The following is a 144,179-nucleotide window of genomic DNA, read 5'->3' on the forward strand; positions in this document are numbered from 1 at the left end:
GAGCCGGGTTACTGTAATAAGATGTTACAGGGTAATAAGAGGATCAGGAGCCGGGTTACTGTAATAAGATGTTACAGGGGTAATAAGAGGATCAGGAGCCGGGTTACTGTAATAAGATGTTACAGCGTAATAAGAGGATCAGGAGCCGGGTTACTGTAATAAGATGTTACAGGGGTAATAAGAGGATCAGGAGCCGGGTTACTGTAATAAGATGTTACAGCGTAATAAGAGGATCAGGAGCCGGGTTACTGTAATAAGATGTTACAGCGTAATAAGAGGATCAGGAGCCGGGTTACTGTAATAAGATGTTACAGAGGTAATAAGAGGATCAGGAGCCGGGTTACTGTAATAAGATGTTACAGGAGGTAATAAGAGGATAAGGAGCCGGGTTACTGTAATAAGATGTTACAGGGTAATAAGAGGATCAGGAGCCGGGTTACTGTAATAAGATGTTACAGGAGTAATAAGAGGATCAGGAGCCGGGTTACTGTAATAAGATGTTACAGGAGTAATAAGAGGATCAGGAGCCGGGTTACTGTAATAAGATGTTACAGGGTAATAAGAGGATCAGGAGCCGGGTTACTGTAATAAGATGTTACAGGGTAGTAAGAGGATCAGGAGCCGGGTTACTGTAATAAGATGTTACAGGGGTAATAAGAGGATCAGGAGCCGGGTTACTGTAATAAGATGTTACAGGGTAATAAGAGGATCAGGAGCCGGGTTACTGTAATAAGATGTTACAGGGTAATAAGAGGATCAGGAGCCGGGTTACTGTAATAAGATGTTACAGGGTAATAAGAGGATCAGGAGCCGGGTTACTGTAATAAGATGTTACAGGGTAGTAAGAGGATCAGGAGCCGGGTTACTGTAATAAGATGTTACAGGGGTAATAAGAGGATCAGGAGCCGGGTTACTGTAATAAGATGTTACAGGGTAATAAGAGGATCAGGAGCCGGGTTACTGTAATAAGATGTTACAGGGTAATAAGAGGATCAGGAGCCGGGTTACTGTAATAAGATGATACAGGATAATAAGATGATCAGGAGCTGGGTTACTGTAATAATATGATACAGGGGTAATAAGACGATCAGGAGCCGGGTTACTGTAATAAGATGTTACAGGGGAATAAGAGGATCAGGAGCCGGGTTACTGTAATAAGATGTTACAGGGGGTAATAAGAGGATCAGGAGCCGGGTTACTGTAATAAGATGTTACAGGGTAATAAGAGGATCGGGAGCCGGGTTACTGTAATAAGATGTTACAGTGGTAATAAGAGGATCAGGAGCCGGGTTACTGTAATAAGATGTTACAGGGTAATAAGAGGATCAGGAGCAGGGTTACTGTAATAAGATGTTACAGGGGTAATAAGAGGATCAGGAGCCGGGTTATTGTAACAAAATGTTACAGGGGTAATAAGAGGATCAGGAGTCGGGTTACTGTAATAAGATGTTACAGGGTAATAAGAGGATCAGGAGCTGGGTTACTGTAATAAGATGTTACAGGGGTAATAAGAGGATCAGGAGTCGGGTTACTGTAATAAGATGTTACAGGGGTAATAAGAGGATCAGGAGTCGGGTTACTGTAATAAGATGTTACAGAGGTAATAAGAGGATCAGGAGCCAGGTTACTGTAATAAGATGTTACAGGAGGTAATAAGAGGATCAGGAGCCGGGTTACTGTAATAAGATGTTACAGGGGTAATAAGAGGATCAGGAGCCGGGTTACTGTAATAAGATGTTACAGGGGTAATAAGAGGATCAGGAGTCGGGTTACTGTAATAAGATGTTACAGAGGTAATAAGAGGATCAGGAGCCGGGTTACTGTAATAAGATGTTACAGGAGGTAATAAGAGGATCAGGAGCCGGGTTATTGTAATAAGATGTTACAGGGTAATAAGAGGATCAGGAGCCGGGTTACTGTAATACAATGTTACAGGGGTAATAAGAGGATCAGGAGCCGGGTTACTGTAATAAGATGTTACAGAGTAATAAGAGGATCAGGAGCCGGGTTACTGTAATAAGATGTTACAGGGTAATAAGAGAATCGGGAGCCGGGTTACTGTAATAAGATGTTACAGGGGTAATAAGAGGATCAGGAGCCGGGTTACTGTAATAAGATGTTACAGGGGTAATAAGAGGATCAGGAGCCGGGTTACTATAATAAAATGTTACAGGGGTAATAAGAGGATCAGGAGCCGGGTTACTGTAATAAGATGTTACAGGGTAATAAGAGGATCAGGAGCCGGGTTACTTTAATAAGATGTTACAGGGGTAATAAGAGGATCAGGAGTCGGGTTACTGTAATAAGATGTTACAGGGTAATAAGAGGATCAGGAGCCGGGTTACTGTAATAAGATGTTACAGGGGTAATAAGAGGAACAGGAGCCGGGTTACTGTAATAAGATGTTACAGGAGGTAATAAGAGGATCAGGAGTCGGGTTACTGTAATAAGATGTTACAGGAGGTAATAAGAGGATCAGGAGCCGGGTTACTGTAATAAGATGTTACAGGGTAATAAGAGGATCAGGAGCCGGGTTACTGTAATAAGATGTTACAGGGTAATAAGAGGATAAGGAGCCGGGTTACTGTAATAAGATGTTACAGGGTAATAAGAGGATCAGGAGCCGGGTTACTGTAATAAGATGTTACAGGAGGTAATAAGAGGATCAGGAGCCGGGTTACTGTAATAAGATGTTACAGGGTAATAAGAGGATAAGGAGCCGGGTTACTGTAATAAGATGTTACAGGGTAATAAGAGGATCAGGAGCCGGTTACTGTAATAAGATGTTACAGGGGGTAATAAGAGGATCAGGAGCCGGGTTACTGTAATAAGATGTTACACTGGGGTAATAAGAGGATCAGGAGCCGGGTTACTGTAATAAGATGTTACAGGGTAATAAGAGGATAAGGAGCCGGGTTACTGTAATAAGATGTTACAGTGGTAATAAGAGGATCAGGAGCCGGGTTACTGTAATAAGATGTTACAGTGGTAATAAGAGGATCAGGAGCCGGGTTACTGTAATAAGATGTTACAGGGTAATAAGAGGATCAGGAGCCGGGTTACTGTAATAAGATGTTACAGCGTAATAAGAGGATCAGGAGCCGGGTTACTGTAATAAGGTATTACAGGGTAGGTATGCGTTAATCAGCTTGCACGCTAGGTGACTGGATGACCTAAAGTAGCTTTCCATATTTGCAAGTCTGATTTTAGTTGCAACTTCCTGTTCCCAGTTACGTAACAGATGGAATCTATAAATCACAAACTTCTGCTTTATAATGCCATTGAATATCTCAGTGAATAATAAATATATTGTTGGAAAGTTCATCCAAAGAAGGGCCTAGGTATTGATAAAGCAAAGGCGACATAATATCAAACGAGCACCTTTACTGCCAAGCAAGCAGTATGGAAGTATCTCAGACTTGCTTTAGACTTGACCTCTGCTGTAGTCTTCGCTGCTAGTCTCTGTATGCAGTCATTGCAGAGTCTGGTGACGGCCATGTCACGTACATTACTGTATATACTCTGTCCTGCTTCCCTCTGACTGCCATTGTAATAAATTAGTTATAAGAGGAGAATACGTCAAGCGATATGTAGTGGAAAAGTCGAAAACATAGGGACACGTGGTACACTGGACCTCCGTGGCGATTAAAGCAGAGAAAAAGACAGCTTTTTTAGAGAATTTTTATTTATTTGTTATAGGGAAAACATAAGAGGTCACATTTCAGCGTCGCTCCCGTCTCTGGATAACGTCAGAAAACTGCTGTTCCCACAACACTTCTGATCTTGGCAGCGTCATGAGAAGTCAGAGCCTGATCCTGTGCCCCTGTCTGTGCCACTTACAGAGAGGGAAGGGGGGTAAAATGTGGGGAGGGGGGACTGACAGAAACCACTCAGTGCTCACAAAGGATATGGTTAAGTGTCTGAACTGGATACAGCAGCAGTATCTGAGGATAGAGCTATAAAACAGAATAGGTAGCTATGAAGGACAGGTAGATGAGCACAGAGCAATGAAGGACAGGTAGATGAATGTAGAACTATGAAGGACAGGTAGATGAATGTAGATCTATGAAGGACAGGTAGATGAGCACAGAACTATGAAGGACAGGTAGATGAGCACAGAACTATGAAGGACAGGTAGATGAATGTAGAACTATGAAGGACAGGTAGATGAATGTAGATCTATGAAGGACAGGTAGATGAGCACAGAACTATGAAGGACAGGAAGATGAGCACAGAACTATGAAGGACAGGTAGATGAGCGTAGAACTATGAAGAAGGACAGGTAGTTGAGCACAGAACTATGCAGGACAGGTAGATGAGCGTAGAACTATGAAGGACAGGTAGATGAGCACATAACTATGAAGGATAGGTAGATGAGCACAGAACTATGAAGAAGGACAGGTAGATGAGCACATAACTATGAAGGATAGGTAGATGAGCACAGAACTATGAAGGACAGGTAGATGAGCACAGAGCACTGAAGGACAGGTAGATGAATGTAGAACTATGAAGAAGGACAGGTAGATGAGCACAGAACTATGAAGGACAGGTAGATGAGCGTAGAACTATGAAGAAGGACAGGTAGATGAGCATATAACTATGAAGGATAGGTAGATGAGCACAGAACTATGAAGGACAGGTAGATGAGCACAGAATAATGAGGGACAGGTAGATGAATGTAGAACTATGAAGAAGGACGGGTAGATGAGCACAGAACTATGAAGGACAGGTAGATGAGCACAGAACTATGAAGGACAGGTAGATGAGCACAGAACTATGAAGGACAGGTAGATGAGCACAGAACTATGAAGGACAGGTAGATGAGCACAGAGCAATGAAGGAGAGCACTGATCTATGATGCAGGGCAAGTAGCAGAGCACAGAACCATGATACAAGACATGTAGCAGAGCACAGAACTGATCAAGTAGATTAGCATAAAAGTATGAAGCAGGACAAGTACAGATCAGTACAGGTAGATAGTTTTAGAAGTATGTAGTTACGCTGCTGAACGCTGATCTATGACAAAGGTCAAGTAGCTGAGCACTGATCTATGAAGTAGGTCAAGTAGATGAATGTAGAACTACAGAGCAGGTCAGGTTGTTGAGTGTAGAACAATATCAGGTGTAACTCTAACAGGACAGGCGGGTGACCAACATCCCTCACTATTTCCCCTTTTTCTTCTTGGGACGGGACTTTCTCTTGGTCTTAGACTCTATGATTTGTTGAGACTGTTTCTTTAGGCTGGCTCGTGTCACCACGTCACCTTCATCCTCCCCACTGTCCTCGTCATCTGTAGAAGACATATGATAATAAGCAGTGCGCCTCTGCACTAGAAATTTTCATATACCCAGACCGGGAAATTTCCACTTACCATCAAAAGTATCCTGCTTGGCTGGTGAGGGCAACGAAATGCGGACATTAAATGCTGGAAGTTTGCTCTCAATAGAAGCCTGGAACTGGAGACAAGAACATATTGCATTATTCCCCAAATATACAGCAAAGATGCCACAACCTCATCAACTGCAACAGATATAAGCTGCAATACCAGCACCCAGCAAGAACGGTCCAAGGATCCTATGAATTAGAACGTACCTCTTCTTCCTCCATCTGTCTTAAGATCTCTTCAATGTTCTGTCCATCTAACTCCTCCAGCAGTTTCTGCAGCTTCTGATCTGTGATGTCCAGGAGATCCAAGACATATTCATCTGACTGAGAAGACACATCCTTAGCGGGAAAATGGCTTCTGGGCTGATAAGAGAGAGAATAGCTGTAACTCTATATCAAATGAATCAGCCTTCCCTCCCCATGTAGTATATACTCACCACCTTGATATGCTGCACTTTGGTAGCCAGGTGATCCACTCCAGATTTTGCAGCCACCAAGATTTTGGTCATTTTCTCAAGCTCCTCCTTATATTTGTTGCGTCTCTTCTCTTCCTTCTGTAGATGAGCTTGAAGCTCTTCCAAAATCTGTTGACCGCTGTGTTTGTGGATGAGGGGACAGAACTAGTAAGGCATTGTGTATGGTGTGGACATCTCTAGTTACTCTATGTAACTTTATATATCTAAAGCAATATAGGAGTACAGTATACAGTAATGGCGGTCATCACGGCAACAGGGGAGGTAGATCAAGAGCCCAGACAAATAAGGAGCCCATGCTGCTTGAGAAGAAATAAGATAGTCCTCATCAGATATCAATGAGTGTATGCAATAGGTTACAACATGGACGCTGGTGGATATAATATGCATGACCGGCAGTGTCGGGGAAGGGGACTGACAACTACTACACGATAACTGGATTTTTTGCCACATGCCAGAAGCCAGATAAGTGGTTGTAGTCAGTCGCCTATTGATAGAAGGGTCCTTGGAGAAGTCAATCACACCGGGCCTGACGTCTACAACCCAGCAGCAATCCTCTGGTGGAAGCTTTTGCAAGGGAAATGTGAATCACCCATTGAAGTGCACCAATATGTTAGTAATCCAGGGCCAGAGGTTGTCTCTGTATTTCACTGACCTCAAGAGGGGTTATAGTGAAGGGTTATTCCTATCAGATAATGTGTCAAACCAAGATACCCCACGGGTCGTATACGCAGCACTAAAGCGCTGCCTGAACACATTGCAGTTTTCCTCTGAGGACTTTCTCTTAACATTATATCTACGGGAAAGCCGCCGGTGTTTCTGTAGATGTAGTTGACACGCTGTGATCTTTTCCGCAAAGTGGGGATGGGAATCGCATGAATCTCATCCACTATGCCTGCACTGCACATGGGGCCCCGGCCTAAATATCAGAGGACCATAATTCCTTAGGATTTTTAACATAGCCCTTCAATTACCTTTATTGCACATGAGAAACTCGAGCAAAAACGCAATGAAAAACTCAACAGAAAACTCATATGAATTTCTGCAGCACAAAACTGAAAAATGTGATGAAAAACACATGTACATACGCGTTTTTTTCCGCGACAGAAAACGCAATGTTTTCTCTGCGTTTTTTTGCACTGCACTTTTTTGCTACATTTCCACCCAGTGGGGCCTTAGCCTAAACCATATAACATTCATGTCTTGTGTGTAGGTACCTGGACAGCTTGGCCTCCCCTGAATACTTCAGCTCCTGGAAGACATCCTGAAGTCTTTCCTTTTCCTCCTTCAGCCTCACCAGAGTCCTCTCATTCTCAGTCTTCAGCTCCTCCAAGTGTTTGTGCGTCACTCCCTGGGCGATGAAGCGTCTCACCACTTCCTGATCAATGAAACATACAGGGAAGAACTGGTTAATTTATTTATCATAACGCTCATTAATGTACATAGGTGGTGAGTTGTGCAGCCGCTCCTCTCCCCTGCCTCGGTAATGTAGTAATATGTGGTGCCCATTGATATGGTCGGGTTGAGCATGCCAGAACAGAGAATGGCACAATCGGTTTAGATGTCTACATGGCAACCTCAGACCATTTCGGGCCATCCATAGCCAGTGCACTGCTCCCCCGAGACCTCTCACCTGTGTATCTGTCACCCCTGTGGCCTCTTTTATCCTCTGAAAAGCTTCCTGATAGGTTTGGATCGCCTTCTCCTCCTCTTGTACATTAGATACCAGTTGAATGTCTGTAGGAGCATCTTCTCCGGGTAAGGTCACACGCTGAGCCTGAAGGGTCAAACATGGAGACACTGTTAGATTTCCTATGCTGAGGATGCGATGACATTTATAGATGTTTCATTCACTCAGTTACTAAATGCATTAGGGCTCGTTCACACGGGGCAAGAGGGGGCGGATTCTGATGCCGAATCCACCTCAGAATCCGCCCCCTCACAATGAAGGTCTATGCAGACCGCTAGCTTCTTTTTTTCCATGAGCACTATGTTCCGGCCCACGGAAAAAAGAAGCAAGCTGTCCTTTCTTCAGGCGGATTACGCAGCTCGTTCGCCTCGTGACAGCACGATCCGGACTAGGCCCATTCTTTCGGCAGGCGCATTTTGGTCCTATTCTGACGCGGCTTCCCGCATCAAAATCAGGAGCAAAATACGCGTTCCCGTTCCCATGTGAACTAGCCCTTAGACTGCTGGTGGACCCAGAGAAATCTATGGGTAGAATTCGATCTATGAAGGATGCTGCTTGAATATACAGATGTATCCCTACTTTCTTATTACATCCTGCTGCTCTTCCCATCCAGCTCTGCTACACCAGTGCTCCACTCCTCTCTATCTGAGGTCCAGCGCTGCGACACCTGTGGTCTCTGCTACATCGATATCCCAACTATGCTTTATTTGTGGATCACTACTGCTATATCAGCGGTCCATTTGCATTATTGCTGCACAGCCACTCCTCTGCTCCATCACTCCAACCACAGCTCTCTTTCACTGCCGATGGACCAGAGGATTGCTTCATTGTTCCATAGTCACAGCTCTGCCTCATCTCTCCTTGCTTCATCGGTTCACGATCAGAGCTCTGCTTCATCAGGCTCAGCAAACCAGCACTACAACACCACCACTGTCTGTCCATGTCCCGTAAGGCTTCACCACAAAAACGTAGCAGATCCACCACACCAAGGGTGAACATTGACCTACTGAATATAATAATTTTACAGTACGGTATTATAGTATAGTGGCTGAGCTTAGATCTTCGGCTGTATTGGCAGCATTACTTGTTCACCAGTGGTTCCGGGATTGGCCAATGTCTAATAACAGGTCCCAAATGGCTACCTACCCTTCTTTCTGCCCGCTCGGCATACATGCGTCTCTCCTCAGCCTGACGCTTGTACTCCTGAAGGATCCGCTCCCTCTCTCTGCGCTCTCGGTGGAAGTCTTCCTCCTGACTCTGAAGTTCTGCCTGTAATGAAGGACAATGGAGATCAATGTAGCCACAGACGCGAATGTTTGAGATAACCATCCAAGGGTCAGCTATTGGAGGTCCCTAAATATTGGGCACAACCATACAGGTATTACCAGGATATTTCCTTTAGATACCTCCAACAGCGGCTGCCCTGTGTATAAGTATATAGATATAAGTGTTATGTCACCGCTCACACACCCGGGCCATATCCCGTGACATCACCGCATCCTTGTTCATGGTCTGAAGTTCCTTCAATTCATTCCTCTGGCGGAGGATCTCGGCCTCTAGTAGATCCAGCTGTGACTGAAACGTCAGGCTTTCTTCCTACAACAATAGTGACAATGACGGTAAAACTCCGGAGCCGCAGACACAACAAGTGCGAGGAGGGGACATGGTGGAGGTCTACAGCACCTGCATATGGTCCTTCAGCTTCTGGTACACGCTGTAGATGTGCTCCGATTCCTGTAATTTCAGCTGTGCCTTTTCCAGACGATTTTCCAATAGGCGCAGAGTCTGTGGGAGACAAAGGGCGTGTCAGTAAGGGGTTAATAGCCGGGTGCTGGAGGTAGAGCAGAATGGGATGAGGACAGGGAAGAGGAACTGGGTGTTGTGTCACAAAATACACCGACCAGTCAGAACATCGTAATATTGTGCCGCCATGGTGGCCGGGACACCTCCAGACCTACTGAGGTGTCCTATGGTATCGGGCCCCAAGATGAAGCAGCAGATCCTATAGATCCTCCATGGCACACAGAAATCATCAGAGCAGTATGATCATGGGCTTACTACAGGGTCAGCATGGACAATCTGTCTAGTTTGTGAATATACAGCCCCATTCACAGTAAAGAGGGACGCACTGTGTGTACAGGGTGATCCAAAGATATGGAGATAAAAGGGTAGTCCAAAGGTACGGAGCCACCTGAAGAAATGGAAAGTGGTGGTTGGGAATGTCATCCTGCGGGTGGCATGTGTCTACGGTTATGTTTGTACCTCCATCTGATACATATATCACACGTATTCATGATATTCAGGTGTCTCCATACCTTTGGACCACCCTGGTGTCTCCATACTTTGGACCACCCTGGTGTCTCCATACTTTGGTCCACCCTGGTGTCTCCATACTTTGGACCACCCTGGTGTCTCCATACCTTTGGACCACCCTGGTGTCTCCATACCTTTGGTCCACCCTGGTGTCTCCATACCTTTGGTCCACCCTGGTGTCTCCATACCTTTGGTCCACCCTGGTGTCTCCATACCTTTGGTCCACCCTGGTGTCTCCATACCTTTGGTCCACCCTGGTGTCTCCATACCTTTGGTCCACCCTGGTGTCTCCATACCTTTGGTCCACCCTGGTGTCTCCATACTTTGGACCACCCTGGTGTCTCCATACTTTGGTCCACCCTGGTGTCTCCATACTTTGGTCCACCCTGGTGTCTCCATACTTTGGTCCACCCTGGTGTCTCCATACTTTGGTCCACCCTGGTGTCTCCATACTTTGGACCACCCTGGTGTCTCCATACTTTGGTCCACCCTGGTGTCTCCATACTTTGGACCACCCTGGTGTCTCCATACTTTGGTCCACCCTGGTGTCTCCATACTTTGGACCACCCTGGTGTCTCCATACCTTTGGACCACCCTGGTGTCTCCATACCTTTGGTCCACCCTGGTGTCTCCATACCTTTGGTCCACCCTGGTGTCTCCATACCTTTGGTCCACCCTGGTGTCTCCATACCTTTGGTCCACCCTGGTGTCTCCATACCTTTGGTCCACCCTGGTGTCTCCATACCTTTGGTCCACCCTGGTGTCTCCATACCTTTGGTCCACCCTGGTGTCTCCATACCTTTGGTCCACCCTGGTGTCTCCATACTTTGGACCACCCTGGTGTCTCCATACTTTGGTCCACCCTGGTGTCTCCATACTTTGGTCCACCCTGGTGTCTCCATACTTTGGTCCACCCTGGTGTCTCCATACTTTGGTCCACCCTGGTGTCTCCATACTTTGGTCCACCCTGGTGTCTCCATACTTTGGACCACCCTGGTGTCTCCATACTTTGGTCCACCCTGGTGTCTCCATACTTTGGACCACCCTGGTGTCTCCATACCTTTGGACCACCCTGGTGTCTCCATACCTTTGGTCCACCCTGGTGTCTCCATACCTTTGGTCCACCCTGGTGTCTCCATACCTTTGGTCCACCCTGGTGTCTCCATACCTTTGGTCCACCCTGGTGTCTCCATACCTTTGGTCCACCCTGGTGTCTCCATACCTTTGGTCCACCCTGGTGTCTCCATACTTTGGACCACCTTGCCCTGACACTTTCCTACATTACCTATTCTGTAGGATCGGACCAGATAAATGTACATCAATAATCCTTAGGACTGCTTGTCCTTCCTTGGTGCACTTTTAGTACTCATCACTGCATCTTGGGTAAACCCACAAGAGCTGGCATTTTGGAGATGCTGTGGCTCACTCATCTAGACATGCCATTTGGCCCTTCTCATAGTTGCTCAGACTGTGTTCACATGGAGGAATATGCTGCGGATTTGGGGGTGGATTTCATCCCCGATTCCGGAGTATGCCTCCCATTGTTTTCAATGGGAGATAGAGATTGCAGCAGCACGCGGAAAAAAGAAGCGTCCTGCTCCATCTTGCCGCAGGGTCCGCGGCTCGAGACTCCCTCCTGGGATGCCACGACAGAATGCTGATGCCCTGCACTGGCATCCCGTCTCAACTAGAGTGTGGCGAAAATGCCGGTGGCGGGGGCCACACGGTGGCTCAGTGGTTAGCACTGCAGCCCTGGAGTCCTGGTGTTCAAATCCCGCCAAGGGCATAAAACCATCTGCAAGGAGTTGGTATGTTCTCCCCGTGTTTGCATGGATTTCCATCCCATATTCAAAAAAAAAAAAAAGACATACTGATAGGGAAAAATGTACATTGTGAGCTCTATGTGGGGCTCACAATCTACATTAAAAAAAAGAAAGAAAAAAAAGAAAATGCCAGTGGCGGAAAATGAAGAGGAATTCCTGTTCATTTTCCGCTGTGTGAACATACCCTTACACTTTCCCATTATTCCAACAAAACAAGTCAAATAACACAGAATAAAGTGCACATAGCGCCCCCTATAGAGGAGTGGACAGTGAGGAAAATAGTCGCTATCTTAGATATCAAAATCACAAGAGAGACGTGAACAGGATTTTTGTACAGAGGATAAATCTTTAACCTGCTGAGGAGTTTCCTCCTGTTCTGTGACTTCATTCTGTGGATGAAACAAGTAAAAGATGAAGAGACAGAATATCCTGTACGACCGCACAATCTGCCCCATACATTATATGTCAGTATACGGACTATCAGGGCTATTATGTTGCAGACTGCATGTCCCCCCGCAAGCAAAATAGCTGCCCATACCACTACCAACATGGCGGTCACCCAATCTGCAATTGAAGCGGATACTGGTAGAGCTGGGTACATCAGTATAATGAGAGGTGTCATGGCAGCCATGTTGATTGTCACCCAGCTTTCCCAGAAGGCTTTATAGAATCGATAGAGACTTATAGATTCTATTATTTAGAAATGCTATGGACATGTGACAGTGCCCACTGGGTTCCTGTATGCCATTTCTGCCATCTTGCCCAGTCAGTTGGCTGGACGCTTTGTATAACTAACCATATGACTGTCCTGCCCACAGGTTGACCCTATGGAAATACAACTGGTAGACAGTTACCTGTGCCTCCTGTGCTGCTCTGTCATCTTTTTCAGTCTTTTCCTGCTCCCCAGCAGCGATCTGCTTGTACACCATCTGCAGTTCCTCCAGGCGTTTCCTCCGCACCTCTGTCTGGTGATGTAAGGCATTGAGCCGCTTGATCTTGTCACAAAGCTTCTGGTCCATTAGCTGGACGGCAACCTGAGAAAGACAATGAGTAAATGATCACATCCCTTACATGTCCTCAGTGCATTCTCTTCTCAGGACTCCATATCCTGCTTTATCTTTCACTATAAGATGGGGTTGCTTTTCTTGTCATGGCAGATCTCATAGCAATGCTCGTTGTATACAGTGATTGGGGAGACAGGGATGATAATACACAGTACCTGCCTGTTCTCATGCAGGTCTGGCTCCTGTTACAACCACTAACCTATTCCTGCGACTGTACAATCTAATGCAGCTGCGTAACTCTGCAAAGACATATATATACACACACACGCACACACATATATATATGTCATTGCAACGTTTGCAGCGCCCTATTTGGATGCATATAGTCAAGGGGCGGTTCGAAACCAGCTCAATAAACAGACCATGATGTGAACACATAAACACTTACCTGTCCGCTTTTGCTCCTCATCGCCGCCCTCTCCACCACGTTACTTTGAAACGCCTCCTTGATCACCTTCTCATCACCCTGAGGAAGACGCAACGAGGACATGGATGAGTACTGAGACAGTGCCGAGAACGTCCTGGGCCTTGAATCGGGACTAGTGACATCACCATGAGCACTCGGAAACATTGCCATGCTAGTAATGAATAGGGGCTGAACATGCTGCTACTACCTAAAAGGAGGTGACCACATTGGATCTCCATCATCTTGAGAAGACCAATGGTGATCACCAGTAGCACTACTAGCATCGGCCATTTTCTCTGGCCAGTGTGCCAGTTCTCCAGGTGATCACTATGTTTACATTGTATACATGTCAGTATTTGGGGCAGGGGTAATACAGTTCCAGGTCCTATAGAGCTATACTGAGGAGGATGTCATCTGTTCGGATCTACTCCCTGGACCTTACCGCAAGGGCATCAGCCAACTTCTTATGCAGCTTCTTGTTCTCCTGCCGCAGGAACTGAATGGTCTCCCAGTTCTTCTGGATGGTGGAGGTGGCGCTCTCCTGGTAAGCCTTGTGGTCGCCATCTGTCAGGAATATGCAACAATGAGATTGCAACGACTACTACTATGCCATTACTGATGGCCATTGGGTGCACACTGCTCCCTTACGTGTGGACTACAGAACGTCTTATCACTGGCCCTCCATCTTACCCAGCAGCTGGATTTTCTTCTGTAACTCTGTGATCTGCTCATGAATGGGAGGTTTCACCCCGGAAAGCGTGGCGGTGCTGGGCATGGCTGCCTGCAAGGGTGCAAATAGAAAGGGTTGGTTCACACTGGCCTCAGCAATGGAGGAGTAGCGATTTCTAGTGGTAGAAGTTTGGCTTGGCGTCTGAATTTCAGGGATAGTCTGGTTTGGCGGATAGTAGGAATAGGGTCTGGGGCTTGTATATAAAGGGGGAGTCTGGTTTAGGGTCTCTATAAAGGGTGTAGTCAGTATGAAGGGACAATCTGTTCTAGGGTCTGTACTCCAGGGATAGTCTAATCTGGTGCTCTGTATTTTGGGGATGGCTTGAGTTCTCTATTTCCGGGTATTCTTGCCTGGGGTCTGTACTTCGGGATAGTCTGGACTGGGATCTCTATTTTGGGCTGGTCTTGCCTGGGGTCTGTATTTTGGGGACATTCTGGTCTGGGGTCTGTATTTTGGGGACATTCTGGACTGGGGGCTGTATTTTGGGACAGTCTGGACTGGGGTCTGTATTTTGGGACAGTCTGGACTGGGGTCTGTATTTTGAGGACAGTCTGGACTATGGGCTGTATTTTGGGGACAGTCTGGACTGGGATCTGTATTTCAGAATAGTCTGGACTGGGGTCTGTATTTTGGGACAGTCTGGACTGGGGGCTGTATTTTGGGACAGTCTGGACTGGGGGCTGTATTTTGGGACAGTCTGGACTATGGGCTGTATTTTGGGACAGTCTGGACTGGGGTCTGTATTTTGGGACAGTCTGGACTGGGGGCTGTATTTCAGAATAGTCTGGACTGGGGGCTGTATTTTGGGACAGTCTGGACTGGGGGCTGTATTTCAGAATAGTCTGGACTGGGGTCTGTATTTTGGGACAGTCTGGACTGGGGGCTGTATTTCAGAATAGTCTGGACTGGGGGCTGTATTTTGGGCATAGAATGGACTGGGGTCTTTTTTTTCAGGAATAGTCTTGCCTGGGGTCTATATTTCGGGGACAGTCCGGCCTGGGGTCTATATTTCGGGGACAGTCCGGCCTGGGGTCTATATTTCGGGGTGGTCCGGCCTGGGGTCTGTACTTCATTGATGACCTTACTGTGGTCTCATAAGCCATCACTACTGAGTCCGCGCTGTCACGGTCTTAGTCGCGCTGATCGGTGACATCCCTGTAACTCTCAGTCCTTCCCATAGACAGATAATGGCGGACACTCAGACCTACGTCTTGTAGCGCCATTTTATCTACAAATATTACCCTGCTATCTCAGACATTGGGGTGCAGATAATTTAACCCTCACACTGCTGTGTCTTTATCAGACTTCTATGAGGAAAACACAACCGCAATAGGTCAGCGATTTATTTCTGACGCTTTTCGTTTCGATAACGCTTCAATTTTTTTCAGTAATTTCCCGCAGATACGGCGCAAATCCAGCATCTAACCCCTGCATGTATACCTGACATCCCAGTATATATACCCCTCCTGACAGTCAGCCATGTATATACATGTATACCTGACACCCCAGTATATATACCCCTCCTGACAGCCAGCCATGTATATACATGTATACCTGACACCCCAGCATATATACCCCTCCTGACAGACAGCCATGTATATACATGTATACCTGACACCCCAGTATATATACCCCTCCTGACAGACAGCCATGTATATACATGTATACCTGACACCCCAGTATATATACCCCTCCTGACAGCCAGCCATGTATATACATGTATACCTGACACCCCAGTATATATACCCCTCCTGACAGACAGCCATGTATATACATGTATACCTGACACCCCAGCATATATACCCCTCCTGACAGCCAGCCATGTGTATACATGTATACCTGACACCCCAGTATATATACCCCTCCTGACAGCCAGCCATGTATATACATGTATACCTGACATCCCAGTATATATACCCCTCCTGACAGACAGACATGTATATACATGTATACCTGACATCCCAGTATATATACCCCTCCTGACAGACAGCCATGTATATACATGTATACCTGACACCCCAGCATATATACCCCTCCTGACAGCCAGCCATGTGTATACATGTATACCTGACACCCCAGTATATATACCCCTCCTGACAGCCAGCCATGTATATACATGTATACCTGACACCCCAGTATATATACCCCTCCTGACAGTCAGCCATGTATATACATGTATACCTGACATCCCAGTATATATACCCCTCCTGACAGCCAGCCATGTATATACATGTATACCTGACACCCCAGTATATATACCCCTCCTGACAGCCAGCCATGTATATACATGTATACCTGACACCCCAGCATATATACCCCTCCTGACAGACAGTCATGTATATACATGTATACCTGACACCCCAGTATATATACCCCTCCTGACAGACAGCCATGTATATACATGTATACCTGACACCCCAGTATATATACCCCTCCTGACAGCCAGCCATGTATATACATGTATACCTGACACCCCAGTATATATACCCCTCCTGACAGACAGCCATGTATATACATGTATACCTGACACCCCAGTATATATACCCCTCCTGACAGACAGCCATGTATATACATGTATACCTGACACCCCAGTATATATACCCCTCCTGACAGACAGCCATGTATATACATGTATACCTGACACCCCAGTATATATACCCCTCCTGACAGACAGCCATGTATATACATGTATACCTGACACCCCAGTATATATACCCCTCCTGACAGACAGCCATGTATATACATGTATACCTGACACCCCAGTATATATACCCCTCCTGACAGACAGCCATGTATATACATGTATACCTGACATCCCAGTATATATACCCCTCCTGACAGTCAGCCATGTATATACATGTATACCTGACACCCCAGTATATATACCCCTCCTGACAGCCATGTATATACATGTATACCTGACATCCCAGTATATATACCCCTCCTGACAGACAGCCATGTATATACATGTATACCTGACATCCCAGTATATATACCCCTCCTGACAGCCAGCCATGTATATACATGTATACCTGACACCCCAGTATATATACCCCTCCTGACAGCCATGTATATACATGTATACCTGACACCCCAGTATATATACCCCTCCTGACAGACAGCCATGTATATACATGTATACCTGACATCCCAGTATATATACCCCTCCTGACAGCCAGCCATGTATATACATGTATACCTGACACCCCAGTATATATACCCCTCCTGACAGCCAGCCATGTATATACATGTATACCTGACACCCCAGCATATATACCCCTCCTGACAGACAGCCATGTATATACATGTATACCTGACACCCCAGTATATATACCCCTCCTGACAGACAGCCATGTATATACATGTATACCTGACACCCCAGTATATATACCCCTCCTGACAGCCAGCCATGTGTATACATGTATACCTGACACCCCAGTATATATACCCCTCCTGACAGCCATGTATACACATGTATACCTGACACCCCAGTATATATACCCCTCCTGACAGCCAGCCATGTGTATACATGTATACCTGACACCCCAGTATATATACCCCTCCTGACAGCCATGTATACACATGTATACCTGACACCCCAGTATATATACCCCTCCTGACAGCCAGCCATGTATATACATGTATACCTGACACCCCAGTATATATACCCCTCCTGACAGCCTTGTATATACATGTATACCTGACATCCCAGTATATATACCCCTCCTGACAGACAGCCATGTATATACATGTATACCTGACATCCCAGTATATATACCCCTCCTGACAGCCAGCCATGTATATACATGTATACCTGACACCCCAGTATATATACCCCTCCTGACAGACAGCCATGTATATACATGTATACCTGACACCCCAGTATATATACCCCTCCTGACAGCCAGCCATGTGTATACATGTATACCTGACACCCCAGTATATATACCCCTCCTGACAGCCATGTATACACATGTATACCTGACACCCCAGTATATATACCCCTCCTGACAGCCAGCCATGTGTATACATGTATACCTGACACCCCAGTATATATACCCCTCCTGACAGCCATGTATACACATGTATACCTGACACCCCAGTATATATACCCCTCCTGACAGACAGCCATGTATATACATGTATACCTGACATCCCAGTATATATACCCCTCCTGACAGCCAGCCATGTGTATACATGTATACCTGACACCCCAGTATATATACCCCTCCTGACAGACAGCCATGTATATACATGTATACCTGACATCCCAGTATATATACCCCTCCTGACAGCCATGTATATACATGTATACCTGACACCCCAGTATATATACCCCTCCTGACAGACAGCCATGTATATACATGTATACCTGACACCCCAGTATATATACCCCTCCTGACAGCCAGCCATGTATATACATGTATACCTGACACCCCAGTATATATACCCCTCCTGACAGCCAGCCATGTGTATACATGTATACCTGACACCCCAGTATATATACCCCTCCTGACAGACAGCCATGTATATACATGTATACCTGACACCCCAGTATATATACCCCTCCTGACAGCCAGCCATGTATACACATGTATACCTGACACCCCAGTATATATACCCCTCCTGACAGACAGCCATGTATATACATGTATACCTGACACCCCAGTATATATACCCCTCCTGACAGCCATGTATATACATGTATACCTGACACCCCAGTATATATACCCCTCCTGACAGACAGCCATGTATATACATGTATACCTGACACCCCAGTATATATACCCCTCCTGACAGCCATGTATATACATGTATAACTGACACCCCAGTATATATACCCCTCCTGACAGCCAGCCATGTGTATACATGTATACCTGACACCCCAGCATATATACCCCTCCTGACAGACAGCCATGTATATACATGTATACCTGACACTCCAGCATATATACCCCTCCTGACAGACAGCCATGTATATACATGTATACCTGACACCCCAGTATATATACCCCTCCTGACAGCCAGCCATGTATATACATGTATACCTGACACCCCAGTATATATACCCCTCCTGACAGACAGCCATGTATATACATGTATACCTGACACCCCAGTATATATACCCCTCCTGACAGCCAGCCATGTATATACATGTATACCTGACATCCCAGTATATATACCCCTCCTGACAGACAGACATGTATATACATGTATACCTGACATCCCAGTATATATACCCCTCCTGACAGACAGCCATGTATATACATGTATACCTGACACCCCAGCATATATACCCCTCCTGACAGCCAGCCATGTGTATACATGTATACCTGACACCCCAGTATATATACCCCTCCTGACAGCCAGCCATGTATATACATGTATACCTGACACCCCAGTATATATACCCCTCCTGACAGCCATGTATACACAGCCCCGGCCGCTCACCTGCTTATGGCTCCAGCACCCTGCTGCTCTGTCCGGCTCCCCAACAACTCTGTTGCCGAGCAACGGTTTCCCTAGTAACGGCTGACTCGCCTTCCCATTGGCTAAGAACTATCCGCCATGTTACTACTCCCACTCCACTTCCTGTGGCGATTACTCGCCCATGTTGCTGCTCTCAAGTCACCTCCATTTTATCTAAGTTTTATAAAAAATGTAATTTACAATAAATATAATAAGAAGACGGCGCCAATTATACACGGAGATTCAAAAATACTCCTGAATGGGAACATTGCCTCAACCAAGATGGCCGCCGGCATCTCCCGGAAATGACGTCGCGCCGAGCGTCTCGTAGTAATTGTAGACGTTACTGGTTTGGGGTGTGTGGAGATGACAGGGGCTTGTTGTCCTGGGGCCCCTGGTGCTGAATAGAGTCCCGGAAGGTTCCCGGGCCAGTGAATGCGGACGGCACTTGTTACCGCTGCCATTGTGTGCGCCTATACTATGTGTTATGCCTCCTCCAGGACGCTGGGTGGCGCTGTAACAGAGCGGTTACATGCAGTAACAGATACTGCAGGAAAGCTGACGCTATAAGGCTATTGAAGCATACTATTGGGGGGGGGGGGGGGCTTCCTTATAAGCCCTCAAACAATCCTGGAAAATGTATGACATAAATAAAGGGGGAAGAGAGAAAAAATTCCAACTGTGCCAGAATCAGAAGAACGGGGTGTCTATTAAATGGTGCAAATAGCTGGACTTGGCGGAGGTGGCGAAGGGTCCTCTTTAAAAGCAGATGGCTTCAACAGTGGCCCCCGATTATCTTTCACTTACCGCCACTGCTAACCACTGATAGACCCGCTCCCCTCCTCCATACTGTACGTGGCCACAAATAGTGTTAAGTAATGTCCAATCGATTTATACAAAGATTGCTGAGAGAGTAGATACACTATAGAAAACATAGAATTACAGCTGTAAGGACTGAGGACACATTTTAGGTTCCACGTTCACACAATGACTTAAAGAGGACCTTTCATCAGATTGGACACAGGCAGTTCTATATACTGCTGAATTCAGCGCACTGTCAGCTTTCCAGCAGTATATAGAACTGCCTGTGCCCAATCTGATGAAAGGTCCTCTTTAAAGGGGTTTCTCAGAAGGACGTCTATCACTGACTGTAGCAATTTGTTACTAAACATTTCTTTGCGTAGCTTTTAGAAAGGCTATTTCAGACATACCTTTTATTCATCGATTGGCGCTGCTGTTTTTGAATTAGATCACTTTTATTGATATGCTAATTACCCAGCACAGAGCACCAGAAGCCTTTGAGATGTTCCCCGGGAACCACTTGTGTGTCAGGCCTCGTTCACATCTGTATTGGTATTCCGTCCAGGGGAGTCCGTGTGAGAATCCCCCGAATGGAATACCGAACGCAAGTGCAAGCGGTGCGCCAGTGAAAGCACACGGACCCCATAGACTATAATGGGGTCCATGTGCTTGGCGCCAGATCTCCGCAAGGATCATGGAAAGGAAAGTAGTTCACAATCTACTTTTCTGTCCACATGTTCCGTGCGGACAGCGTGCTGCAAACACACGGACTCCATTATAGTCTATAGAGTCTGTGTGCTTTCACTGCACACCGCTTGCAGTTGCGTTCGGTATTCCGTTCAGCGGGTCCCCAAGCGGTTTCCCTGAACGGAATACCAAACGCAGATGTGAACGAAGGGTAAAGAAGGGGACAGTGAGAACCACGGAAAACTGATCACACAAGCAGTGCTCAGAGAACATTGCAAAGGCTTCGTGCACAATAATAACATCAATGGAAGCGGACTCATTCAAAAACAGCGGTGACGATCAATGAATGAAAGGTATGTCAAAAATAGCCTTTCTAAAAGCTGTGCAAAGATATGCTTAGCTAAAAATTGCTACAGCCAATGATAGACTTCCTTTAATGAGCCAAATTCACAAGTCCAAATTTTAGCCAGATGTCATCTATTGACCAACCTAGAATGTGACATGGAATCGCTGTCAGGGGTCAACTCATTCCACTTACCCTTCACTCAGGCTGCAAATTGAGTGTAAATTGCACATCAGCACCGTCTACCACCATCTACAGATTTCGATGGGGTTAGAAGGGACTTCACTCGCCTATGCCCACATTTCTTTAACAGACAGCTCACACATAATATATCCACAGAGCATACGCGGACCACTGTTATAATGAATGCTTTAATACCAAGAGATACAGCGCTTATATATAAAAAAGACAAACAAGCAAAACAGTTGTAAAATAAAAAGGGAGCAATCTAAAACCTTGTAAGTTATCGTACTTTTGATTCCATGGAGCTTTTAGAGTATAAGATGGCCACTCAAAGATGTGACGTTTTCATGGAATCAGCAGTTTTTGTAATGACCGGCTCATATTCAGACGCCCCCCCCACCCCCACCCCCTTTTCACAAATCCCATCTCGTTCAGATGTTTGTTTTTTTTCAAGGTACCCTGCTCTTCATCAGGTGGGGTTGAAATGTTTATTCCTTGCCTGGAAAAGCTGGGTGACTACAGATCTCTGATGTCAGGATAAGTTCTTGTTATAACCCCCGCTGGCGCACTGCCTTCACTGGTAACAGATACCTGATAAAGCCATAAATCTTGTCTGTCTTCCCTGTAAAAGGGAACTCTGGGACTATCGGTGACAAATCCAAAGGTGACAACGAGAAGATAATAACCCCATAGTCTCCAGTCTGACATCAGGGACTGCTGAGGCCTGGGATTTTGGCTTATCGCTGGTACCCATAATCCATACCTCCCAACCGTCCCGATTTACGCGGGATATTCTCGATTTCGGTGACGTGTCCCGCGGTCCCGGTTGGAGGGAGGTATGTCCCGATTTCAACTCAGATCTGTGTCTGGAGGACGCAGATCTGAGTTGAATACATACGCGACTAAAGCAAGGAGCTGTCACAGCTCAGCTCCTTGCTTTGCCGCTGCACTCCGGCTAGTGGCTGTGTAGGCGCGATGCGATGACGTCACATCGTGCCTACAACTGTGTTAGTGAGACTGCGGAGAGAGTGGCGGGGGAGCGAGGAAAAGGTGAGTGTAATGTGTAGACATTGAGGTGGAACATGAAACGGGGCAGATGAAGGAGGGGACAGCATGACACTGGGGGCAGAGATGGGGGGTCATGAATCTGGGGGCAGAGATGGAGGGGACATGAATCTGGGGGCAGAGATGGAGAGACATGAATCTGGGGGCAGAGATGGGGGGGACATGAATCTGTGGGCAGAGATGGGGGGACATGAATCTGGGGGCAGAGATGGGGGGACATGAATCTGGGGCCAGAGATGGGGGGACATGAAGCTGGGGGCAAAGATGTGGGGGACATGAACCTGGGGGCAGAGATGGGGGGGACATGAATCTGGGGGCAGAGATGGGGGGGACATGAATCTGGGGGCAGAGGTGGGGGGACATGAATCTGGGGGCAGGGATGGGGGGACATGAAGCTGGGGGCAAAGATGTGGGGGACATGAATCTGGGGGCAGAGATGGAGGGGACATGAATCTGGGGGCAGAGATGGAGGGGCATGAAACTGGGGGCAGAGATGGAGAGACATGAATCTGGGGGCAGAGATGGGGGGGACATGAATCTGTGGGCAGAGATGGGGGGACATGAATCTGGGGCAGAGATGGAGGGGACATGAATCTGGGGGCAGAGATGGAGGGGACATGAAACTGGGGGCAGAGATGGAGAGACATGAATCTGGGGGCAGAGATGGGGGGACATGAATCTGGGGGCAGAAGTGGGGGGACATGAATCTGGGGCAGGGATGGGGGGACATGAAGCTGGGGGCAAAGATGTGGGGGACATGAATCTGGGGGCAGAGATGGAGGGGACATGAATCTTGGGGCAGAGATGGAGGGGACATGAATCTGGGGGCAGAGATGGAGGGGACATGAAACTGGGGGCAGAGATGGACGGACATGAATCTGGGGGCAGAGATGGGGGAACATTAATCTGGGGGAAGAGATGGAGGACATGAAACTGGGGACAGAGATGGGAGGACATGAAACTGGGGCAGAGATGGAGGGGACATGAATCTGGGGGCAGAGATGGAGGGGAACATTAATCTGGGGGCAGAGATGGAGGGGACATGAAACTGGGGGCAGATGAAGGGTGTATATGAAACTGGGAGAGAGATAGAGGGGGGACATATAATTTATGGGTGACTGTAGGAGGATTATACTGTGTGGGGGCACATGAAAAGTGAATGAGAATGGGCGGAGTCAACATAAAAGCGGGCGGAGCTAAATTTGCTGCGGCGCGCATAGCGCGCTGTACATTTTGTCCCTCTTTCAGTTCTTCAAAAGTTGGTAGGTATTCATAATCCTCCTCCTCTTCTAACACAATTCGGATGGGGGATTTATCAAGAATGGCATTTTGTATGTCCTACACCAGCGGAGGATGTGCCTGATTTATGGTGAGGTATAGAGGAGCCTCTAGGGGGCCAAGCACCTACACAGACATCTACACCAGTGACGGACCTCCACTGAGTACAAGTTACCCCCTATCCTGTAGGAGAGGGGTCTCTTCTCACTTCAAATAATCGGAAGACCCCATTAATGAAGTAAATGCACAAAGTGGTATTTTTATTGCCAATTTTTTAGTCCAGGAATTGAGGGAGACAGAAATGGCGCAAGTGCAGGATATCAGAGCAGCGTTACCCCTACTAATGGCTGACACGCTTTCCCAATGCTATCCGCCATATTGGTACTCTCATAGCACGCTCGCCTGGCCATGTTACTACCCTCACAGAATCTCAGGTTAATGTAAATTATAATAAAACACGATACAGACAATAAGATCACAAAGTCTATTGTTCTTTTAATGGATTAAAAAAATTAGAAATAGTTACAGAAGTGTAAGAAAAAATATGTGCCTCAACCAAGATGGCCGACTGTGACGGCCGGAAGTGAGGTGGCGGAAGTGCGGATTCCGGGGACTTTGCTCAGGCTGACGGTGTCAGAGAGTCGCTGGGAGGCGGATATTGTGCGCGGTGCAGGAGATGCAGCAGGTGGTCGTTGTGTACGCGGTGCTGGCGGTGCTCGGCTGCCGGGCGGTGGAGGTGAAGAGGCCCCGGGGGGTGTCGTTGTCCAGTGAGTGCGCACTTCATTCATTACCACTGCTAGCTGGATTAGATACCTATTCTGCGTGCTATACCGCTCCCTGACGCTGGGCGGCGCTGTGCTTTGTACTGACAGTGCCGGTTATGCGCTGGACTCAAGCGCTTGTATCTAGTAATGTATTCCGGTCAGATGTCAGTGAGCTGTAGCGCAGCCTGCCGGCTAATCTGTGAACTGCAGCCGGACATCCTCTATAACGCTTCTTCCAGATTTTTCTGTAGCGTAGATGGGCCGGTGATCCCGGAGTATGGAGGAGACCCGGGCAGCACATACAAGCTACCTGCATGCTAGTCTGGCCGGGGGTGCACCCTGTCTATGCCAAGTATCATAGTCACATCTATGGACAGTCCTGCTGGGTCACAAACCTAGCTAGCCACCGCTACACCTCTCATGTCAGCTGTCACCCAGCTCTCTCAGGCTCCTGAATGGCACATACGCTTTTTAATTAGACGACAAACCCAGACTTGCCCTTCAGGAGCCTGAGAAAGCTGGGTGATACCCCCTGCTGCACCTTTAGCATGAGCCGTCACGAAGCTGAATAGTAAATCCACTGACATATTGAATTCTATGTCTGATCTGACCACATAGAGTCAGACTTGCCTTTCAGGAGCCTAGGAAATCTGGGTGACAGCCATTGCTGCACCTCTCGCGTGGGTTGTCACTGAACTTTTCCCAGAATCCACAATGTTAAATCCACTTATTTATTTACACATTACTTAACCCATCCATAAATAGGCAGACGTACCTTTCAGAAGCCCGGGAAAGCTGTGTGATAATAAATGTACAACTGTAGTGGTGATCACAGCACATCTTTTCTCAGCTGGCATTGTCACCCAGATTTCCCAAGCTCTTGAATGACGTGTGAGTCTTTATAATACATAATTAAGCTTATTTGCCGTTCAGGAACCTGGAGAAGATGGGTGACAAATTGTGAGAGGGGTAGCCATGGCTGTGTCAGATATCACACAAACCTGAATGGCAAGTCTGCCTTTTGTTCTGGGTGTACGGGTTGTTACATAATCTGATCTGCCATTCAGGAGCCTGGAAAAGCAGGGTGACAACTCAGGAGAGGTGTAGCTTTAGCAGGTTTGTCTTCCAGGTTTCCCGGATTCTTGTTTGGCCGATCTGCACGGTTGTGTTTGTACAAAGTGTATTTCCTCATAGGTAGGCAGACTTGCCATTCAGGAGAGGACTGAGCGCTGTATTCTGTCACCCAGCTTTCCCAAGAGTGGAAAATGTACTCAGTTCAGCTGCAATACAGCTGCCGTGCTGGTCAGACTTCTGGAAAGCTGGATCAGAGCTGTTGTTGTGGCTGCCGGGCTTATTTATGCGGCTGCGCCCTTAAGTAAGCAGACCTGCCACTCAGGAGCCGGGGAAAGCTGAGTGTGACGTAATAGCTGAATGTGAGAACTTTGTGTGACAGATAGATGGCCACCACTACAACACTGGCATGAAATGACACCCAGCTTTTCCAGGTTCCTGAATAGTGAGTGCTGAGTGTACTTCTACATATCTTAGTAGGTTTGCCATTCACGGTCCTGAGAAAGCTGTGTGACACATTTTATGGCCACGGCCCCTTTTCTAGAACTTGTCACCCAGCTTTCTCAGGCTCCTGGTTTGCAAAGCATCTCACATGACCAAGCAGTTATACCATGCAGTATTCAAGGAAAGCTGGGTGACGAGTTCAGTGAGTGCTGTGATGTTAGAGGACGACCCCGGGACCCCCTTTACATACTAGCGGTGTACTGTAACAAAGGGCCGTGTCTTCGCCGCCATATTTATTCGCGCCGCTGAGTCTTTGTCCTCGTTCACACAGATCGCAGCTTCTACGATGAGGCCAAACCTTTCACCTGCCTGGACGGCTCCAGGACCATCCCCTTCGACCGCGTAAACGACGACTATTGCGACTGCGCGGATGGAACCGATGAGCCCGGTAAGATCTGGAGAAGAGAAGACCAAGCAATGTGACTCCTAGTGGTGACTTGTGGTATTACACGGTGTCCAGTCCTATGAAGGAGGATCATGTAATAGAGAGGGGTCCTGAGCACGAGATCTGATTGGACAACCCCTTAAAGGGAACTTTTTATATAAAGTTTTACTTCTGTATATTAGTGACTGTCGTCTGTCTTCCTCCCATCAGGCACCGCTGCCTGCGCCAATGGCAGGTTCCACTGCACCAACGCCGGTTACAAGCCGCAGTACATTCCTTCATCCCGGGTCAATGACGGCATCTGTGGTAAGTGGTGGATGGAATATACGTACGGTATTAGGTGTGTCACCAGGAATACTCACCTGTTACTGAGCAGAGACCCCTGGGATTCTGCAGAGAGTATACAAGCTCTGTATCATCTCTCCTGCTTACAGGCGCCATATCCATGTGCTAAATAGACACCGTGATAGGGGAAGGGATAGGGTTATTGAGGACCAGCTGGGGGGTCTGCACCTGGAACCCCCACAGATCAGCTGTTCGAAGCCACAATGGTGCAATGTCACAATGTCACGTTCACAGCCAGAGACCCATTCATGTTAGGCTGCAATACCAATCACTGCCACTATGCAATACAGGGCACTGTGCTCAATAAGCAGTGAAGAGGTCGCATTGTTCACTCTGCAGTACCAGTGGGGGGCGCTAGATATCAGGTGACTCCTGATGTGATATTGATGACCAATGGTAAGGATAGGTCATCAGTATCCGGATCTAGACAATCCCTTTAATAGATTACAAGTAGGAGAAAGCTGTGTCTGTAGTGATGTCACACCATGGCACCAGGCTGATACATTGGCCAATGAAGTCCTGACCCGCAGAGCTTACACTCCTCTCTCCGCAGATTGCTGTGACACGACCGATGAATATAACAGCGGAGCCCATTGCCAGAACACGTGCAGGTGAGGCTTTTCCCGCCATGGTTGAGGTTTTGTTGGTACCTTTTGGGGTTTTGCTTCTCCATCTTCTGTGTTTTTCAGGGAGATGGGCAGGAAGGAGCGCGAGGATCTGGAGAAGAAGGCGGAGATGGCGCGGGAGGGCATGCTGCTGAAGCAGAAGTTCATTGAGGAAGCCCGAAAAGGCAGAGAAGAGAAGGAGGTGAGGGAAGGCTCCTACATTGCACCCTCTGTACTGCCCCCTGCTGTGCAAAGCAAGTGCTCATACAGCTGCCCGCACCTCAGTATGGCCATAGACCAGGCCGAGCTGACAGTGAACACTGCTGTGGTAGAGGACTGATCTCTATGCTTTCCTTAGCATATCAGATTAGTGGAGAGGCTGACACCCCGCACCCCCACCGATCAGCTTCTCCTGCAGTCAGAACTAGACCGCTCCCTACTAGTGCGGATGGAAAACTGAGCCTCCGTACCCCAGACTGGCCGCTAATCCGTGTACAAGCTCCCTGCTCAGTACACTGTGCCGGCCTGGCAGCAGTAGCAGCTGATCAGTAGGGGTGCCAAGCACCCGCTAGTTAAATCTTTAGGACCCTTTCTAAGGATAGACAATCAGTATCTAGTCTTGGGCCCCCCTTTAACCAGTTCTGGACTATTCATAGACTATATATGACCGGGCGGTCTACTATTAACCCCTCAAGGATTTACCTTACGCCCTTGTTACAGCTGGGGGTCCGGCCGTATCTACAACTGAAGCCCCTATAGAGAAGCAGCGAAGGTTTATTACCGATGAACGGAAAAAATGTAGCCATTAAAGCTGCAGGTAGCAGAAAGGGTTAAGCTACTTGGGTGTGCATGAGATTAGGGTTTTAAGGTCTATAGGTTTGCACACATATTCTATCCGAAATCTGCCTTGGACTGAGGCCACACATTGCAGGAAAGCTGCTTTTTTGTTGCAGATATGGATTTAGCGGAGGGGGGAAGTATTAAGGAGCTTCCTCTTATATTTCCCTTTCTTTTTGAAGCCCCTCCAGACTTTGTGTGTGGTGCGTATAGGGGGGACCTGTAGTGCGTATAGGGGGGCCTGTAGTGCATATAGGGGGGGCCTGTAGTGCGTATAGGGGGGCCTGTAGTGCGTATAGGGGCGGCCTGTAGTGCGTATAGGGGCGGCCTGTAGTGCGTATAGGGGCGGCCTGTAGTGCGTATAGAGGCGGCCTGTAGTGCGTATAGGGGGGGCCTGTAGTGCGTATAGGGGGGCCTGTAGTGCGTATAGGGGCGGCCTGTAGTGCGTATAGGGGCGGCCTGTAGTGCGTATAGGGGGGGCCTGTAGTGCGTATAGGGGCGGCCTGTAGTGCGTATAGGGGGGGCCTGTAGTGCGTGTAGGGGGGCCTGTAGTGCGTATAGGGGGGGCCTGTAGTGCGTGTAGGGGCGGCCTGTAGTGCGTGTAGGGGCGGCCTGTAGTGCGTATAGGGGGGGCCTGTAGTGCGTGTAGGGGGCTCCTGTAGTGCGTGTAGGGGGGGCCTGTAGTGCGTGTAGGGGGCGCCTGTAGTGCGTATAGGGGGGCCTGTAGTGTGTTTAAGGGGTTTGTAGTGCGTACAGGGGGGTCTGTAGTTTGTATAGGGGGACCTGTAGTGCATATGGGGGGGCCTGTAGTGCGTATATGGGGGGGTCTGTAGTGCGTATAGGGGGAGGCCTGTAGTGCGTATAGGGGGGGCCTGTAGTGCATATAGGGGGGTCCTGTAGTGTGTATAAGGGGTTTGTAGTGTGTATAGGGGGACCTGTAGTGCGTATAGGGGGGCCTGTAGTGTGAATAAGGGGTTTGTAGTGTGTACAGGGGGGTCTGTAGTTTGTATAGGGGGACCTGTAGTGCATATGGGGGGTCCTGTAGTGTGTATAAGGGGTTTGTAGTGTGTATAGGGGGGCCTGTAGTGTGTATAGGGGGACCTGTAGTGTGTGTAGGGGGTCCTGTAGTGTGAATAAGGGGTTTGTAGTGTGTACAGGGGGGTCTGTAGTGTGTATAAGGAGTCTGTAGTGCATACGGGGAGGGGCGGGGGCCTGTAGTGTGCACAGGTCTATAGTATGTACATGTCAGTCTTGCAATATGTAGACATAAGCTGTGTCACACATTTGTGTGGGGCCTTATCCCGAGACGTGACCCGCTGACGGCCATACTTCTTATTCTGTGCACAGCTGAAGCTGCAGGAGCTGGCGGAGAAGAAGCTGAGCATCCAGACACAGGTGGAGACTCTGCGCGCTGAGAAGGAGGCCGCAGAACAACCAGAGAAAGAAGCCAAAGACGCCCACAAGCAGGAGTGGGAAGGTGCTGATCTGCGGCCTCTGGTCTTGTTTCATGGTAACTATACCTGGACCTTGTTCATTTATGGGCTTTCCCTTCTCATATTGCAGCTCGGAGGGAGGCGGAGAAGGCGGCGCAGGACAGGAGACACTCCCTGGAAGTCTTCTCCGAGCTGGACCAGGATGCCGATGGAATGTAAGTGCTAAACATGTCGTCTATGAGTCTCCATGGTTACAGACTACACGTCACGCCTGTCTGTAGTCAGACCTTGCTGTGACATGTATGAATCCTCTAGTCATGTATGTCTGTGTGTTGTGTAGGCTTTCAGTACCGGAGCTGCTCGCCCACTCTGAGCTGGATTCGGATGGAGATGGTTCATTGTCAGACAAGGAAGCCCAGGTGAGGCTCAGGGATGGGCTTAGGGGTTTGTGTGTAAGATGCCTATCACCTGTAGAAAGGATGGAAATGCGCTAGGGCCACCTATAGTCAGCTACCCTGTATGGGCTCATTTACATGAGCACAGAGGGGGCGGATTATGGCGCGGAATCCACCTCATAATCCGCCCCCTCACAATGGTGGTCTATGGAGACCGCTAGCAGAAAAAAGAAGCGAGCTGCCCTATCTTCAGGCGGATTCAATGAGCCGCGGTGTCCGCCTAGCAGCAGCAACCTCCGGAGTTGGCCCATTTATTTGAGCCGACTCAGGAGGGGGAAGCCGCGACAGTCGTGGCAGGTGGGTTTTGACCCGAGAGTGACACAGCTCCCCACGTCACTCTCGGTGCTAAAATCCGCCCCCGTGTGGACTAGCCCTTCTTGAGACGGATTGCGCCTCAGGAAGTCAACAGAAGTGAATGGGAGGCGGAAACCGCGTCACGTTTTTTTGCCAAAAAAACGCAATGCGTTTTTTTAAGATCCATTCACTGACCAAGAGGGAAAAACCGCCTGGCATTTTCTGAAGTGGTTTTTACCAAAAACCACTCCAGAAAATGCTGCCAAAAACTCCTCAAGGTCCAAAAACCTCTTCCTAATTAGGAAGCAGTTTTTTCCGGACCAAATTACGCCACACGTAATTCACATGTGAACTTAGCCTTACCGTGTGGCGTAATTTGGTGCTGAAAAAAAAAAAAAAACGCTTCAGGAATTAGGAAGCGGTTTTTGGACACGGTGAGGCATTTTTTGGAGTGGTTTTTGGTAAAAACCGCCTTTAAAAAACACCAGTCGGTTTTTCCCTCCTGGACAGTGAATGGACCTTAAAAAACTGTGTCGCGGTTTTTGCCAAAAACCGCGACGTGGTTTCCGCCCCCCATTCATTTGTCTTGACTTCCTGAGGTGGTATCCGCCTCAAGAAAGGTCATGTTGCTTCTTTTTTCCGCTAGTGGTCTCCATAGACCACCATTGTGAGGGGACGGATTATGATGTGGATTCTGCGCCATAATCCGCCCCTCTGTGCCCGTGTGAATGAGCCCTAAATCCATGTCCGACCCATTAGCGAGCCCTGATAGATGGCTAGGGGTGTCAGCCAGACCAGAGGTGTCCATCTGTAGGTCTGTATTGGGGTGCAGAGCAGGATACTGGATGGATTGCCGAGATGTCTGACTCGTCCTTGTAGGGAGTCTTGTAGGTAAGGCCACCTCGGAAGACGTGAAGAACTATATACAAGAGAAGCCTGGGCGTCTTCACTAGGCTCCCAGCTGTAATGGCTACTGATCGTTGGCCCCGGATCTCATTCTAGAGACCAATGACCCTATATAAAATGGCGGCACTCGTGCATCACCACAAACCATGTCACCTTGGTCAGCTTCAACAAAGCGGCTTCCAGACAACCAGTTATATACGGGAAGGGTGAAACTGTATCACTCTGTGCTAGGTGTCATGTCGTCTTCTTCCCTGTCTTGTAGGATCTCCTCGGAGGGTCACACTCGGTGGATGTCGCCTCTTTCCAGGAGTCCGTATGGCCACAGATTAAAGAAAAATTCAAGTCGGAGGTAGGCGCTGACGCGAGTATTTTGTGGCCTAGCTTGTGGCTGCTGTGTGACGTTGAGATCTGACTTGTGGTTATAGGGGTTTTCCAGGCATTATTAATTGATGACCTATCCTAAGGACAGGTCATCAATTGAAGACCCGTGGGTGGCCGACACCTAGGACCTCCGTGGATCAGCTGTTTAAAGTGACAGTGCTTTTCCATAAGGGTCCGCTACCACTACATGGGTCATTTTTTCGGCTACATGCTCTGTACCATTCCAGTGAAGGGGCTGAGCGGCGAGATCACGCATGTCCACTAAACAAACTACAATGTTATGCTCATGTTTCTATGAATAGGCTGCAGTGCTCACCTACACACTGCAGTCAAACAGCTGATCGGGAACGGTCCACGGCGTTGGACCCTTGCCGATCTGCAATTGATGACCTACTTTAAGGATTGGTTATCAATTAATAAGCCTGGAAAACCCCTTTGATGTTCTCCAGAGCGACGCTCCTCCATTGCCTTCAGTAGAAGAGGGGATAGAAAGCCACCCAGAAATCCCCCCTGAGGAAGAGGAGGAGGATGATGTAGAAGAGGGAGATGAGGAAGAAGATGATGACGACTCGGATGAATATCACAGGGTGAGCACAGAATTGAAATTCTGCCTACCAGGAGCTAACACTAGGGGGAAGCAGCAGCAATACTGACTATATGATCCAATGGATAATCGGTATCCACTTAGCGCCCCCTGGGGGTGGCTAGTGGTAGCGCTAAATGTTTCATTGCCAAATATGAAGTATTCCCTACAATAAGAGAAAATATGAAACTGCATATAATGGTATATTTCTTTTCCGTGTCTGTATACTAGTTGGTGGGCTGCATGTCTTCTATCCTAGTGTGCAGGTAGATGGGGAAATATTAATTATATTAAGGTTTGTGTTTCATCCAATCCTTGTGTTTAACACAGGCGCCCCCAAGCAAGACAAATGTAGAAGACCAGGAGATGCCTCCGTATGACGAGGCCACCCAGGCGCTGATAGATAGTGAGTGACATTATCCATCATGGAAGTAATAGCAAACTACAATCTCTATCATCCTTCATGAAACTCTTCATATTGTTTGTTTCAGCTGCTGAAGCCGCACGAAGTCAGTACGAAGAAGCAGAGAAGTCCCTGCGAGAAATCGAGGATACAATCAGGTCTGTAGAAACCCAGAGACTATTACCCCTGTAACATCTTATTACAGTAACCCCGCGCCTGATCCTCTTATTACTCTGTAACATCTTATTACAGTAACCCGGCTCCTGATCCTCTTATTACCCCTGTAACATCTTATTACAGTAACCCCGCGCCTGATCCTCTTATTACCCCTGTAACATCTTATTACAGTAACCCGGCTCCTGATCCTCTTATTACCCCTGTAACATCTTATTACAGTAACCCGGCTCCTGATCCTCTTATTACCCTGTAACATCTTATTACAGTAACCCGGCTCCTGATCCTCTTATTACCCCTGTAACATCTTATTACAGTAACCCGGCTCCTGATCCTCTTATTACCCTGTAACATCTTATTACAGTAACCCGGCTCCTGATCCTCTTATTACCCCTGTAACATCTTATTACAGTAACCCGGCTCCTGATCCTCTTATTACCCCTGTAACATCTTATTACAGTAACCCGGCTCCTGATCCTCTTATTACCCTGTAACACCTTATTACAGTAACCCGGCTCCTGATCCTCTTATTACCTCCTGTAACATCTTATTACAGTAACCCCGCGCCTGATCCTCTTATTACCCCTGTAACATCTTATTACAGTAACCCGGCTCCTGATCCTCTTATTACAGTAACCCGGCTCCTGATCCTCTTATTACCCTGTAACATCTTATTACAGTAACCCGGCTCCTGATCCTCTTATTACCCTGTAACATCTTCTTACAGTAACCCGGCTCCTGATCCTCTCATTACCCCTGTAACATCTTATTACAGTAACCCGGCTCCTGATCCTCTCATTACCCTGTAACATCTTATTACAGTAACCCGGCTCCTGATCCTCTTATTACCCTGTAACATCTTATTACAGTAACCCGGCTCCTGATCCTCTTATTACCCTGTAACATCTTCTTACAGTAACCCGGCTCCTGATCCTCTCATTACCCCTGTAACATCTTATTACAGTAACCCGGCTCCTGATCCTCTCATTACCCTGTAACATCTTATTACAGTAACCCGGCTCCTGATCCTCTTATTACCCAGTAACATCTTATTACAGTAACTCGGCTCCTGATCCTCTCATTACCCTGTAACATCTTATTACAGTAACCCGGCTCCTGATCCTCTTATTACCCCTGTAACATCTTATTACAGTAACCCGGCTCCTGATCCTCTTATTACCCTGTAACACCTTATTACAGTAACCCGGCTCCTGATCCTCTTATTACCTCCTGTAACATCTTATTACAGTAACCCGGCTCCTGATCTTTTTATTACCTCCTGTAACATCTTATTACAGTAACCCGGCTCCTGATCCTCTTATTCCCCTGTAACATCTTATTACAGTAATCCGGCTCCTGATCTTTTTATTACCTCCTGTAACATCTTATTACAGTAACCCGGCTCCTGATCCTCTCATTACCCTGTAACATCTTATTACAGTAACCCGGCTCCTGATCCTCTTATTACCCTGTAACATCTTATTACAGTAACCCGGCTCCTGATCCTCTTATTACCCCCTGTAACATCTTATTACAGTAACCCGGCTCCTGATCCTCTTATTACCCTGTAACATCATATTACAGTAACCCGGCTCCTGATCCTCTTATTACCCTGTAACATCTTATTACAGTAACCCGGCTCCTGATCCTCTCATTACCCTGTAACATCTTATTACAGTAACCCGGCTCCTGATCCTCTTATTACCCAGTAACATCTTATTACAGTAACTCGGCTCCTGATCCTCTCATTACCCTGTAACATCTTATTACAGTAACCCGGCTCCTGATCCTCTTATTACCCCTGTAACATCTTCTTACAGTAACCCGGCTCCTGATCCTCTCATTACCCTGTAACATCTTCTTACAGTAACCCGGCTCCTGATCCTCTCATTACCCTGTAACATCTTATTACAGTAACCCGGCTCCTGATCCTCTTATTACCCAGTAACATCTTATTACAGTAACTCGGCTCCTGATCCTCTCATTACCCTGTAACATCTTATTACAGTAACCCGGCTCCTGATCCTCTTATTACCCCTGTAACATCTTATTACAGTAACCCGGCTCCTGATCCTCTTATTACCCTGTAACACCTTATTACAGTAACCCGGCTCCTGATCCTCTTATTACCTCCTGTAACATCTTATTACAGTAACCCGGCTCCTGATCTTTTTATTACCTCCTGTAACATCTTATTACAGTAACCCGGCTCCTGATCCTCTTATTCCCCTGTAACATCTTATTACAGTAATCCGGCTCCTGATCTTTTTATTACCTCCTGTAACATCTTATTACAGTAACCCGGCTCCTGATCCTCTCATTACCCTGTAACATCTTATTACAGTAACCCGGCTCCTGATCCTCTTATTACCCTGTAACATCTTATTACAGTAACCCGGCTCCTGATCCTCTTATTACCCCCTGTAACATCTTATTACAGTAACCCGGCTCCTGATCCTCTTATTACCCTGTAACATCATATTACAGTAACCCGGCTCCTGATCCTCTTATTACCCTGTAACATCTTATTACAGTAACCCGGCTCCTGATCCTCTCATTACCCTGTAACATCTTATTACAGTAACCCGGCTCCTGATCCTCTTATTACCCAGTAACATCTTATTACAGTAACTCGGCTCCTGATCCTCTCATTACCCTGTAACATCTTATTACAGTAACCCGGCTCCTGATCCTCTTATTACCCCTGTAACATCTTCTTACAGTAACCCGGCTCCTGATCCTCTCATTACCCCTGTAACATCTTATTACAGTAACCCGGCTCCTGATCCTCTCATTACCCTGTAACATCTTATTACAGTAACCCGGCTCCTGATCCTCTTATTACCCAGTAACATCTTATTACAGTAACTCGGCTCCTGATCCTCTCATTACCCTGTAACATCTTATTACAGTAACCCGGCTCCTGATCCTCTTATTACCCCTGTAACATCTTATTACAGTAACCCGGCTCCTGATCCTCTTATTACCCTGTAACACCTTATTACAGTAACCCGGCTCCTGATCCTCTTATTACCTCCTGTAACATCTTATTACAGTAACCCGGCTCCTGATCTTTTTATTACCTCCTGTAACATCTTATTACAGTAACCCGGCTCCTGATCCTCTTATTCCCCTGTAACATCTTATTACAGTAATCCGGCTCCTGATCTTTTTATTACCTCTGTAACATCTTATTACAGTAACCCGGCTCCTGATCCTCTCATTACCCTGTAACATCTTATTACAGTAACCCGGCTCCTGATCCTCTTATTACCCAGTAACATCTTATTACAGTAACTCGGCTCCTGATCCTCTCATTACCCTGTAACATCTTATTACAGTAACCCGGCTCCTGATCCTCTTATTACCCCTGTAACATCTTATTACAGTAACCCGGCTCCTGATCCTCTTATTACCCTGTAACACCTTATTACAGTAACCCGGCTCCTGATCCTCTTATTACCTCCTGTAACATCTTATTACAGTAACCCGGCTCCTGATCTTTTTATTACCTCCTGTAACATCTTATTACAGTAACCCGGCTCCTGATCCTCTTATTCCCCTGTAACATCTTATTACAGTAACCCGGCTCCTGATCCTCTTATTACCTCTGTAACATCTTATTACAGTAACCCGGCTCCTGATCCTCTTATTACCCTGTAACATCATATTACAGTAACCCGGCTCCTGATCCTCTTATTACCCTGTAACATCTTATTACAGTAACCCGGCTCCTGATCCTCTTATTACCCTGTAACATCTTATTACAGTAACCCGGCTCCTGATCCTCTTATTACCCTGTAACATCTTATTACAGTAACCCGGCTCCTGATCCTCTTATTACCCTGTAACATCTTATTACAGTAACCCGGCTCCTGATCCTCTTATTACCCTGTAACATCTTATTACAGTAACCCGGCTCCTGATCCTCTTATTACCCCCTGTAACATCTTATTACAGTAACCCGGCTCCTGATCCTCTTATTACCCTGTAACATCTTATTACAGTAACCTGGCTCCTGATCCTCTTATTACCCTGTAACATCTTTTTACAGTAACCCGGCTCCTGATCCTCTTATTACCTTGTTACATCTTATTACTTATTAAAGTAACCCAGCTCCTGATCCCCTTATTACCCCTGAAACATCTTATTACAGTAACCCGGCTCCTGATCCTCTTATTACCCTGTAACATCTTATTACAGTAACCCGACTCCTGATCCTCTTATTACCCCCTGTAACATCTTATTACAGTAACCCGGCTCCTGATCCTCTTATTACCCTGTAACATCTTATTACAGTAACCCGGCTCCTGATCCTCTTATTACCCCCTGTAACATCTTATTACAGTAACCCGGCTCCTGATCCTCTTATTACCCTGTAACATCTTATTACAGTAACCTGGCTCCTGATCCTCTTATTACCCTGTAACATCTTTTTACAGTAACCCGGCTCCTGATCCTCTTATTACCTTGTTACATCTTATTACTTATTAAAGTAACCCAGCTCCTGATCCCCTTATTACCCCTGAAACATCTTATTACAGTAACCCGGCTCCTGATCCTCTTATTACCCTGTAACATCTTATTACAGTAACCCGACTCCTGATCCTCTTATTACCCCCTGTAACATCTTATTACAGTAACCCGGCTCCTGATCCTCTTATTACCCTGTAACATCATATTACAGTAACCCGGCTCCTGATCCTCTTATTACCCCCTGTAACATCTTATTACAGTAACCCGGCTCCTGATCCTCTTATTACCCCCTGTAACATCTTATTACAGTAACCCGGCTCCTGATCCTCTTATTACCCTGTAACATCTTATTACAGTAACCCGACTCCTGATCCTCTTATTACCCCCTGTAACATCTTATTACAGTAACCCGGCTCCTGATCCTCTTATTACCCTGTAACATCATATTACAGTAACCCGGCTCCTGATCCTCTTATTACCCCCTGTAACATCTTATTACAGTAACCCGGCTCCTGATCCTCTTATTACCTATCTCTATAACACTCTCTCCACTCTCTGGTTCAGTCTTGACCTCTCTGTTGTCCTCTGTTTATTTAGGAGTTTGGAGAAGGAGATTTCTCTGGATTTCGGATCACATGGAGAGTTCTCCTATCTTTATGGGCAGTGCTATGAACTTTCCACAAGCGAGTGAGTATTTTGAGATGGGATGAGGGGTTATTAGGAGTATTCTGCTGATGTTCCTGGATGGATACGTTAGCTTTGTGTATATTTCTGTACCATTGGTTGATATTTCTGTGATTTGCTTTTTTAGATATATTTATCGATTGTGTCCATTTAATCGTGTGACACAGAAACCGAAGGTTGGAGGATCAGAGACAAATCTGGGGTAAGAGCATGAGGGTTCGGTAATATTAGGGAGTATACGGAGCAGTTTCAGCGGTCCGGCATGTGTTTCTGATGGTTCTTCTCTCCCACAGAACATGGGGCTTCTGGGCAGGACCAGAAAATGATAAATTCAGTGCGATGAAATATGAGCAGGGAACAGCCTGTTGGCAGGGACCAAACCGATCTACACAGGTGAGTGATGTGAAAGTATCTGCCCCCATGGGGGGGTCACACAGACAGGTGGGAGGACCTATGTGACATGGTGTCTGCCCCTCCAGTGACAGACCTGTAGAATCTTTATATAGCTCCAATCTGTACTGTAGTTTGTATTTTTTTGCCTCCAGGTGGCGCCGTTGTTATGTTGCTATGTACCTGTAGAGAGACACATAACTATTCTGACTTGTGTTTCTATAGGTGAAGCTATACTGTGGTAAAGAGACCGTGGTCACGTCGACATCGGAGCCCAGTCGCTGTGAATACCTCATGGAGTTCTTCACTCCAGCCGCCTGTCAGCAGCCGGCAGAAATCCCACCAGACGAGCATGATGAGCTGTGATACCAGCCAGCAGGTGGCGTATATTGCATTCAAGGGGTTAAATTCTCTTGATCGGACCTTACTATCCCTTTATAGCAGTCAGACCTAGAATTTGGTGATATTTTACCAGTCTGCAGCCACCACTAGAGGGCGCTCAGGTGCTGACTGTAGACAAGTGAATGAATAATAGATCCCAATCTGTGCACATAGGAGATATAGAGATAATCCAGTATAATTCATCAGTGTTCTCTTCTCTTTTGTTCTCTACAGACGTGGATGGCAGGACCCCGAACGAGACTTTAGTGGAACCCCAAGAGCTGTGAATAGTTGGATCAGATGACCTCCCTGGTTCCTCACTATGGTGTCGTCCTCTTCAAACCTCATTCCCTTCTTATCCTGATCTCTGCAGTAAAGGACACTGGCAACCGAAAGACACATTCCATCCACCAACCCTCCCTCCATTGCTGCTGCCTTGCACCACAATCTACATTCTTGGCACTTAAAGGGGTGGTCCATAATTAGAAAATAAGGCCTGGGTTTTTTTTGTTTTTTTTTCTGTACCACCTCTGTTCATGGGTTGTGCCTGGTATCGCAGCTTTAAGTGAATAAGGCTGATCTGCAATACCAGACACAGCCTATAGACAGGGGTGGTGCTGTTTCTTGGAAGACGACTGATCCTTTTTCTCTAAAAATGGATGTCCCCGTATTACAATTCACTGTTCACAGTGGCTGCTACCATGTGTTTCCATGCTAGTGGAGGGATTGTACTGTAGTCAATGTGCATCAAAATACATGTTGGTTTCTATAAAAGCCCGGAGTGTTGTCTATTCTTGCAGAGTTTTGTTCACGTGTTATAATCCAGGGCTGGTTTTCTCATACAATTCAGAAGAAAACTAAACTGTAGAATTCTGATTGCCTGAAGCTGCCACTAGGGGGAGCCTACTGAAGACTGACTATAAGACTATGAGCGTATATACTGCTGATCTGTGCACAACAGAATAGGTCATCAGTAGATGGTTTATGGGGGGGGGTTTCTCACTCCTGGCACCCCCACTAGTCACATCACAACCACTACTCAGGGTTCTTCCGTAATTCAGTTCTATTTGAGCGAATGTCATTGAGGTGCAATACTAAGCAAATACAGTGTGTGGCGCTGTGACTGATATACTACGGCCTCTCCAAACAGGGGTGTCTGGTGTCTGACCTCCACCAATCTCATACTGATGGCCTGTCATCAATAGAAAGATGCTGAAACTTTGCTTTAATGACGGCTGTAGAAATCGATATGTATTGAGCTCCCCCTAGTGGTTGCCATAGAAAACCATGAAATCAATGAAGGCTCGTCGATCAGCTGATTGTGGCGGTGAAATCCACTCCAATATGATACATTGATGGTTTAACCTGCTGGAAACCACTTTAAAGGGGTTATGGAGACTAAGTGCCCAATGGATGGGGGGGGGGGGGGTCTGGCTGCCATGTCCTCCCACGGATCAGGATGGGAGAGGTGACCCAATTTGGACCCCACTGCTATACTACGGATGCAGACAGGATTGCATTTTTGTCACAGACCTTGTCTGTTGTATACAGTTGCTCTTGAGTCCGTCTTCTGTACGGCAGCCACTACCTCCCTCCACCTTGAGTCTCTTAACCCCTTCTGACATCCATGGTAATATTATGGCGTACGCCGGGCCCTTAAAGATGGTTCCTACTGTGCTGCAGAGCGCCTGCCATAGCTACCAAGTCTCTATTGTAATGTACAGCAGAGACCTAGAGGCATCGCAGGCCAGGATCACCCCCAGGTAAAAAAAAAACGAAATCAGCCCCATGGCTGTTCCCCTCTGGTCCCATACCTTTCCAGCTGCAGGCCCCGCTCCCGTACTGAGCCTTATACACATTAGGTATCTCTGTGTCCAAAATTCCTGGTCTAAAAATTTTATAATTTTTTTTTCCATTTTTATTTTTTTTTTCAAAGTTTTAGATATATGTTAAAGGGTTAATTAAAATATAAATAAAACTGTATAAATTTGGTATCTTATTGAAACATAGAATACAGCGACCACCAGAAAAACGGAGCCCACAAGAAGGTCGCACAAATGTAGTTTTTCTCCAATTCCACCTCATTGTGATTTTTATCGCATTTTCCCAGTACATTGTACAGAATAATAAACGCCGCCATCATGAAGAACAATTCACCCCGCAAATACTAAGCCCCTCGTATGGGCCTGTGAATGGGAAAAATAAGGAAATAGATTTTGGAAGGCGGGGAGTCAGAATTTTAAAGGGATTCTACCATTAAAACCTCTTTTTTTGTAGATAAGACGTCGGAGTAGTCTTTAGAAAGGCTATTCGTCTCTTACCTTTAGATGTGATCTCCGCTGCGCTGTTCCTTAGTGATACCGTTTTTTACCGGTATGCAAATTAGTTCTCTCGCAGCGATGGGGGTGGGCCCCAGCGCTGAAAATGCAATGGGGGCATCCCCATACTGCTGCTCGGGAACACAATCCTGTGACGCCTCTATCGTCGGCTGGATCCTCCCCTTCTCTCTCGTCTTCTTCCTGCGTCACCTCCGACGCCTGCGCAGTTGGCTCTGCCAGTGAGACATCAGCAGAGCTGAGTGCGAATGCCGGCCGGCGGCCATTTTTGGGAGGCCGCTCCTGTATTGAACTACAAGAGCGGCCTCCCAAAAATGGCCACTGGCCGGCATGTGCAGTCGGTTCTACTAGTGTCTCACTGGCAGAGGCAACTGCGCAGGCGTCAGAGGTGACGCAGAAGGAAGACGAGAGAGAAGGGGAGGATCCAGCCGAAGATAGAGGCATCGCAGGATCCTGTTCTCGAGCAGCAGTGGGGACGCCCCATCACATTTCCAGTGCGGGGAATCTAAAGGTAAGAGACGAATATCCTTTCTAAAGGCTATAGTGACGTCTTATCTACAAAAAAAAGTATTTAATGGTAGAATCCCTTTAAATTGAGAAATGTCTCTTGGCAGGAAGGGGTTAAAACTGCACTACAAATGAAAGCCCCCCCTGCAGACGACCGACCGTATGACTGGTCAGTGTGCTATCTGGGTTTTTCATTTCTATGGGCTCGTAAACATGATCATGAATTACGCGGTCACATGTGCGGGCCGACAGTTCGGGCTGCAAAATATAGAACTGGTCTTATTGATGTCCGATTGTGCGACTCTGCTTCCACAGCTCCTATTGAATGAAAGTGGCCATGATAGCAAGGGCGGTACATGCGTGTCCCCGGTGCGCCGCTAATGCCGTTCATTCACCGCTGCCGGCTTTAGTCATAATGGCAGGGTCCTATTCTTGTGCGATTTTGTGGCCCTGCTCACGTGGCTCCTACTCATTTAATGAGAGCTCAGGCGACACATTGGGCACATCCACGTGTCCACCATCTGCCACCTGTGCCTTTAATTCGCTCTCTAGCCGGACGCACATGGTCGTCTGTAATATGCTTTGTGTCTCCACGTTATGGGCAAAATATAAGCCTGGGCTCTATGGAGCGTAAACCGACGGCGTGTCCATAAGTATAATTGACATGTTGCCATTTCTAAAACCATGACAGCGTGTATGTTTTTTTTCTGTGGCGGTTTAGTCACTGTGTAGTGGGTGGGATTCTAGCGACGAGAACACGTATTTTGTAAATCGCAGTATTTTGATGATACTTATGGAAACGCCAGCGGTTTCTCTCTAGGTATAAGCAGAAAATCTGCAGAGGAAACCTGTGAACTTACTGTGAGAAGCGCTGCTGGGGAACCTGCAATGCGTTACTGAGGGCGGGTTCACATCAGCGCCCGGTCTCCAGTTTAGCCAGTCCGTCAGGTTTCTGTCTTCTGCCCCGCGAAACTGTACAGGAGATGGAAACCCGGCGGTCGGTTTTCAAACCCATTCACTTGAATGGGTTTGCAGACGTGGCCGCTTTTGTGTGCGTCTTCTTCCTATTCGCAGAGAAACCGTTTTTTTTTTTTGTTTTTTTTTTGCAGCCGGTCACAAAGTCGGACATTTTTAAAGAAAACGGTTTCCCCCGCGGAGAGGCACAAGACGGACATAGGCGGTCACCTCTGCGAACCCATTCAAGTGAATGGGTTTGTAAACTGACCGCCAGGTTTCTGTTTCCTGTCCAGTTTCGCGGGGCAGAAGACGGAACCCAGACGGATTGGCTAAACTGGAGACAGGGCGCCGATGTGAACCCGCCCTGACGTAGTTCTTCCTGCAGCACATTTTTGATATAGGACACTACGTGGGCCCCGGCCTTAAAGGGGTTTTCTCTGTTTCTAGTCCCATAAACTTTGAATTGAGCTGCAATACGCACGGGGGGCTTAGGACCCCTATTCTGATGATCAGTGGGGATCCCAATAACTAGGTGTCAGTGGTCTTCTTCGGACAGTTCCTTCCTTCAGTTGCTTATGTGAGTCTTCTTACCCCATGCCTAGAGATGAGCAAACCAGACCCATTGTTGAGTCAATTTTTGGTGCAATTTACCCTATAAAATCAGCCCCCCTCTGATCCTGTGAATGAACGGGTCATAGCAGCTGCTGGTATGTTTCCCCACACACAGTTGTGTGGCCAGGGGGCGCTGTTGTGCAAGAAAAAATATACTTTAGTGGCTGCAGTGCCGAATTATCAATAGGAATCTGAAGGACCCCACTAATAATAAAGTGATGTTTTGGGGTTTTGTTTTTTTTTTTGTTTTTTTTTTAACCCTTTCCTGACATCTGCCATAATATTACGGTGGATGGCCACGTCATTAAATATTTATGATGTATTATACACTAGAGACTCAGCCGTATTGTCCACACTGGTCGTGGGCATTAACCCCCCCCCCCCCCCCCCTAGAGATGCTGAGGCACCATTTTACCAATGGCCCATGGGTGCTGCCATATATCTTGTAGGATCACTGTCCCCCATATTGAGATTCGGCAACGCGGTCCGTTGCCTACACAACCTATTGAAGGCTCCCAGGCCTGTTCAGTATAGTTCTAATACAGGCTGTGCTAGACAATATACTGCAGTGCATCAGCATTGTACTATATTGTCCTGGTGATCAGACCCCTAAGGGTCCCCCTAAAAATAATAGTTAAAAAAATAAACAACCCCCCTTTCCCCAGAACAAATATAAAAATTAATCTGAACTACAAACTTCAAAAAAAAAAAAAAAATTCTCATGTGTTGAAAAAAAATCCAATGACCTGAATTTTTTTTTTTCTGTTTTGCCTCCCCCAAAAAATTGAATAAAAAGTGATCAAAACATCCTACGTTCCCCAAATTGGTAGAAATAATTTAGAAATATTTTTTTCAAATTCTGGAATTTCAGGGCAACGCGGTGGCTCAGTGGTTAGCACTGTAGCCTTGCAGCGGTGGAGTCCTGGGTTTGCATCCCGCCAGGAACAACATCTGCGAGGAGTTTGTATGTTCTCCCTGTGTTTGCGTGGATTTCCTCCCATTCTACAAAGACATACTGATATATATATATATATGTAGAAATGTAAAATATGGCTGCGGCGAGTAGGGGGTTAAAGTAGTGCGTTTTAACCTGTGGTACGCGTTTCGCTTTGTCAAAAAGAGGAGTGGTCAAACCAAAAATTTTTACTACCCTCTTCACATCAAAGCATCACTGTTACGTCCCATGTCCCCAAACTCCTCCTCCACAGACCCCAGATAAAGGGGTCTGCCAGGGTTACATTGTGGTGTCCCTGACATCTGACGTAACAGCTGACAGAGACTCCAAACAAAACCTTATTATGTTAACATTCATACCTGATCACTACTTTGTGGGGTCTTGGTTGGAACTTTTTTTTACTAGGGGGCACTACGCTTGAAAAGGTGAAAAAACACTATTTTAGGGAATATCTTCACATAGAATAGGCATCTTTCGGGTGTACAAGCCAAGAGGTCACAGGTGACCAGGAAAAGACTCTTGGGCAAGCTGAGCTCATGGGTCACAGATACGGAACGGAAGTTGCAGGTCAACTGAGATCAAATATGGGAATAAAAATAAAAACCCCACCATAGTCAGTACATTCTAGGACTGCTATTGAAAGGTGATGTATGAGATGAACAAGCAATACCCCATACTCTTACCCATGGACTGTGTTCATACCCACAGTGGTCCCCGCACAGTATAATGACCCCACAGTGGTCCCCGCACAGTATAATGACCCCACAGTGGTCCCCACACAGTATAATGACCCCACAGTGGTCCCCGCACAGTATAATGACCCCACAGTGCTCCCCGCACAGTATAATGACCCCACAGTGGTCCCCGCACAGTATAATGACCCCACAGTGGTCCCCGCACAGTATAATGACCCCACAGTGGTTCCCGCACAATATAATGAGCCCACAGTGCTCCCCGCACAGTATAATGAGCCCACAGTGGTCCTCACCCAGTATAATGAGCCCACAGTGCTCCCCGCACAGTATAATGACCCCACAGTGGTCCCCGCACAGTATAATGACCCCACAGTGGTTCCCGCACAATATAATGAGCCCACAGTGCTCCCCGCACAGTATAATGAGCCCACAGTGGTCCTCACCCAGTATAATGAGCCCACAGTGCTCCCCGCACAGTATAATGACCCCACAGTGGTCCCCGCACAGTATAATGACCCCACAGTGGTCCTCACCCAGTATAATGAGCCCACAGTGGTCCCCGCACATTATGATGAGCCCACAGTGGTCCCCCGCACAGTATAATGAGCCCACAGTCGTCACTGCACAGTATAATGTCGTACTGTGGCCCCCTACACTATATAATTCCTCATAGAGTCCCGCAAACATTATAATTCCACATCGTGTTCCCCCCCACAGCATAATATGCCATCATGGCCCCAAACAGTACAATTTTATGTAGTGTCCCCCACAGTATACTGCTCAATTGTAACTGCCAAGTAATATAAGAGCCCCATAGTGTCCTCCATGGTGTAATGCTCAATTGTTACTACCACATACTAATAGTATAATGGTCCCCATACAGTATAATGTCCCAGTGTGGCGCCATACACTGTATAATTCTCAATTGTGACCCACCACACTGTGTAATGACCCCACAGAATCACCCAAACAGTATAATGCTCCACTGTGTCTCCCCATAGTATAATATCACATTGTGACCGTCACACCGTATAATGATCCCATAAAGTCCCCAAACAGTATAATACCCCACTGTGTCTCCCCAACAATACATCACAGTGCGTCCCCCACAATATAATGTTCAATTGTTACTACCACATACTAATGGTATAATGCCCCCATAATAGTCCCCATACAGTATAATGTCCCAGAGTGACCCCCACACCATATAATGATCCCATAAAGTCCCCAAACAGTATAATGCCCCACTATGTCTCCCCAATAGTATAGTATCACATTGTGACCCCCAATCAGTATAACGTGCCACATAGCGTCCCCCACAATATAATGCTCAATTATGACTGCTACATAATATAATGCCCCCATAATGGCCTCACACAGTATAATGTACTATTATGTTCCCCGCACATCAGAAATAATACGATTGTTCGAGGGGGCGGTATTATACTAGCTAGAAATTCTACATAGACTTGACAATCACTTATTTAGGCAATATAAAAAAAAACTAAAAACTTGATAGTCTTCAGTAGTTGATCCCTTTATAATGGCTAACTAATAATGATGGTAGATTACAACGTTTCGGGACTCGCGGCTCCTTTCTCAAATAAATTTAAAACCATTTCTGAAGGATTTATGTACAAAAGGGCACATAGGGATAGAATTCTGGGAGGAAGGGGGGGGGGGTAGAGGGTTATTAGTAATTGGTAGAAACAATGTAAGAACAATGTAAACAATTCCAGGTTCTTATCAGGTTCTCAGGTCAGTGATTTCTTTAGGATGCCATAAACCCATGTGACAGATTTAGCCCCCTCTCCAGTGTTTGAAGCAGGGTCATAAGTTTATACTCATAAATCCGTCGCTCTTTCTTTGATTTAAAATTCCCTCTTAAAACCAAAATTTTCATGTGATCGGTGATATTATGATCCTCATTGCAGAAATGTTTTGATACGGGAAGGTCCATTCTTCGTTCTCTAATTGTATGGCGATGTGAATTCATACGCATTCTAAGCTGCTGTCCGGTCTCTCCAACATACAGATTTTCAGTGGGACATTTGGTTGTCAGCAGCTCTCTGTCACCTCCAACTAACACAGGAACATTTCCATGAGGACAGAAAAGGTGCAAAACCTGCCCTCACATACTGACCACTGACAGGATAGAGACACCAAACTCTAAGGGAGCATTCACACGGTGTAACGTCCCGCGAGATTTGGCACGTGTACGCCGCGTGACCCTTTGCGTGCCGTACACGCTCCCATTGAGTTCAATGGGAGCGGGCAGCGTATGCGCCGTGCTAGTTTGCGGCCGTGAATAAATGCACGGCCGCAAACTAGCGCGGCGCATACGCTGCCCGCTCCCATTGAACTCAATGGGAGCGTGTACGGCACGCAAAGGGTCACGCGGCGTACACGTGCCAAATCTCGCGGGACGTTACACCGTGTGAATGCTCCCTAACAGGGAATATCAAATCCCAGGTACGTTCACCTGTAACACACCTAATGTAGTGTATAATAATGTGGACCAAATGTCCCACTGAAAATCTGTATGTTGGAGAGACCGGACCGCCTCAGATTCTGGAACAAATAAACGGTAGCTGCGAGTGGATGCCAGTGCAGTGCACCAGCATCCAGTCGCGACACTCCACTCCAGATTAGGCCCAAAAGAATGGGTCTAGTTGGAGGGAGTGTCTTCAGGTAGACGTCTGAGGCTGAACCGACCTGAAGAATGAGCATGTCGCTTCTGTTTTTCCGGGAGCCGGAACAGACCGCTCGCGGAAAAAAATAAATGACCGGCTCCCATTGATTTCAATGGGAGAGGTTTTTTTGGTCAGGATATTGAGGCGAATTCCACTTCAAAATCCTGACCAAAAAACCACATCTGAACTCAGCCTAATAGGCCTAGAGCAATCATCATCTCTTTCACTCGAGGCCGCAATACCAGACACAACCTTTGAACATGTGGGGGCGCTGGTCCTGGAACAGAAAAGGAAACATTAGTCTAGAAGAAATCTGCACCGTGTGAACTCAGACTTATCCTCACATTCTCCACGTTTTATCACAGTCACACCATTTACTTTCATTCTCACCAAATAATCAGTAGGACATTTTTCGTTTTTTTTATTAATAATCATCTTTTTATTTCCTTTTTTATACGTTTTATTATTCAGTGCTCTCAGCTCAATGGATTTCAAACCAGCTTATAAAAAATGCACGTTATTCTTTTTTTTTTTTTTTTTTTAATTTGTGTTTTTGTTTTTTTTTAAACAATGTGTCAACCCCTTTTTTTTTTTCTTTGTTCTTTAAATAAATTATCACCTTTTTCCTCCAATTCCCAATGAAGCCCCTCAATCCTCTATAGAGATGGGCTCTGACCGGAAAAAAAAAAAAAAAAGAAGAAACCTTGTTTGCTTCGGCTCAACGAACATAAATATGCACATAGTTATACCCACACAAATAAAGAATAAATACTTCCAAATAAGTTAAAAAACAACATTTCAAAAAGATCTCGCCAGGTTTTCATATTTTTTTTAACGTTTTTTTCTCTATTGTTCATCGTTTTCTTTACATAAATGTCTTTTTTTTTTTATGCTCCGTCGACTTTTCGTTTAATTATTTTTTAGAATTTCGAGAGATCCTACAACATCCTACTAAACACAGGCAAAGAAACCACACGGAACCTAGAACACAAATAACTAACTAAAATTAAGGGCTCCGGAGAATTTCTCCGATCCCGACTACCTTATATAGTTTTTTTTTTTCTTGTAAATATTAGAAAGAAAAAAATCACAAAGAAGTTGAATCAAAATCATATTAAGAAAAGAAACACATTCACTGAAATCTCTAGGGCGTCAACCTAAAAAAATAAACGAAAGAACGAGTTATAGAACAGACGTTAACTAAGAAACAACCAAATTTTTTTCTATCTAGTTTCATAAAATTTTTTTTACATTTTTTTATTTTTTTGCTACACAGTAATTCAATGCCAAGCTAATTCGACTTATATTATGGATATTTGGTTTTTATTAAGACTCTGGTCCCACTTTCCAATTTTATTTTTAACGTCTATAAATTTTTTATATTACATTGAGAAAAGTTGGATCATCTGGTAAATTTTTTTTATTTGATGTATTTTACATACATTCAATTTATCTTTCCAATTTTGTAACCGTAAACTATGATCATTAAAAATGTATTATTAGTAGAATTCTAAAAAAAATTCTGATGATGAAAATTTGAAGCCACTTGAATTTTATGTAAAATACTATAAAATTCCAGTGGCTTCAAATTTTCATCATCAGGATTTTTTTTTTAGAAATTTACTACTAATGATATATTTTTAATTATTATAGTTTACGGTTACAAAATTGGAAATATATATGTATATATATATATATATATATATATATATATATATATATATATATATATCTTATAACTCTCTGTGTGTATACATATATATATATATATATATATATATATATATATATATTTATTTTAATTTTTTTTTTTGCATGAACCAACTTTTTTCCAGAGCTATTTCTCAATGTAAGACATTTTTTTCAAAAAATTTTCTATTTTGATTTTAACAATTTTTGGAATTTAGGAAAAAAAAAATTCACATTTTTTTTCCTGGATAAGTGAGACTGAAGCTTAAATTTTACCCAATCTAGTCATCTCCTAACCCAAACCTGGCACAATTATCAATCATAATAATAATAATGATAATAATAATAATAATAATAATAATAATAATTAATAAAAAATACACAATTATTTGGATTTTCCATCATGAGTATGGATGTTTTATGTTTTAATTAATAAAACAGGGGCCACTGTGTAAAATATAGAAAGACAGTGTGAATGAAAAGGCTTTTTAACAAGTCCCAAAAATTGGGAATCCTGGAACATAGAAATATATTGCAGTTCAAATCTAAATCTCGTGAGTTTAGATATTCGATGTTTTCTTAGGCAATAACAACTTGGGGGAATTAAAAAAAGAATAAATTATGAATTATTGCAAGTTGTGTATTTTCTGTTGTGTTCCTGAAGCAAATGTGACCATCCTTCTTGTGACCGGTCCACCAGTTACAAAAAAAAATTGATAAAAATATGATAAATTGAAGAAACTAAAAAAAGTTTAAAACTTGCCAACTTAAATGGAAATATGATCTTTCGATTTTTATTTGTTTTTTAATGACCCCCAAGTCATTTTGCATAATAGGTGCACTTTAATTCTTCTTGGAAGCCACTATAGCATGGAACGGGGTGTTTTTTTTTATCTAATAAAAAAGTTTTTTTTATTTTTTTTGTTCTGTCGCTTTTACCCCGTAATGAATTAAAAGAGCTATTCTTATGTAACTATATATTTTTCATGGACTCCTATTTTGGGACAAGTGCGAAAGGCTTAAAATGCTCATTGAGATTTTTTTCTCCTTTTTTATAAAAATAGATATTTTAGTTTTTTTTTCTTCTCTCGTTTCTGCTCCCACTCTCATTTCTTCGTTTATTACTCTTTAGGAGTAGAGAGGATATGGAGTTGGGGGGGGGGGGGAGGGAGGGGACAAGGGATAGAGGCAGTGAAATGGTGCTAAGTCATACGGCAGCTAGATATTGAACCAGTTCACAACCAACGTGAGAGAGGTAAAAAATAAAGCACATGCTATCTTCCTCAACAACTAATCCCGTTCCAAACATGGAGGTGGGAAATTTTTTGGCCAAAATGTTGCTCATCTTGGGCAGTGTCCAAACACCTATTGTTTAGGTTCACCAAGTTCTGAAGGTTCTAAGATATCTACAGAGTCATCATGACCTGTTAGTAGGCCGTATGCCCACCGAGTTGGTACCAGAAGTATCAGAGTTTACGTGAAACCTAAAACTAGTCGGAATGACACTCAAGCCCAAGGTTTGGTCAACTATAACCATTGAACCCATCCAAATGGACCACAAATGTATGGTACACAGACCTATCCTCCTGAGGAACTTGAGTCAAGCCTTCCTCTCTTGGCTATAATTTCAAGGATGGCAGAATGTGATGCAGATCTAGACAGTGGCATAACTTACTTCTACCCTCATGCCTTAACACTTCCTCTCTCACTCCCCCACCCCTCCACTCATTGCCCTCTCCTTCATGCTTTGTGTTGTTTACTAGTCTTGAATGAAACTTGCAGGACCCTATCTCCCAGCCGATATCCATTCAGACTGGCAATAGCCATGGCCGCTTCATCGTAGTTTGTCATGGTAACGAATCCGAAACCTTTGCACTTGTTTGTGGTGAAGTCCCGGATAACTTTGACGTTTGTCACGGCACCGAATGGCCCAAACAGTTGCCACAGGACGCTCTCGTCAGCCTCCGGGGATAGGTTGTAGACAAAGATGCACCAGCCGGCAGAGGTAGGACCTGTCAAACTGACTCCAGCAAGGTTGGTAACACTGTCGATGGTTATCGGTGAGAACCTGGGGAGGAAAGAGAGCGGACTACATTGGGTGTAAGGAATAGGTCCATGTGAGTGAAAAGTAGGAGAGAATGATAAGAAAGAAGGATACTAAGAAGATGCTGGGCACCTTACAATACATCATATTGACCAGCAACCAGGTATTACAGTACTTGACCTGAAGAAGAGCCCAAAATTCTGTTTTCTACCAAGTTGTGTTGGTGGAAGATGAAGACATGGAAATGATATAGAATTGTACTCTACAAATAGGTATCAGATATGATGGAGGTGAGCACAAACAGGGTATAAAGACTCCAAAATGGCAAAAACCCTTGAAGGAACAAAAACATACACTCAAATAGATGATACCATTTTTAAAGGGAGTCTGTCATCACAACTCAGATCCACAGATAGGTTAGAGTATCCTCAATCGAACAATGTTTTCTTCCTTGTGTTTGAGTTTTTTGGAGTATTGAAGGTGCTCCAAAGAGATAAGAGGCATCACCCTTGTTGCTCCAAAAACAGCAAGGACGATGGCACCGATTCACAGGGGTAACACAAAATTTGGGATACCATTTGACCTTAACCCATCCATCTGCAGGGCTGTGTTCTGTTGACAGACTCTCTTTAAAGCCTGCCAGCTATGTCAACATGAGGAACGTCGTGGTCATGGAATTTAATAACTTGATCTCCACTTACACTTACTCTGCTACCCTTGCTACAGCCAAAGGGCCTTCCAAATTTTCTGCTTTCCTGTGAGTTCTCAGGAGATACGCAATGCTTCCTAACCAAGGTTAAGTGGAATTCTGGTGTTCCTTGGAACCTGGTTAGGGGTCAATGTGGGGGGCATGGTTATAATAACATTCAGTGACTACTTGTACTGATCTTCAGATATACCCATTCCACAATTCTACTGTGTTCCCGTTAACTCTCAGGCTCTGTACAGCGTTACCCAACCTAGACGTAGGTGTATACAAGGGGGGGGGGAAACCTTTTCGGCACTCCCCCAATTGTTTTGCTTCCCTCCTACTGATAGAAAGAAAAACATATCCCACAATGCACTGAGTTGTAGATTGGTAGCTAAGTACCTAGGGAGTTTCTATCAGCACAATCTTGATGAATTTAGAGCAGCAGCGAGCAGCACTATGAATACAGCTCTGGATGTGGTAACCCAATAACAAGACTGATAGATGGAGCCAGTGTCCTTTGTAGTGAACTTTTAGCGTTCCTGGCAGTCTTTGCTTTGACCTAATCTATATATATGGATATTCCTGAGCACACGTTAATAAGACTAATTTTCATATTAGACTTGGTCGAGGTGCCGCAGGACATAAATTATACTTGTCATGGCAACCGACTTTGTGAAATTGATCTGCACATCGCGCTGCCAATGCAGATTCAATATATTAGAGGTTGAGGATTTGCAGAGGTTTCTTGGGTGTAGATGTTTTGAAGCATAAAGCCATGAACCTAAAGCTGCCTGTAGCCACCAGGACTGTCCCAATACTGACCCGATGGCTGAGAAGGTGGTGGAGGCAAGTGTATTGTGTGGATGGCACTTTGTTATGGTCACTAATCAAATAAAGCTTTATTGGCACGTCCGAATAGATATTTGGCATTGCCAAAGCTAGTAAAGTGTGTGTGTGTGTGGGGGGGGAGTTGGATTCGGGTGGGTGAGTGGTGGGTATGGGGGTGGGGCGGTTGGTTTGGGGTATAACAGTCCGTGGAGTCTCATCTTCCTCTTCGTTGGTGACTGCTATATGGGGAGGTGGGGTGGGGTGGGGCGGGTGTATTGGGATAAATATAACAGTCCGTGGAGTCTCATCTTCCTCTTGTTTGGTGACAGCTGGACACGTATTGGGCAGCGATCTCGTTATCGGAGAACCATGGCTGGCCCTGTCCTGAAGGTACTGTAACTGGCACTGTTACTAAAATTGCAGTGTTACAAAAAATCTGGCACCCTTAGGCTACATTCATATGAGGACTGGGTGTCCTTTCTGATCAAAGTCCATCATGGAACCCCAGACAAAGAATTCTTGCAAATGACGGACACCCAAACCAAGTCAATGGGTTTCCCCAGGATCCTTCATTAGACGGACCGTTTTTCTGTTCTTCTGGTCCTGTGATGGACCAAAAGAATGGAAAGAAGAACTTTTGTTAACTCAGTTATAGGGGAACTATTTTGTACTGTTATGGGAATACTATAGCTCGCATTGTTATGGAGCACTTTGTTGGCTCTGTTATGGCGGTATTATAGATAGTACTGTTATAAGAGATGGCTCTGTTAAAAGGCCACTTCGGATGGCACTGTTTTAGGGCATGGTAGGTGGATCTCCGTTATGGGCTTTCTGGTTGGCATTGTTATGGGATAATTGGCACTGTTATGGAGCCCGATGGCTACCTCTGTTATGGGGCGCTGTGTCTGGTGCTGGTGGGGGTGCCATAGTCAGCTCTGTTATAAATACACATAAAGGGGAACAGAAGGTGGAGCATGAGGGGAAAAAAGGTGTTTTTATTTGCCCCTCAAAAAGTTGGGGCAAATCCAAAAACATTCATTTACTGACAAATGTCAAGTGGGAAGTTTTTGAAAATCTAAACTATATAAAGAACTGTTGTCGGACTATAATAGACCATCTCATATGTTCTTGGTGGTTTAGATCACATAATTGGTCATCAGTATGACCCATTGTCCTCAAACAAGGTTTTATTTTTTCATGGCTTCCCAATAACCCCTCTTCCATCTCAACTGGTTTACAAAACCCAACCATCGTTGGTCACAACTGGTGACTGATGGATCTTCTGGTCAGTAGTTAGTTCACGTAAATAGTTGCCCTCTACAAAAAACTTCAGAAACATTGCCCCTCATTATCAAGGACTGACCAAGGAATATCAATAGTCTACACCCAAATATTAGATACACTCTTCATAAGAAAGTATCTACCACCTAGTAGGTCTTACGTTGACTACAGTTGATATCTACACGCAGAACATAACATAAATTCTGAACGCTTAGTGAAAAAAGAAGCAAAATTCTGTCGCACATAACAACCAACCAGATAAGAGCTTCCACTGAAATGGAGGTCTGGTCACTTTGGTCGTAAGTACTATAGTTACGCCTACCATGAAAATATGCCCATTAGACGGTGGCTTAGTTTCATCGAGGTTATTGACTACTTCCAGAGCTGAGGGCACCTTCTAGTAGATATCAGTTCAGCCATGGACCATGAAGTCACTTCCCAGGCTACAATGGATGCCAATATCTGACTGGATGTTATGGCTTACGGCACATAAACAACTCTAATACCATGTTATTTTATGTGCTTTTGGCGTTATACAACACACGACACAACACAACACAGCCAGAACAATATGGAAAAAAAGAAATCTCCAGAAAGGAATAAAAAACAGACCAAACAGGTAATACAAAAAGAGAAAAAAAAAAAAAAATACTAAAAAATATCTCAGAGCAGCCAAAAAAGTAGCAAATAATTTAGTCAGCCATGAATCTAAATAGAGGAAGAGAAGGGGGAGCTACTGGTTAATGGACGAGCGAGAGATACCGTGTGTATTGCATACGGAATATCCATAGACGCAAAGAACTGACCAACGCCATCCCCTGTTCTGGTGTTGGACTAGACATAGGAATGCCAATCGCTTATTGAGCTCCTTCTTTGGTCCCAGTTCAGTAGGTTCGGACAAATTACACTGAACTGTCTTTGCCCCTTCCTAGTATGAAGTATCTATAGAGAAGGGGGAAGATATCGGTAATGGAGTTACGGCCCTTCTTCATGGCTGCCACTTAGAAACGCACGAATTTGACCATTCCATCATTTCTGCCATTTCTTAGGCCTCTAAATGGATGTAGGATAACCAGATTATAGTCCCATAAATAGAAGGATTATTATGGGATTTATGGGAGACAAACTTCAAAAATTTCCAAATGGGGGTCAAGTTTACTGGATCCAATTAGGAAGTCCAAAGACCAGTGGCAATAATAACCTCAGGACTATGACCATTGATGTGAATGTCATCCACCATCATTACACGTCGGAGAACCTTTCACCTGTACACAGTTACATCACTGGTGAATGTGTCATCCTCTTTAGTAGGGTATCTCAGCCCGTTCATTAAGCTGCAGTTGGTAGAGACTAAAAAAGGAGCGCAAAGTGGGCAAAGGGATGGGTCTGGGTCTCTTATTTACCTCTTGACTCCATACGCCATGTTTATTAAAGAGTCCAGCCTGTGAGAGAAGGGACAGGAGAGGGAGTGGTATGTTAGTCATCGCGCAAGGTATAAAGGGATGGGGCCACAATGCCGCTCCGGAGAAACACAAGGAACAAAAAAATTAAAGTAAAAAATGAAGAAAAAAAATGGAAAGAAAAAAGAGCGGGAGGAAACCACAAATCTATTCAATGATCTTATACATACAACATTACACGCAACCCTACGTATCGCTGTGTGTAATCCAGCTCTACTGGTATCATACATATGGCCAACTCTACGTCCTACAACATAGTCAGGAAATAATCTTGGGATATGCAACATTTTAGGATTCCCAGTCACCAGAAGCATCCATTGTCACACCATACTTCACAACTGTGATTAGAGATTTCCACGTCTACGCCACCAAGGTACATCTATCCATTGATTTCTAGACTTGAATTAGGCAACTTCAGTTTTGGTGACCAGTTTGTGTAGGCCATATCCTACAAGAAGTTGCCCAGGCTTAAAGAAACTTTCTCACCACCAAGCATAGTTCCATACAACCAGCATTCGTCCATGAGATGGTGATAAAACTACTAACGTCCCCAAAGCATCAAGTAATAGGTCATGTTGACATCTTTTGGCTGACAAACATCTTAGACACAGAGGACAACGTACAACACAACAATATGACTATCCAGCCTGGTCATTAACTAAAACATTGACAAATTTGGGCAGAGGGAATCTTAGGGTGTCTACATTTTCCCATCCATGATTCACAAACTTTTTGATAACCACACAATTTTATTTTATTTTTATATAACTCGTCTTAGAAGATGAGAAATGTGAATGACAACTAGAGTTAGTTAAACAAAGATGGCTAGATGGGTGAGGGAAAATGGGGTAAAGAGTAGAAGCTTGGTATAGAATAAGCAATGGGTGGGAAGACCTAGGAAACCTTGATCTTGTATGTGGTGGACAATCCAAGGTCACCATGGGGACATAAAGCATGAAAGTCGATTTGGGTTGCTTCGACATTCTCCATCATAAGCTAGCACATGGTAGACTTTACAACTTGAGAGTACAAAGGTATTAGATATATGGATGACACGTGATCCTCAACTACAAAAATATCTGATGCTGATATGGCAGAGTGGGCAGACGGTAATGCCATTTGGCAACATGCCAACACTTATAGTCTTGTAGAGAAGGTCTAATGATGTTTTGGCTTCATACCCAGGTCAAGAACACTTGGTTAAGAGAAGAAAAATCTTTGGAGATTGCTAATGATTTTTGATCGGACATGTTGAAGACCACATTGGGCAGTCAGGGGAACATCATATAACCATGGCATTGAGGAGAGCTCTTAGATGGAGATGACATTTCTATTCAGCAAAATGGTTGTAAAGGGAATTTTGAAGCAGTAGGTTTGTAGTAAGTAGGCAGGTGAACAGACAAAATGGTGCTAGAAAACTAGAATGTAGGGATTGTAGAAGACTATTGGCGATGAGGAAGAACCTCTAAAACAAAGGAGTGCTCTTAGGTAGCATCTATACGTCACAAAACACCAGCAAAGGGATTGAGAAGTTATAGGTAGTACCTAAAAATACCACAGAATAGACAAAGAGTTGACATTGAGAGTGTGAAAGTAATTCTGAGGACCTTCAGGTGCATGGTATGAGCTATGGGGCTGTAGGCATGAAGTGGGCCAAGATCAAGAAGGAAGATGGAAAGTTTGATATAATGAGAAGGTCTAGATTTCTAGTGCTGGGTCTCTCACCTGAATCTCTGTGTCTGGTGGTGAAGAGGTCCTGTGTACCTCCGGGCTGTGGTCTGATAAAGGTGGGTGAGCAGAGCTTGGCCTGTTTTCTGACTAGGGTTGTTTGCAAATTTCACGGTAATTGGTTCACTGGCACCAAGTGGTTTTTGCCCGTTCAATCCTTTGATGGCCTCCTCAGCCTCTATCCTTTTATCGAATCGGATAAATCCTACTCCCCTTGAGACCCCTGAAAGGAGAGAAGAGAAAATTTACATGTAAGTAGACCATATCTAACAGCTTCCATTTCAGAATATTCCATAAAAAGGTCTACATCTTCTCTATCAGTCTCCTTGGGATTCCCTTTAGTGTATCCTACAAGGTGAGTGAGTTCACGTTGCTTAGCCACCGGCTGACCCCATAGGCTACTTCTCTATGTGGCACAGTCTTGATTAAAGCTACTCCAAGAAAAACTAGTAGATGGACTATTATGGCAACCAAAGTAAGATATGAGGCTTGTGACCATACGTTTTTCCTGGCAATGCTTCTAGGTACATGGCACCTCTTCATCTCATGTACTACAGCCCCACAGATGGTTTTTGGACCAGCTATGATCTGGTGTGAACGTATGTACCTGTGACCTGGTCCACCAATATGCGCGAGGTGATGATTCTTCCGTACTGAGAGAAGAGCTGTTCCATCTCTTTCTGATTCATGGTTTTGGGGAGACTGCTCACGTATAGGTTGGCATCTCGTATGGAGGCTGAGCTTGGACGGGCATAGGATACCTGTGAAATAAAGACCATACATAACATTATACAAACAGAATACATATACTATCAGGAAATAAGCATTACATTTTAGGTTTTACGTTAAAAAAAAAAATCTGGTCCTTAGATGGTCTTAAAACGAACATCTTGATGCTGATTGTTTTCTTCTCGCCAAACGTGGTACTTTGAATTATGGCCAAACATCTTCACATTGGTCTTATCTGGAAAGGACTTTATCAAAGAAGAAGAGCCTTTCTCCTGACAATCCTTCCACACTAGCATTTGACTATCTGTCTTTTGGGACTGCATGGGGAACCGAAAGGCGGAGAGCCCTTCCGCTAAAAAAGTTGTTACTTATGGACACCTGCGGGCCTCATAGACAATAATAGGGTACTCAGGGGGTCTAATAGGTTTCTGCTGGTTTTATACTGAAAACAGCAGAGAGAAACGACCAGTCCATCCAGTCCGACGATTTTAGATGGAATATGCGGTGGAATTTGCTAAGGAGACTCCTATGCAGAACTGAACCTAGCCTGACCTTGAGGTGAATTTGCTCAGATGTCCACAGCCAGGGAATATTGTCAACTGACCTGAATGTTTTTCACTTGTAAATAATCTTTTTTTACTATAGAATGATGGACTTCAGATTGTTTAGAAATGGCCTTATAACTTTTCCCAGATCCCATTGAGAGAAAGCAACAATTGCTTCTCTAAGATCATTGCTGATGTCTTTCCTCCTTGGCATTTTGTTAACACACACCTGAATGCTCCAGACCAGCAAACTACCAAAACATTTGCCTTTATGGATGTTTTTATACAGTATTTGCTGGTGATCTATTAATCAAGGGCATTGGATGACTGGCCTGCTACTTACTACTTACTGCTACTTACCTTCTTAATTCCTTTGAAGGCAGTAAGCGTGAATTTAGTTATTCACACACTGATTCCGCCTTTCGCCCTAGTTCTTGTTGAATATATTATAACACGGTGTAATCTGTCATGTCTTATTGCTCATTTTAGGTTGTGTGTTCCCAATTTTAAGACCTACCTTCTAAGGGCCAGATTTTTAAAAATCTTTTGATACATAAAACCAGAAAATTCAACGTGGGTGGACTGTTTTTCTCATGACTGTATGTGGTTATATATAGTTATATACAATATCCAGTAATACATGGGGGAGGGAAAACAAGTGTCAGGGATGAGATGATGACTATGACACCTATGGGATCTCTTATCCACTGTACTCAAGGACTGGTACTCTCTAAGGACTATCCTAACCACCATGCAGTGGTATCCAGGGTATAGGAGAGGGACTTCCTGCATTGTACGAACGTCAGGCAAGGAGTATAGTATACGACCTTCAGATATGTCCCTACTTGGCCCACCGAGTGCCAACCGCCCTGATAATGACTGTGTACCTAGCAGTGAAAATGTTAATTGCCTGATTCCCCATGAGAGGAATGACTGTTTGCTGTGCCCCTAGACACTGTTGCCACAGAAATACTGGGTAGCTCTTTGGAGCCTCCCATGAGTCTTAGCAACATCCACACTTGTCATTAAGTGCAGATTGGTCTGATGCAACCGTGTCTGTCCATGAAGCTACACCCCATAGGTTATACACTGGGAGGTGGCGGCAGACATTAGTGTGTTACCAGGAGAACGGAGCCTGGGCCTTTCCAAACCTCAAACAGTGATGGCTAATATAGAAACCAATCAGATAGCACCTGTCATAAGGTATGCTGGGAAATGAAAGAGGCAGTGACTGCACCAGCAGAATAGTGAGCGCAGCTCTGGAGTATAATACAGGATAAGTAATGTAATGTATGTACACAGTGACTGTACCAGCAGAATAGTGAGCGCAGCTCTGGAGTATAATACAGGATAAGTAATGTAATGTATGTACACAGTGACTGTACCAGCAGAATAGTGAGCGCAGCTCTGGAGTATAATACAGGATAAGTAATGTAATGTATGTACACAGTGACTGTACCAGCAGAATAGTGAGCGCAGCTCTGGAGTATAATACAGGATAAGTAATGTATGTATGTACACAGTGACTGCACCAGCAGAATAGTGAGCGCAGCTCTGGAGTATAATACAGGATAAGTAATGTAATGTATGTACACAGTGACTGCACCAGCAGAATAGTGAGCACAGCTCTGGAGTATAATACAGGATAAGTAATGTAATGTATGTACACAGTGACTGTACCAGCAGAATAGTGAGCGCAGCTCTGGAGTATAATACAGGATAAGTAATGTAATGTATGTACACAGTGACTGTACCAGCAGAATAGTGAGCGCAGCTCTGGAGTATAATACAGGATAAGTAATGTAATGTATGTACACAGTGACTGCACCAGCAGAATAGTGAGCACAGCTCTGGAGTATAATACAGGATAAGTAATGTAATGTATGTACACAGTGACTGTACCAGCAGAATAGTGAGTGCAGCTCTGGAGTATAATACAGGATAAGTAATGTAATGTATGTACACAGTGACTGTACCAGCAGAATAGTGAGTGCAGCTCTGGAGTATAATACAGGATAAGTAATGTATGTACACAGTGACTGCACCAGCAGAATAGTGAGTGCAGCTCTGGAGTATAATACAGGATAAGTAATGTATGTACACAGTGACTGCACCAGCAGAATAGTGAGTGCAGCTCTGGAGTATAATACAGGATAAGTAATGTATGTACACAGTGACTGCACCAGCAGAATAGTGAGTGCAGCTCTGGAGTATAATACAGGATAAGTAATGTAATGTATGTACACAGTGACTGTACCAGCAGAATAGTGAGTGCAGCTCTGGAGTATAATACAGGATAAGTAATGTAATGTATGTACACAGTGACTGTACCAGCAGAATAGTGAGCGCAGCTCTGGAGTATAATACAGGATAAGTAATGTAATGTATGTATACAGTGACTGCACCAGCAGAATAGTGAGTGCAGCTCTGGAGTATAATACAGGATAAGTAATGTATGTACACAGTGACTGCACCAGCAGAATAGTGAGTGCAGCTCTGGAGTATAATACAGGATAAGTAATGTATGTACACAGTGACTGCACCAGCAGAATAGTGAGTGCAGCTCTGGAGTATAATACAGGATAAGTAATGTATGTACACAGTGACTGCACCAGCAGAATAGTGAGTGCAGCTCTGGAGTATAATACAGGATAAGTAATGTAATGTATGTACACAGTGACTGTACCAGCAGAATAGTGAGTGCAGCTCTGGGGTATAATACAGGATAAGTAATGTAATGTATGTACACAGTGACTGCACCAGCAGAATAGTGAGCGCAGCTCTGGAATATAATACAGGATAAGTAATGTAATGTATGTACACAGTGACTGTACCAGCAGAATAGTGAGCGCAGCTCTGGAGTATAATACAGGATAAGTAATGTAATGTATGTACACAGTGACTGTACCAGCAGAATAGTGAGCGCAGCTCTGGGGTATAATACAGGATAAGTAATGTATGTACACAGTGACTGTACCAGCAGAATAGTGAGTGCAGCTCTGGAGTATAATACAGGATAAGTAATGTATGTACACAGTGACTGCACCAGCAGAATAGTGAGTGCAGCTCTGGAGTATAATACAGGATAAGTAATGTAATGTATGTACACAGTGACTGTACCAGCAGAATAGTGAGTGCAGCTCTGGGGTATAATACAGGATGTAACTCAGGATCAGTACAGGATAAGTAATGTAATGTATGTACACAGTGACTGCACCAGCAGAATAGTGAGTGCAGCTCTTGAGTATAATACAGGATAAGTAATGTAATGTATGTACACAGTGACTGCACCAGTAGAATAGTGAGCTCAGCTCTGGAGTATAATACAGGATAAGTAATGTAATGTATGTACACAGTGACTGCACCAGCAGAATAGTGAGTGCAGCTCTGGAGTATAATACAGAATAAGTAATGTAATGTATGTACACAGTGACTGTACCAGCAGAATAGTGAGTGCAGCTCTGGAGTATAATACAGGATAAGTAATGTATGTACACAGTGACTGCACCAGCAGAATAGTGAGTGCAGCTCTGGAGTATAATACAGGATAAGTAATGTAATGTATGTACACAGTGACTGCACCAGCAGAATAGTGAGTGCAGCTCTGGAGTATAATACAGGATAAGTAATGTAATGTATGTACACAGTGACTGTACCAGCAGAATAGTGAGTGCAGCTCTGGAGTATAATACAGGATAAGTAATGTATGTACACAGTGACTGCACCAGCAGAACAGTGAGTGCAGCTCTGGAGTATAATACAGGATAAGTAATGTAATGTATGTACGCAGTGACTGTACCAGCAGAATAGTGAGCGCAGCTCTGGAGTATAATACAGGATAAGTAATGTAATGTATGTACACAGTGACTGTACCAGCAGAATAGTGAGCGCAGCTCTGGAGTATAATACAGGATAAGTAATGTAATGTATGTACACAGTGACTGTACCAGCAGAATAGTGAGTGCAGCTCTGGAGTATAATACAGGATAAGTAATGTATGTACACAGTGACTGCACCAGCAGAATAGTGAGTGCAGCTCTGGAGTATAATACAGGATAAGTAATGTAATGTATGTACGCAGTGACTGTACCAGCAGAATAGTGAGCGCAGCTCTGGAGTATAATACAGGATAAGTAATGTAATGTATGTACACAGTGACTGTACCAGCAGAATAGTGAGTGCAGCTCTGGAGTATAATACAGGATAAGTAATGTAATGTATGTACACAGTGACTGCACCAGCAGAATAGTGAGTGCAGCTCTGGAGTATAATACAGGATAAGTAATGTAATGTATGTACACAGTGACTGTACTAGCAGAATAGTGAGCGCAGCTCTGGAGTATAATACAGGATAAGTAATGTAATGTATGTACACAGTGACTGCACCAGAAGAATAGTGAGTGCAGCTCTGGGGTATAATACAGGATAAGTAATGTAATGTATGTACAGAGTGACTGCACCAGCAGAATAGTGAGCGCAGGTCTGGAGTATAATACAGGATAAGTAATGTAATGTATGTACACAGTGACTGCACCAGCAGAATAGTGAGCGCAGCTCTGGAGTATAATACAGGATAAGTAATGTAATGTATGTACACAGTGACTGCCCCAGCAGAATAGTGAGCGCAGCTCTGGAGTATAATACAGGATAAGTAATGTAATGTATGTACACAGTAACTGTCCCAGCAGAATAGTGAGCGCTGCTCTGGAGTATAATACAGGATATAACTCAGGATCAGTACAGGATAAGTCATGTAATGTATGTACACAGTGATTCAACTTGTTATGATAGATGTATATTTTGGTATTTATGGATGGCGACGTATAAAAGGGCTAGTTCTCTTTGAACGCTCCTTGTCTGATCACAGTGATCAGTTATAATATGTGATGGAACCTGTCAGCAAGTGTTTTATTCCCCTGCAGCGCCACCAGAGGACAAATGAAGTATTGCACAGTTCTCATTTAAATGAATAGGCAGGGTGTGTATTGTGTGGATGTATGGGGTCCTCTAGGGTGAGAGATAGTCTCTGTCTAATGGGGGAACTCCAGTCATTTGTTGGGTGTTGTAGTCCTGCAGCTTCTGTCATTTATTATACAGTAGATAGAGGGGAACGCGTTGTGGTATTAAACCTCACAAGGGGTCGCAGAGTTGCTGCATGCTACATGTCACTTTCATTAGGTCGGAGTGGAGATGACAGCCATTAAACATGTCCCTGTGTTCGGTCACAATGCCGCCTCTGTGGGCCTGACCTTTGTATTATTACCCGTGATTAAGTCACTTTTCGGCTACACAAGACTTATCCTTTAAGTTTTCCTGTGAGGAGCAGATTTGGGTTTTAATCGCAGCAGCTGGCTTCCTGTGCCAATCTCTGCGGCCCCCCCATTCACTAAATCTCCAGGGGAAATACCCCGTAATTAGCCGGAGAGGGGACAGATGGCTGAGTGCCTTTGTCTGCCATCCTCCCCCCACTCCCCCCCATTCACAGCATTGCTGTCTCCCAGGGGCAGATATTTGAATGACAAAGAGAAGACAAATAAAAGAATTTTCCCGTCTTCCCTGACCTGCTGCCTCCACTATAAGACATGACCTTCAGGGAGAAGATGGAGAGATAGGGGGCATCTGTCAGTGCAGCCTTCTGGCAAGGTGCAGCCATCGGGGTGGGGGCATATCTGATTTCTTTGTTAATGGGTGGGTTGCAGTCATTTTTTCCCATTCTCTGAATGTACACATGGTTCAGGTCGCTGAAGAAAATATGGATTGACACGGTGTATCTAAGCCATATGTGATACTGTATGTGTGATACTCTGCCACTGAGCTGGCGTATCTAATCCTATCATGTGTCATAGTGCTTATTGACCTGGTACAGCTAAGCCGTTTAATGTGTGATACTGTCTGCTAAGCCGTTGTATCTAAGCCTATTATGTGTGATACTCTCTGATGAGTTGGTGTATCTAAGCCAATCCTATCCGCTGAATTACTGTATATCATTGTGATGCTATCTGTCTGCCGAGTATCTAAACCTGTTATGTTGAGCACTATCTGCTCAGATGTGTATCTAAGTCTATCATGTGTGATACTGTCTACCGAGCTGCCGTATCTAATCCCATCACGTGTGACACTGTCTGGTCAACAGGGTATCTAAACCTATCATGTGATACAGTACAGTGTCTGCTGAGGGTACCTAAGCCTAATATGAGAGTGTGAGCCCTATATGGGACAATGTCTGTAAAGCGCTCTGGAATATGATGGCGCTATACAAGAGAAATAAATAATATATTGTTTGCTGCACCGCTGTATCTAAACCTGTTATGTTATATATGTTGTTCTGAGCAGGGTACCTAAGCTTATTGTATAATGTAATTGTCTGCTGCACCGCTGTATCTAAACCTATCATGTGTGATACTGTCTGCTTTGTAACGTATCTAAGCCTACGATGTGTGATTGTGAAGTCAATGTATCTACGTGTAGTAATATTTGTTGAACAGTGTATCTAAACCTGCCACATGTGATACAGAGTAATGTATCTAAGCCGACGAAGTGTGATTGTGTTGAAGTCAATGTATCTATGTGTGATAATATTTGTTGAACAGTGTATCTAAACCTATCATGTGTGATACTGTCTGCTTTGTAACGTATCTAAGCCTACGATGTGTGATTGTGTTGAAGTCAATGTATCTACGTGTAATAATATCTGTTGAACAGTGTATCTAAACCTGCAACATGTGATGCAGAGTAATGTATCCAAGCCGACAAAGTGTGATTGTGTTGAAGTCAATGTATCTATGTGTGATACTATCTGTTGAGCGGTGTATCTAAGCCTATCATGTGATACATTTTCTGCTGAGCACGGTACCCAAGTCTATTAGGTGATATATTATCTCTTGCCCTGCCGTATCTAAGCCTATCATGTGTAATACTCTCTGCTGAGATGGTGTATCTCATCCATGACACGTGATACAGTCTTGGTGAACCATGTAGCACTACAACCCCCATCATGCCCTGCGCTCCTCACCTTGATAGTCTTTGTCTGTAGTTTCAGTCCGTTGAGGGTGTTTATGGCTTTATCCGCATCATTGGGGTCCACATAATTTACAAATCCGTATCCCAAGCTCTGACCTGTAGGGAGAAGTTAGATACGTGGTCAGTGTTATCTCACAGGACAGGACAGCCATCAGTCACACCACACAAAAGGTCTGGACTTTAGGGTCAGGGGTCTCCTAGCAGCTTGGTGTCCACAATGCCACCACCTGCCTTCACCGAGATCCTAAATGAAGATACATCTGGGCGAATCCCATTGAGGAATATCTGACGGGGTCTGTGAAGACAAACCCCATATAAAATGGTGACTTTACACACACACCATCATGTTACATGTGCACCCACTGGACCACACCATTGGTAGGTCGCCCCATCTAGTCTTGGCCTTACAAGGGTTAAAAATGGAGGAACACATATGCTCTATCTACGGGTAGTCTATTGTGGCGGCCAGAAAATCTGCCCACCAAAAAGCACATGGAGATCCCTGGGAGGAAGCCAGGAGACAGACCGACAGCCATGTTATGGTCTACACTGACATCTGTCAAAGTAGAAGTGACTACCCGTGATATGTATTGTATAAAACACGCACGGTTACTACATATGTCACTTAAAGGGTAACTCCATACTGTTATCAATAAAGTTTGTTGAAGCAAACATTAAGGCCGGGTTCACACGGAGTTACGTGCCGCGAGATTTGGCACGTAGACGCCGCGTGACCCTTTGCGTGCCGTACACGCTCCCATTCATTTCAATGGGAGCGGGGAGCGTATGCGCCGCGCTAGTTTGCGGCCGTGAATAAATGCACGGCCGCAAACTAGCGCGGCGCATACGCTCCCCGCTCCCATTGAAATGAATGGGAGCGTGTACGGCACGCAAAGGGTCACGCGGCGTCTACGTGCCAAATCTCGCGGCACGTAACTCCGTGTGAACCCGGCCTAAAGGAGCTTGGTATATATAATGTATATCCAGAGCTGGCAGCCCCTTACAATGCCATACATGTTATAAGCGGGTGTAAACACAATGGGACATACGTATTACACTGGTAGGAATGCAACATAGTCCTAGCGACCAATCACAGCACAGCTTTCAGTTTACAGGAGCAGAATAGAAAATGAAAGTCACGCTGTGATTGGTTGCTGTGGGCAACTAAGTCTTGCTTTTAAACAGTTTAGAAAACCCGTCCGTGTTTCCCATAGCAAAAAAAATCAGAAAACAGCTGTCATTACTGTCAGAAAAAATTGTAACTACAGGACGGTTTAGAGTAGCAAGCGATCCTTCACCCCTCATATTGAATCACTTGCACATTCATGTCACCTCCACCTCAGAAACATCTCCAGAATACGCCCTTTCCTTACCAGAGATCCACTAAAGACACTTATTGTCTCTCTGATTCATTCGCGCCTTGACTACTGTAACTCCTTACTAATCGCTCTTCCCCTCACTAAACTCTCCCCTCTACAATCTATTCTGAATGCAGCGGCCAGGCTCATCTATCAGGCTAGACCAGGCATGTCAAACTCAGGGTACCCCGAGGGCCACATGAGTAACAAGAGGTTGTTGCGAGGGCCGCACACACCAGCTAATGTCACACACGTATTTTAACAGCAGTCATGAAATCAAGATATGAAGTAGTAATATGTAACAGCAACTAATATATTTAACAAAAATACAGCAATTAAAAACTAAACATTTATTTGCTAACATTTTTTTCAATCTTTTTTAGATTATAAGTGGTGATCAGTCAGCCTTGTTCTCTGAGAAGATTTTGTTAAAAGAAAGAGAAGAAAATTATCTGTTTACATATACACCCTTCATCTGCCCCCAGATTCATGTCCCCCATATCTGCCCCCAGATTCATGTCCCCTCCATCTCTGCCCCCAGAATCATGTCCCCTCCATCTCTGCCCCCAGATTCATGTCCCCTCCATCTCTGCCCCCAGAATCATGTCCCCTCTATCTCTTCCCCCAGTGTCATGTCCCCCCATCTCTGCCCCCAGATTCATGTCCTCTCCATCTCTGCCCCCAGATTCATGTCCTCTCCATCTCTGCCCTCAGATTCATGTCCCCTCCATCTCTGCCCCCAGATTCATGTCCCCCCATCTCTGCCCCCAGATTCATGTCCCCCATCTCTGCCCCCAGATTCATGTCCCCTCCATCTCTGCCCCCTGATTCATGTCCCCTCCATCTCTGCCCCCAGATTCATGTCCCCACATCTCTGCCCCCAGATTCATGTCCCCCCATCTCTGCCCCCAGATTCATGTCCCTCCATCTCTGTCCCCAGATTCATGTCCCCCATCTCTGCCCCAGATTCATGTCCCCCATCTCTGCCCCAGATTCATGTCCCCCATCTCTGCCCCCAGATCCATGTCCCCCCATCTCTGCCCCCAAATTCATGTCCCTCCATCTCTGCCCCCAGATTCATGCCCCCCATCTCTGCCCTCAGATTCATGTCCCCCATCTCTGCCCTCAGATTCATGTCCTCTCCATCTCTTCCCCCAGATTCATGTCCCCCATCTCTGCCCTCAGATTCATGTCCCCCATCTCTGCCCTCAGATTCATGTCCCCTCCATCTCTGCCCCCAGATTCATGTCCCTCCATCTCTGCCCCCAGATTCATGTCCTCTCCATCTCTGCCCCCAGATTCATGTCCCCCCATCTCTGCCCCCAGATTCATGTCCCCCATCTCTGCCCTCAGATTCATGTCCCCCATCTCTGCCCCCAGATTCATGTCCTCTCCATCTCTGCCCCCAGATTCATGTCCTCTCCATCTCTGCCCCCCAGTGTCATGCCGTCCCCTCCTTCATCTGCCCTCAGTTTCACGTTCCACCTCTATGCGTACACACAACTTACCTTCTCCGACGACTCCGAGTCCTCGCTCCCCCGTCGCACTCTCTCCGTCTCGGGCTAGTTCACACGTGAACTGCCCGCGTGGGTTTTGACACCGAGAGAGACGTGGCGATGGTCGCGGCTTTCCCCTCCGCTGTCGGCTCAAATGAATGAGCCAACATAGGAGGGTGCTGCCGGGGGCGGAAGCCGCGTGGCTCAACCCGCGCGGCTTCCGCCTGAAGATTTAGACGCGATGTGACGTCATCACATCACATCACGTCTACACAGCAGCGTGTAGCAGCGAGTAACCGCGAGAGTATTGCACCTCTGCGGCCCGCACAAAAGTCTCAAATTTTGTCTCTTAGAGACAAAGTTTGAGACTTTTGTGGGGGCCGCAGACATGCCTGTAAAGGGCCGCATGTTTGACATGCCTGGTCTAGACGCTACAGCGATGCCTCGGGTCTGTGCCAGTCACTACATTGGCTGACTATTCATTATAGAATAAAATATAGTTATCCCCCTCATCCACAAGGCTCTCCATAATGCCGCACCTCCATACATTTCCTCCCTCATCTCTCTCTACCGCCCAACCCGTGTTCTCCGCTCACTCAATGACGTAACACTTACATTCTGTATTATCAGAACCTCCCACGCTCGTATACAAGACTTCTCCCGAGCTGCACCACTTCTCTGGAATGCTCTACCCCGGACAATCAGATTAACTCCCAATTTCTACAGCTTCAAGCGCAAACTAAAGACGCATCTTATCAGACAAGCCTATCACAATGTCTAACGTAAACCCTTCCGTACTATAATTAGAATCCCAAAAATGTAACCCTCCTCTGTCTCCGCTCCCACATTACCCCACATGATATGATGCAATTTCAGGCTAACTCTATATGTCCAAGCACCACTCACACGTTACAGGACACCACTAGAGATGGCTCATAAGGTTTTGTTTGTATAATGACAGTCACCTCTATTACAAAAGTGTCTGACCTCTGTATAAGCAATGCCGCCCCTGCTACCTCTTGTGTCACCCCCTCTACCTCATAGATTGTAAGTTCTTGCGAGCAGGGCCCTCAGTCCCATTGTGTGAAATAACTTTTGTAATGTATCTTTCTGTCTGTATTTGAACCCTACAAATTGTACAGCGCTGCGGAATATGTTGGCGCTATAGAAATAAAATGTATTATTATTATTACTATTATTATTATTATAGATAGGTAGCTAGATAGATAGAGGATAGTTGGATAAATAGATAGATATGAGATGGATATGAGATACACAGATAGATACTATACATATGAGATAGATGATATGAGATAGATAGATAGATAGATAGATAGATAGATAGATAGATAGATAGATAGATAGAGTGTTGGCACCCCTGCAATTCTGTCAGATAATACTCAGTTTCTTCCAGAAAATGATTGCAATCACAAATTCTTTGGTATTATTATTTTCATTTAATTTGTCTTCAATGGAAAACCACAAAAAGAATTGTCAAAAAGCCAAATTGGATATAATTCCACACCAAACATAAAAAGGGGGTGGACAAAAGTATTGGCACTGTTTGAAAAATCATGTGATGCTTCTCTAATTTGTGTAATTAACAGCACCTGTTACTTACCTGAGGCACCTAACAGGTGGTGGCAATAACTAAATCACACTTGCAGCCAGTTGAAATGGATTAAAGTTGACTCCACCTCTGTCCTGTATCCTTGTGTGACCACATTGAGCATGGAGAAAAGAAAGAAGACCAAAGAACTGTCTGAGGACTTGAGAAGCAAAATTGTGAGGAAGCATGAGCAATCTCAAGGCTACAAGTCCATCTCCAAAGACCTGAATGTTCCTGTGTCTACCGTGCGCAGTGTCATCAAGAAGTGTAAAGCCCATGGCACTGTGGCTAACCTCCCTAGATGTGGACGCAAAAGAAAAATTGACAAGAGATTTCAACGCAAGATTGTGCGGATGGCGGATAAAGAACCTCGACTAACATCTAAACAAGTCCAAGCTGCCCTGCAGTCCGAGGGTACAACAGTGTCACCCCGTACTATCCAGCGTCAGGATCTGACTGAGAAGGGACTATATGGTAGGAGACCCAGGAAGACCCCACTTCTTACCCAGAGACATAAAAAAAGTCAGGCTGGAGTTTGCCACAACTTACCTGAGAAAGCCAAAACCGTTCTGGAAGAATGTTCTCTGGTCAGATGAGACAAAAGTAGGAAAAGGCCTCAACATAGAGTTTACAGGAAAAAAAGAGGCCTTCAAAGAAAAGAAGACGGTCCCTACAGTCAGACATGGCGGAGGTTCCCTGATGTTTTGGGGTTGCTTTGCTGCCTCTGGCACTGGACTGCTTGACCATGTGCATGGCATTATGAAGTCTGAAGACGACCAACACATTGTGCAGCATAATGTAGGGCCCAGTGTGAGAAAGCTGGGTCTCCCTCAGAGGTCAGGGCTCTTCCAGCAGGACAATGACCCAAAACACACTTCAGGTCAGCACTAGAAAATGGTGGTGAGAGAAAGCCCTGGAGACTTGTAAAGTGGCAGCAATGAGTCCAGCCCTGAATCCCATAGAACACCTGTGGGGGAGAGATCTCTTGGTGGCAGTTTGGAGAAGGCCCCCTTCACATCTCAGGGGGGACCGCGAGCAGTCTGCCAAAGAAGAATGGTCTAAGATTCCAGGAGAGCCTTGTAAGAAACTCATTGCTGGTTACCGGAAGCGGTTGTGCGCAGTTATTGTGTCTAAAGGTTGTGCTACCAAGTATTAGGCTGAGGGCGCCAATACTTCTGTCCAGACCAGTTTTGGAGTTTTGTGTAAAATGATCAATGATGTGACTTTTTTTTTTCATTCTCTTTTGTGTTTTTTCATTGCAAGCAAAATAAATAAAGATATTACCAAAGAGTTTGTGCTTGTAATCATTGTCTGGAAGACAACGAGTATTATCTGACAGAATTACAGGGGGCCAATACTTTTGGCCAACACTGTAGATAGATATTAGAAATAGTAAGACAGATAGATATTAGATATATAGATAACTAGCTGGTACCCGCGACTTCGGTGATTGTAGAAGTGGGTATATACAGGCGCGGGTAAGGTTTTCGTACTGTGTATAAGGTATGGGATATGAAATGTAACTTTGTATCTTGTTGTTGCTGTAATTCTGAGACTACGTGAGACTTTTGTGATGAATGTAATTTATATTTCAGCTGCTATACAATGTTCTGAGAAACTGTACATAGTGACTTTGGGACAGAGGTATTTCAGGTTAATATACTTCGATATACGACATTGGATGATTTGTTATTTTCCGCCAGTACATGTAAGTTTTGGGCACAGGATACTCTTGAGCAAGCAACATAAAGTCTGTCCCTGTGCATGACAGTTTAGTAACTCCATGTGCCTCTTATTAATAGCAATTAACCCCATCATGTCCCTCACATTAACCCCTGTGTAAGAGTTACTGATATGTGAGAGACTTGGAGGTAATAATTAAGTATCTTCATTATTGAGGTCTTTTATTATTACCTCCATATGTCTCACATAGTAGTAACCTTTATATGGGGCCCACAGGGGTTAATATGAGGGACATGATGGGGGTTATTCCTATTAATGTGAGGCACATGGAGTTACTAAGACTAAACTAATAACCCCAAATGCCTGACATTAATGGGAACAGTAATCCTATGTACCTGTGTGTTTTTCAGTTTCACTTTGCTAGCAGCTTCCTCTCCTCCTCGGGGAATGTTTGCAGGGTGCAGACCACTATAGCAGGCACAGACCAGAGCGATTAGGCTCCACCCCCTGGGTTTCCTGCACCCCTCTCAAAGGGGAGTGTCCTTATGCCTCAGCTCTAGCAGCCCACTGAAGAGACTCGCACTTCATTTAACTCTTGCAGGTCCTGTGCTGCTGGCATGCCAGTGAAATATGGCAGGAGTGCCACTCTTGGCACGTGTGCCAGGGGTTGCTGACCTCTGCTGTAGATGGTAATATGAATTTTGTGGCTTGCTATGGTCCAAAGTGTGTGAGATTGCAGAGATAGTGATGTGAGTTTGGGTTTTGTGGGGGTCCTGGGAAAAACGTATGTGCGCTATTGTGACAAAAAGTAGCCTATTGCGCAATCGAGTGTAGTGACTATGTTTGTGGAAAATTTCAGCCAAATCGGTCGAGGGGGTTTTGCGTGATTGAGTAACAAACATCCGAACACACAAACCCACAAACATACAAACTCACAAACTTTCACCTTTATAATATTAATAGGATAATATAGGTAGATACATAGATAGGAGATAGATAGATAGATAGATAGATAGATAGATAGATAGATAGATAGATAGATAGATAGGAGATAGATAGATAGATAGGAGATAGATAGATACTATATAATGGTTACAATATATGTCAAGTCATATGTAATATAGGACAGTATACATTAGACAGCGCGTGGGATGACACGAGCGAGGACGACATAGTGAAGGGATTTTTCGATATGGCATATTAGTAGGTAGTAATTGGTGACATCCAGAAAGATGTAATTAAGCCTGTACTAATGATGGCCAGTAAGGACAGAACATACTGTACAGGATTTACAGAGTAGAAAACTCATTATCTGCAGATGATATTAAGCTCTATAAAGTACTCAACACAGAGAAGGATAGTAGTATATTACAGAGGAGGATAGTAGTATATTACAGAGGAGGATAGTAGTATATTACAGAGGGGGACAGTAGTATATTATATAGGGGGATAGTAGTATATTACAGAGGGGGATAGTAGTATATTACAGAGGAGGATAGTAGTGTATTACAGAGGAGGATAGTAGTATATTACAGAGGAGGATAGTAGTATATTACAGAGGAGGATAGTAGTATATTACAGGGGAGGATAGTAGTATATTACAGAGGGGGACAGTAGTATATTATATAGGGGGATAGTAGTATATTACAGAGGGGGATAGTAGTGTATTACAGAGGAGGATAGTAGTGTATTACAGAGGAGGATAGTAGTGTATTACAGAGGAGGATAGTAGTATATTACAGGGGAGGATAGTAGTATATTACAGAGGAGGATAGTAGTATATTACAGAGGAGGATAGTAGTATATTACAGATGAGGATAGTAGTGTGTTACAGAGGAGGATAGTAGTATATTACAGAGGAGGATGGTAGTATATTACAGGGGAAGATAGTAGTATATTGAAGAGGAGGATAGTAGTATATTACAGAGGAGGATGGTAGTATATTACAGGGGAGGATAGTAGTATGTTACAGAGGATGATAGTAGTATATTACAGAGGAGGATAGTATATTACAGAGGAGGACAGTACAGTAGTATATTACAGAGGAGGTTAGTAGTATATTACAGAGGAGGATAGTAGTATATTACAGAGGAGGATAGTAGTATATTACAGAGGAGGATAGTAGTATATTACAGAGGAGGATAGTAGTATATTACAGGGGAGGATAGTGGTATATTACAGAGGAGGATAGTAGTATATTACAGAGGAGGATAGTAGTATATTACAGAGGAGGATAGTAGTATATTACAGAGGAGGATAGTAGTATATCACAGAGGAGGATAGTAGTATATTACAGAGGGGGATAGTAGTATATCACAGAGGAGGATAGTAGTATATTACAGAGGAGGATAGTAGTATATTACAGAGGAGGATAGCAGTTTATTACAGAGGGGGATAGTAGTATATTATATAGGAGGATAGCAGTATATTACAGAGGAGGATAGTAGTATATTACAGAGGGGGACAGTAGTATATTATATAGGAGGATAGCAGTATATTACAGAGGAGGATAGTAGTATATTACAGAGGAGGATAGTAGTGTATTACAGAGGAGGATAGTAGTGTATTACAGAGGAGGATAGTAGTATATTACAGAGGAGAATAGTAGTATATCACAGAGGATGACAGTGGTATATTACAGAGGAGGATAGTAGTATATTACAGAGGGGCACAGTAGTATATTACAGAGGGGGATAGTAGTATATTACAGAGGAGGATAGTAGTATATTACAGGGGAAGATAGTAGTATATTACAGAGGAGGATAGTAGTATATTACAGAGGAGGATAGTAGTATATTACAGAGGAGGATGGTAGTATATTACAGAGGGGGATAGTAGTATATCACAGAGGAGGATAGTAGTATATTACAGAGGAGGATACTAGTATATTACAGAGGAGGATAGCAGTATATTACAGAGGGGGATAGTAGTATATTATATAGGAGGATAGCAGTATATTACAGAGGAGGATAGTAGTATATTACAGAGGGGGACAGTAGTATATTATATAGGAGGATAGTAGTATATTACAGAGGAGGATAGTAGTATATTACAGAGGAGGATAGTAGTGTATTACAGAGGAGGATAGTAGTGTATTACAGAGGAGGATAGTAGTATATTACAGAGGAGAATAGTAGTATATCACAGAGGATGACAGTGGTATATTACAGAGGAGGATAGTAGTATATTACAGAGGGGGACAGTAGTATATTACAGAGGGGGATAGTAGTATATTACAGAGGAGGATAGTAGTATATTACAGGGGAAGATAGTAGTATATTACAGAGGAGGATAGTAGTATATTACAGAGGAGGATAGTAGTATATTACAGAGGAGGATGGTAGTATATTACAGGGGAGGATAGTAGTATGTTACAGAGGAGGATAGTAGTATATTACAGAGGAGGATAGTAGTATATTACAGAGGAGGATAGTAGTATATTACAGAGGAGGATAGTAGTATATTACAAAGGAGGATAGTATATTACAGAGGAGGATAGTAGTATATTACAGAGGAGGGTAGCAGTATATCACAGAGGAAGGTAGTAGTATATCACAGAGGAAGATAGTAGTATATTACAGTGGAGGATAGAAGTATATTACAGATGAAGATGACGATAGTAGTATATTACAGAGGAGGATAATAGAATATTACAGAAGAGGATAGTAGTATATTACAAAGGAGGATAGTAGTATATTACAGAGGAGGATAGTGGTATATTACAGAGAAGGATAGTATATTACAGAGGAGGATAGTAGTATATTACAGAGGAGGGTAGTAGTATATCACAGAGGAAGGTAGTAGTATATCACAGAGGAAGATAGTAGTATATTACAGAGGAGGGCAGTAGTATATTACAGAGGAGGATAGTAGTATATTACCCAGGAGGGTAGTAGTATATCACAGAGGAAGATAGTAGTATATTACAGAGGAGGAAAGTAGAATATTACAGAGGAGGATAGTAGTATATTACAGAAAAGGAAAGTAGTATATTACAGTGGAGAATAGAAGTACGGTATATTGCAGATGGCGATAGTAGTATATTACAGAGGAGGATAATAGAATATTACAGAAGAGGATAGTAGAATATTACAGAGGAGGGTAGTAGTATATCACAGAGGAAGATAGTAGTATATTACAGAGGAGGGCAGTAGTATATTACAGAGGAGGATAGTAGTATATCACAGAGGAGCACAGTATTATATTACATATGAGGAAAGTAGTATATTACAGAGGAGGAAAGTAGTATATTACAGAAAAGGATAGTAGTATATTACAGAGAAGGATAGTAGTATATCACAGAGCAGCACAGTAGTATATTACAGAGGAGGATAGCAGAATGTTACAAAGGAGGATAGTAGTATATTATATAGGAGGATAGCAGTATATTACAGAGGAGGATAGTAGTATATTACAGAGGAGGATAGTAGTGTATTACAGAGGAGGACAGTAGTATATTACAGAGGATGACAGTGGTATATTACAGAGGAGGATAGTAGTATATTACAGGGGAGGATAGTAGTATATTACAGAGGAGGATAGTAGTATATTACAGAGGAGGATAGTAGTATATTACAGATGAGGATAGTAGTGTGTTACAGAGGAGGATAGTAGTATATTACAGAGGAGGATGGTAGTATATTACAGGGGAAGATAGTAGTATATTACAGAGGAGGATAGTAGTATATTACAGAGGAGGATGGTAGTATATTACAGGGGAGGATAGTAGTATGTTACAGAGGAGGATAGTAGTATATTACAGAGGAGGATAGTAGTATGTTACAGAGGAGGATAGTAGTATATCACAGAGGAGGATAGTAGTATATTACAGAGGAGGATAGTAGTATATTACAGAGGAGGATAGTAGTATATTACAGAGGAGGATAGTAGTATATTACAGAGGAGGATAGTAGTATATTACAGAGGAGGATAGTAGTATATTACAGAGGAGGATAGTAGTATATTACAGGGGAGGATAGTGTTATATTACAGAGGAGGATAGTAGTATATTACAGAGGAGGATAGTAGTATATTACAGAGGAGGATAGTAGTATATTACAGAGGAGGATAGTAGTATATTACAGAGGAGGATGGTAGTATATTACAGGGGATGATAGTAGTATGTTACAGAGGAGGATAGTAGTATATTACAGAGGAGGATAGTATATTACAGAGGAGGACAGTACAGTAGTATATTACAGAGGAGGATAGTAGTATATTACAGAGGAGGATAGTAGTATATTACAGAGGAGGATAGTAGTATATTACAGAGGAGGATAGTAGTATATTACAGAGGAGGATAGTAGTATATTACAGGGGAGGATAGTGGTATATTACAGAGGAGGATAGTAGTGTATTACAGAGGAGGATAGTAGTGTATTACAGAGGAGGATAGTATATTACAGGGGAGGATAGTAGTATATTACAGAGGAGGATAGTAGTATATTACAGAGGAGGATAGTAGTATATTACAGAGGAGGATAGTAGTATATTACAGAGGAGGATAGTAGTATATCACAGAGGAGGATAGCAGTATATTACAGAGGGGGACAGTAGTATATTACAGAGGGGGATAGTAGTATATTACAGAGGAGGATAGTAGTATATTACAGAGGAGGATAGTACAGTAGTATATTACAGAGGAGGATAGTAGTATATTACAGAGGAGGATAGTACAGTAGTATATTACAGAGGAGAATAGTAGTATATTACAGAGGAGGATAGTAGTATATTACAGAGGAGGATAGTAGTATTTTACAGAGGAGGATAGTAGTATATTACAGGGGAGGATAGTAATATATTACAGGGGAAGATAGTAGTATATTACAGAGGAGGATAGTAGAATATTACAGAGGAGGATAGTAGTATATTACAGAGGAGGATAGTACAGTAGTATATTACAGAGGAGAATAGTAGTATATTAAAGAGGAGGATAGTAGTATATTACAGAGGAGGATAGTAGTATATTACAGAGGAGGATAGTAGTATATTACAGGGGAGGATAGTAATATATTACAGGGGAAGATAGTAGTATATTACAGAGGAGGATAGTAGAATATTACAGAGGAGGATAGTAGTATATTACAGAAAAGGAAAGTAGTATATTACAGTGGAGAATAGAAGTACGGTATATTGCAGATGGCGATAGTAGTATATTACAGAGGAGGATAATAGAATATTACAGAAGAGGATAGTAGTATATTACAGAGGAGGGTAGTAGTATATCACAGAGGAAGATAGTAGTATATTACAGAGGAGGGCAGTAGTATATTACAGAGGAGGACAGTAGTATATCACAGAGGAGCACAGTATTATATTACATATGAGGAAAGTAGTATATTACAGAGGAGGAAAGTAGTATATTACAGAAAAGGATAGTAGTATATTACAGAGAAGGATAGTAGTATATCACAGAGCAGCACAGTAGTATTTTACAGAGGAGGATAGCAGAATGTTACAGAGGAGGATAGTAGTATATTATAGAGGAGTATAGTAGTATATTACAGAGGAGGATAGTAGTATATTACAGAGCAGGATAGTAGTATATTACAGAGGAGGATAGTAGTATATTACAGAGCAGGTTAGTAGTATATTACAGAGGAGGATAGCAGAATGTTACAGAGGAGGATAGTAGTATATTATAGAGGAGTATAGTAGTATATTACAGAGGAGGATAGTAGTATATTATAGAGGAGTATAGTAGTATATTACAGAGGAGGATAGCAGAATGTTACAGAGGAGGATAGTAGTATATTATAGAGGAGCACATTAGTATATTACATAGGTGGAATGTAGCATATTACAGAGAAGGATAATATGTTACATTGGAGGATAGTAGTATATCACAAAGGAGGATAGCAGTATATTTCAGAAGAGAAAAGTAGTATAGTGAAGAGGACCATAATATAATACATAGGAGGATAGTACTATATCGCATAGGAGGATAGTATATTACAGAGATGGATAGCGGTATATTTAAGAGGAGAATAGTAAAATATCACAGAGGAGGATAATAGTATATTACAGAGGAGGATAGTAGTATATATCAGAAGAGGAAAGTAGTATAGTGAAGAGGACCATAATATATAGTACAGAAGAGGATAGTACTATATCACAGAAGAGGATAGTATATTACAGAAGACCACAGTAGTATATTATATAGGAGGAAAGTAGTACCGTATATACTCGAGTATAAGCCGAATTTTGCAGCCCAGTTTTTGTGCTGAAAAAGCCCCCCTCGGCTTATACTCGAGTCAGCAAAAAAAAAAAAAAAAATATTTTTTTTTTTTAGGAGGGGGGGGGGGGGGGTCTATGACCAGCCACAATATTAATGTATAGAATCTCCCATAAAATAGTGCAAAAGAAAAAAAAAAAAACATTTTAAAAACATAAAAGTTCTAAAACACTCCTCTTCCTAGAATACATACAAATGTAGAAAATGACTGTGAAACACAAACACATTAGGTATCCCTGTGTCTGAAAGTGCCCGGTCTACTGAATATAGGATCTGCAGTGCTCCTGTTCCGTCAGGAAGGGGTTAATAGAAGCACTGCAGATACCCTATAGTCAGCCAGACTGAATTCCAAGTGGGGGGGGGAGAAAAAACCCAGTCCTCAAGCTCAGGGAAGGGGCAGACAGACAACCCAAACAGCCCCTCTCCTTCCCCAGCATCTACTGCACCCAAAAACTCCGACCATTTTAATTTTTGAAATTTTCCAGTAGCAGCTGCATTTCCTCCCTAGGCTTATACTCGAGTCAATAAGTTTTCCCAGTTTTTTGTGGTAAAATTAGGGGGGTCGGCTTATATTCGGGTCGGCTTATACTCGAGTATATACGGTATGTTATAGACGAGGATAGTTGTAAGAAAATTGCCAGTTGAGCAATTCCCCAATCCTGCTGATGAAGACAGGGAATAAGGGATAGACAAAGACAGTGAGTCCTAAACGTGACCCAACCTCTCTCCCTACCCAGTCGCCACAACTGTCCTAATGACAGGGACAACTGGGCGACCATCCTTTCTCTGAATAAGTGTTACACAGAACAGGACAAGACAAACAATACAGAAGAAGAATCACAATCCAAAAGAGTAGTCACAAAGAAAGCAAAAGGTCAGAAGTCAGTAATACAATACAATAGCAAGAGAAAAACTTAGCGAAGTCACGATAACCAGCAAACCTGTGTGGGCTGACAACCTCTTTATAGGAAGTCCAGAACCTGCCCCAGACTTTATTGGCAGATAGGCTGTCAACCCCACAGGTAAGGCTAAGATTAACTATTAGTGGAGCATAGGGAAACCAACGTGAAAGAGATGGGTGTGGTGGAATATCAATTACAGAGATGAGAGAATAGGGCAGTGTTCAGAAAGAGCAACAAGAACCAAAATCAAGAAATTCTAACTGAACATGCCTCCTGTGCTGCAGCGTGCGAGTGGAGGGTGGCACAGAAACCCAAATAGACAGAGACATTACAATAATAGAATATTACATACAAGGATAGTAGTATATTACAGAGGAGGATAATAGTATATCACAGATGAGGATAGTAGTATATTACAGAGGAGGATAGTAGTATATTACAGAGGAGGATAGTAGTAGATTACAGGGGAGGATAGTAGTATATTACAGAGGAGGATAGTAGTATATTACAGAGGAGGATGGTAGTATATTACAGAGGAGGATAGTAGTATTTTACAGAGGAGGATAGTAGTATTTTACAGAGGAGGATAGTAGTATATTACAAAGGAGGATAGTAGTATATTACAGAGGAGGATAGTAGTATATTACAGGGGAGGATAGTAGTATATTAGAGAAGAGGATAGTAGTATATTACAGAGGATAGTAGAATATTACAGAGGAGGATAGTAGTATATTACAGAGGAGGATAGTAGTATATTACAGAGGATAGTAGTATATTACAGAGGAGGAAAATAGTATATTACAGAGGAGGATAGTAGTATATTACAGAGGATAGTAGAATATTACAGAGGAGGATAGTAGAATATTACAGAGGAGGATAGTAGTATATTACAGAGGATAGTAGAATATTACAGAGGAGGATAGTAGTATATTACAGAGGAGGATAGTAGTATATTACAGAGGAGGATAATAGTATATTACAGAGGAGGATAGTAGTATATTACAGAGGAAGATTATAGTATATTACACAGGAGGATGGTAGTATATTACAGAGGAGGATAGTAGTATATTACAGAGGATAGTAGTATATTACAGAGGAGGATAGTAGTATATTACAGAGGAGGATTATAGTATATTACAGAGGAGGATAGTAGTATATTACAGAGGAGGATAGTAGTATATTATATAGGAGGATAGCAGTATATTACAGAGGAGGATAGTAGTATGTTACAGAGGAGGATAGTAGTATATTACAGAGGATAGTAGTATATTACAGAGGAGGATAGTAGTATATTACAGGGGAGGATAGCAGTATATTACAGAGGAGGATAGTAGTATATTACAGAGGATAGTAGTATATTACAGAGGAGGATAGTAGTATATTACAGAGGAGGATAGTAGTATATTACAGAGGAGGATAGTAGTATATTATATAGGAGGATAGCAGTATATTACAGAGGAGGATAGTAGTATGTTACAGAGGAGGATAATAGTATATTACAGAGGATAGTAGTATATTACAGAGGAGGATAGTAGTATATTACAGGGGAGGATAGTAGCATATTACAGACGAGGATAATAGTATATTACAGATGAGGATAGTAGTATATTACAGAGGAGGATAGTAGTATATTACAGAGGATAGTAGTATATTACAGAGGAGGATAGTAGTATATTACAGAGGAGGATTATAGTATATTACAGAGGAGGATAGTAGTATATTACAGAGGAGGATAGTAGTATGTTACAGAGGAGGATAGTAGTATATTACAGAGGAGGATAGTAGTATATTACAGAGGAGGATAGTAGTATATTACAGGGGAGGATAGTAGCATATTACAGACGAGGATAATAGTATATTACAGCCGAGGATAGTAGTATATTACAGAGGAGGATAGTAGTATATTACAGAGGAGGATAGTAGTATATTACAGAGGAGGATAGTAGTATATTACAGAGGAGGATTATAGTATATTACAGAGGAGGATAGTAGTATATTACAGAGGAGGATAGTAGTATGTTACAGAGGAGGATAGTAGTATATTACAGAGGAGGATAGTAGTATATTACAGAGGAGGATAGTAGTATATTACAGGGGAGGATAGTAGCATATTACAGACGAGGATAATAGTATATTACAGCCGAGGATAGTAGTATATTACAGAGGAGGATAGTAGTATATTACAGAGGAGGATAGTAGTATATTACAGAGGAGGATAGTAGTATATTACAGAGGAGGATAGTAGTATATTACAGAGGATACTAGTATATTACAGAGGAGGATAGTAGTATATTACAGAGGAGGATAGTAGTATATTTCAGAGGATAGTAGTATATTACAGAGGAGGATAGTAGTATATTTCAGAGGAGGATAGTAGTATATTACAGAGGAGGATAGTAGTATATTACAGAAGATAGTAGTATATCACAGGGGAGGATAGTGTTATATTACAGAGGAGGATCGTAGTATATTACAGAGGAGGATAGTAGTATATTACAAAGGAGGATAGTAGTATATTTCAGAGGAGGATGGTAGTATATTACAGAGGAGGATAATAGTATATTACAGAAGATAGTAGTATATCACAGAGGATGACAGTGGTATATTACAGAGGAGGATAGTGGTATATTACAGAGGAGGATGGTAGTATATTACAGAGGAGGATAGTAGTATATTACAGAGGATAGTAGTATATTACAGAGGAGGATGGTAGTATATTTCAGAGGAGGATAGTAGTATATTACAGAGGATAGTAGTATATCACAGAGGAGGATTGTGGTATGTTACAGAGGAGGATAGTGGTATATTACAGAGGAGGATATTAGTATATTTCAAAGGAGGATAGTAGTATATTACAGAGGAGGATAGTAGTATATTACAGAGGAGGATGGTAGTATGTTACAGAGGAGGATAGTAGTATATTAGAGAGGAGGATAGTAGTATATTACAGAGGAGGATAGTAGTATATTACAGAGGATAGTAGTATATTTCAGAGGAGGATGGTAGTATATTACAGAGGAGGATAATAGTATATTACAGAAGATAGTAGTATATCACAGAGGATGACAGTGGTATATTAAAGAGGAGGATAGTGGTATATTACAGAGGAGGATAGTAGTATATTACAGAGGAGGATGGTAGTATATTACAGAGAAGGATAGTAGTATATTACAGAGGATAGTAGTATATTACAGAGGAGGATAGTAGTATATTACAGAGGAGGATGGTAGTATATTTCAGAGGAGGATAGAAGTATATTACAGAGGATAGTAGTATATCACAGAGGAGGATAGTGGTATGTTACAGAGGAGGATAGTGGTATATTACAGGGGAGGATAGTAGCATATTACAGAGAAGGATAGTAGTATATTACAGAGGAGGATAGTAGTATATTACAGAGGAGGAGAAAAGTATATTACAGAGGAGAATAGTAGTATATTACAGAGGAGGATAGTAGTATATTACAGAGAAGGATAGTAGTATATTACAGAGGAGGATAGTAGTATATTACAGAGGAGGAGAAAAGTATATTACAGAGGAGGATAGTAGTATATTACAGAGGAGGATAGTAGTATATTACAGAGGATAGTAGTATATTACAGAGGAGGATAGTAGTATATTACAGAGGATAGTAGTATATTACAGAGGAGGATAGTAGTATATTACAGAGGATAGTAGTATATTACAGAGGAGGATAGTAGTATATTTCAGAGGAGGATAGTAGTATATTTCAGAGGATAGTAGTATATTACAGAGGAGTATAGTAGTATATTACAGAGGAGGATAGTAGTATATTACAGAGGAGGATAGTAGTATATTACAGAGGATAGTGGTATATCACAGAGGAGGATAGTGTTATATTACAGAGGAGGATAGTAGTATATTACAGAGGAGGATAGTAGTGTATTTCAGAGGAGGATGGTAGTATATTACAGAGGAGGATAGTAGTATATTACAGAGGATAGTAGTATATCACAGAGGAGGACAGTGGTATATTACAGAGGAGGATAGTGGTATATTACAGAGGAGGATAGTAGTATATTACAAAGGAGGATATTAGTATATTACAGAGGAGGATGGTATATTACAGAGGAGGATAGTAGTATATTACAGAGGAGGATAGTAGCATATTACAGGAGAGGATTGTAGTATATTACAGAGGAGAATACTAGTATATTACAGAGGATAGTAGTATATCACAGAGGAGGATAGTAGTATATTTCAGAGTAGGATGGTAGTATATCACAGAGGAGGATAGTAGTATATTACAGAGGAGGATAGTAGTATATTACAGAGGATAGTAGTATATTACAGAGGCGGATAGTAGTATATTACAGAGGAGGATAGTAGCATATTACAGAGGAGGATAGTAGTATATTACAAAGGAGGATAGTAGTATATTACAGAGGAGGATAGCAGTATATTACAGAGGAGGATAGTAGTATATTACAGAGGAGGATAGTAGTATATTACAGAGGATAGTAGTATATTACAGAGGAGGATAGCAGTATATTACAGGGGAGGATAGTAGTATATTACAGAGGAGGATAGCAGTATATTACAGAGAAGGATAGTAGTATATTACAGGGGAGGATAGTAGTATATTACAGAGGAGGATAGTAGTATATTACAGAGGAGGATAGTAGTATATTACAGAGGAGGATAGCAGTATATTACAGAGGAGGATCGTAGTATTTTACAGAGGAGGATAGCAGTATATTACAGAGGAGGATAGTAGTATATTTCAGAGGAGGATAGTAGTATATTACAGAGGAGGATAGCAGTATTTTACAGAGGAGGGTGGTAGTATATCAAAGAGGAGGGTGGTAGTATATTACAGAGGAGGATAGTAGTATATTACAGAGGAAAATAGTATATCACAGAGGAGTATAGCAGTATATTACAGAGGATAGTAGTATATCACAGAGGAGGATAGCAGTATATTACAGAGGAGAATAGCAGTATATCACAGAGGAGGATAGTAGTATATCACAGAGGAGGATAGTAGTATATCACAGAGGAGGATAGTAGTATATTACAGAGGAGAAAAATAGAATAGTACAGAGGTATTTAGGAAAGATGGAAGTTTGGACATCAAAGAGGAAGATAAGTTTTAATTTGTATAAATGTAAAGTTCTGCACCTGCGCTGGGTTAACAACAAATAATTATGCATTAATTAATAACACTATCACTGGAAGATGGGAGTATTGGTGGGCAGTAAACCTAATTTTGGTAACCAGCCCCAAAGCAAATACAACCATGGGATACATTCAGAGAGGAATATATGTTGATGACAAGGTTACAGTTTTGCCTCTGTACAAATCCCTGGTCAGGCCACACATGGAATATTGTGCACAATGTTGAACACTTGAATGTAGAAAAGTAGAGCGAGTGCAGAGGAGGCAACCAAGATAATACTGGGGATGGGTGGATTAGAGGACAAAGACAGATTGGAAAAAATACAGTTTAGGGGCGACCTAATAGCAATGTGCTAATTTATGAATGGTCACCTTGGCCTGTAACCATGACAAGGGGGATCCTCTATGTCTTTACAATAGTCATAAACGGGATTCTTTACAGTAAGAGCAGTGAGAATGTAGTGCCACAGACTTGTACAAGTTCTGGAGGGGACTGGATGACGTCTTGAAACACATCAAGTATTACAAGCTATGGGACTAGTACTTTAGCATGGGATGTTGACCCAAGGATTTAGTTCACCATATTTGGAACCCTCTAATATAGGGCAATGGGAGGGTTTGTTACTCTAATCTGGATCAACAGGGTAAGATTGTAGGTTGGATTTGATGGTCTTATTAACTATGTTAGCACCCATAGAGGACCCAATGATGCCCCCCCTGTAACTGAGAAATACCATGGGACTCTCTTACCTGTGATTTTGTCTCTGACCAGTTTACAGGACTCAATATCACCGATGCTTCCGAAAAGACTCTTAAACTCTTCTTGCGTCATGTTCTGAGGAAGGTAGTTTACGATCAGGTTGGTTTTACTGTCGTCTGCAGCTCCGTTTGTTCCGTTGAGGATGCCCACACTGCCGGGCCCATTGCTGGCCTGTGTCTCCATGGTGCTTATTATCTGCTGGAGGGAAGAGAAGAAAAGAAGAGAGCAGCAGGTCAGCCTCCATCTTTATGTCACCGCCTTATGAGTCACATCACGGCCTGACCTTGTGATGTCATCTTTAATGGTGTCCTGAGCGCACATTACCAAGCACAAGATTATATCATCCTATGCCAGAAAGCCCATGATATCATTTATCAGGAATATGAAGTGATGATTCATTCCTAACATGAGGTCACCCAACTTTCCCAGCCTCCTGAATGGAGGTGATATATCACTACATCACTAATGAGCTACATTACACAGGACCATACCATGATCATGTGCCAACGTCATGAGGCCTCAGGTATGTACCAGTACATGACAGACTACACACTGAAGCTGCTGCAGAACCTCTTAGCACATCAATACGCTGCTGCAGACCCCGCATCAATATCTGACTGACAAATTGCTCATGCTTGTAAGCATCTGATGAGGTTTTGCAGTAGATAAAGAATCTCATAATACCCACTTCAGCTGCTGCAGAACCTCTTGGTAAAGAGACGGTGGAGATCTTTTTCAATTGTGAAGCATAAATGCCTTATAAAAAGAGGTTCTGCAGCAGCTGGCGTACAAATTATACACTGCTGCGCTCCAGAGAAGTAGATTGAAGCTTCTGGACCCTATAATAAATCTATACCATGGGCTATATATAATACTGGGGTCTTATATGGCTGAGAGACCGTTGTGTCCTTCAACCAGTAGATCTGGTGCAATTGTCATAACTCTACCTATAGCCCCTGGATGCTGCCCCAGCTGCTGCAGAACAGCATTCAAAAATGGAATTTCTTGCCGATTGTCTAGGCACGGAAGGAGGTCCATGGTAAATGTAACTAAAGGCCAATTGTTGACACATGTCAGAGCACCCCATCTACCCTCCTACTTCCATAATGGAAAGGACAGGACATCTGTGTCAATGTCAGTGTATGGAGGGGCCAGAAGGGCATCTGTCTGCAGCGAGCCCTCCCCCTGTAATTACCCCGGCAGCCGGGAATAAGCAGGACGTCTTTAACAAGATTTCAGCCGCATTATGCCTTAAAGACCCTTCTCATCCTCCAGGCCGGGATTAAGGGAGAGGGGACAAGGCGATAAAGCTTTAAACTGATTATCGGCCAAGCCCTTTGTCCGTGGCAGTGAATGGGTTAAGGCCGAGACTTCCCCCCCTCCCCCAGCTTCCCTGAATCAAACCCCTTCAAGCGAATCTTTATCCAAGAACGAAATGCTGACAGTTCTTTTAACTGGGTACCAAGTCATTGCCAGTGACCCAGATATGTGAAGGCTGGCATCAAAGCCGTCCATGCAGCTCCTATATATAGCAAGAATGGAAAAACAGTCATAATAATAATAGGAGTACGGTATTATTTATTAGTATTATTACCCCTTCTGCCGCCTACGTGCTCACCAGAGTGACCCTGGTTCTTTACCAATGAGAAATGTTTTGGTAAAGTGAAGGATCTATGGGGGGAGATTTGTGGGTCGCCGCAACGAAGGACAATCAACGCAAAATCAACGGCAGAAATCCATGTGGATATACACTATTGTAACTTGAAGCTCCAGGGTCCTTACCTGCCTTATGCCATTTAGAATAGTGATATATTTTATGTGGCAGAGGGATCCTTTGGGCTGCACCCCCTACCGCTATACCCCTGCTTACCGCCACAGCCAATGGTGAAGCACCAGCTATAACAGGTAGTAGTAGCACCTGGGCCTGAGTGCCCATGACAGCCCCATCTTCTATGTTATAACGGTGTACAGGAGGGTAGGCTGAAAGTGACCCCACTGTTACGGCCTCTGACATCTGTGTCGTGACTGCCTGTTTCGACCTACATGACTAAGTAACCTTTGGTGCCAGATTAGTCATCCAAGGGTTATTCTATTACATCTCATCTATAGTACTGGTGTCTTCTTAAGTGGCATCGGGGACTTAGGGCCCCTGAGAGACTAGGACAGAGTGCACTCTCTATAGCCTTTGATGTTGTCATGTTGAGAGTGCCCATTATCTTGAAGGTCTCGCTGAACTTCAGCATGAAAGGTGTCCTTGACTGCTATGATCAACTTCAGTGGATCTTAAAGGATATCCTATTATCAAAGCCTTATAGGGATTGTGTCACCATATATAAGTTAGGGTCTCCTGAATCAAACAGTGTTTCCCCCTTGTGAATTGCTGAGATATCGCTGTTTTGCTCTTTGGAGTAATGATGGCGTTATCATTGCTCCAAAGATGTAAGAAATGCCCTCATTGCGCCAAAGTGTTCATTTGCATATTGACAAAATTGGCAATCTCTCCGGATTGGAGGCAGCGATTCACAAGGGAAAACCACTGTTTGTTTTAGGTGACTCTAACCTATCTATCTGCAGGGCTGGGGTGATATGCTGGTTCTGGTGACACTAACCTATCTATCTGCAGGGCTGGGGTGATATGCTGGTTCTGGTGACACTAACCTATCTATCTGCAGGGCTGGGGTGATATGCTGGGTCTGGTGACAGTAACCTATCTATCTGCAGGGCTGGGGTGATATGCTGGTTCTGGTGACACTAACCTATCTATCTGCAGGGCTGGGGTGATATGCTGGGTCTGGTGACACTAACCTATCTATCTGCAGGGCTGGGGCGATATGCTGGTTCTGGTGACACTAACCTATCTATCTGCAGGGCTGGGGTGATATACTGGTTCTGGTGACACTAACCTATCTTTCTGCAGGACTGGGGTGATATGCTGGTTCTGGTGACACTAACCTATCTATCTGCAGGGCTGGGGTGATATACTGGGTCTGGTGACACTAACCTATCTATCTGCAGGGCTGGGGTGATATGCTGGGTCTGGTGACACTAACCTATCTATCTGCAGAGCTGGGGTGATATACTGGGTCTGGTGACACTAACCTATCTATCTGCAGAGCTGGGGTGATATACTGGGTCTGGTGACACTAACCTATCTATCTGCAGGGCTGGGGTGATATGCTGGGTCTGGTGACAGTAACCTATCTATCTGCAGGGCTGGGGTGATATGCTGGGTCTGGTGACAGTAACCTATCTATCTGCAGGGCTGGGGTGATATGCTGGGTCTGGTGACAGTAACCTATCTATCTGCAGGGCTGGGGTGATATGCTGGTTCTGGTGATACTAACCTATCTATCTGCAGGACTGGGGTGATATGCTGGGTCTGGTGACACTAACCTATCTATCTGCAGGGCTGGGGTGATATGCTGGGTCTGGTGACACTAACCTATCTATCTGTATGGCTGGAGGGATATGCTGGGGACTGTAGACAAATGCCCTTTAAGTAAACATAAAATATGAGGTCATTGTATTTTGCCTGGAAGGTTACATCTACCTGGTTACAGTTGGAAACAGCCATATAAAATCTGAGAGAGGCCTAAGTAATCTCAGACAGGCCGGTACTAAGCACAAGCTGCCTGACAACTCCATATAAAAATTGTAGTTATTGGGCAGTATATCCATGGCAATCAGTCTCACGAGATAACGGGGAAAGCGGCATGGCAGGGGTTACATCATGTCCTATTTTTCTGAAAAATTTGCTTTCGCTATAGCCCCATTATAAGGTGTTATCTATGAAATTTCAGCAAATACAAGTACAAAACGGCCAAAATTTTCCAAAAATAAAAAAAAATTGTTCTTATTAAGATAACCAATGGGGCACAGACAATGGCGGCCAGCATCCCCTGTCATTGAGGCCAATCCCTCCCGGTTCTACATATAATATATAGAGGGTCTGGTACATTATAGGGAGACTATATAATAAGGATCAGGATTTCCCGTCCCCCTTCTGTTTGGCAGAGGTCACCCACAAGGTCAATGCTAATGAGAGTCAGATCATCCAAGTTCTGAGGCCGCGGCCTGGAGCGACGAGGAAGCAGTGACGGTCTCTTCGGTGTCACTTGTCATTAGCATTCAGCATTTTTCTGTATCCTAACCAAGCAGAAAATGCAAAGAATTCCCATATCTATCTATCTATCTATCTATCTATCTATCTATCTATCTATCTATCTATCTATCTATCTCCTATGTATCTATCTATCTCCTATCTATCTATCTATCTATCTATCTATCATCTATCTATCTATCTATCTATCTATCTATCTATCTATCTCCTATCTATCTATCTATCTATCTATCTATCTATCTATCTATCTATCTCCTATCTATCTATCTATCTATCTATCTATCTATCTCCTATCTATCTATCTATCTATCTATCTATCTATCTATCTATCTATCTATCTCCTATGTATCTATCTATCTCCTATCTATCTATCTATCTATCTATCTATCTATCTATCTCCTATCTATCTATCTATCTATCTATCTATCTATCTATCTATCTATCATCTATCTATCTATCTATCTATCTCCTATCTATCTATCTATCTATCTATCTATCTATCTATCTATCTATCTATCTATCTCCTATGTATCTATCTATCTCCTATCTATCTATCTATCTATCTCCTATCTATCTATCTATCTATCTATCTATCTATCTATCTATCTATCATCTATCTATCTATCTATCTCCTATCTATCTATCTATCTATCTATCTATCTATCTATCTATCTCCTATCTATCTCCTATCTATCTATCTATCTATCTATCTATCTATCTATCTATCTATCTATCTATCTCCTATGTATCTATCTATCTCCTATCTATCTATCTATCTATCTATCTATCTCCTATCTATCTATCTATCTATCTATCTATCTATCATCTATCTATCTATCTATCTATCTATCTATCTATCTCCTATCTATCTATCTATCTATCTATCTATCTATCTATCTATCTATCTATCTCCTATCTATCTATCTATCTATCTATCTATCTATCTATCTATCTATCGCCGCCATATACAGAGAATATTGGCCCCACCATGGCTCATCTCGCAGAGGTTTTCCTACAGACCCACACTGATCCCTAAAACAAGACTAGGTCATAAAGAACGAAAAATAATATTACCACCTTAAAAAACCCCAGTAAATACGCCATTGGCTAATAAGGGAGAGTTGACACGGAGTAACGTGCTGCCGTTCACACTCCCATTGATTTCAATGGGAGCCGGGATCGTATACGCGGCGCTAAATCATGGTCGCAAAATAGCGCCGTGTATCAATGGGAGCGTGAACAGCCCGCAAAAGCTCCCGCGGCGTAGACATGCCAGATTACGAGCCAAAATACATCGTGTGAATGCACCCTTAGACGGATTTGGTCTTCTAGGAAAGCTACGTTGGTCTAGTCCGTGACTGTAATGGCCTCAGACGTAACGGTTGAGTCATGTTTCTAATAACGTGAGAGAAGAGAACGTATGAAGGGCTGGAGGTGATTTTCAGATTTAAGGTGGAAATGCCCTTTAAGGTCTATCTTCCATGACAGGTGTATATAACCGCTCTGTATTCTGTCCGCGTCCCCTAGGGATTTATTCGATATGGCTCCGTCTTCACAGGCATGTACGCACAGGCCCGGTCCTGCGGCAAAGCCTTTCATTATTACCACCCCCTGCCATTCCTTTGCAGACATCTGTCTCACTAGGCCTAGAATATAGGCCTGAGGCCTACTGGCCCTGTTGCCACAGAAACTGAGCATCCTATTGAGAAACTGCAAGTGTTCCTATAAGCGTGCTCGGCTCTAACCCCTTCATCTCCTCCTTGAGATGGAGAAGGACAAAGCTGAGGGAGGGATGCCAGTAATGGTGTGGGTCTATTTCCTATCACACGGGACGCCAGCAAACCAAAGGTTAACAACATTTAGGCTATGGCTCTACGTTGCAGAAATTTAGTGGAGGCTGTGGAAACACAGAGAGAAAAAATTGTCACCCCCACAAAAAAAACCCCCAGTAAAAACGCGACGCAAAAAACACTGCAGAAAAAAATCGCAACGTTTTTTTAGCTGCGTTTCGCTACGCGAGGCCTTAGCCTTAAAGGCATTTGAAATTTCCAAAAATACTCCATAATCCCAGAACTTGGCCCTGATCCCATAACTTTATCCACATGGTTAGAGCAGTAAGCGGCAGTCATGTGACAGCCACTCCATGGTCATCTTCATGAAGACAGCCAGTGATGCCAACGGGGGAGGTGGACTATGTTTCGGGGGTGTAGAGGATGCAGAGACACCGAGGCTCCAGAGTCAGAGGGGGCCCATATAAGATGGCAGGGACAGGGGCCACACGGTGGCTCAGTGGTTAGCATTGCAGCCTTGCAGCGCTGGAGTCCTGGTGTTCAAATCCCGCCAAGGGCATAAAACCATCTGCAAGGAGTTTGTATGTTCTCCCCGTGTTTGCATGGATTTCCATCCCATATTCCAAAAAAGACATACTGATAGGGAAAAATGTACATTGTGGGGCTCACAATCTACATAAAAAAAAATAATAATAATAATAATAAGATGGCAGGGACTAAACATGACATATAGTAGGTGGGGGGCGCTGTCACAATACGGTGTCCTGGGATGTGCAGATCCATCGCTACTAGCTTTGCACTGCTTATAGTATCCAATAACGTGAAGCCAAATACGGACAGAAAATGCTGATCGGGAGAAGTTTCCTCCAGAAAATCAATATGTCCTCTACGATTCAGCAACTGCAACAGCTGCAGTGTCTGCAAACACCTAGTATACCTAATATCATATTCCAGCCCCTGCGGAGGGCAATCTGCAGCATGTCTGGGCTCACATTACCTGTCTGAGTGACTACTAAGACCCCATGTACATGACCGAGTGTGCAACAGTTGTGGGGAAGAGTTTGCAGCGTAACACGTTCGAATGACATTAGGAGTTACATCCGTTACATCTATGGGGCATCTAATCCATTCCGTTTCGAGGACCTGCCCTATCCTGTACTGTGCATGAGGTCTATTTGTGAACTGCATTGAGGACTGCAAAAGAAGTGAAGCATGGGTGCAATAGTATGTCAGGAGATGTGTGTGCTGTACCTGTACTGTGTAAACCTGTCATGGTGTAGTAGTAGTGTGAGGAGGAGATGTATACAGTCATGGCCAAAAGTTTTGAGAATGACACAAATCTTCTATTGTCACATGATCTGCTGCCCTCTGGTTTTTATGTGTGTTTGTCAGATGTTTTTATCACATACAGAAATAGAATTGCAATCATATTATGAGTAACCAAAGCTTATATTGACAGTTAGAATGAGTTAATGCAGCGTTGCAATATTTGCAGTGTTGACCCTTCTTCTTCAGGACCTCTGCAATTCTCCCTGGCATGCTCTCAATCAACTTCTGGACCAAATCCTGACTGATAGCAGTCCATTCTTGCACAATCAATGCTTGCATTTTGTCAGAATTTGTAGGTTTTTGTTTGTCCACCCGTCTGTTGATGATTGACCACAAGTTCTCAATGGGATTAAGATCTGGGGAGTTTCCAGGCCATGGACCCAAAATCTCTATGTTTTGTTCCCTGAGCCTTTTAGTTATCACCTTTGCTTTATGGCAAGGTGCTCCATCATGCTGGAAAAGGCATTGTTGATCGCCAAACTGCTCTTGGACGGTTGGGAGAAGTTGATCTTGGAGGACATTCTGGTACCATTCTTTATTCATGGCTGTGTTTTTAGGCAAGACTGTGAGAGAGCCGATTCCCTTGGCTGAGAAGCAACCCCACACATGAATGGTTTCAGGAGGCTTTACAGTTGGCATGAGACAAGACTGGTGGTAGCGCTCACCTCGTCTTCTCTGAATAAGCTGTTTTCCAGATGTCCCAAACAATCGAAAAGGGGATTCATCAGAGAAAATGACTTTACCCCAGTCCTCAGCAGTCCACTCCCTGTACCTTTTGCAGAATATCAGTCTGTCCCTGATGTTTTTTCTGGAGAGAAGTGGCTTCTTTGCTGCCCTCCTTGAGACCAGGCCTTGCTCCAAGAGTCTCCACCTCACAGTGCGTGCAGATGCACTCACACCTGCCTGCTGCCATTCCTGAGCAAGCTCTGCACTGCTGGTAGCCCGATCCCGCAGCTGAAACACTTTTAAGAGACGGTCCTGGCGCTTGCTGGTCTTTCTTGGGTGCCCTGGAGCCTTTTTGCCAACAATGGAACCTTTCTCCTTGAAGTTCTTGATGATGCGATAGATTGTTGACTGAGGTGCAATCTTTCTAGCTGCGATACTCTTCCCTGTTAGGCCATTTTTGTGCAGTGCAATGATGACTGCACGTGTTTCTTTAGAGATAACCATGGTTAACAGAAGAGAAACAATGATGCCAAGCACCAGCCTCCTTTTACAGTGTCCAGTGGTGTCATTCTTACTTAATCATGACAGATTGATCTCCAGCCCTGTCCTCATCAACACCCACACCTGTGTTAATGGAGCAATCACTGAAACGATGTTAGCTGGTCCTTTTAAGGCAGGGCTGCAATGATGTTGAAATGTGTTTTGGGGGATAAAGTTCATTTTCTAGGCAAATACTGACTTTGCAAGTAATTGCTGTTAAGCTGATCACTCTTTATAACATTCTGGAGTATATGCAAATTGCCATTAGGAAAACTGAAGCAGTAGACTTTGTAAAAATTAATATTTCTATCATTCTCAAAACTTTTGGCCATGACTTTATACCTGTCATGGTGTAGTAGTAGTGTGAGGAAGAGAATTAGTATATTGGTGATACAATGGTGTCGGCCTGTCATATGTCATGGTGCAGTACTCTATGAGGACACATGCCTTTTGTGTGTATCATGTATAGTGAATACTAGTGATAGGGCTGCGGCACATGTGACAATGCGTGCGGCTGGGTGACAAGCATCGCTGCAGCCTACACAGTCTGAGTCTTTCAGGTGAATGCACAGAGATCTCACAGTATAAAAATAACCCAGGTGTATAAAATCATCTCACAAAAATAGACGCTCTCCTTCTCCTCCTGTGTAGGCATCTATGAATAGAGAGGAGACAGTCAGGAGGGGGTCGGAGCAGATCTGAACAAAGCCGCAGAAATACAGAGGATAATGACTGCAGGAGAGCGGCCGCCTGTCACAGGTTCTGCCTGGATGCAGGTGCACAGACAAATATATCACAGCGCCTTCTGCTACAACCGCCCCCAACCCTCGCCTCATGTCTCATCATCATACATAAAACAAAAATGGTGCAATAATGACAGAATATACAGTATCCAGTCCATTGCACCAATTTTTTCTACGTAGCACCATTGCAACATACATATCCTCCAATTAGAACGGTGCCAGTTAACAAAGAAGATGGGATGTTATGAAGTGCGGAGGACCCGGTGTGCCCCGGTGTTACATGACAGGCCCATTCATATCAATTGGAACTATCTCAAGTGGCAAGTTAGCCAGTCCTCGCGCCCCACCAGTGCACCGGCATCCAATTGCGGCATTCCGCTCCGGATTAGGACCTAGTCGGGAGGGAGTGTCGCGCTGTGGCTGATTCAGCCGCGGAATCCGCGGCAAGATTTGGCAGCTCGTTTCTTCTGCTCGCGGAGAAAAGAAGTGAACGGCTCCCATTGAAGTCAATGAGAGGCGTTTTTTGGATCCGGAATCTGAGGCGGATTCAGCGTTAAAGTCCAGGCCAAAAACCTCCGTGTAAACTCAGCATTAGTTAGACAACCTTAAGATGGTCACACACAATGTCCCAATCCAAGACAGGTTAGCATCCCTTGGTTGTACCTAGGTGTTGTACCACAGGCGTTGTTTGGCACGTACTGTGATATGACCTTACGCAAGGTTTACGTGGGGCAATGGCCTCTATGTAATGGTGGTCTTTGCACCTTTTCTGAGGCAGTCAATGTGGAAAGTCCATTCAGTTGGTCGGTGCATGTTGTTCTGGATAGTGGCTACTGATAGTCCAGAGTGTAGCAATGAGTGCTACCTGTCACCTGCATAAGCTCTGGATGTCTTAAGTAGTGTGCCTTAACCTGGGGGTATTGATCACTTGACTTGTATCTGCAACCAAGAAAGTTTTGGTTCCACTGGTGGTTTTTCCATTCTGACACCACTACGTTGCACCATCAGTCTGTCCAGGGATCTGACTGAAGTGTATTGGCTACAAGAGTAACTATAGGGCCAGAATTTATAAATTTCCCCCCAAAAAACCCTTGGTCTTTCCCCAAAGCTAGACTTCTGAGGAGGCCTCAGCCATGGAGATGTTCTCTGTTGCCTACTATTTACGTCTGAAGGTCAGCTATTACATGGATCATCACTGACATCTGGAAGCTGAAGGAGACATCTTGGACTTATCATCAACCAACAAGATCAGATGATTTAACAAGGCAAATTTTAGAAAAAAAAAAATAATGACCAGGACTGTATCCTGTAGGAATAAGGTCACCAATGAGATGGAAGCAAAACTGGAATGTGCTAAGTATAGCTGTCAATCTCAAGCCTATCAATATTTGGTGTGACCTTTGCCGTTTGGAGAAGGAGTCCTTGAAGTGATGATATGTCCCCCACCGATATAGCCTTGGTCTTACTATCATCCAGTCTGTCTGGGATGACATGAAGAGACAGAAGGATTGGAGCAAGCCTACATCCACAGTTCTGTGCTTAGTTCTCTAAGATGGCGGGAACAACCTCCCTGCCGAGTACTGCTGAAAACTGTCTGCAGGTATCGAGAAGAACTGGCAAAATCTTTGGCCACATAACATATAACAACTACCAAAACCTATGAATTGTACAAACAACCAGACTAGGTAGAAGGTGCCATAGCAGGAAACTACCATGGTCCCATAGATGGAGGAAGATCATATTTCCAAGACGATCTTCAAGAAGATCCTACTAATATTATGTGGGTTCGTGTGTTTGGATGTTTGTGGGTTTGTGTGTTTGGATGTTTGTTCCTCAATCACAGTCAAACGGCTGAATGGATTAAGTTTGTGTGTTTGGATGTTTGTGGGTTCGTGTGTTTGGATATTTGTGGGTTTGTGTGTTTGGATGTTTGTTCCTCAATCACAGTCAAACGGCTGAATGGATTTAGGTGAGATTTCACACATACCTAGATATTTACTAGGAAGGAAAGATAGGCTACTTCTTAGGTCCCACACTCACCCGGAATCCCGACCGCAACCGGCGAACGTTCTCTCTGCCTTCGCTGCAGGACCTGAGATGACATCATCACAGGTCTTTCAGCTGGGCTTCGATTGCTTGGCTGCAGTCTGTGGGCAGGCCGCAGGGGAAGCCAAGCGGCCTCATACGTTGGCAGCATTGCGTGGGCGGCACCAGTGAGCAAGTCCGCACTAGAGAAAATGGCGGCATCTTCCGGCTCCGGAGAGACGCCGCCAAGCCGGCCGGCAGTGTGGAGCCGACATAAGTTCTGCCCATGTCACCACACATTCGGCAGACGGCCGCATCGCCACCCGTAACTTGCCGTCTGGACAAACACTGGCGGGAGAATGGACACATACCTCCGCACGACCTCTTCAATGACTACACCGGCTCCAGGTAGGGGTTGCCGGCTACGGGGGTTAGGGGCTTTCACAGTGCGTGGGGATGGGGGGGGGGATGTTGGGGGTCTGGGGATGAAGAAGGTTGGTGGTGGAGGGGTGGGATGTTGGGGGTCTGGGGATGAAGAGGGTTGTTGGTGGGGGGGGTTAGGGGGAAAGGGATGTTGGGGGCCCAGCAGGGAAAGGGGGCCATGTGTTCAGGGGTGGGCCCGCAGGGAACTGTAGTAGGGGTGCAGCAGGGAGTGCTTTGCATGTCTTCAACCGGCAGGGGCCACTGTCACGAGCTGTGGAGAGGGGCCGGTGGGGCGCACGGGCAGGACTGGCGGCAGAGGGTGCGCCACAGCGGAGAGACACATGGGCGCGGGAGCGCCTGCGGGGGAAAGAGGCCATGTGCATTGAGGACTGTGAGCCCGGGCGTGCGCAGGAGGTGGGTTGCACATGGAGTCAGGGGGCCACAGACGAATTCGTGGGTACTTCTATTGATGAAATAAAGGAAAGATGAGTGTAAGGACCACCATCAAGTAATACAAGAATTAATTTAAGAGCAACTTCATAAAACTTGACATCCGGAGCTTTGTGAGGATACAGATGAGGGATGTATGTTGGTGGGCTGAACTGGCAAGAAGGTTAAGGATGGAAAGCCTTAAGCAAAAGCCATCAAAGAAAGTTATTGGTGGCCAAAAGCAGCTTGGGATTGGAAGGCAAAGAGGATGCAGAAAGCATGCTGAAGCCTGCAGTGACTTACAAGGGTCACATCACTCTGGTTTGAGTGTCATTCATAGACTCTGCTCGCATTGTGCTCGCGCCTCATTACCAGGGAAATAATGCTAATTAGTCCAAACAAAACCGCTCCGTTTTAGTCGCTCGTTTGCTCCTTCTTGTCTAATTGTTGGCCCTTTGACGCCGTACTGTAAATAACCATTTACCATCTAATCACTCAATTATAATATCTAATGGTTGTTGTCTACTGGATTACTGACATTATAAATAGAGGTCCTCTGAGGGACCCGATCCATTTATGATGGCCACTTGCCTTAGAACATTGACCCTGCTATATATTCAGGTCCATCTATTGCAGCATGGTGGCACTATGGTCTACACTGGGAACTACCAGTCAGGATGTCACACTGGTCTAGTCCCTCTAGATTTATATTAAAAAGAGAAGCCTTCTGAGCAGTCTGTTCCATTTATGATGGCCAGTTCCACCATCGAACACTCACCCTGACGTATATTAATGTCCATCTATTGAAGCATGGTTGGGCTACAGTCTACACTAAGGACTATCACTCATGGTGCCACACTAGTTTAATTCTTGTAGATACACAGATGCCCTCTGAGGGGTCTGTCCCATTCACGATGGCCACTTCTGGCTCTGAACATTGACCCTGCTACATAGTCATGTACTGCCATAAACATAGAAATCCATTTATGGAAGCATGGTGGTGCCATGATGGATATTGAGGGCTATCATTCGAGGTGTCACACATTCGCTCCTTTAAATATAGGCTGCGTTGAGTTCTACCCACAAATATTTGCTTTGGAAATTAATTCAGTCCCATGTACTCTCATGATTGGGTACAGAGCATGGCAGTGCCACCATTAAAATTGACATATTGCACCTTTTTGCTTCTAACCATCGTCATCATCAAGTCAGATTTCCTGATAATAGATAGCAAATGAGTAGTCTAATATTCAACAAAACAATGACATATATAAAACCAGGACTGTATGAGGTACCCATAGCGGGACCCAAATAGGAACCATCCCCTTCATCTGAGATTACTTTTTACAAGGAACCTTTCCCCACCCCATCAACTCTTTACTGATTCCAGTGCAGTTGTAATTTTTTTCTCTAGACCCCACCATTCCTAAGCAATCATTTTTATTAGTTTCAGTAGCCAATATGTTAATTAGGTGCTCTCCTGTCAGGTGGGCGGGTCTCACACAGACAGGGAGCTCCCACTTGACAGTAGAAAATCTAATTAGTATACTAAGTGCAAGAGGAAGAGATCACAACTCAGTGGAGCAGGACCAATTGAAGGATGCAAAGTGTTGGAGTTGATGGTAGCGAAAGGTCTTCCTTAAAGTGTTAGGTCTTCCTTAAAGTGTTTATCCCATCCTCCTTAAGATTATCTGAGCTTCTAGAGCGATTTATTTTTTTTGCATTTTGACAGTGTGCATGGCTGTTTTAGGGACATGCTCTGATAAGATGAGGTCAATGTGATGTTCAAGAAAAAATAATATGGTTGACTTCAGGGTATATGATGGGCCCAAATGGTACTTCCCCCTCCATTGGTCCTCAATGTGTTCATCCCATCCCCCTAAAGCTATATATAGTCTTCTGACTTAGGGGTGAACTATTACAAGATCGGGTATGTTTGGTATCCAAGGAAAAAATAAATAGGGGTATATGATGGACCCATAGCGGGACCCAAATGGCACCTGACCTATCCGTGTGATGCTAGTTCCCCTCTTCTTTAATATTGACAAAGCTCCTGGAGCTTTTTTTTTTGCACAGCATGCAATACCCTTCCCGGAAATTGGTAGTGAATTTGCAATGGGAGCCGCTTTCACCCGCACAAGCAGGAAAGCAGGAACTATGCACATGGCCGCTGAGAAACAGCTGTAGATATAAAGCCTGCATGTATTCCTCCCCTTTATTGTTTTGCATTTACGATATGGCAGTACTATGAGTCGTAGTGTCTTCTAACCTTCTCTGTACCCCACAATGCTTGCAGTCCATGGTTATCTGTGCCAAGCCTATAGCCCTGGTAGCTGGACCGAGAACCATTGACTTCAGTGCGGAGTTTCATCCGTTCCCCTTCCCAATGTCCTTCACAACATCCTTGCTTCCTCTTAGCGTCCACCTCCATTCTTCGCTTCAGTCTCCCCCTCCTCCTCCTCCACATCCTGCTGTACTTATGATAAATTTCCCTTTATACCCATCTCCACGTCCCCTCCATCTTCTTCAATTCCCACCTATATGTCCCTACTCCTAAACCCAATGCATCATGGTGACAATCCCCGCCTGTAATCTGCGCCTCATCCCCGTTTTTTCCTTCCCATCAGTGTCTCACAAATTTCCTTCTCATCAATCTGCTTCCATCTTGGGTATCAGCGCCCTCCTTCCTCTGTCTCTCTCCAAATCTCATTATAGCCTCCTCCATCTATCTCCCTGTCAATAGCAACGCGGCCCCGACTCCTTCATTTCAATTTAGCCTCCATGTTCAATACCAACTGAAGTACACGGCATGGCCGTATATTATTATCCGCATTGGTGGGCGATATAAGGCCCATGTATGTTGTCCATGTGCAATAACATATATGTGGAGGTCTGTCACATCCAGCCGCAGTTACATTACCTAGACTGCAGGTACATGTACTGCATTCTCCTAAATCACATCACCCCAAAGATGAGCTGACGAAATGTTATAAGACAAATTCAGCTCTGCTACATCCATATGTACAATGTCTCGGATTAGTGTGCATAGGGTGTGAAAAGTGAGCGTGCCAGACAGAGGATGCATTGTGTGTGACAGAGAAAGGACTAGGAAGGGACGGATAATGCAGAGAAAACAGGGAGGAGGAGGAGGAGGAGGGAGAGAAGGAGAGAGAGGTTCTCTACAGAATGGAGCCTTTGAAGAGGGATGCATGGCACAGACTCGGGCACTGGCAGAATGTGACATAAGGTGGACTGTCACAGGCCGTGACGCAGGAGATGGGTGACAGGATAGATAGATAGATAGATAGATAGATAGATAGATAGATAGATAGATAGATAGGAGATAGATAGATAGATAGATAGATAGATAGATAGATAGATAGATAGATACTATATTATGTTCACGTGTGGCACGTGCAATGCAGAAGTATGTGGCGCTAACAATATTATGTCAAGTTATAAGTAACATAGGACAGTATACATCAGGCAGTGTGTGGGATGACACGTGCGAGGACGGCATAGCAAAGGATTTTTCTGGAAATGGGTCATACAAGGCCGTTTATCTAAAGTTCGGTACAACCCAAGACATCATGATTGAGGAGGTTAGATGTGTAATGGATGTACCTATATATATATGTATAAAAAAATGTGCAAGGATAGACAGATAGATAAATAGATAGATAGATAGATAGATAGGAGATAGATAGATAGATAGATAGATAGATAGATAGATAGGAGATAGATAGATAGATAGATAGAGTGATAGATAGATAGAGTGATAGATAGATAGATAGATAGATAGATAGATAGATAGATAGATAGGAGATAGATAGATAGATAGGAGATAGATAGATAGATAGATAGATAGATAGATAGGAGATAGATAGATAGATAGATAGATAGATAGATAGGAGATAGATAGATAGATAGATAGGAGATAGATAGATAGATAGATAGATAGATAGATAGATAGATAGATAGATAGATAGGAGATAGATAGATAGATAGATAGATAGATAGATAGATAGGAGATAGATAGATATAGATAGATAGATAGATAGATAGATAGGAGATAGATAGATAGATAGATAGATAGATAGATAGATAGATAGATAGATAGATAGATAGATAGATAGGAGATAGATAGATAGATAGGAGATAGATAGATAGATAGATAGATAGATAGATAGATAGATAGGAGATAGATAGATAGATAGATAGGAGATAGATAGATAGATAGATAGAGATAGATAGAGTGAAGGTACATGTGAGTGTAGCACATGGCATAGTATATATATATACAATCTGACATGTGACACCAGGTATCATATACACTGCAGGATGTGACACATGAGCACTATACACATCCCCACAGCATAGGTAGAGCGATGTATGGCTGGTAACATATAATATTATATACATGTTGTATATAATATATACCCGTGTAATATATATTACCCGTGTACACAATAAGGAGTGCACTATGTGACATACGTCAGTGTTTAGTAGCACGTGATACAAAAAGTATATAATAGATCTAGATAGATGGATAAATGGATACATAGATAGATAGATGTTTCACAGTGTGTGTCATGTGACTACACAATGCCCAGATGGCCATGGATCTGATGCATGGTCAGCCACTCCCATTCATGTATTATTCAAGGTAAGGAGATGTATAAGATATGGAGAAATATTATAATAAGTGTTCACTGTATATATATATATATCCTTCATATGGGCGTGCCTACACGCACACGCGTGCTCACACGCCCAATGACTGCCATGTCTCTTCTATTGTTCTCAAGAACCCCCACCCCACCCCCATGTTCCTGTAGGTACCAGCTGCAACTGGGCAGGGTGTTTGTGGTATCAGTCTGTGCAGTGTCTGCATTTTTATACCTCGTCCCACCCATCCATCCTAAGTCATCTATCTATCTATCTATCTATCTATCTATCTATCTATCTATCTATCTATCTATCATTGTATCCATCCTCTATCTATCATTTTGTATCTATATATTTATATATCTATCTATATCTTTGTTATAATTGTGTTTTTTATTTGTATTTTCTTTCTATCTATGTTTCTATTATTTACTTCTATCTATCTATCTATCTATCTATCTATCTATCTATCTATCTATCTATCTATCTATCTATCTATCTATCGCCTCTCTCTATCTCCTATCTATCTATCTATCTATCTATCTATCTACCTACCTATCTCCTATCTATCTATCTATCTATCTATCTATCTATCTATCTCCTATCTATCTATCTATCTATCTATCTATCTATCTATCTAACTCCTATCTATCTATCTATCTATCTACCTACCTATCTCCTATCTATCTATCTATCTATCTATCTCCTATCTACCTATCTCCTATCTATCTATCTATCTATCTATCTATCTATCTATCTATCTATCTATCTATCTAACTATCTATCTATCTATCGTATGAATCTTTCCATCCATCCATATGGCAGTACCATAGAGCACCAAGGACACACACAGCATCCTTTTCACCCCTCTCCCCCCTCCTCGGTTTTCTGTCCTTCTCATTGCTGCATTGTAAGATGCATACAAGTCCCAGATGGGACTCCCCTGGGATTTCTCTTTCCATGCCTCCACCTTTCTCTGCACCTTCTTCCTCCTCCTCTGCTAGCACAGCGCAAAAAAATACCCCTCGCTGCCATCCATTTAACCCTTCCCACCACCACACATTTTCTAGAAACCAAAAAAAAAAAAGAAAAAAAGAAAGATGGCGGTACTTACAGTCACCATGCTGAGGGAACGTAGGTTGGATCCTGTAGATTTTCGGTTGCGTCTCTCTTGCCGTCGGGTTCCTTTCCTCAGCGTTCTGGCGTCCGAGGTGCGCCTGCCCACCCCGCCGCTCCCTTGCCCCCTCCCGGCGGCCGTCACGGGATCGAGACAAGAAACCGGAGCGTGAAAAAAAAAACAAAAAAAAAAAGTAAAAAAAAAAGTCAAGCACTATGAATAGGATTCCCCCAGCTTCTCAAATAGGAGAAAAAAAAATTCCAAAAATATTTCAAAAATGGTAGAAAAAGATCCCAAAATAGATATATCTATAGATAGAAAAAAATGGTCTCGATGAGGCAGGAGAAAAAAGTGCTGTGCAGGCCTTTTGGGGTGGGGGGGTGGGGGTCTTTGTCTGGAATGAAAAGGAAGGGGGGGGGGCACAAGATTTTGGAGACAGGGATTGAGAGAAAGGGAAGAGGGAAGAGTCTGATGTTATTCGTAATGTCTTAATCCCAAAGTGGCGTCACCTTACTCTCCCTTCATGTGAACGGTCTGATCCCCCTCTCCACATTTATATACGGCACTGCGGATGGTGCGGCTCTCTACGTTATTGGCCAAGAGCTGGGAAGGGGGTGCGAGGAGAGGGAGGAGGAGGAGGAGGAGGAGATGATGATGAATCTCTCCCTCCTCTCTTCTTGTGATTTTTTCCCTTTCTCCTCCTTTTCTTTGCTCCAGGCCCCCTGAGTAGAGGGACATAGAGGAGGGGACGGTCGCACCTGCCAAGCTGCTCCTCTATGTCTCCATCCATCAGCGTTATCATTCTGGGCCCCCAGCCCTCCTGTATGCCTCTGATGTGTCTCTGGAAGTCACCCTGGTGTCAGTCATCCTCCTCCTCCTCCTCCTCTCCATCCCTCCTTTACTACATCTCTCCACATCTATCTTCTGCCCTGTCCTCCATAGCTCTTGTCAGATAGAAAGATAGATAGATAGATAGATAGATAGATAGATGGATATGGAATAGATAGATAGATAGATAGATAGATAGGAGATAGATAGATAGATAGATAGATAGATAGATAGATAGATAGGGAATAGATAGAAGTCCAGACCAGCACCAACATATTCTGTAGCGCTGTACACTATTCTGATACATGTCAGGGACACGTATGTGGCTGTATAGTGACAGTATGTGCAGATATTTTAATAAAGTTTCTGCCTGTTTGATGTTTTGGTGAAATTTAACATTGTTCTGTAGGGTCAGATATGAAAGACGAGCATGGAGGCAACAGGAGAGGAGGAGGAGGAAAGAGGAAAGTAAGAAGTGAAGGGAGGAAAAGAAATGGAGAAGGAATAATAAAGGAGTAAAGGGACAGGGAAGAGGAAAGGGGAAATAAAGAGGGAGGAAAGAAAGATGGAAGGCAATGAGGAGGGAATATAACAATACAGAAAGGAAGAGGGATAGGGAAGGCAAAGGAAGAAAAACACAGGGTGGGGGCAAAGGACAGGTGGAAAGAAGGAAAAAAGTAAGTAAAAGGGAAGAAAGAGAGAAAGAAAGAAAGAAAGAAAGAAAGAAAGAAAGAAAGAAAGAAAGAAAGAAAGAGAAAAGGTAGAAAGAAAGAAAAAAAAAGAGAAAGGAAGGAGGAAAGAAGGACAGATGAAAGAAAGAAAGAAAGAAAGAAAGAAAGAAAGAAAGAAAGAAAGAAAGAAAGAAAAAGAAAGAAGGATGGAAGAAAGAAAGTAAGGAGGAAAGAAAGAAAGAAAGAAAGAAAGAAAGAAAGAAAGAAAGAAAGAAAGAAAGACGGACAAAAGAAAGAAAGATAGGAAGGAGGAAAGAAGCACGGACAAAAGAAAGAAAAAGAAAGAAAAGAGGAAAGAAGATGGAAAATATAGAAAAGAGGAAAGAAGGACGGATGAAAGAAAGAAAAAAAGAAGGAAAGAAAGAAAGAAGGACGGATGAAAGAAAGAAAAAAAGAAAGGAGGAAAGAAGGACGGATTAAAGAAAGAAAGAAAGAAAGACAGAAGGATGGAAGGAAGGAAGGAAGAAAGAAAGAAAGAAAGAAAGAAAGAAAGAAAGAAAGAAAGAAAGAAAGAAAGAAAGAAAGAAAGAAAGAAAGAAAGAAACAGGAAGGAGGGAGGAGAAGAGTGAAGATATAAATAATGAGGGACGGAAAGAGCACGGAAGGAAGGAAGGAAGGAAGGAAGGAAGGAAGGAAGGAAGGAAGGAAGGACAAAAATAATGAAGAAAGGAAACTCCATAAAATGAAGGTAAGAAGGAAAGAGTAAAAGCTGGGAGTGAAGGAAAGAAGGAAGACAAAAATCAAATGATTGGAGGGGAGAAGATAGAAGAAGTAAAGGATGGAAGAAGGAGGAAATAAAGAAAGGACTTTAGGAACTAAGGAAGGGGAAAATAAGGAAGGAAGGAAAAGGAAGGATTGAAATAAGGAATGAATAAAGAAATGAGAGAAGGGGAGAAGAAAAAGCGGAGTGCAGAAAGAAGAAAGTGAAAGATGGAAAACAAGGGCAGAAAGAAGGAAGGAAGATAGGAGCAAACTGAGGAGAAAGGAAATAATACAAGAAGATGGAAGAAACAAGACCGTGGAAATGTGGAGGAGGAAAGAGGAAGGAGATGGATGGAGAGAAGGAGATGTGTAGTATTCAGACTAGGTAGTCCTACTGGTGAGGTGGCTGTACTGCAGTAGTGCTCTGCAGCAGTGTGAATAGTGTCTGGGTGGGGGTCGCTGTGTCACTTCTCCTGGTCAGGTATATAATGTGTACAGCCCCATACAGTATATGGATGATGGGGGGGGGAGGCTGTTTCCCCCCTCCAGCTATGGCTGTGTATTGTCCAGCACCTGCTCTTCTCTTATATACTGTTATATACTGTGGTGTGGCCCCGGGTCAGTACTGATACATGACCGTATATTACCCAGATACTTTACATCCTGCACTGTATATAAGCCAAGGTATTCCCATGTAATGTCCTGCAGGCATGCTGGTACTTGTAGTGGTACATCAAGAGTCTATACCTCTGTTCACACAGTGAAGTGATGGCGATTATGGCCTGGTGTGGCCCCTGGAATTAATATGTGAAGGGCCCCATCCAAAGCCTTTATACTGGGAGAAATAAAGAATAATCCTGCCAATGGACTTGTGGTCCCATGACATCTGGAACACAACAGTATGCTATATAGTATCCGCGCTATGTGCGGTATATCTGCTGCTCTCCACTGTCCATGGTACTGAACAGGAATCCAACAGCTGTGTAATAAGGAGATATAGACGGACACAAGTATAAATCTACATTGTATTGCCCACTACAGGATCTAGTGCGCTATGTCATCAGCTGTTTCATGCTGGAGTGCGACTGGTTAAAGGGTTCGTATCATTGGCTCTAGTGAGTATTAATTAAGCATATATTTGCATAGGCTTTAGAAAGGCGATTCCAGACATACCTTTACTTTGTTAATCCTCTCAGCCTTTCTTGAATGAGGCCACTTATATTGATATGCTAATTAGCCAGCGTAGAGCACCGGAGCACTGCGTACTGTCTGCTGTGTGTATACAAGGGGAGGTGAGAGCAGGGAGGCTGAAGTGTCATCATCATCATCAACAGCAGCAACAGGATTATACAGTAAGTTATATTCCTGTATATAGAGAGTAGTATTATACTAGTTATATTCTTGTACATAGGAGCAGTATTATTGTAGTTATATTCTTGTACATAGGAGCAGTATTATAGTAGTTATATTCTTGTATATAGGGGTAGTATTATAGTAGTTATATTCTTGTACATAGGAGGTAGTATTATACTAGTTATATTCTTGTACATAGGAGCAGTATTATTGTAGTTATATTCTTGTACATAGGAGTAGTATTATAGTAGTTATATTCTTGTACATAGGGGGCAGTATTATAGTAGTTATATTCTTGTACATAGGAGGCAGTATTATAGTAGTTATATTCTTGTATATAGGGGTAGTATTATAGTAGTTATATTCTTGTACATAGGAGGCAGTATTATAGTAGTTATATCCTTGTACATAGGAGCAGTATTATAGTAGTTATATTATTGTACATAGGAGGTAGTATTATAGTAGTTATATTCTTGTACATAGGAGTAGTATTATAGTAGTTATATTCTTGTACATAGGAGTAGTATTATAGTAGTTATATTCTTGTACATAGGAGTAGTATTATAGTAGTTATATTCTTGTACATAGGAGGTAGTATTATAGTAGTTATATTCTTGTACATAGGAGGTAGTATTATAGTAGTTATATTCTTGTACATAGGAGTAGTATTATAGTAGTTATATTCTTGTACATAGGAGTAGTATTATAGTAGTTATATTCTTGTACATAGGAGTAGTATTATAGTAGTTATATTCTTGTACATAGGAGTAGTATTATAGTAGTTATATTCTTGTACATAGGAGTAGTATTATAGTAGTTATATTCTTGTATATAGGAGCAGTATTATAGTAGTTATATTCTTGTACATAGGAGCAGTATTATAGTAGTTATATCCTTGTACATAGGAGCAGTATTATAGTAGTTATATTCTTGTACATAGGAGTAGTATTATAGTAGTTATATTCTTGTACATAGGAGTAGTATTATAGTAGTTATTTCCCGTACGTCCTACGGCAGCACAATTACACAAGGGATTTCTTCCCCTAGGTACAACCAGAGAGACAGGTTAGTTAGCAATCGTGAATAACCGATTAAACAATTAACAAGGACCCCTCCTATAAAGGTGAGGAAGTCGGCTGGCCCAATTGTGTTCTTTTTTCTCTCTAGGTGCCTGAAGAGACAGGATGTGTTAAGGACTTTTCGGCAGTTGCTGGGCTTTCCGGGCCGTATACAGGGCTGGGTCCCTGTCCCTCAGTTCCGAAGGTGTTCCAAGATGATGCCGATTGTTTCTATTTGGACTTGCCTTGGTTCACATGTGGGTGGAATTACATGATCAGGAATTCCCCACTAAACATGGATGGTAGCACATGGAGGCGCTTCAGGTTCTCCCTGAAGTATGCGCGCCTAGCCCAGCAATCCACTACAAATGGCGCACTGAAAATGGCGTGCGCGCTCCTGGAGAAATGAGGCATGTTGTTCCAGGACTGGCATCAACGCTGCAGCCACCATAAGGAATGGAGCCAGTATCCGGCAACATGGCGCACTTTGCCTCCTGCTCAGCCCTCTGCTTGCTGAGGTAAGTAAGGCTGAATGTTCTGAGCAGCTCAGGTTTGTCTATCCTGGTGTTCAGCTCTGCACTGGTTTTTATTATATACTGTAACCCTTCACATGCCAGTAGTAGTAGCCGGCAGTATGGGGATCACCTCCTGCTCTGCCCTCGGCTTACTGTGGTAAGTATGGCTGAATGTGCTGAGCTGCTCCATGTTGTTTGCCCTGCTGTGTTTAGCTCTGCATTGGTTCCAGTACACACTGTGACTCCTCACATGCTGCACTCACCTCCTGCTCTGCCCTCTGCTTACTGTGTAAGTATGGCTGTATGTGCTAAGCTGCTCCATGTTGTTTGCCCTGCTGGGTCCAGCTCTGTGCACTATTAACTCTCCGCATGCTGAAGCTCTGCTAACTGTTTGTGTTCTGTTTAGATGTCTGCGGGAGCAGTAAGAGGACCTGTAAGACCAGACACAGGGGGCAGTAGAGGACCTGTAAGTCCAGACACAGGGGGCAGTCGAGGCCGCAGCCCCTACCTGAGGACCTGGTAGCAGACACCTGTGTGAATTGTTCCTCACCTGTGGCCTCCTCTCCAGGAGAGGGCACTACAGCATGTATGGAGGGGTATACAGCAGCTTACTAAGGGTTCAGGATGTCTCCCTCTCCCAGTGACCAGTATCAAGCTCCGCCAGCTCTAACTCTCATGAGGGGTTAAATCCTAAATTCAGATGACCCAGGAGTTTTGTGTTCAAGGACAATGGGAATTTTTTTATTTAACGCAGTTTAAAACTCAGGGAATTTTGCTAAAGAGGTGTAACCAGGTTCCTGTAATCACAGGGCAAATGGTGCAGCTGCCCCGGGCCTGTCGGGCACTTCATATGAGAGGCGGAGAGTCTGCAAAAGAAAACAAAACCAAAACAAATAACAAACAATAAATATATCGCCATGACCGGTTTTATTTCCCCCTCTCCGGTTGGGCAGGTAGTCACGTTGTCAATACCTTTGCCAGCGCAGCAGCCTATGGGCCCTATGGTTAGGTTTCTTACATACAATGTGCCTTGTTATTTGCCAGGTATGGCAGTTCTGGAGCGGTGCAGAGCAGTAGAGGATGCATTGCTGCAGAGCGTTCCCTCTACATCCCTAATGAAGGGTCTGGTGTTGATCCCTTAAGTTTGGGAAACAAGTAAAGAGCCCCTCATGATCTATGGTTGCATATCAGGCTCCTGCTCATAGAATACCGCGCCAATGCAGCCGTGTCCCACCTAAAGCAGATTGTGTTACGGTCATTTTTCCTGTCCCTGTCTTAGAGATCGGACATGTTCTGTGGTCAGACCATTGAATCTGTTTCTTGGAGAGCTGGGTGACAGCCAGTGGATTTACTGTTGCAGATGTGCTCAAGTTTAGGTGGAGCCCTGGGTGGCGGCGTGCAGTGTCCGCTACAATGACAAATATAGCCAGATATATATTCCATAATAATCCCTTCATAAAGTGACTGATTATCTTCTGCGCCAGGGCCCTCCCCAAACCCTACACTGCACAAATTTGCAGAATGCCGCAGACAAGTTGCAGGTCAGGGCTGGTAGAGACTTATCTGGATAATGTTTTATGCTGTGCCCAGTTAGGGGCCATTCACACTGCTCCTCTTCATTGTCCAGCCTTCTGCTCCTGCGGCTGAATGTCTGACAGACACTGGATTCTGTTGCCGTCTTTCCTCCACTATTGGGGCCTTAACCATAAGGAGTCTTACAGGACTTACAGGAGTTAGCGGTTTCTCCTTCCAGTGTCCTCCCACAACTTGCATCTTCCATTGGAAACAATAGAGGCGGAGTCTGGACAAAGTCTGTCGCTGTTTAGGGGCGCAAATCCCTACATGTGAACGCCTCCTTACACCACTGTAAGCTCTGTATACTTTGCGCGAGAAAATCTGCACTAGGGTCCTCGACATACGTTTCTGTTGCATAGATTATGTGGTAAAGCTGCGCACCATAGTGTAAATGGAAAGTGTCAGACTAAGGATAAATCTACCGCACTGCATAAAGCGGACATGTCTATCAGGAGATTCTCCTGGAACTGATGTTATATTTAATGAGGTGCTGCAGCAGCTTGCACTGGGCCCACTAATGAGTTAAAACAGCGTAGGATGGAGCCTGAGAAGGAAGCTCTATTATTGTCATGTAACTAAGGGCAAGGTTTACCCGAGTCCTCCAGTCCTGCAGGAATGGCTACAATGTGACCAGGAGACTCCGAGAAAGTAAAAAAAAACAAACAAAAAAATCAAAAAACCTGTGTATCTGGATCTAGATGTGACACAACCTACAGCCGGGATATCTTCTCCACTCATGATTGGGAATTGGTTCCTAAGCTAGATCTTCCTGTCACTGAAATGTCAGTGACCATTGTGGACTGGAAGTGCCTACCATTGTCCGCTCCGGGCCTGGCAAGTGCCAGCGGAGGAGACGGACTGGGAATCACTAACTCCATTGGCTAAAAAACAAGCAAAACAACAAAACAGATTCTGTCTTGTAGAAACCTTCTATATCCTCCATAGGAGTTTACAATACGTCTTTGTGATTCCAGTTGCCAGGTCACTATGTATACGGCTCGCTCATCTCACCAGAGATTTAGAAGACGAGTCCGAGGGCAGAAATCCTCCGGTCACTGACACAGATAGAGAATCCTTCACATTTCTCTGTGATACTCATTTGCATAAAATAAGATCTGTATCCACAGGATCCTAGAATATATCTTCTGTGGTGTATATACACTCCACTGTCTATATACTCACACACACTCTATTGTGTATATACTTACATAAACTCCACTGTGTATGTGCTCACATACACTCCAGTGTGTATATACTCACATACACTCTGGGTATATACTTACATACTCTACTGTGTATATGCTCACATACACTCCATTGTGTGTATACTCACATACACTCTACTATGTATATACTCACATACACTCCGTTGTGTGTATACTCAATACACTCTACTGTGTATATACTCACATACACTTCATTGTGTGCATACTCACATACACTCTACCGTGTATATATTTGTATGTTCTTTATTGTGTATATATTCACATACACTCTACTGTGTATATACTCAATACACTCCATTGTGTATATACTCACATACACTCTACTGTGTATATACTCACATACACTTCATTGTGTGCATACTCACATACACTCTACCATGTATATATTCGCATGTTCTTTATTGTGTATATGTTCACATACACTCTACTGTGTATATACTCACATACACTCTACTGTGTGTATGCTCACATACACTCCATGGTGTATATATTCACATTCTCTACTGTGTATGCTCACATACAATCTATTGTGTATATACTCACATTCACATACTCTACTGTGTATATACTCACATACACTCTACGGTGTGTATACTCACATACTCTGCTGTGTATATACTCACAAATACTTTGTTGTGGATACACTCTAGCATGTTTACACTCACATAAACTCCGTTGTATACATACTTGCATGTGCTTTATTTATGGTTGCACTCTCATATACTTGATTATAGAGATACTCATGAACTCTTGTGGATATGGTCCTATACTATATGGTGATTATACTCACATGTAGTCTGATGTGTGGACTCGCATATCGCCCATTGTATATACTTACATATATTCTATTGTGGATACATGCACATATCTTCCATTATATATACTTGGATATTTTTCATTGTATATTCTCATATATCCTATTGTGGATATACTCACATATTGTCTGGTATACTCAGATATGCTATTTGGAATATACTCATATACTCGTTAGTCTCCACCTCATAAGAACCTTTCTTCAAAGCATTGCAAATGTTAAGTCCGTTTTTGTCACAAAAAAAAAAAAAAAAGGTATTCTTAGGGACCTGCAGGGTCATTAATGCGCTGAATCTTCATTTGAGCCACTTCAGGAAGTCTCGATAAATGGCTAAACTTCAAAGTTTCGTCTTAATCGCCGTCATATCTACCAGACATATTAGTGTATTACAGGCTCTCTACTACAAAGAGTCCTATCGGAGTTCCTAGGAGTTTGTCTTCTCTTGAGAGCCATCCCGGGGTTCCTTCCTAAGGTCCCTCTTTCAAGCAGATCAGCCCGGACGTTGCCTTGCCAGGGTTTTCCCTAAACCTTAGGGAGAGGAGTAACTAAAGTGGCATCTTTACATGTTACAGAGAACTCCTGTCTGGTTGCAGAGATCCAACAGCTTCAGGAAAGCCAAAATTTTACTGGCAACATTATGGCCCAAATAAGGGGGCAAAGGACAAGTAAAAGCCCCACTGGCAAGATGGTTCAGGGCTGCGGCTGAAATGTGCTACCAACTGAGTGATCTGCAATCTCCGCTAAAGTCAGAGCTCATGCCGCTCGGCCCATGTTCACATCATGGGAAGAAGTGGGACATATTCCATTAGAACAAATGCACATGGCGGAACCGGATCCTCTTCATTCACATTTATCAAACTCTACAGACTCGCTTCACGAGCAGCAGTGCGATCCTTATTAGGCAAAGAGTGGCGGCCGGCATCCCTCCCTATTATCTCATTGCTTCTCAAATCCCTTGTGTAATTGTGCTGCCGTAGGACGTACGGGAAAGAGGAAAATTTACTCACCGAAATTTTCATTTCCCGTAGTCCGTAGGCAGCACAAGCGACCCTCCCTATTGCATGTCTATTGCTTAAAAAAAACACAATTGGGCCAGCCAACTTCCTTACCTTTATAGGAGGGGTCCTTGTTAATTGGTTATTCACGATTGCTAACTAACCTGTCTCTCTGGTTGTACCTAGGGGACGAAATCCCTTGTGTAATTGTGCTGCCTATGGACTACGGGAAATGAAAATTTCGGTGAGTAAATTTTCCTCTATATCAAAACCACAAATCTGCTGCCGTAATGGGATATTTTTGGTTACATTTGTTTTGTTTTTTTTGTTTTAAATCTTCAACACTTTTCAACTTGGCTCACAGTCACAAATTTGTGTTGCAAATAACAATAACCCCCTGTAGAAATTACAGACTATCACATTTTTCTACAAAACCATTTCTTTTTGCATTATAGCCACCATGTGTGTCTAAAAAAACAATGGGCAAACACCTTCACCCCCCTTCCCCAAAAAAGGGGTATTTTTTGAAGAGCAGTGTATGGTTAAAGGGGTATTCCCATGTACATAACTATTTATAAATTTGCAGATAATTAAAAGTTAAACATTTTTGCAAATACGAGTAATGAAACCTTTTGCAGAGTTTAAAAGATTTTCTCTAATTATCTTTTGGTCACAGTCTTGTCGTCTTGAAAATCCGCCATGATTTCCTTATTGTGGCCGGGATATCTTCTGATACATGTAGTGTCCATGTATCCAATAAGGACAGCATAGCTGGGTTCCTGACAAGTCCCAGACCATAGAAAGTGTCTGCATTTGTGGTCGTATCTACTGGCAACCGATCAAGACAACAAATGTCACCTCTTAGATGATTAGAGAAAATTTTTAAAACGGCAAAATTTTTAACTACTTATATTTGAAAAAATTTTAACTTTATTCATAGGCTAAATGTCACGTTCACTTTGATATAACTTCGGCTGCGTTTGTCTTACACAGCTACAAATTAGATAGATAGGTTCCTAGGAGCCCTGACAGTGTTCTACACTATGTTTTATAGATAGATTCCTAGGAGCCCTGACAGTGTTCTACACTATGTTTTATAGATAGGTTCCTAGGAGCCCTGACAGTGTTCTACACTATGTTTTATAGATAGGTTCCTAGGAGCCCTGACAGTGTTCTACACTATGTTTTATAGATAGGTTCCTAGGAGCCCTGACAGTGTTCTACACTATGTTTTATAGATAGGTTCCTAGGAGCCCTGACAGTGTTCTACACAATTTACAGTGTTGTTCATACTAGACTTGTTCGACCCAAAACAAATCTTGAGAGGTTTGCCCATCTCTATTTGTGAATGACTCCACCAACCTTTTCCACTTTGCAGTCCACCTGTTCTTTTCTATCCTCAGTCCCAGCACCACCCCCTCCCCTAATGTCTTCCTTTTCAGAGGATCCTTCCAAATGTCACTTCTTACTGTCAGATGAATTCCTCCATTTACCTTCAGATCTTTAGGTTGAAGAAAATCCTTCTATTACCTTAATATGTGATCTATATGGCTGGTCTGTATAATATGAGATTGTGTCCAATAGGTGGACAATATTGTACCCCAAGTGTCTGCGTGTCATTGTCATGTACCCCAAGTGTCTGCGTGTCATTGTCATGTACCCCAAGTGTCTGCGTGTCACTGTCATGTACCCCAAGTGTCTGCGTGTCACGGTCATGTACCCCAAGTGTCTGTAAGTCACTTTCATGTACCCCATGTGTCTGTAAGTCACTTTCATGTACTAGTATTTGCGTGTCATTGTCATGTACCCTATCACTGTTTCCCAGTTGTCATTGTCTTGTTGTCCTGTGCCTCATGTCAGACTGACATTGTCCACTACCCCAAGTGTGTTATTGTTAGTGTCATTGTCCTGTACCCCAAGTGTCACTTGTCAGTGTGTTCCTATCCTGTACCCCAAGTGTCAGTGTGCCAATGCCCTTCAACCTAAGAACAAGTATTTTAAGGTCCCCCTACGTATAGACAGATTGTCATCTTGTTAGCTTCAGCATGTGTTTCAGCCAAAATATTTTACGGTCGCCATCTGTCAGGAAATTTACCAAAAGTCATTAAAAATTCAGTGAACAATTATTAGAAAATCTCCGCCCTTCCATTCTCTTCAATCTAAAATGTCTCCATTTACAACTAAATCCCCGCTCAGCCATTTACTGACACTCACAATCTACTCCGTTAAAAAACAGAAGGAAATTTTAAAAAATATAGGAACGCATCAATTAAACAATGGATCGAAGCGAATAAACACGTCCATACAATCTATCCATAGGAATATCATATCAGAAATAAAATATCAAATAAATTAAAAAATAAGTGATTTTATTCATCTTCTATTTTCTCTATGTTGTACGTTTGGTCGTCTCAGGTCACGATGTGATATATAAAGTTAGCCATTGTTAGTGGGGGCGTAATCTCATTAGTTCTACAGAGCAGATCCCGGTATCTACAGTATGGGCTCCTCTTTCTGGTTGAATGGTACAGTCACACTAAGGGTTTCGCCCTCTCGTCTTGTATGGGATCAGATGGTGGAGCTTTGCCCACTCCCCTCACAAGGTTGTGGTTAGAACCATATGCCGCTAATTACCTATAGTTCTTTACATCTGTCACCCCAGCCCCCTGCCTCTCCATCTACTGCAATCTGCCCACCCCGAGACCAGAGCACCAGCCAGAGAACGGCTGAAAACCTACAACAGAAGACAAGCCGAAAACATCATACAACAGATATCAAATAGTGAACGCTCAAATCTAGAACTCACATATTACAACATTCGTATTAATGCAAAATTCCATATTCTAGATTCTAAATTTCATCCAAATTTTTTCAAAATTTCAGTGAATTACAAAAATTATAGTATCTTCGCTAGAAAAAATTGTACAAAACAATGATTATCAAAATGTTATGAAATTACAAAATTTTCATATATTATAATATGGTAAAGAAAATGATAATCTCTAAATTTTACAGAATATTGATCTTGCAAGAAAGCATCCGTAAATGTTTAGTTTCAATAATTCTTAGAACAGTTTATGGCTTTTTTTTTATATATATATATTAAAAAACGTTTAAAATTAAAATTTCATAATCTGTACGAACTGGGAAAAAAATAGGGAGATCCCTCATTCAGGTCCCAGATTGGAGACCATCTTTTTTTCTGTCCTTGCATGATATTGACAGTCCATAGATTTCAGCAGGAATTCTGTAATACTTTGTGTCCCCTGTGGTGGCGCTGTAGGGAAATGAATCACTTACTAATCAAAGAGCAGCTCTATCTATCTCTGGAGGACCCATTAAATTCTTACATTATATGGACAGTCCACTAATTTCAGTAGTAGTTCTGTAATACTTCATATCCCCTGTGGTGGCGCTGTAGGGAAATAAATCACTTACTAATAAAAGCGTAGCTCTTTTTATATCTCTGGAGGACCCATTATGTTATTACATTATATGGACAGCCCACTAGTTTCAATCGAAGCTCTGTAATACTTTCTGTCCCCTGTGGTGGAGCTGTAGGGAAATTAATCACTAACCAAAGAGTATCTCTCTATATCTCTGGAGGACTCATTATGTCCTTACATTGTAAGGACAGCCCACTAATTTCAGTAGTAGTTCTGTAATACTTCGTATGCCCTGTGGTGGCGCTGTAGGGAAATGAATCATTTACTAATCAAAGAGCATCTCTTTCTATCTCTGAAGGACTCGTTATGTCCTTACAGTATAAGGACAGCCCACTAGTTTCAGTAGAAGCTCTGTAATACTTACTGTCCCCTGTGGTGGCGCTGTAGGGAAATGAATCACTGACTGATAGGTTTCTCCAGGGCCGCCGATAGGCCAGTACTACTGGTACTGGCGTCAGGGGCCCGGCCAAATTGAAAAATGGGGGGGCCCGGTTTTGGCCCGCCACAGTGTGCCGGCGCCCGTAGCAGTCATTGTGTATGTCCTATTTCAACTCAGATCTGCATCCAGAGGACGCAGATCTGAGTTGAAGACATACGCGGCTGAAGCAAGGAGATGACAAGGAGCAAGGAGCGTGCCTCTCTCCCTGACACATATGCGGCTGAAGCGAGGAGCTGACCTGTGTCAGCTCCTCGCTTCGCCGCCGCCGCTGCTACTGGCTTGTAGACACGATGTGATCACATCGTGTCTACAAGCCAGTAGCCGGCGAAGCGAGGAGCTGACACAGGTCAGCTCCTCGCTTCAGCCATCGCGTCTACAAGCCAGTAGCAGCGGCGGCAGCGAAGCGAGGAGCTGACACAGGTCAGCTCCTCGCTTCGCCGCTGCGCGCCTCTCTCCCTGACATATATGCGGCTGCAGCGAGGAGCTGACCTGTGTCAGCTCCTCGCTTCGCCGCCTCCGCTACTGGCTTGTAGACGCGATGTGATGACGTCACATCGCGTCTATAACTGTGCGCCAGTGAGAGAGAGGCGCGCAGAGAGCTGCGAGGGAATGAAGGAGAAGGTAAGTCAGTCAGTGTAATGTGGAACGTGAAACTGGGGGCAGAGAGAGGACGGCATGACACTGGGGGCAGAGATGGAGGGGACATGAATATGGGGGCAGAGATGGAGAGAACGGCATGACAATGGGGGCAGAGATGGAGGGGACATGAATATGGGGGCAGAGATGGAGAGAACGGCATGACAATGGGGGCAGAGATGGAGGGGACATGAATATGGGGGCAGAGATGGAGAGGACGGCATGACAATGGGGGCAGAGATTGAGAGGACGGTATGACAATGGGGGCAGAGATGGAGGTTTACATGAATATGGGGGCAGAGATGGAGAGGACGGCATGACAATGGGGGCAGAGATGGAGAGGACGGTATGACAATGGGGGCAGAGATGGAGGGGACATGAATATGGGGGCAGAGATGGAGGGGACATGAATATGGGGGCAGAGATGGAGGGGATATGAAACTGGGGGCAGAGATGGAGGGGACATGAATCTGGGGGCAGAGATGGAGGGGGGGAACATGAAACTGGGGGCAGAGATAGGGGGACATGAATCTGGGGGCAGAGATGGAGGGGGGGAACATGAAACTGGGGGCAGAAATGGATGGGCGGACATGAATCTGGGGACAGAGATTGGGTGGGAGACATGAAACTGGGTGCAGATGAAGGGTGTATATGAAGCTGGGGGAGAGATAGAGGGGGGACATATAATGTACGGGTGACTGTAGGAGGATTATACTGTGTGCGGGCACATGAAAAATTAATGAGAATGGGTGGAGTCAACATAATGGTGGGTGGGGCTAAATTCACCGCGGCGCGCTAAGCGCGCCGCACATTTTGTCCCTCTTTTGGTTCTTCAAAAGTTGGGAGGTATGGGTACAGGGGGCAGTGGAAAGATGTTAGAAGGTGGACGGGGGGGGGGGAAGGGGGATTGTTGGGGCATCGGGTGTGCGGCACTGCGGAGAGGGAACTGGGGCCTGTTTAAGCCTTGTAAAGCTGCTAAATAAAGGTAAATGTAATACAGAATTGGTATGTCGCAAAATAAAGTAGTTTTAAAATGGCGGCGGGGCAGACACTTAGGCTGTATGGGGCCCCAAAATTCCTGATGGCGGCCCTGGGTTTCTCCAGTGATCACAGATGATCACTTGAGGTAACAGAATGTGGGTACCCCGACATCAGCCTATTCTCTGGGGATTGTTTAATTTTTCAGTAGTTTTACATCAGTATGACCAGTGGCGTAACTACCGCCATAGCAGCAGAGGCAGCTGCCACAGGGCCCGGGACATTAGGGGGCCCGGCGACAGCCGCTACCGCTGCTATCATTATACTCGGGGGTCTTTTCGGACCCCCGAGTATAATGATTGGCGGACCAGGAGAGGTAAGAAACATAAAAAACACTGTTACTTACCTCCTCCACGATCCGTGCAGACTTCGGCCTAGTCGTCTAACGTCTTATGAACCTGGCCTGCGTCCCGGGTCGTGTGACGTCTGACGCCATTGAAGATCGACTACTTCGGAGGCCGACAGCATAGGAGCCGGGAGATAGGTAAGTAACAGAGGTTTTTTTTTATGGATTTCTCCCCCTCGGTCTCCAATTATTATACACTGGGGTCTGAAAAGACCCCAGAGTATAATAATTGTTTATGGGTGTCCACATGGGACATAATACTGTGTGCAGGGGCCACTATGGGGGGATAATACTGTGTGCAGGGGCCACTATGGGGGATAATACTGTGTGTAGGGGCCACTATGGGGGATAATACTGTGTGCAGGGGCCACTATGGGGTGCAATATTGTGTGCAGGGGCCACTATGGGGGATAATACTGTGTGCAGGGGCCACTATGGGGCATAATACTGTGTGCAGGGGCCACTATGGGGCATAATACTGTGTGCAGGGGCCACTATGGGGGATAATACTGTGTGCAGGGGCCACTATGGGGATATGCGCAGGAATGCGTAGGAGGGGGTCGGTCAAGGTCTTCGGCGTCGATGTTGGTTGGGGGGGGAAGGGGGGCATGTCAAAAGTTCACCTCGGCGCCCCGCCATTCCTAGTTACGCCACTGAGTATGACCATATGATATGGACCTCTGTAGTGTATAGATACAGGAAGGAGAGGAGACAGAGATCTGATGCTATTGAGGTTCCCCATTGTCCTGAGGGTCAGTTTGCCACATTTCTGGAACCCCCAGTCCTTCTATCCTGGTTCTGTGACCCCTAAGGATTGGTGCACCATTGTGTGAGTGAGGTCCTGACATGATGCAGGTCTTTCTTTATTGATCCCTGAGCTCCTGGGGTGATGGTCACTTCCCTCCTGTCCACTTTCTTGATGTTCTGCAGAGATAACATAGAAGTCTCCTGTGGCCTGAGCAGATGTCTGGAGGTCAGAGGTGAGCGGCCCTGGCATCTGGATTTGTTACTGTCTGTATGCAAATGTGAATTAGTGCTGAGAAGTAACAGATTTCTAATGGCAGAGGATAAGGGGATAAGGGAAGGTGTCAGAGTGTGATGGAAGGACATCAATTACTACTTGGAGATAATATGGCCGCTCCCTGCACTGACCGACATACACTGCTCTACTGGAAGACTAAGGCCATATGGAAGCTATAAGTACATATCATATATGACCTATCTCACGTCTGTATTCAACCTTTAACACGATGCAGAGACAGCAGAGACATACGGTATTGAAAGATGAAGCCTTAGGGCTCGTTCACACGGGGCAAGAGGGGGCGGATTTTTGCGCTGAATCCGCCTCAAAATCCGCCCCCACACAATAGAGGTCTATGGGGACCGCTAGCATTCTGTTTTCCGCTAGCAGTTTGTTCCCGCTAGCGGAAAAAAGAACTGAGCTGCCCTTTCTTCAGGCGGATTCCACGGCTGATTCAGCCCTGCGGCAGCCTGTGGCGGCAGCACCCTCCACCATTCATTTGGGCCTACTCTGGAGTGGGAAGCCGCGACAGTCGCGGCAGGCGCATTTTGGTCCTATTCTGATGCGGCTTCCCACGTCAAAACCAGGACCAAAATACGCCAGCCCATGCCCCGTGTGAACTGGTCCTTTTATTGGATGCTATAACAGGGTGGGTATCAGTACAAGGCAAACCTGGGCAAATGGTGATGAGTAACTCCAGCAGGTAATGGGCCCTATTTACTTACCGATCCTGGCTCCTGTTCACAATCACCGGCGCTTCCCCTTTTGTGGATACGGCTGAGCAGGAATCGGGATCGATAAGTGAGGCTGCGGGTTCGCAAACACCACAAACACTTATACTTGGGAGGTCTGAAAGACCCCGAAATATAATGATCAGCGGCCTAGGGGAGGTGAGGGAACATAAATAAAACTGTTACTCACTTATCCTGGCTCCGGAAGGCTTCAGGCCTACTTGGTGATGTCCCAGACGTCACATGGCCAAGGCCTGTGTCCTTATGCATCGCGACGCAAGCCCCGGCTCAAGTGACGTCCCATCCATCATTGAAGACGGCAGACATAGCGGGGAGTGCGCCGGAGCCAGGGAGAGGTAAGTAACAGTGTTTTTTTATGTTTGTGTCCTCCTCTGGTTCTCTGAGTATTAAACTCTGGGGTCTGAAAACCCCCCAGAGTATAATAATTGTTCATGGTTGGGCCACAATGGGGCACAATACTGAGTGCAGGGGCCACTATGGGGGATAATACTGTGTGCAGGGGCTACTATGGGACATAATACTGTGTGCAGGGGCCACTATGGGGCATAATACTGTGTGCAGGGGCCACTATGGGGCATAATACTGTGTGCAGGGGCCACTATGGGGCATAATACTGTGTGCAGGGGCCACTATGGGGCATAATACTGTGTGCAGGGGCCACTATGGGGCATAATACTGTGTGCAGGGGCCACTATGGGGGATAATACTGTGTGCAGGGGCCACTATGGGGGATAATACTGTGTGCAGGGGCCACTATGGGGGATAATACTGTGTGCAGGGGCCACTATGGGGGATGATACTGTGTGCAGGGGCCACTATGGGGCATAATACTGTGTGCAGGGGCCACTATGGGGGATAATACTGTGTGCAGGGGCCACTATGGGGGATAATACTGTGTGCAGGGGCCACTATGGGGGATAATACTGTGTGCAGGGGCCACTATGGGGCATAATACTGTGTGCAGGGGCCACTATGGGGCATAATACTGTGTGCAGGGGCCACTATGGGGCATAATACTGTGTGCAGGGGCCACTATGGGGGATAATACTGTGTGCAGGGGCCACTATGGGGGATGATACTGTGTGGAGGGGCCACTATGGGAGATGATACTGTGTGCAGGGGCCACTATGGGGGATAATACTGTGTGCAGGGGCCACTATGGGACATAATACTGTGTGCAGGGGCCACTATGGGGGATAATACTGTGTGCAGGGGCCACTATGGGGGATAATACTGTGTGCAGGGGCCACTATGGGGGATAATACTGTGTGGAGGGGCCACTATGGGGGATGATACTGTGTGGAGGGGCCACTATGGGAGATGATACTGTGTGCAGGGGCCACTATGGGGGATAATACTGTGTGCAGGGGCCACTATGGGGGATAATACTGTGTGCAGGGGCCACTATGGGACATAATACTGTGTGCAGGGGCCACTATGGGACATAATACTGTGTGCAGGAGCCACTATGGGACATAATACTGTGTGCAGGGGCCACTATGGGGGATAATACTGTGTGCAGGGGCCACTATGGGACATAATACTGTGTGCAGGGGCCACTATGGGGGATAATACTGTGTGCAGGGGCCACTATGGGACATAATACTGTGTGCAGGGGCCACTATGGGGGATAATACTGTGTGCAGGGGCCACTATGGGGGATAATACTGTGTGCAGGGGCCACTGTGGGAGATAATACTGTGCGCAGAAATGAGGGGGTGGGTGGAAGTTGGTTGTTCGGTCTAGGTTTTTTGGGAGGGAAGGGCGCCCATGTCAAAAGTTTGCCATGGGGCCCCGCCATTCCTAGTTACGCCACTGGTCACACACTATGAATACATACTGTGCCCCTCAAATATATCAGTGCTATACAATGTACTCTCTGAATAGAACACTGCTATATACTGTGCCCTCTGCCAGACCCCAAAGTGTTGGAGTCAGTGGTCAGTGTATGGGGGTAGGGGATAGAAATGACTATTTAGGGACTGCGGATACATAAACGAGGGACTGAGGATTTATTTAAACAACAAATTGTTCTTTTTATTGGTTCAAAACTTTTTGAGGATTTTTTCAAAATATTTCAAAAAAAGTTTTAGAATCACAAATCTTAGTTCCCTGTTTAGCCATTGTAAGATTTCAGGTCACGGAGGGTTAAGCCATCTGAGCGTCTCGATCAATCAATGGATTGATCAGACGGAGTGCAGCAGATACCGCACCCCCACCCCAAAGACCAGCAGGGTCATTAATTATTGATCACAGCTAATGGCTGGTAATTGAGAGCGGAGCAGAGGTGGAGACATTAATTATTCATCACCAAGAGCGCAGAACTGATTTCTCCTCTACTAATCCCAGTATAGACAGACCTAGCGAAAGTAATGACACTCCATGTCCTAATACTGTAAGGACAGGCCGTATGGCAGCGGGTATCAGAGTATTGTGGGGTCAGCCATTGGTTATATAATCAATCTGCTTATACATCTTGTATATAGTGATGTGCTAGGACCATGCCGATATAACCTGGGTATCTCCTGTCTATAATTCCATATGTACAGCTGGTATAAGGTATACATCTTCTTGTATATAGTGATATGGACCCTGCTGGTATAACCTAGGTATCTCCTGTATGTAATTCCATATGTACAGCCGGTATAACCTGGGTATCTCCTGTATATAGTTATATACGTACAGCTGGTATAAGTTATACATCTTCTATATAGTGATATGAACCATGCCGGTATAACTTGGGTATCTCCTGTCTATAATTCCATATGTACAGCTGGTGTAAGGTATACATCTTCTTGTATATAGTGATATGGACCATGCCGGTATAACTTGGGTATATACTGTATATAATTATATATGTACAGCCGGTATAACCTGGGTATATACTGTATATAATTATATATGTACAGCCGGTATAACCTGGGTATCTCCTGTATATAATTATATATGTACAGCTGGTATAACCTGGGTATCTCCTGTATATAATTATATATGTACAGCTGGTATAAGTTATACATCTTCTATATAGTGATATGAACCATGCCGGTATAACTTGGGTATCTCCTGTCTATAATTCCATATGTACAGCTGGTTTAAGGTATACATCTTCTTGTATATAGTGATATGGACCATGCTGGTATAACATGGGTATATACTGTATATAATTATATATGTACAGCCGGTATAAGTTATCCATCTTGTATACAGTGATATGGACCCTGCTGGTATAACCTAGGTATCTCCTGTATATCATTCTATATGTACAGCTGGTATGTTATATATCTTCTTGTATATAGTGATACGGACCATGCCGGTATAACCTTTGTATGTCCTGTATATAATATATATGTACAGCCGGTATAACCTGGGTATCTCCTGTATATAATATATATGTACAGCTGGTATAAGTTATCCATCTTGTATACAGTGATATGGACCATGCTGGTATAACCTGGGTATCCTCCTAGATGGCAGTTAACCCTTTATTCAGTCTCTTGAGAACATGTGTCTTACTTACAACACACTGATGGTATTGGTATAGGAGACGGAGAAGATGTGATATGAAGGAGACAGGAGGGGACGACATGGTGGTGGTGGTGGGGGGGGGGGTGAGGCAGCAGTAATAGTGAGAGGCTATGTGGATACAGTGTGGGAAGGATAGAGAAGTCTTTAAGAATGCCCTTGGCTGCAGGGAATTCTGGGAGTAGCTCAGTCGCACCGCTTCCCCCCTCCATTTCCGTCTTCCTTGCATTATTAATAATCCTAAATTATTTATGCTGATTATTCAATCTCTGCTATTTAAAGAGACGGCTGAGCTAGGGAGTGGCAGCGGGGGGCGGGTAATGAAGTGGTTAAGGACCAGAGCTTAAAACTTGGATAGAACGGCTGGCACATATACCGAAAGTGCTCAATTATTAAAAGCGGGGTCACGTACTGCCTGACATTCACGCTGGTCATAGGGATGCCTTTAAGAACATCTACGGTGACGCCGGTATATATACGGATTAGCTTGTGGAAAAATTGTCAACGCCATCAAGGGTTAACGTAAAATAAGCGACGTCCTCCTCTGCAATCGCCACATGGAGGCGACCATACCGGATCAGTGGTTAAGTGATCCTAATGTGACATACTGACCTCTGCAGGTTTTTAATTTGGCCGCGGCCTGCTGCCATCTGCTTGTGTCCCTGACGTTGGATTGTCAGCTCAGAGGGACAGGGGTGCACGTTGCATCTGCTCGAGGAGGAGACAATGGCGCGGCTCGTGAGCTTTCCGTAGACTTGTTTGGGTAAGCAGGTAAAATAAAAGGAAGAAATACAAACACTACAATCCAAGGCTCCTCTGAAGTAGGATACTCCATGACAATGGGGCTTACCCTCGAGTGGAGCAGCTGCCACTCCACTAGTAATGGGCTTTAGCGTCGCTCAAGAAGAAGGAGGCAGATGTGCTAAGGAAACCGCACCTCGAAAACAGAGACAGGCCAGAGGACAAGGACCCAAGTGACCTCAGGAAAGGCAGCCTTGTCTAAGGACAGCATGACTCTTCCCGACCTTCCTCCATGTATATACACAATCAGCTTGGCCGAGTATGCATGTGCTCTCATAGGGAGAAGGGATCAAGTTGCCAACATCTAGAGGTCACTTATCTAACTTCAGAACAAAACGGTTGGCCATGACAAAATTAGACCCTTCTCCCCTCCCAACATCCACCAGTAGGGAGAATCAGCGCACCCCTATATATGGTGGACAAGACCCAATGATATGTGTATGGCCACCAGAAATACAAACGCTACAATCCAAGGCTCCTCTGAAGTAGGATACTCCATGACAATGGGGCTTACCCTCGAGGTTTGTGCAGGAGATTATTTCAGGAGCCTCTCGAGTCCCGAACATTCTGGGAGTCGGTGAATACGGTACCGAACATTGACGCAACATTACTTCACGGATTTAAGGAATGACCCAACTTGATTTTTGGTTTCCTTCCCTCCCAATGTCAGCGTCAGTCAGTTTAGAAGGCCTTCTATGCTCTCAGATCATCCCCACCATGGGGGCAACATGGCTGTTTATGCACTGATGAAATAATCTACCATGTTTTTTGATCATCTTGTCTACAGCTTGCTTGTTGTATTGAGGGTAGACCCGCCATATTTCTGGATAGTCGGTGCCTCGAGGCCAATGTTACTGAGATGAGACGACCTACTATGTTCTTAGGTCATAAGGACCTCTGCCGTATCTCTGGGACAGTGACATGGACAACTCTGTAGGAGCTCACTCGGTGGTTGGACCTTGTGGTGAATTTCATGTTGTCTGTTCCTCATAATTTTCCCTGACTCTCTCATGACTCAGTCTCCTGTTATCTATTACGGGGAGATGAATTTGGCCACCTGTCTACCCATGAATACATGCCATCCTTAGGAGACCGAACCCTAGTAAACTTCCAAAGTCGACACCTCCTGCCAGGGGTTAAGCGTTACCCATAGACCCTTGGTTCGCCTGTGCAAAGTCAATGGCGCTCCCAATAATCTATTGTCCATTCGCTCCAGTGTAACTCCACCTCCTCCAAGTCTGATCCTTTTAGGTTGATCTACGGTGACCCAATTCTGAGACATCTTACAGGTTCTGCGAGCCAGAGACTGGCATCCATTGTCATCTTATAGACTATAAGGAACGCCATGGTTGGCTTGACTGATGTTTTTGGGTCATCTGATTCTTGGCATCCATTGTTGTTGGGATGTTCTCCAGTCCACAGGGGCGCTATGAGATAACTTATACATTTTAGGGTCCTATCCTCTACACAATACATCTGTTGGGGTGATCCCCTCTAGTCCACAATGAGAAGACACCCACAGGCGGCAACATGTCTACCGCAAGACTGATGTGATATGCTATCAAGGTTTTGGATCATGCCTACTTTTGTTAGCATGTACTGGCACAATACTATGCCAAAATCGCCTACGTAGCGGCAGTGCAAAGGTGAAATCCAGGAAGAGTCCTTGACGTAGACTGGAGGGGGTCATGTCAGTGTCACCAAGTGAGATGATGAAGAAAGGCACGGCTCCTTCTTTCCTTTGTCTTTTGTTATCTGACCCTTTGTATGTCATCATTGAATGCTGACATGACGCTCTTTTCTCGTTGACTCCCAGCGCCCTCCACTGGTTGACGTGTAACACTACAATACAAGCCTGGATCCTACCGAACAGAAAAGCTCTTCCGTATCTGGTTGACTTTATTGCTTTGGTGTTATGGTTATCTAGATTATAGTGAAGATCCACTGCAAAGAGCCTCTTATTCAGGACAGACCGATTCTTGTATTACAAGGACAACTCGCTGTGTAATGCTTCTATTTCACCTGTGGAGGAGCTGCAGGGCAGGGGCTCACTTTCTATCGAGCTAACAAGAATATTTTCCTAGGAATTATCTACCAATCGATGTCTATTGACTTGTACGCCTCCAGAGCTGTGTCTACTATGGATAAACACATATACCTTTAACCACTTCAGTACCGGGCCAATTTGTGCTCCAGGACCAGACACATTTTAGGTTTATTTTGTATGTGCGGTTTTGAGGTCTGTAAAATTTTTCTCGTATGTCTTAGTCAACTAATTTTTGCGTCTTTTTTCGGGGACACATAGGGCTTTATTTTTATTTTCAAATGTGTTTTAATTTTTTTTATATCCAGGAAAATATAAACAAAATAGGAGGGAAATTGTGTCTGGTTTTCAATTTATAATTTTTTTTAAATTTAATAACACAGTGTCACTGAAAAACTTTTAATAATTTTTATTTTGTATGGTGTCGGTGGGGGCGGGGCTATAACCTATAATAACAGCGTTTTATTAGCGTATTATTTATTTATTATTATTATTTTATTTACATTTTTTAAAAACTTATTTTATTTTTTTTCCAGATTGTGTCCCCATAAGGTGATAAGAGACCTTTGGGGACATCTGATCACTTTTTTTTTTGTACTTGAGGCTGATTTCTCCTATAACTGGGGCTGCTACATTTAACCTCAGTTGCAGGAGGAATACAGCCTCCTGCACGCTGCTATACACAGTATGCAGAGCTGATCTGAGTCCTGTAGGACCCAGCAGCTCTGGCAGGACACTGAGCCCGGCGGATCACGTGTCTGCCGGGTCAGAGGGCAGCTGAATTATGGCTGCGTCCATAGCCGTGTATACAGCGCTCATTGAGCGCTGTATACACAGTGATCGAGAAGGCAGGGGAGGTAATAAATCTGCCCTGTCTTCTCTCTGGGAGCTCCGGCTGAAGTTACAGCCGGCTCCTAGTGAAAGCAGCTACACGATCTCCGTGCAGCTGCTGTGTTCTGGTGGACGTACAAGTACGTCCTGGCAGCACTAGGCAACCACTTCCCGGACGTATATAGTCTACGGGCGATCCGGAAGTGGTTAAGGGATGGTACTGTATATCTATATAGGGGCATGTGTTGCATCTGTATAGGCAATCCCCTGTATACTGACCTATTAAAGCCTGTACTCCAACAATAGACGACAACCTAACGGTTCCTCAAAAGACAAAATGTCCAAGCTCTGAACTCCAGCCGTGTCCTTGGGTACCTTCTATAAACAGCTCGGTGCACAAGAGGTCTCATATGGAAAAAATGGATCTCCATGGGTAAGGAAAATCTGATCCTATAGGCGATGATAGGAAAGCAGTGAAAAAAAACTATTGTTTATTCCTGCTTTTTTTTTTCCCACTGCAGCGTTTTTGATCCTTCCTTTGCCATGGGTAGCCTTAGTCTTAAACAGAGAAAGGAAGACATTCCCCAAATCAGTGTCTGTAATCCTTTAAAGGGGTTGTCATGAATCTGAAAATAATTGATAGTGATGTCTTATCCTACAGGACAAGTCATCAGTATCAGACTGGATGAGATCTGACACACGCTGCACCAATCAGCCCGGCTCCTATGCAAAGCTGATCAGTGTGGGGTCTGGGTGTTGGACCCAGACTGACAGGATACTGATCACCGAAATTGTGGAAATATCATCAGTATCCATTATCTTCACATTCTGAACTCCTTTAACCTACCTACAATATAACTGTGCTCGTTCATTTTCCACCCATGCCATCTCCGTCTTGGAAGACTCCAGCTTTGTCCACCATTTTGATTGCAGTGATGAAGACTGTCCTAGAACTACATGTCCCATGATGCCGTGCACAGGCAGGTGTGAATCCTATAGACTACACTAGCAGAGGATGCAGGCCCTGTTCAGCACGTCACTGGCAGGGTCCACCATCTAGCCCGGGTGTGAGAGATATCACAACTCCCATCATGTATACTGACTCCCACACAAGTGAATGGGAAATGAAGTTTGACCATGGCTGGGGTGCCATAGGTGACTACCCCCATCCATTTACAAGCCCCTTGCTAGAAAACACAGATGACATACAATAAATAAAGTATCTTTTAATAGAAACAAAGCAGTGAGCGCACACTCAGAACACAGGCAACGACAGTAAGGCTCCCTTCACATCTGCATCATGGTTTCTGCCACAAACAGCGTCTGACCGACCCAAGTGACTAATCCTGGGGTCCGATGGACTTAGAAGACATAACGCTGCGTGGGATATAATCCGCGACAGGGCCTCTGACGCAGATGTGAGCACGGGGCAACGTCCCTCGGGTAACACTTCCTGCACTGAAGCCAAGGATACATGCTGTGACGGATGGGGACGCATTAATGTTCAGCTAGGTACTACAATGGACTTGGAAGATAATCGAGGCGCAAGTCTAAGGGAAAGTTCAGAACAGAAATTTTTTAATGCAAACTTTAAAAACAAAAAAAAATGTTTTTGTTTTTTTTACATAAGGAATGCACTCAGGAAGAGACCCCTACGGGACACAGTCACTCTCAATGGGTTCGGAAAGGCTGCAATAGGCAGAAGGGTCTGGACAGAAAGCAGTGCATGGATAGAGGCTGTGAGCAGAAAGAACGTGTATGACCCGTGCCATTCCCATAGGGTATAGGGGGCTATTTCTGACACCCCATCAATCAAAACAGAGGCCTACAGGTGTCGCATGTGTATTGGGCAGTGGTGCCCATGCTCCATACACTTCTAGGGGACTTAATCTCATTTATTCTTATGATGGACAACCTCTTTAATGCGGCTGTACACCATAAGAAAAACATGGGTGCATGAACTGTATATGTTATTACAGCTTGACTCCATTGGTGTAGAATAGATGGTGCTGCAATACCACCCACAAACTGTGAAAGGTGTGGCGCTGTTTAAAGGGGTGATCTGTGGACTAAGATTTCCCTACCTCCTCTCCGGTGTTCACTAGTATTACCCATGCTATAGGTATGACCAGATAGCCAACGCACAAGGCATACGAACAGAAGGGAGGAGACGAATAGACTCACATCAACCCAAGTCAGACGCAGCCCAGAAACCATACGTCGGAAATATAGTCCATGGACAGCTCCTTTAAGGAACAAAGTGGCTACGTCTTTCTAATGATGGACAACCCCTTTAAATGTACAACTCTCTCTGCACTTCTATTTCTACGTCCGAAACGAGGTTTGTGAGCCCTAAAGTTTACAGATATGGAAAAGTAAGAAAGGTACTGCAAAAAACAAACTCTTAAAGGGCCCTACGTGGCTCGTATTAAATCAATGCTTACATGGATTGATTAGTAATGCCTTACATGGGATCAGTAATAGATAGGCCTGAAGCAAAATTAGATTCTGCGCCTGTTGTGTAATACTACGTTCTACCCCTAGTGGCTGCTAGAGGGGAAGAGTTTTGCAGATGGCTTCCCCTTTAAAGGATTATTATTTGGGGGGTAAGAGAGCTCTAATGGGCGCACCTATAACATATTACTAATGCTATGCAGCTACTATCAAACTTTTTTTATTATTATTTTTTATGCTGTACCCGCCTTGATAAAGGAGCCCATCGTAGCCCCCGATGCAGAAAGCAGAGCTCTGACTAGTGTGTATATACTGAGAGTGTGAGGCGCTCCCTGATCTACTGTGCTGGGTCCTGGAAAATATAGGAGTCCTGGCTCTCGGGTGCCATGCTCGGCTGGTGTAATCTAAGACTCTGGACATCACACTATCCACTAGTACTTGTAAGAAGGCCCTGAGGCCGGCCCTCACGTGGCTCTCCCCTCCGGGTGACTCTTCAGCTTGTGGAATTTAACGCTCTCCCGTTTCTCAAAGAGTTTGCCGCACTCTTCGCAGGAGAAGCTGTACTGGATGGTGGAGCCATGCTTCTTCATGTGCCAGTTCAGAGATGCCCGCTGCCTGCACTGGAAGCCGCAAACCTCACACCTGTGGGCACAGAAAGAGGACATAGGATTGGTAGAAGTCTCATCCTCTTTGAGGTGAATATTCTCTAAAATCGGATAGGGATGATCAGGAATTTCAGAAGTCAGATCGGCATCTTCAGGCGTCTTCTTCTGGCGTTGGGGGTCAAACTTCTAGGCCTCGGGCAGAGCCGACTGTGAATGCCCACAAGAAAATGGCCGCTTACTTACTGTGTAAGCGGCCATTTTTCTTGTGGTCGCGGGCATGCGCAGTCGGCTCTGCCCGAGGCCTAGAAGTTTGACCCCCTGCGCCGGAAGAGGATGTTCCTGAAGAAGATAGAGGCGGCGCTGGAGAGTTCTCTCGCAGCATTGGGGACACCCCAGTGCAGTTTGAGCGCTAGGACCCGCCCCCAGTGCTGCAAGATAACTCATTTGCATACCGACTAAAACTAGGATTTCTACCGAACGGCGGCATGGAGAAGACATCTAAAGGTAGGAGAAGAATAGACTTTCTTAAGGCTATTCCTATGTGTGACCGACAAAAAATTTGATTTTAATGGTAGAAACCCTTTAAAGTACAGGTACCAGTAAAACATTTAAAGTTTTCTCACGCGAGCAACTAGCTACCCACAGGACAGGGAATAAACCTCAGGACGCTGGTGGTGTGACCACTGATCAGCAGAATGGGGGCAAAATTTCAGACCCCACTAGTGGATATTGGTGCCCTATAAATCTCCCAGAAAATCCTTACTTGGTACCGCTGAGTAGTCAGCAACAATGCCCCAAGTAGGGGCCACACGGTGGCTCAGTGGTTAGCACTGCAGCCTTGCAGCGCTGGAGTCCTGGTGTTCAAATCCCGCCAAGGACAGAAAACCATCTGCAAGGAGTTTGTATGTTCTTCCCGTGTTTGCATGGATTTCCATCCCATATTCCAAAAAAAAGACATACTGATAGGGAAAAATGTACATTGTGAGCTCTACGTGGGGCTCACAATCTACATTTAAAAAAAAAAAAAAAAAAAAACAAAAAAAAAACAATGCCCCAAGTAAGACGCCATGCCTGATCTACGCCAGGGGAGACAGACTGGTGACTTACTGCAGAGGAGTCTCGCCGGTGTGCGTTCTCCTATGGACTTCTAAGTGACTTTTCCTCTTGAATGATTTGCCGCAGGTCTCACAGATGAATTCTCGGACGCCTGTGGACAGGGGAGTAGAGACGTCAGATGGAGAGTGTTACCTGAACCCGTATCTCTGTACTTGGTCCCCTTACATACCTGTATGTATGATCATGTGACGGCGCAAGTGATTGGTCAGGTAGAACTTCTTCCCGCAGCCAGCCTCAGGACACACTTTGGTTCTACCTTTTCTGTGAACTAAATTCACATGGTTCTAAGGAGAGACGCAAAAGGATCGCCATTAGCCACCGTAACAATGGGGACACTGCACACCCTGAGAATGAGGCCCACTGACTGCTCAGTAGTGTGATCTAGGGGAGGGATCTATGACTTTGTATACAAAGGGTTAAGCAGCAGCAATCAGAGATTCTTAGGACCCCTTCACACGGCATAAGCGCGCCGCTCATTTAGACCTGTACATGCGAGCGCTTCAAAACGCATCCCATTCACTTCAATGGGAGCGCGCGTAAAGCTGGCTTTATGCGCGCTCCCATTGAAAAGAATGGGAAGTGTTTTGAAGCGCTCGCGTGTACAGGTCTAAATGAGCGGCGTGCTTATGCCGTGTGAAGGGGCCCTTAGTTCATTGTGAACAGGACACTGCGGTGGGGGTGGGGGGGATGCAAAATAATGCCTGTACCTGGAAGCTGTTCAGAGCAGTATAGACCTGAGGACACCCCTCATACGGACAGTGGAACATCTCTGGCACCCCGTCAGCGTCAGTCACCCGAGCCCGACGGTTCCTCTTCCTGCAATAACACAAAAATAGGAAATTATGGACCTGCACCTTTAAGAAAAATCTGATTGATAATTCAGGTGAAGTAGAATAGAAGAAGACAGCCAAGGTCTGAAGAGTTATTAAAGACAGACTCCTTTCCCTCACTGCTGCCCCCTACTTTCTAACGTATTACTACAGGCGTAGAAAGGTCCATAAGGAGTTAACACTACAGACAGTGGCCTGCACATAGATCTGACACCTGATATGAGTGTCGTCTTCTTCCCAGCTCTCCAAAAGTCTCTGTTACGGAAATGCAGATTTTTTTTTATTTGCAGATTTTGCTGCGGTTTTTCAAGCCAAAGCCACTTGGAGTGTATAGGAGTGTACAGTACTTCTAAATTCTGCTCAGTCCACTCCCGGCTTTGGCTGATGGACAGGGACTTTGGATGTCATACCCCCCCAGATGTTTAATGGATGACCTATCCCCTATCAGTAAACCTATTCCCTAAGCCAGTGATTTTCAACCAGTGTGCCGCGGGGAAAGTTCCCCAAACGCGTGCCAAGATTGGCATGGGAGACCTATTTTGCTGGCACAGCAGCCAGTCCCCGACGTTCGTGTACTTGTAAATGTAGACGGAGCGTCCCTTCACTGCTCTGCTAGAGCTGAGGTGTAGGACACGCCCCCTTCTCTCCCTGCCCACCAATCAGAGATGAGCCTCTCACTGTACAGGATAAGGGCCCTGCTGCTACACGTGAGGAGGAGCTCCTGCCGTCTGCAGCCCTGAATAGGAGAGGAGGAGAGGAAGCTCCGGGGAACAAAGTGAAAGCAAAAACAACACCAGGTTAGTAACTATTCTTATTAATGTCAGGCATTTGGGGTTATTACTTTAGTTTTAGTAACTCCATGTGCCTCACATTAATAGCAATTAACCCCATCATGTCCCTCATATTAACCCCTGTGTGGCTCACATAAGAGTTAATAACGTGTGACATATGGGGTACTATATAATGAAGATATTTACTTAATTATTACCTCCATATGTCTCACATATCAGTATCCCTTATGTAAAGCACACAGGGGGTTAATGTGAGGGACATGATGGGGTTCACTGCTATTAATATGAGGCACATTGAGTTGTAACCTGTAATATACATGACCAGACTTTTTATACACAACTGTGGATAAAAGTACAGACCTATACATTTCTAAGGACCCATATATACAGCCATTCTTTTTGTGGCTGTGTATCTGGGCCAAATTGAAGAGCTGAAAATTATAGAGCAGGTCCTATATCTGTCCTGTACGTACCCTATATCTGTCCTGTACCTACCCTATATCTGTCCTATATATACCCTATATCTGTCTGCATTTGTGGCCCTGTCAATTAATTTTTAATGTTTATATCAGTGAAAACCACATGCGTGCCACTTGTATGCAGGAGGCGTAAGGCTGAGGCCCCACGTTGCATAAACGCGGCGTTTTTGTTGCAGATTTGGCTGCAGTTTATTTCAACCAAAGAATCAACCATTTAGAATCTATATTATTAACTATATGTATAATATGTACTGTTTTAGTGTCATTTTGTGCCATTTTGGTTGGTGGTGTGCCCCGGGATTTTTTAAGTGTAAAAAGTGTGCCGCGGCTCAAAAAAGGTTGAAAATCACTGCCCTAAGCAGCAGTCAGTCTCGGCCACATCACACTCACTTTTCAGGCTCCTTGGCTACTTGCTGCACGTGCTCCACTTGGTACTTTCCGCTCGCCAGGATCACTGGGCCAATCTGTTCTTCCATAGAAGCGGACTCGTGCATTGGGGAAGTTATTATGACACCATGGGCTTCCACCAATTCTGACTGATCATCTTGTAGGGTGTAGAGTGTGTTCTCCTCTAGGAAGTAAAGAGAGACAAATTCATTGAGTCACCTATGTATACGACCACCACCTTGTGCTGATCTATGGGGGTCCTGCCTGTCGGACCCCTGCAGGTCTAGTTTTGTTTGCCTTATCCTAAGTATAGGCTATGTATATGAGAAATCAGATAAGCCCTTTATAGAAGAGCGGCATTTCCCCTCCCCCCTCTGTTACCTGTCAGGGCGCCATCACTTTCGTCTTCATCCTGTTCCTCATGTCCCATCTGTGTAAATTCAGACACGGCTTCCAGTGTTGTACAAGCGCCGTCATCTCCGCTGCCGCCTTCTACATCTAGCTGGATCCCTTCTGCGGCCAATGCCTCATATCCAGGCCCAGCAATGATAATGACCTGCGAGGGGCAGTTGGCAGCAGCTACCACCTGCCCCAGGGCTTCCTGGGACACTCCTTCAAAGAGATTTCCTGCTCCTGGCCCCATGGGGACGCACACCACCGTCTCCGTTTCCTCCGTGCACTGCTCTTCTCCATCTGTCATGCTCTCCGAGTACAAGGTGTGGATCGGCTGATCTGTGTCATGACACACGTCCGAAACCTGGATCACGGGTGTAGGTCTGGCGGGGGAATCATCAGAGCTTACCTCATCATCACACGCTGTCAGGAAAGATCCAGAGATGGAAAAATTACTGATGGGATCTAGCGACAAGCATAGCGGATACAAAGCAGTCCTCCATTCTTTACACTGCAGCTGTGCTCCATAAGAATGTGAGTAGAGATCTGAACATAGCACCACTAGGGGGTGACATACATACAACATGGATCACCTACCTTTATGATTTAGTGTCTTCAAAGGGCATCGAAGGTCTTGAAAGAAGTGGTGCCCGGCCTGGCACTGCCACACTGCTGTGGTATAGAGGAGGTGGCTGGTGTCCAGCTCAGAGAGGGCCGGCTCGTGAGGACAATGGCTCTTGTGGTCATTATACCAGGTCACCAAGTTGAGTAGACTGTTCACACCACGCTTCTGTCCTGCAAAACATGTAAATGTAAAGAGATCTGGAGGTCGCTCCCCTTTGGCTGAGTTCACACGGGGTTTTAGGACCGGATTCACGGAGGCCAAAAAACGGCTAGCCACGACTAAATATCAGTGCACTGCATCAAGTCACAGCATTCCGCTCCGGATTAGGCCCAAATGAATGGACCTAGGAGGGAGCGTCGCGTTGTGGACACTGCAGCGGTTTCTGCCGAGGAGTCCACAGCACGAAAGGGACGCGCACTTCTTTTTTCCGCAATCAGCATAAAACCGCTAGTAGAAAAAAGATGTGAACGGCTCCCATTGAAATGGGATGTGTTTTTTGGAGCCGGATTCTGCGTCAAAATCCAGTCCAAACCCCCCATGTGAACTTACCCTTTATGTGCAGCCCCTTGCAGTGACTCCCCCAGTGTGATGAAGCTTCTCCTCCCAGTGCTAAAAATTACCCCTGACGCTAGGTTCACACCTGCGTTCTCCTGTCCGTTCTGAGCTTTCTGTCTTCTGCATGCCAGAAGTCGGAAAGCTCAGACCGGGTCCGGCCGTGAGCGGAGGTGAGCGTTTTAGGCTCTCCGCCGCGATACCGGATTTTTTTATCCGGACACAGAGTACTGCATGTTCGACTCTGTGTCCGGATTATAAAACCCGGTTTCGCGGCGGAGAGCCTAAAACGCTCACCGCCGCTCACGGCTGGACATCTCTCTCACCCATTCAAATGAAAGGGTGAGAAAGAGTCCTGCAGGTTTCTGTCTCCTGCCTCTGTTTTAGGCAGGAAACGGAAACCTGAACTACGGAGACCCGAACGCTGATGTGAACGAGCCCTTAGGCTGTATTCACACGGGGGTTTTTGATCCGGAACCTGAGGCGGCCCGATCCAAAATACAGGTAGCCGCGACTGAAAGTTGGTGCAGTGCACCGGCCTCCAGTCATGCACTCCGCTCCGGATTAGGCCCAAACGACTGGGCCTAGTCGGGAGGAGGGAGTGTCTGCAGGGGGATTCGTGAGGCCACTCAGCCTGAAGAATGAGCATGTCCGTTCTTTTTTCCAGGAGCCGGAACAAACGGCTCCTGTAAAAAAGAACTGACCAGCTCCCATTGATTTCAATGGGAGCCGTCTTTATGGTCAGGATTTTGAGGCGGATACAGCCTGACCAAAATACCCCTAGGGCCATTTCTACCAGGTGACAGTGGTAGAGGGGCTGCTAACAAGCCCACCCCTATAAATACTAAGCTCAGATAACCTGACCACTACAGATGTAATCATGTGAGCAGTATCACGTACTTGTACGGTGCGGCGGGTTCACCTGGACATCGCCCTCTGACCTCCTGCAATGAGAGGAACACAGTGTAAGTCACTTCTAGTTTATTATTATAGTTCTGGACTATTTTACATGTTCTGACTTTTTTCTCAAGTTTTTTATTCTCTAATTGCAGATTTTTACTTATTTTCTGTACTTGATCATGAGGAAGGCCATCTCTGCTCTCATTTACTTGGCTGGGGGAGCGAATTATTGGATTTCTAGTGTGAATACAGCGCTTGGTCAGGTATCTAGTGGTATATAATATAGCAGACGTCAGAGGACGTCCTGTGAGATCAGTGGAGGAGCGACCCCAGAGGCTGTATGCCACGTCAGATCACATGACCCCGGAGTTGTGACTTGAGATGAACCTGCAGGTCCATCATCTGCAATAACCTGGACAGGTAAATTCATTACCGACCCCCTTAGTGATAGATATGCATCACAGAACAGTCATGAGCCAAAATATTCAGCTCTATGGGAGTTTTTTGTATCCCCTCTGTGCAGGGAGAAGGAGTAGATAAGCCGTGACATCTTCTATTATCAGCAGTGGATGTAATAATGGGTTACTGGTGTGTTCCAGCACTGGAAATACATTATATACAGTAATATAAAAGTGTTATCTTCTATTGTAACCGTGTCTGTGATGCAAAGAAAGTAACTGCTGCAAATGAAAACCCTTTGAAAATTGGCAAGTGTCAATCTTTTATTAGGCTTAGTGGTCAGAGTAAATATTTATGGTACTTTTTAATAGAGTGGCATGAAATATGAAAAATCAAATCTTGGTCTACACAGCGGGTCTTTGGGGATGACACCGTCCCTTTAAGGCATACACCAATCAGCCATAACATTAACCTGTAACACTGTGCATGTCCTCTTTGTACCGCGGACTCCATCAGACCTCAGCAGATGATCCTATACGTCCTGTCGCCTCTATGGATTGGATGATCCCACAGATTAAGATCTGGGAATCTGGAGCATTTTTGCTTGGACAACCCCTTTAAAGGGCACCGCTACCATGAAAGGGCACCCGGCTAGGTAGATGGTACATGGGCACCCTGTTCAGGTAGATGGTACATGTCACAATAACACCTACCTGATGCCAGGACTCGAGGTTTCTCAGCAGGACATTGCCCAGATGCTCCAGCACCTGCAATCTTCTTCCCATAGCGCCCCCCGCTGCCATCTTTTCCGCAGGTAAGTGACGACGGCTCCCATGATATAAGACGTGATCCAGACCAGGCCCCCTGTCCCACTTCTTCACACTCTGGTACCCATTGCAGGCGCTCTTGGCAGCAGACAGGGGGCAGCATGGGCACTCTGACTAGTCAGTGACTACATAACAATACCCCAAGACCTACCATTTTGGAAATCCTGACATCACCTGACCGGTCCCTTACTCCCTGATCTCTCCCACCCCATCCTCACCAGATACTGCACCTGTCAGTGGTTTTAATGTTATGGCTGGTTGGTGTACACCCTCTGCCTCTGCAGCGCCCCCTATGTCCAGTAATGTGACTATTAGGACTACATGATGGATACAGAGAAGCAGTTACATAACGCCATTGTGTATACAGGACAGTGTGTAGAGCAGGCTGTGGTGGAACTACAACTCCCAGCATTCCCAGGCGCTCTGGCTCGGCGAGGGCATGCTGGGAGTTGTAGTTCTTCCCGCCTCCGCCGTGCCGTCTCACCCTTGGCCCCCGTTCTCTAGGGCGAGCAGATGGGCAGCCAGCCGGGCATCACTCCAGGCCTCTCCGCCGCTGTCCCCGCCGCCTCTGTCCCTCCTCAGCACCCAGGCTCCGTGCGCCTCTCCCAGGTACACCCTCCGGCAGTCGTACTTCTTCCGGGACTCCAGCCGCCGCCTCACCCGGTCGGTATCATTCAGCCTCGGCCTCCCCCGCACCTTCTTCCCGTAGTCGTCATCGTCTTCTTCCTCCGAACCGGGAGTCTCAATCACCGGGGCCGCCATCTTACTCCTGCTTACGTCACCGCGCAGGCTCGACAAACTTTATTGATATTCACAACGGTGCGCATTATACACAGCGATGAGATTGGAGGAGGAGGGGTCTATAGTATATACCAGTGTCTGCTATATACAGTGTCTAGGGACGCCTATATACACATATACCTCACTGTATACCCTCTTGTGGGTATGGCGTATACACTAAGACCACAAACATGGCCGAAGGGCCCATCTACATGACACGTCTTTAACTACACAGTCGAAAATCACTTTTTTCACCGTTTTTGTGCGTTTTTTGTCACGCCGTAGTGAATGTTGTACAAATAAATCTTTATGTTAAAGGGATTGTCCAGGATCGCCCTCCTGCCCCCAGGGGCTCCCACCACGGGCCAGTCCTGCTCTTCCCAGGTCTTGTTTTGGCGAAAGTCCTCGCCGCACGTGACCGCTGAGGCCAATCAATGGCCTAAATAAAGGAAGCGGGATGTCAGTCGCCCACATCACCTGCGGCCATCTTGTGTCCTTTCTAGAGATGAGCGAGTACTGTTTGGATCAGCCGATCTGAACAGCACGCTCGCATAGAAATGAATGGACGTAGCCGGCACGCGGGGGGTTAAGTGGCCGGCCGCCATCAAAGCGGAAGTACCAGGTGCATCCATTCATTTCTATGGAGCGTGCTGTTCGGATCGGCTGATCCCTACAGTACTCGCTCATCTCTAGTCCTTTCCTTAGGCTGCAGCGGTCACATACGGCGAGGATCTTTGCCAAAACAAGGCCCCGGGAGCAGCAGGATCGCAGTAAGAGACCCCGGGGGCAGGTAAATATGGGTTTTTGTTTTGTTTTTCACCTTCCCTGCTCTCGTGGCCAAAGACGAGTTATCCTGGACAACCCCTGTAAAGTTTCGATCCCTTGCACATTATTGTAGATATTTTCCATATATTAACAATAATTTCGGACAGTATACAGGCCCAGTCAGCTCTATGGCCCCGTACACGTTGTTTTAGAGATGTGTCCAGGCCACAGAAACCATCTGAAGAATAGTGCGCAGCTCTTATTTCTGTCCATATTTGCGGTGCTCGCCCATACAGGTGTATGCAGACCTCCCAACCGTCCCAAGACAGTCCTGGATTCCGGGCCCTGTCCCGCTATCCCGGTCAACGGAAGGTATATCCCGGTTTCAACTTATTTGTGTCCAGAGGACGCAGATGAGTTGAATACAGTGATGAAGCAGGAGCCGTCCACAGACCTCTGTTGCTTCACCGCCATGCCCATGAGTTCTCCGGCTTGTGACTGTAGGAGCATTATACTGTGTGGGGGCACAAAGAAAAATGGATGAGAATGAGCGGAGTCAACATAGAAGTGGGTGGAGCTAAATTTGCCACACCGCACATTGTGAAAGTTGGGAGGTATGTGTATGGGAAGATACGCGTGAGATCATATGAGGATGCAATACAAGCATAGTGTTTTAGAGACTACAGATTCGTGACAGTATACGACAATCATTTGCATCTAACCGTACATACCCATGCCCGATATCTGCCCGATGGAGGCTTGTACCTGTCCCTGGTACTCCGGCGTCTCCCACCGTGGTCCTGCCGCTCCAGGGTCTTGTTTTAGCAGAAGTCCCCACCACATGTGACCTCTGAGGTCAATCACCAGCCTAAGGAAAGAACCCGGGACATTACAGGCGACATCTGCGAGTGACATCCCACGTCCTTTACTTCGGCCACTGATTGATCTTACACAGAAGAGAGCGCGCCCCATAATAAGGATTAAACTTAGTCCCCCATTATGTAATATCCAGCAAAGAAGGGTCTGCTGTTTTTTTTTTTCATCCACCTCTTTTCCAGGGACCATCTTTGCTGGGATTTGTAGTGTCACAACAGCTCTAGGAATCTGTATATATGTGAGGCAGTTCCCATAGACATGAATAGACCAGGAACACGTTTGTGACCAGTCACGCTATTCGTTTGGGGATACAAGCTGCCCCCATTTTCATGATTGATCAGGACTAGAGATGAGCGAACACTGTTCGGATCAGCCGTTCCGAACAGCACGCTCCCATAGAAATGAATGGAAGCACCTGACACGCAGACTTTGCCGGCGGCCGGCCGCTTAACCCCCCGCGTGCCGGCTGCTTCCATTCATTTCTATGGGAGCGTGCTGTTCGGATCGGCTGATCTGAACAGTGTTCGCTCATCTCTAATTAGGACCCCAAATCAGGAAACTACCCTGTGGTAGGAGGTAACAAAGCAACTAAAATGCCCCTTTACTCCTAGCATAGGCCCCCTATGTGCTGTTTATTGGTGGCTTATAGAGGAATTTCTTTGAGAATATCTTGGCCTAGCCAAGTGTGCATGTACATGGTGGAGTCAGGAGGAATAGCATTCAGATGGCGGCTGTGAGGATACAGGCTGCTATACACACATCACTACACATGGTATCCATTGACATTTATTGAATCTGACGGACCGGTGTGCATTGATCAATTAACAAATAAATTTATATATTCCCCGTATGAGCAGTAACCATCGTAACGGGAGGACGGCGCTGTATTCCTGGTAGTGATTAGTTAACCATTTAAAGATATGCCTCTTAAAAGAAATTGCCTATCAGTATCAAGTCCTTCAGTCGTCCTGTTCATGAGAACATTGTGGAAAAGCTGGGTATCAACCAACATGGCTTCCTTTACAGCTTCCGCAGGGTTGTTACCCAGCTTTTCTGCAGCCCTGAATGGCAGATCTATCTGGTGATACCTCGAATGCACTCTTCAAGAGGTCTGAAATCTGGGTGACAGCCCCTATTTGTGTTCATCTGCCATTACAAGTTGAACAGATTGTCACCCAGCTTTATCACACCCCTGAATGGCATACCTATGCGATATTAGATATTGCATGTTTCAGTAGTGTTATGTTATGTGACAGGGACCTTCTTGATACTTTTCAGCGATTTCTTAGCTATCTGTTCCTGGGAAAGCTGTGTGACAAACAGCACGGTTACATTTTACACTCCATGGGGGTTACCGTTTAGCTTTTACAAGCCCAGAACACAGGGCCATAGTATAGGGGGAGCAATGGCTGCCATCACACACAGGACACAAGGCATTTCCTGTTACTTAGGGGTCAGCACAATGTCATGTGATCTTTGTGGGCTCTCCTGAATGGCTGAAGGCTCACAGGGCACATATAATGGTATTTTTGGGCATATATCATGGTATTTTCTAGCCCCTTATTCAGCATGTTTTGAGGTTGTTCAGTGGATTTCATTGCTTTCTGGTATTAAGCAGTCTAATAACTCCTAATACAGAAGAATCGGACCTGGGAACAGTTGCCCTTTAAATGTCATTGTCCCTGTGGGTCTGTATCGTGACCATTCCTGTAATGGCTCCTGGCTGGACCTGCATATGTCCCTCTGGGTTTTCCACTACTGTTCCATCCTTCGACTCTGTCTAGTCTCCTCTTCCTCCTCCGTTGATGACTGTCTTGCTTCTCCTTCCTTGGGTGATTCAGTCTCGTCTTGCGTCGGAAGGGTCAACTCCTGCGGGCCTGAGGTCAGTCGGAAAAGGACCGGCAGCTGACCAAGGATAGGGTTGCTTTCTTGAAGGCAGTGAATCCATCTGCCCAGTGTCCTCTCATCTCCAGAACCTGCCATGCACATCGCGTAGACCGGCCCTTCCTCCACTGCAAACAGGAGAAAGATACAAGATGGCAGCTCAATATTTAAAGGGAATGTGTCCCAAAATACACATTTATATGTGAAGTATTTATTTTTATTTAAAAAAATAATAACACTTTCTATGTTACTATCTGTATCTTTAAAATACTAAATCCTAAAATTTTTACTATGACCACCAAGCCTAATTATAGACTGACACCAATTCTTTAGTGGTTTTCTTTGCAGCAGCCATTTCATTTACTCTATAGATAACACCACTGGCCCATCATTGCATCCAATACTGACAACATATGACGTCACAGCTAATCTCCTCCCCCTCCCTGCACAGAGCATGTCTAGAAGACAGCCATGACTATGCTGTAAAGCACGTCACTAAATGCTGTTAACAGTGCAGAGGAGAAGCTCAGACAAGATGGCCGAGCTGAAAATGTCTACATCCAGCCGAGAGTGATACATCCAAACCTATGCAGTTGAATGTACTCTATGGTTCTCTGTTATCAGGCACATCTCTATCATTCTTACCGTCATCCACATCAAAGCTTAAATCATCCCCGAGATCCCTTTCCAGGTCCAGATCCAATTGCAGGGGGTAATAGAAACACCTCTCGGCGCCGATTTCCACCTGAGCAATGAATAGTCATCAGTTACCACCCTCTTATCAGTGACCAGACATGGCCGACCCTACACCTGGCACTGGGTACCCACCTTCTTGGAAGCGCCAGGCTCTGCTCGGAGGACGTAGTAGTGGACACAGGTCTTCTTCAGCCAGAGCGGGAACGGACCTTCAACTATGACGGGGTAACTGGGATCATGTTCAGCCAGGAGAGACATCTGATCTGGAGACTGGATACCTGGGGGGAAGACAGACACAGCGGATCATTTATCAAGACCACCCCCCTTTTAACGAATGTGTCATGCAAGGTGCAAAACCTAAGAAGTCACAATATTTTGTGCAACTTTTTTCATGGTTTTTCCACCATTTTTCATGATAAATCAGCCCTATACTGTGTAGTAGTTTGTCCTGCCACCGGGGGGCAGCACATTGCTTTACTAGTATGATCGAATTAATCTCTGTTGGCCAATCCTGCAAATTTCATCCCGATCCACTGACACTATGGCAGACTGGATGAGAGCTATA

General features: G+C 44.5%; 5 protein-coding genes across 10 annotated transcripts in view; 1 reads left to right on the forward strand and 4 right to left on the reverse strand.

Moving 5' to 3' along the window:
• Nucleotides 1-3,719: 3,719 nt before the first annotated feature.
• On the reverse strand, nt 3,720-19,426 carry ODAD3 (outer dynein arm docking complex subunit 3). Its single transcript, XM_075276058.1, has 15 exons — nt 19,336-19,426; nt 13,845-13,935; nt 13,597-13,718; nt 13,137-13,214; nt 12,539-12,718; nt 12,038-12,073; nt 9,232-9,333; nt 9,019-9,144; nt 8,695-8,817; nt 7,492-7,635; nt 7,076-7,236; nt 5,823-5,979; nt 5,593-5,748; nt 5,372-5,456; nt 3,720-5,290 (listed from the first exon to the last, which is right to left on the reverse strand). The coding sequence occupies exons 2-15, from the start codon at nt 13,927-13,929 to the stop codon at nt 5,163-5,165; spliced, it is 1,683 nt and encodes a 560-aa protein (XP_075132159.1). The 5' UTR covers nt 13,930-13,935; nt 19,336-19,426; the 3' UTR covers nt 3,720-5,162.
• Nucleotides 19,427-24,334: 4,908 nt separating this feature from the next.
• PRKCSH (PRKCSH beta subunit of glucosidase II) lies at nt 24,335-39,538 on the forward strand. Its single transcript, XM_075272554.1, has 17 exons — nt 24,335-24,477; nt 26,321-26,437; nt 26,645-26,740; nt 27,333-27,390; nt 27,469-27,586; nt 29,569-29,698; nt 29,785-29,869; nt 29,995-30,073; nt 31,572-31,658; nt 32,140-32,277; nt 32,604-32,679; nt 32,765-32,834; nt 37,924-38,013; nt 38,138-38,212; nt 38,304-38,403; nt 38,626-38,779; nt 39,016-39,538. Exons 1-16 carry the CDS (start codon nt 24,387-24,389, stop codon nt 38,764-38,766), a joined length of 1,551 nt encoding a protein of 516 aa, XP_075128655.1. The 5' UTR covers nt 24,335-24,386; the 3' UTR covers nt 38,767-38,779; nt 39,016-39,538.
• A 10,438-nt stretch (nt 39,539-49,976) lies between these two features.
• Nucleotides 49,977-103,760, reverse strand: ELAVL3 (ELAV like RNA binding protein 3). Of its 5 annotated transcripts, none has more exons than XM_075272567.1 (7): nt 103,580-103,760; nt 85,723-85,927; nt 65,544-65,647; nt 57,865-58,018; nt 57,255-57,480; nt 55,473-55,511; nt 49,977-51,314 (listed from the first exon to the last, which is right to left on the reverse strand). In XM_075272567.1, the coding sequence occupies exons 1-7, from the start codon at nt 103,586-103,588 to the stop codon at nt 50,966-50,968; spliced, it is 1,086 nt and encodes a 361-aa protein (XP_075128668.1). In that variant the 5' UTR covers nt 103,589-103,760; the 3' UTR covers nt 49,977-50,965. The 5 variants fall into 5 exon arrangements, with proteins under 5 accessions (XP_075128668.1, XP_075128669.1, XP_075128672.1 ...); XM_075272568.1 differs by having other exon boundaries at nt 49,977-51,293; nt 85,723-85,930; nt 103,580-103,759; XM_075272571.1 differs by having other exon boundaries at nt 85,723-85,930; nt 103,580-103,757.
• Nucleotides 103,761-129,466: 25,706 nt separating this feature from the next.
• ZNF653 (zinc finger protein 653) lies at nt 129,467-139,403 on the reverse strand. The gene is made up of 9 exons (XM_075272553.1): nt 139,098-139,403; nt 137,388-137,431; nt 135,908-136,105; nt 135,299-135,733; nt 134,921-135,101; nt 133,138-133,246; nt 132,600-132,714; nt 132,422-132,521; nt 129,467-131,351 (listed from the first exon to the last, which is right to left on the reverse strand). Exons 1-9 carry the CDS (start codon nt 139,373-139,375, stop codon nt 131,174-131,176), a joined length of 1,638 nt encoding a protein of 545 aa, XP_075128654.1. The 5' UTR covers nt 139,376-139,403; the 3' UTR covers nt 129,467-131,173.
• Nucleotides 139,404-141,804: 2,401 nt separating this feature from the next.
• Nucleotides 141,805-144,179, reverse strand: part of ECSIT (ECSIT signaling integrator) — a 7,629-nt gene continuing 5,254 nt past the window's right edge. For both annotated transcript variants that reach the window (XM_075272543.1, XM_075272544.1), the window contains exons 6-8: nt 143,747-143,892; nt 143,564-143,663; nt 141,805-143,046 (exon numbers count right to left, since the gene is read on the reverse strand). In XM_075272543.1, coding sequence (XP_075128644.1) covers nt 142,790-143,046; nt 143,564-143,663; nt 143,747-143,892 — 503 coding nt within the window. In that variant the 3' untranslated portion in view covers nt 141,805-142,789. The remainder of the gene's footprint in view (nt 143,047-143,563; nt 143,664-143,746; nt 143,893-144,179) is intronic.

Source organism: Leptodactylus fuscus, chromosome 5, assembly GCF_031893055.1.
Source record: "Leptodactylus fuscus isolate aLepFus1 chromosome 5, aLepFus1.hap2, whole genome shotgun sequence".
Lineage (NCBI taxonomy): Eukaryota > Metazoa > Chordata > Amphibia > Anura > Leptodactylidae > Leptodactylus > Leptodactylus fuscus.

What these genes read in the sequence shown, in the direction of transcription:
- ODAD3 (XM_075276058.1), bottom strand. Translation starts at nt 13,929, where the DNA reads ATGCCCAGCACCGCCACGCTTTCCGGGGTGAAACCTCCCATTCATGAG. An exon ending in AGTTGGCTGATGCCCTTGCG is followed by an intron (nt 13,215 to 13,596) that starts GTAAGGTCCAGG and finishes CGTCTTCCTCAG; the next exon opens with GGTGATGAGAAGGTGATCAA. An exon ending in GAGCAGCACAGGAGGCACAG is followed by an intron (nt 12,074 to 12,538) that starts GTAACTGTCTAC and finishes TTTCATCCACAG; the next exon opens with AATGAAGTCACAGAACAGGA.
- PRKCSH (XM_075272554.1), top strand. Translation starts at nt 24,387, where the DNA reads ATGCAGCAGGTGGTCGTTGTGTACGCGGTGCTGGCGGTGCTCGGCTGC. An exon ending in CCACAAGCAGGAGTGGGAAG is followed by an intron (nt 29,699 to 29,784) that starts GTGCTGATCTGC and finishes CTCATATTGCAG; the next exon opens with CTCGGAGGGAGGCGGAGAAG. An exon ending in GGATCAGAGACAAATCTGGG is followed by an intron (nt 38,213 to 38,303) that starts GTAAGAGCATGA and finishes TCTCTCCCACAG; the next exon opens with AACATGGGGCTTCTGGGCAG.
- ELAVL3 (XM_075272571.1), bottom strand. An exon ending in GGTCAGAGACAAAATCACAG is followed by an intron (nt 65,648 to 85,722) that starts GTAAGAGAGTCC and finishes TTCTCCCTACAG; the next exon opens with GTCAGAGCTTGGGATACGGA. An exon ending in CACCAGACACAGAGATTCAG is followed by an intron (nt 55,512 to 57,254) that starts GTGAGAGACCCA and finishes CTTCTCTCACAG; the next exon opens with GCTGGACTCTTTAATAAACA.
- ZNF653 (XM_075272553.1), bottom strand. Translation starts at nt 139,375, where the DNA reads ATGGCGGCCCCGGTGATTGAGACTCCCGGTTCGGAGGAAGAAGACGAT. An exon ending in GAAGACACTAAATCATAAAG is followed by an intron (nt 135,734 to 135,907) that starts GTAGGTGATCCA and finishes CTTTCCTGACAG; the next exon opens with CGTGTGATGATGAGGTAAGC. An exon ending in CTGCTCTGAACAGCTTCCAG is followed by an intron (nt 132,715 to 133,137) that starts GTACAGGCATTA and finishes GTCTCTCCTTAG; the next exon opens with AACCATGTGAATTTAGTTCA.